The sequence below is a fragment of the Catharus ustulatus genome, chromosome 5 (assembly GCF_009819885.2).
Source record: "Catharus ustulatus isolate bCatUst1 chromosome 5, bCatUst1.pri.v2, whole genome shotgun sequence".
Lineage (NCBI taxonomy): Eukaryota > Metazoa > Chordata > Aves > Passeriformes > Turdidae > Catharus > Catharus ustulatus.
This window is the reverse complement of record NC_046225.1, coordinates 67,105,845-67,227,740: the sequence shown is the minus strand read 5'-3', so window position 1 is coordinate 67,227,740 and position 121,896 is coordinate 67,105,845. Positions and strand designations below refer to the sequence as shown.

General features: G+C 40.5%; 3 protein-coding genes across 5 annotated transcripts; 1 reads left to right on the top strand and 2 right to left on the bottom strand.

The window, feature by feature from the left end:
• The first annotated feature begins 359 nt into the window (after positions 1-359).
• Positions 360-60,227, top strand: DOK7 (docking protein 7). Of its 2 annotated transcripts, XM_033061109.2 has the most exons (12): positions 362-610; positions 737-782; positions 2,804-3,034; positions 6,780-6,980; positions 13,396-13,515; positions 21,042-21,149; positions 22,725-23,599; positions 43,362-43,404; positions 53,040-53,105; positions 54,164-54,235; positions 56,990-57,142; positions 59,740-60,227. In XM_033061109.2, exons 1-12 carry the CDS (start codon positions 557-559, stop codon positions 59,874-59,876), a joined length of 2,106 nt encoding a protein of 701 aa, XP_032917000.1. In that variant the 5' UTR covers positions 362-556; the 3' UTR covers positions 59,877-60,227. The 2 variants fall into 2 exon arrangements, with proteins under 2 accessions (XP_032916999.1, XP_032917000.1); XM_033061108.2 differs by having other exon boundaries at positions 360-782.
• A 10,063-nt stretch (positions 60,228-70,290) lies between these two features.
• On the bottom strand, positions 70,291-78,541 carry LRPAP1 (LDL receptor related protein associated protein 1). 2 transcript variants are annotated; one of them, XM_033061015.2, is made up of 8 exons: positions 78,325-78,541; positions 75,954-76,098; positions 75,488-75,612; positions 74,072-74,192; positions 73,010-73,168; positions 72,390-72,472; positions 71,326-71,502; positions 70,291-71,008 (listed from the first exon to the last, which is right to left on the bottom strand). In XM_033061015.2, the coding sequence occupies exons 1-8, from the start codon at positions 78,502-78,504 to the stop codon at positions 70,943-70,945; spliced, it is 1,056 nt and encodes a 351-aa protein (XP_032916906.1). In that variant the 5' UTR covers positions 78,505-78,541; the 3' UTR covers positions 70,291-70,942. The 2 variants fall into 2 exon arrangements, with proteins under 2 accessions (XP_032916906.1, XP_032916907.1); XM_033061016.2 differs by lacking the exons at positions 70,291-71,008; positions 71,326-71,502; positions 72,390-72,472 and adding an exon at positions 72,665-72,920 and having other exon boundaries at positions 72,968-73,168; positions 78,325-78,505.
• A 3,070-nt stretch (positions 78,542-81,611) lies between these two features.
• LOC116996921 (C-C motif chemokine 3-like) lies at positions 81,612-82,831 on the bottom strand. Its single transcript, XM_033060997.1, has 3 exons — positions 82,670-82,831; positions 82,324-82,432; positions 81,612-81,809 (listed from the first exon to the last, which is right to left on the bottom strand). Exons 1-3 carry the CDS (start codon positions 82,773-82,775, stop codon positions 81,662-81,664), a joined length of 363 nt encoding a protein of 120 aa, XP_032916888.1. The 5' UTR covers positions 82,776-82,831; the 3' UTR covers positions 81,612-81,661.
• Positions 82,832-121,896: the final 39,065 nt, after the last annotated feature.

Genomic DNA, 121,896 nt, shown 5'->3' with positions numbered 1-121,896 from the left:
CTTGGCAGTGTCTTCTGGGAGCCAAGGAGAGCTGTAATTACACTTTGAAAAGTGACAATTGGGCATTATAAGGAAGGTGCGGGAAGGGGGCGGCTCGGCCGGCCAGAGGCGGGCCCCGCTCCACGCAGCGAATCCAGTGCGGGCTTTGCGGCCGCCCGGGCGCGGGGCAGCCCCTGCGGTCAGCGGCAAAGTCCGGAGCCGGATCGCGGCGGGGGTCGCGCCCGGAGCGGGTCCGCGGAGCTCCGGGTGCCCGGCCCCGCGCGCCTCGCGCTATAAAACGTTGGAGAGAAAAAAAAAAAAAAAAAAAAAAAAAAAAAAATCAAAGACCCCCAACCCCGAATTAAAACACGTGAACAAAGAATCACTGAGCCGGTCCGCAGCCCCCCGTACCCGGCGGCAGTGCCGGGGGCCGGGCAGTGCCGCGCTGGCCGCCCGCCCGCCCTCACGGAGCCCTCACGGAGCCCTCACGGAGCTATTTTGGAAGTGACCCCTCGGGCGGCCGGAGCGCGGGGCGGGCGCAGCCAGCCGGCGCAGCTGTCCGGAATCATGACTGAAGATGACGGATTCCGTGGTGGTGGAGGGTCACGTCAAGTTGAGAGACGGAAAAAAGGTCCCCGCTCCCAGCGCCCCTTCGGCCCGCGGGGGTCCCCGACCGCCGCCCCCCTGCCCGGCGGGGAGAGAGCCCGCTCTCCCCTGCCCGGCCCCGGCTAACCCTGTCCCTTTGCTCTCGTTGCAGTGGAAGAGCAGGTGGCTGGTGCTGCGCAAGCCCTCCCCGGTGGCAGGTAAGCGGGGCCCGGCGGTGGGGACGGGGCTCGGGGCCGCGGAGCGTGCCCGGCTCCCCGCGGCCGGCGCCCGCAGAGCCCTCGGCAGGGCCGGCCCGAGCTGCGCTGCCCGGGAGCCGCGTCCGGCCGCGGGCAGCTCCTGTGCTCACTAAAAACAACGGCGAAAGTGACTTTCCAAAGCACAGCCATTGGATTTGGTGCCCGTTCAAAATCCACTTTTTTTTCTCCCTAATTTTTCGGGGGGGTGGTAACTTATTTCTTCAGGGTGATTGCTGGGGTAAAAAAAAAAAAAAAAAGCTGACATTGTAAGCTCTGTAGTTATTTTTAATCAGTGTTTTGACAGAAAATATCACTTCGATTTAAAAATAAAATGACATTTTGAATTAAGGAAGAAAAAAAAATAGGATCGTTTCTATGCTTCTGAAGGGGAAATTGAAAATGCTACACAGAGCTGATGTTTTAATGCTGCAGAGGGAAAAGTCGGCTTCAGGTTTCCCTATCTATTCCCAACAGGGAAAACATTTGGGCCCAAAAGTACATCTTTTCAGGGCTAAATGTTGCTAACACTTACAAAACGTGAATCTGCATTATAGCAGCCTTTCTTGGGTCTTGCTAGAATGACTGAAGGCTTCTTAGTAATTCTTTGTTACCTGAGTTGTTACAGTAATATTTTAGTGTTTTAAATACCTCTATCTCATCTAAATCTGTGAAATCTCCCTGTGTGAAAGGGCATCTATTGGTTGTAGAGCTGGTATATAGACCTGTGAATAAGGCCCCGAGTTTCTAATGTGAGTAACCCAGCTTTGAAGGGGTAGATGGTGGAGCCTGACTGATAACGTAGCTTATTCCTCAAAAATACTATTTTTATTCTAGCTAAATTAGCCAGATTTACTAAAACAGCCCCTGGTGGTTTGCATTTCCTAGTATGTACACCATAGCCGTTCTTCAGACACACAACTGTATTGCAGAATGTTTAAATACCGTGGTTGCAGCTGCTTTTGCTAACAGGTGCACAGAGACAATTGGGGATCCGTGCAAAGCTCTGCATTAGTTAGCAGACAGTTCACTCTTTCAGTCATTTTTCATCTCTGTGGATGGAGATTTTGCCAGTCCCCTGTGGGGACCACCCCCAGTAAAATTGGTGCACGGGGTTTTGGTCTTTTGTGGTTTGTAGCTCAACTTAAGCTGTAGATGCTGACCATTAATTTCATCTGCATCAGAGTGCTGTGTGATAGGAAAGGAATGTGGGAGCAAGAGGACTGCTTTTGTCATAAATGCGAAAGGTGGGAGAGGTCACTCCCCTTTTCTTTTGGGCTTGCTTGTGAAATGCTTGCTTTCCCCATGGGGCTGTGGCCCTTTAACTGGTTTCTTCCATTGCATAGTTGCTGTGTAATAAACACCTCTAGGAAGGGGTCAGTAACAACTGGTGACATAAGCAAACACTAAAAAATAAATAAAAGAAGGTGTGGCACGTAATGATTTTTAGCAATGGCTGCTGTGTAGCATTTGACTGGGAAACCTGAGCCGACAGGAACAAACTCACAGCACAGTCTGCTTGCCATTTAGTGGTTGGGTAATCTGTGAGCTACTGTAAGAATTTCATTTGTGGTTCAGTATGTTCTAATGAAAATACAGACAACAATAGCCTCTTGGTCTTTAGAGTCTGTAATGTGAACAGCTATCCTAGCATAGCTCAGAATTAATGAGTCAGTCCCTGCCAGATTCAGGAGAGGATCTGAAATGCCACTGGACTTTGAATAAATGGGGAAGATTTATTACTGGCCTCCTTATTTCTGAGCCTGCAGATTACCCTTGAAACATGCCTTCAGTGTTTGCATCCTGAAAACAAGGACTATAAACTAGCTGGGAGTGGGTTGGGAAAAGAAATCAGAGTTTTACATTGACTTGATCGAGCTGATTCTGCAGTTGTCTAAAGCTCCTTTGTATTGCAGCAGAGTGCTGAGAAGTTTGTTATGGGCTGTGCTCTGCATCATCATCTCTGACAGTTTTGCTCCTTTTAGACTGTTTGCTCATGCTGGTGTACAAGGATAAATCTGAACGAGCAAAAGGGCATAAGGAGAGGAGCAGCATGACCTTAGAAGACATCTGTGGCTTGGATCCTGGGCTCTCCTACGAAGGCCTGAATCACACGCTCGCAATCATCTGTCTCTCCCAAGTTGTGATGCTGGGATTTGAGAACAAGGAAACAATGTACGCGTGGGATGTACGAATACGCTACAGTTTGGGGGAAGGTAACCTTTGTCTTCTCACACTGTTTCTTCTTTTCCCCCCCACAGGGTAAAAAAAACCAAGAAAAGTGAAGCTAAAATGCAAATAAAACAGTACAAGACTGTACTGTAAATCAGGACAAGATTGTCACTCATTTGAGAGTGGAGAAACTCCCTCTTAGATGTGAAAGCACATATCCCTTACAATAGGTTTTGACTGCAGTACCACCCAATACTGATGGATAACTATGACAGATCTAAACTTGGGGTTTTGATTTTGACATTGATGGTGTGTAGCTTTGAAATAAAGTAATCAAACTTCTACTTCTGGTCCTACAACTGACTCAGGGATTCTGGCAAAAGGACTCAGAGGGAGCCTGAATTAAGAGATGCAAAGTCCTGAGCAGAACTTTGCCAGTTCATGTCCAGTTTGCTGAGCAACCTACTGGGTGTTGCATTGGTAATTCTCATTGCTTCTAGCCAGCCATTTCAGAAAAAAACTTTTTGCAATAGTGTCATCAGACAAATTCTTTCCAGCTAACTTCACCTTTCTCCATCCTCCTATTTTATTTTCTTGGTTAGCAGCTTAAAAATGTACCACAGTGAACAAAGAGTGATGTTGGTAATCTATAGTATCTGTCTTATGTTTGTTTAGTCATAACTAGGGAAGGAGGGTAGGTGTGTGGGAGACACACATTAGCAATCTTTATCATTTGTTGCATATGCTCTGCCATCTGTTGGATTTGTGGGCTCATTCCTTTGCAGTACATATGTAGAAAGATGGCCCGGGAATTTTACAGTAAAAATATGTTGAACTGTCAGAAGTGAGATGTGAGGATGAACCTCTCAGGACTATCAAACATGAAGCCTTGCATAACAGGCAAGGTTAGAGGGGTTGCTGAACAATACAAGCATGAGTAGCTGGAGTGGTTGGTGCATTTTGAAGATACAGCTCTAAAGTCTTCCAGTGCTATTTTTTTTTTAACTAGGTTTGAAATCTATATATAGCATAGACTTGTCCTAAAGCTGAAGGAGTATTTGAATATGACAGAGTAGGTCTTTTTTTTTTTTTTTTTAATGATCTTACACTTGCTGGAGTAATCTCAGTCTGTATGTGAGAGTTACGGCTGGCATTGGAGGACATGCAAAAGCAGTGAAGAGTTTTTTTCAAGGAAAACTGTGAATGAGGTAGGAATAGAGCCTACTGGATTATGACATATGCAGCCATGGAGTAAAGGTGAAGTGGGAGAGATTGCATGTGTGCAAGTGAATAAATGCAGAAGGAAGAAAACAAGTGTAATTGGTTGAACTGGAAATACTGTGTATAAAGTTAATTCAAAAAACTTGGGGGCAGGAGAATAAACCAAAGCATTGGAAATTTCTCCAGAATTTTATCTTTCAGAGCATGTTTGATTAGGAGAACAAAGTCAAAGTGAGTCTAGTTTGAGTAGACAGAAATAGAAGAGAGAAGATGTAGATGAAGAGAGGATGGTGACTGGTGTTTTTTCTTAAAGTGTAGTAAGGGTGCCTTTGTGTGCCTTGAAAATAAGGTGGCTGGATGATAAAAATAGGCTAGGGAGAGATGACCTCAGAGTCTGGGAAGCGAAAAAAAAAAGTGAAAGGAGCTGACACTGTTCTTGAATGAGGACCACAGAATGGAGGCGTTCACACTGGAGTTCCCAGTGTTTTCTCTCAGTTTTTAGTAGATGAGATGGATATGATTCCTGGAATGTGCTTGGGCTCACAACTCATTTTGAGAAGTTAGCATACTGCAGGTCAGTGCATAGCTGTGAAAAGGAAAAGATGGGCTGGAGACAGTGATGGATTTAAGTAGTACCTTTTGTTCGGGAATATACTCACCTCTGTCTTCACAATTTTTTTTATAGAGTGGGAGAAGTCAATGTAGGGGGAGAATTTTGAAAAAAATTCCAAAATACTAAGAAAACAGTGTATGGAAAAGTTTCATTTTCAAATATGCTTTTCCTTTTGCTTTGTTCAGATTTTGACAGTGGTCTAGAATTTGGGCTGGAGCTCTTTGTTTTTAGCAGCTGTTGTAACTGATCATGTGAAGAGTGGGCTTCATTCTTCAATTATGAAGCAGAAGGAATCCTGATGCTGCTTCTCCCATGGTTTAACTGCCAGCAAAACACTGGGCAGAGTCAACTGAGCAGAGGAGTGCAAATGACATTAAAGATTCCTTTCTGAGCATTATTGATCATAATGGTTTTGCTGTCTTTTTCATAGCTTATGTTTAAGCAGATTGCGTAACAACTGCGTGCCCAAAAGGGGACATGGTGTGACTATTGATTTGCTCCCTAGCAGTGCCACTGGCAGAGCTGTAAGCAGAGCTGTGGTTAGTTAGATCTATCTCTGTCTCCTTGCACATTTCACTCGAATGACTTTGTGGCTAATTCTGCTGAAGCCTTAGGGAACTTAGCAAATGCATGTCATAGATGAGGAGTTGGCTTACAGCTCAGATCGTGACTAAGAATATAGCAAGCGGTTAGATGAGAAGCAAGACTCAGCCCCAGATGAAATTCATGGTGCTTGAAGAAGCATGGGCAAGAAACAGGGAAGAGTGGATGTAAGAACTGAGAGTACCTGGAAGTTACCCTGTAGATTTCATAGGCAGAGAGCTGTTTGTGTGATATTTGATGCCTAACCAAAAGCTAAATTTATGTGCTTCTTAATAAACACCACCAAAAGCCTCTTTGTGGAAATATGAGAGTCTTGATGCTTCTCTCTACCAAGACAAGCATTTTTTCTTTATTTTTATTTTATTTTGTTGTGGGTTTTTTGTATATATTTTGTTTCTTGGGTGGTTTTTTTTTGTGTGTGTGTGTCTAATCACATTATGAAAGAAACTAGAGCAGTAGTGGAGGTCCAAACAATTGTTTGAGAATTTTATGCTTGCTCACTTAAATTGTTCCCTTTGAAATACTGAGATTTGAGCCCTTGAAGTGATCCCAATAACTTATTATTCAGAATACAATAGCCCTGGAAGAGAAAATGGGAGAGCAGCCTAGAACAGCTGCTTTAGGTAAGGATACTGCAATATAGATGATACTGGAATTGGGATTTGAACCTGGATGTTGTAAACTTGAATGAGATAGGCGTTTATTTTTCTTTCTCTTTCTTCACTCTTAAAATTCAGGATGTGAAATGTGAAAAATTAAATGACATCCAAAAGTGTTTGTTACTTATAAATCACTTAGTTTTCTAGTCATTTTTAAATGTCTTGGCATGTACCATCACCAACTCATGAAAGAATCACAGAGGTGGAAAAATGTAATTTTCCTCCTTTTTCTGCTCGGGAGGAAGTGAAGCAGTTTATTAAAGGTTGCAGATGAGTCAGTGACAGAGAGATTTGTTTAGTTCTTTGAGCCTTGGCTTTTGGGCTCCTTGAGCACCATTTTATTTTTGTGCATGCATGTGGGAAAGAGAGACACAGGTTAGAGGAGGAGACAGAGAGCAACCCATGTAATGATGCAACAATCAAAGAGGTAAGTGAAGTCTGGGCTGGATGATTGACTCATGTGAGATAGGGATTAGCCTGGAAGACTTAGCATAAATTAATTAATCCTAAACTGGCATAATAGGGAGTAATGGTTTTACAGCTACTTAGATGTGGCTGTCTGGGTTTGACATAGATCTTGATGCCAGAGTCTCACAGTGTGGGCAGACTTTGGTCCAAGTACCACAGCTGAGCAGAATGACTTACATAACACTTGTATATTCTGTAGTAATTTTTTTTTTCCTTATTTGATAGTTCATAGATTTCAAGTCTTTGTAGCCCCTGGCACAAAACTAGAGAGTGGGCCTGCTACCCTGCATTTCTGCAATGACATCCTTGTCCTTGTGAAAGACCTTCCTCCCAGTGTCATGGGGCAGTGGAAGCTCTCAGATCTGCGTCGCTACGGAGCTGTCCCAAACGGATTCATCTTTGAAGGGGGTACCAGGTGCGGCTTCTGTAAGTACAAATGGAACCTGTCTTCTAAATGTTGCTTGATGCCTTTTGCAGAAATGTAAATGCACTTTCATTCCAAGTGGAGACTGCAGAACCAGCTGTGCTACTTTATCAAACAGGCAGCCTCTTACCAGAGGGTCTGTTCTGAGTAGATTTCTGCAGGCTTCAACTCTGGTGTTCAGGAGACATGTGACTGTGTGCAGTCCTGGCTGAAAATTGCCCTGTGGCTCTCCAGAAGATGTTTAGTCAAAAGCTGCTATTGAACACAGAGCAAAAATAAGGTAATGAAATTTTATGGCTTGTGTTATGCAAGAGATAAGGTAAAATGGCATAGTGTTCACATTATTAAATTATGATTAATTATTTTGTTGTTTGCTGAGGGGAAAGTGATATGGAGCTTTGAGGTTACAGGCAGCATCAATGTTTTCATTGTGTAAATGCTAATTTCTAAATCACAGAGAGGACTTTTTGCTCCTAAAATTTAGAAGAACTCTTTGGTCCCTTCCCTATTAGCAGCTTTGTAACTATGGGATGGAGCCATGTGATTTATGGGGTCAAAATAAAAGCAAGCAAGCTGAAACTAGGTTCTACAACCTAGTAGCTAAGATACACCTTTATATGGAGATAAATCTCTTGTTCCAATGGCCAATTTAGGACTTCTCAATTCTCACTTCAGATAGAATGTATGGAAGATCTGAGAAGGATAGTTAATTAATGCACGGGTATAATAACATATCATTAGGTTTATTATTAATAAGGTTTTAATTTCATAAGCAGAGTTTGAAGCCATGCTGAATTGATGATCTGTGAGTGCAGGTGGGTGTGCAGATTGCCAGTTTGGATGTGAAGTTGTTTGACTTGCATAATTTTTTCAATAAACAAACCGAAAAATTAGCAGATTTCAGAGTTGATCCAAATATATTCTTCCTGGGACTTGCATACTGTTGCTCTGCATGTAAATTCTGGTTGCTATACTTCTATGGAGTGGAAACCCAAGTTCCTGACCTCTTTCTGACCTGACAGGAGGGTGTGGCCAGGTGGGAATTGGTCTCTTCTCCCAGACATCAAGGGACATGATGAGAGGAAGTGGCCTCAGGCTGTGCCAGAGGAGGTTTAGGTTGGGCTTTGAGATTAATTTCTACACAGGAAGGGTTGTCAAGCATTGAAATGAGATGCCTGGAGAGGTGGTGAAATCAGCATCCGTGAAGGTCTTTAAGAAATGACTGGACATGGCACTTGACACAGTGGTGTCCAGTCAAAGACTGGACTCAGTCATGTCAGGATCTTTTCCAGCCTCAATGATTCTGTGAAATGAGGGACTGTAGGTGATGGAACCTGAATTACCTGTGGTGGTTTTTCCTGTTTTTTTCCCTCCCTTAAACTTACACTAGTTTCTGGTAAGAAACAGGAGGTCATCAGTAGCTCTCCTATGTGCACGCTTTTAAAAAGATGAAATTATTATTTTTTTAAGATTAGAAAAGTGTTTTGGAAAGGGTCCCACTACCTTGTGGATCATTCTTAAGAAGTTTGTGTTGATAGCTGAGACCTGTCAGTTGCCATGAAAAGGTATTTTTGCCTTTCCCCTGCATGTGTGCATTCAAAGAGAAAAACAGAATAGAATTTGGTACAAAATAGCCTGCCACAGTTGGAAACTCTTCACAAATTCAAGCTGATTTTGTTAAAGGAGTTGTCGCCCTTAACTAAGCAGTCAAGCATCAGGCATAACAACATTTAAATATGTGTTTATTCTAAACATTTGATTTAATATTGGCACTATAAGAAAAGGCTTTTTGAAAATAGAACCTAAAGAAAAATACAACTGTTTTTTCTTGACAGAAGTGTGTTGGTAAAGAGAAAGACCATTTTTCTTCAGGTATCTTCTACCTCAGTCCTCTGGAATTCTTGAGGCAAACAAGTAGTGTTCAGGAAAAAAATTGATATGTTATTACAGAAGTCGTTTTGATTCCTAAACAAAAGCACTCTCCATTACTCTATTACTCTGTCATGTGAGTGTAATATAATATTATGCAGACTCTATTATTAATGTTACTTTCCTGCAGGTTAAACTATATCTTTGCTCACATTCATCCTGTGGAGCTGTGAATGCAGAGGATTAGTGAATTTAAGGTTTAAATATCACTGTAACAAATACCTAATTAAAAGGAACCAATAATCTTGTGATTCAAATGCCTCTCCTCTCCATAATAAAACACATAAAGCCCCAAACTGAAGCGGAACTTTTTTGGGTATATCCATGGTAGAACTGAGGTCTAAAAGGATATGAATTTGTTTTATCTTTCTGTTTCTTGCTTCCTCACAGAAGTTTTTATAAATATAAAATACTTCATTATGTTCTGTTACTTAGTCCAGGTTTAATTCAACTCCAAAGGCTTTGGCACTCAATCCAGGAAGAGGGAAACCATCTGAGATAATGCTGAGATTTCAAGCATTAAATCTAGGTGCATTTTTGATGTTGTTCACACAAGTTTATTCACAAATAGGAAGAAGAGCATTTACATTCTAAACTCCTCTTGCCCTTAACATCACAGTTGTACTGCTAGAGATTAAAAGTTTTTCTTTCTACTTCTGAAGAAGATATTTTCTGGTCCAAAATTTTGTTCTCTCTGTAGTTGAAGCTTAGTCACACCCGGTTTGCAAAAACGCCAGTGTCTTGGCCTAGCAGTCAGTTGAGAGGTTTACATGGAGGAGCAGGCTGGAAAAAAGGAGCCTCTCACTTTCCCAAGTTCCCAGCTCAATTAGCATGTACCAGTTAAAATGACCAGGTGCCAGGAGAATCTTCACTTGCAGATCAGTGTGAAAAAATTCAAGTAGGGTAATAAAAGGGCACATTAACACTGTGAGAATTCAGGCTCTCCAATGTTCAAGTGCTTCAGGATTAGCTGCCAGAGCCTGGTTTAAAGCTGCCTCGTATTTTCTGACAGCATCTCCTTGAAGAAAGGGACTTGTAGGACCCTTAGTGCCCTTTGAAAGAACAAATGCCAATCGCAGGATGAGCATGAGTATTTCTGTGATTGTTTTGGTGTTTTAATAAAATTTGGTGCTTTCTTCCTTCTTTCCTTTCCTGTTTCCCCTCCTGCATTTATTTGAATTTTAGAAGTAGTAAAGGTGGTTAAACTGGTGCAAAATCTGGAATTTTTTTAAAAATCCTGGGTTGCATAGATTAAAACTTCTTTTTACGTGAAAATATTCTGTGCAGTCTCCTACTTAGGCCTTCTGCAGACAACCAAAATTCTCTCTACTTACCTATTTTTAGTTGTCATGCCCATATCTTAGTTGGCAACAATAGGAATACTCTGCCATTTTTCCCAGAGAGAAGAGCAGTGTGAGATACCCTCTGAAGGGGGCTGCTCAGGGCCAGGGTTGGGATGTACATGCTGAATGCCATAGAAAGAGCTGCTGTGCTTCCTACCTGTCCTGCTGCTCAAAGGCTTCAGGCTCTAGTGTTGTCTGGCACTTGTTAGGAGTAGTAATTAATGGGAAAGAACTGACTCTTCCTCCCTGCTTTCACAAACACTAAAGAGATTGAAGTACGTAATTTTTGGCTATTGTCCGTGTTGAAAGTGTGTTTGTCCATGGGTTTGTTTTTTTAATATGATGAGTTAAAATCAGCATTGGCAAGATTAAGAAGTACATGGAAGTTTTATTGGCAACTTGTCCTGAATGTTTGAGGGACTGTACAGTGCTTTATTGCTGACTGTCACAGGGGCTGGCTGAGTGTTTCAGTCTTGTGCAAGTGGTTGGAGGCTGCTTTTCACCAAGTCTCACAGCCCATGGAGAGAGCTGAGTGAGCCCTCTAGTCTGGTGAACAGCTGCATGGTATTACAGTGATGCATACCACACATTCTTTGGCTTCTAAATGCCTATGCACCAAACCTGTTCCAACACATGACTGAGATCTGTAATTTCCAATAGTGAATTTCTCAGTTTTCTCAAGAAAGTGGAAATGTGATTACTTACTTTTATATATGCTTTAGTTGAGCCCTACCTGCTCATTCATCTCACTTATGTTTTGTGCAAGGACTCTCAGACTTCTCCCTTCCCTTGCAATCTAGTTCTACCTACCAAAGCCAGAAAGAAAATGTTTCCCGTGAAAGTCGGTCAGCAATTAAGGTGCTCATATGAATAACAGAATCTGCAAAGGAATTAGTGTATTTTTATGTTGGATTTGTATCCATATACACATGGGCATACACTCTTTGCGCTGGTTATATAAAGGTTGTCACTTTTGGTTTTGGGATTTCCAAATGACTGACAGTTATTTGCAGAAAAAATCCTTTGAGTTAAGCAGCCAGCTCATATGCACAATTTGCTTTCTTTGTTTCAATTAAAGTCAAAGACTTATAGAGTTTAATTAACTCTTGGAAAAAGTTATAGAAGAGCAAAGTGCTCCAGATGTACTCTTTATGTACAAAAGTATTTGAGGAATCTTTTTTTGCCCTGAGTGGTGACAGGGAGATATAGGATTCTGCTGAATTATCAAACCACATCATATATCATTGTGCTTTAGAACCTGAATGTCCTCTGCTATGTTGTGTCTATATCCTGCTTGCTTATGGTGCATGGAATGCAAAGGTCATGTTCCAGTAGACTCTCTTTACTCTGCTCAGGGAGGAGAAGTCAACTCAAAGAAAAAGCTGAATTTTAAATAATTCCTGAATACAATGCACTCAGAATTTTTTTATCCTAATATAATGTTCTCTGACTTTGGCATCTCCTGGGGAGGGGAAATGGGGCAAGACTACAAGTGAGTCACCGGCAAAAACCTTCATATCTGTCAGGCTGTATGATTAGTGTTGCAGTCTCCTAGATAGCCTCTGATCCTGAAGCCAGGGTGTGTTCCTGTTTCTTTGGCTGAAGAATTCTTGATAGGTAAGATCTGAAGAGATGCAAATGTGGTGGAGTGACAAATCAAGTTATGAAAATGTCTCTAACAATGTTGTCTTGAATAGATTTAGGCAGAACTGGCAGAGACCTAGATATGACATAAATTGAGAATGACAAGAGTGTGGACCAGAATATGTTTTTCCTGGAGAGGTTAGTTCATAGCTTGCTGGTTATACTTAATTTACTCAAATAGGTATTGTGGTTTGTGGTCCACTCTCTATTACCCTTTTTGTTTCAATCACACACCTTTGTCACGTTGTCAAAAGTGTATCCATTGATTGCTTAAGTGAAATATGAGTATCCTGTTGGATATGACAGGGTATATGTTTGGAAAGTGATGGGTACGCAGTCATTCTGGTCAAGATCAGCTCTGCTTCTTTGAGTAAAATTGGAAAAAAAACATATGCAGCTCAGAATTGGCTAGAGACACAGAAATCAAATGTATGTCCAGATTAGGGGCCTGAGGCACAAGGAAAGTAATGTGCAAAATCCTACTGCAGGTCTAAGATTTGGTGTTGGAGTTTTCTAGTATGCTTGGCTCTGGTGAAGTGCCAGCACTTCTTCAAGGTCTATATACTAATTTAATTTCCCATTTGACTGGTATTGAAGTTTTATTTCCCTGAAATTGCTAGTTATTGGGGTGGTCTTTTGTCTGGTGTTTTAATAATACTTTTTTTCCCCTGATGTGATTTATATTTAGACTGACAATTTATAAAATATTCTGTGGAGCCCTTCTAGTCTTTTGTGTTGTTCATGTAGCCATGTGTCATGGAGCTCATAACTTGTTTGTTTATTTAGTGATTCTCATTCTAATTTTGCTTGGGGCTATTCTTAATGAATGGAAAGCAAATATCAGAACAGAGCAAAGGGTAAAGATCTGATGACAACCTGTGGAGTTGTGTTACATTCTGTTAATAATAGACACATAGGATTTAGTCTAGGAAAAATTTATACTATAATCCGGCAATATAACCAAATTTTAATTTGTTGGTATATAAAAAGCTCCTCTTGCTTAAAACTGGTTAAAAGTAGAAGAATTAACTTGACTCATTCTTTTGAAGATGCTTTAAGTAGCCTTCCTGCATAGTTAAGTTTGACCTACAAAATTTTAGGGATAAATAAGAATTAAAGACCTGGACAGCTGTTGAGAAGAAAGTGTCTGTTTTGACATTCAGGGGGGATTGGAACTAGATGATCCTTAAGTTCCCTTCCAACCAGGCTGTTCTATGATTCTAGGACACTACTCTAATACCTGAATGTCATAAAATTAACATAAATTATTATACAGCTATTTAATGAATTCACATATAATGAATTTATGTGTTTGTGGTATTGTGTATGTGTGTGTGCTGACCTGAATTTTTTCTTTTCCTAGGAGAATATCTTGTTGACTTCTTTTCATGCCTTGCACTTAAAACTCTTTTGATTGCTATGTTATAAATAGCTTTAGCTAAATATATTTCTAGTGTTTCCAGGTGAAAACCATACATATTTATGTTGTGCTTTCTTGCAGGGGCTGGTGTATTTTTCCTCTCTTGTGCTGAAGGGGAGCAGATCAGCTTCCTGTTCGACTGCATCGTCCGCGGCATCTCCCCGACCAAAGGCCCTTTTGGTTTGCGTCCAGTGCTCCCAGGTTAATGCAGGAAGTATAGAGTAACCAAGTGAAGTAGGAACTTGTCATGTCTCACACCCACTGCTGCTGGTGTAAGAACAGCTCGCAGACACCGAGGGAGTGCAGAGTGGTTTTCATTCTGAAATGTCAGCGTCCAGATTTATAAGCTGGATGTACCCAGTTTCCCCCTGCTGCTTTGGCTCATTCATATTTCTGGTTATATTGCTAACTCCAGCCCTCTTTTATTTAACAGTACTAAAAGATGGCAAATTGAATTGAAAGGAACCCTAACTTTTTGTTTTAAGCTTACACATTTAACTTGGATCCATATCTGCATTGCTATTTGATAGTTCAATGGAAAACTAATTTCTGGAGCATTTTGAACTTATCCGAAACACAATGTTCTAAGTCTTGTCAGCCTTAGAAAACTGTTTTAGGCCTCCACATCACATTTAAGTTTTTCAACTTGAGTTTTTTTCCTGATGTGTGAGGATTAAATCCCTTCTCCTCTTTCATGGTAAATGCTACATGTACTGCAATGTTCAAAGAGGAATTTGGATGGCATCATAATAAAGCCTATTGCCTTTTGATTTCAGTATTTTCAGTATTGAGTCAGAATGACTCTGTCAAGCAGGGCAAAAGTGTAGAAATGAGATTACAGAAAATTGTCTGTGGTTTGATGTTGGAATACAGTAGGAATAGGTTGCAAAAATCACAAAGGATGAGCTGTGATTTGTGGAATACTTAGAGTTTCTGTGTAAGTGTAAGGCAGTTAGTAAGTGTTCAGTGGGGTTTTATTGCTGTTACAAGATTAAGATAATTGCAGGAAGGAAATGTGATGGAAAAGATTAGAACTTTAGATTATTAGATCATTAGATTATGTGAACCTTGTGAAAATTATGAAAAAACAGTTATTAATTAAAAATGAGTAAATGCAGTAAACACAAGGCTCAGTTCGTGTTGTCTTTCTCATGGTTGTAAGGCAGAAGTAAATTAAATAACCAAACAGAATAGCAGACAAAAAAAGTCTTTCTTATGTGATGATATGTTTGCATTCAATTCACTGGAGTGTTTAAAAAAAGAAGCAGAAAAACCCCAACAACAGAAACACAGAAATCAGTGTTTATACTTAAAGCTTTGCTATTGAACACATTTTTCTGCACATCTATAACTATATGTGTGTGTGCATATATATACACCCCTAAATCTTTCATGTAACAAAAATTTCTGTCCAGAAAAATTAAGCCTACAAACAACTATTCTGTTGTCTTTTTTTTAAATTATTATTTTAAATTTTAATTTTAGCACAATCTTTGAAGATTTGTTTTTCAGAAGTATGTGGGAGTAAATCTGCTTTCACATGTTAGTTATCCCTTCTGGTGTTTGTGGGCTGTTGTGCCACATACCACAATCTCTTCCCTCCTTCAGGAGCTCTGACCTCACTGAGGTGCATGAAGGGATGTGGAACGTCCTGGGGAGTATTTGGTGTTTTTTGTAAGAGAAGATCTTTTTCTTGAAGTCTTTTCATTTCTCTTCTGTGCTTGATGTAGTTGCCATTAAAATCTCATTCACTTGATTTCATCTCATTTCCCTGGACAGGGGAAGTGTTTTGTCAAGAATTGTGCTCATGTAATTGCAGACTCCTCTGCCTTTATTTATGCAAGCTACCTTGAGCCCTCTGACTTCCATTCTTATGTATCTCACCCTTGTCTCTTCCAGTTTGTTGTCCCTCCCTATGTACACATTCCTTGGGAAAACCATATTCTTTATGTTCTCCTTTATTATCCTGTTCAGAAGCTTGTACAGATCTGTTTAAGGCACACACACATGTACAGTTCTGGTGATTCACCCATAAAATAATTTTCCTTATCAAGTATGTTGTTACACAGAATGTACTGTATTGCTTGAAAAGGTCAAGTCTGCCAGCTGCACACCATGTGTCAAGTATTGAAATTCACTCAACCTTTGAAAGCATCAGCTTGTAAACAGATTAATTATCTGTACATTTCAGGTAACTGCATCAAAACTTCCAGATTGGAGATTCTACCAAGAAACCTCTTGTCTAATTCATATTTACTGCAGTGCAAAATGCTATACAACCTCACCTGTATTTTATGTGTGCAATATTCTGCTTTTGTGCAATTTAAAAGCTTTTACAGAAACCTCCTCTTCACAGTTTGCTACTTGAATTTGGCATCTTGTCTTTGCCTGTACCTTTCCAACTTTAACATGAAATATGCTTCAAGCACTGTGGTATTTTCAAGCAAGGAAAACACACAAAGGGCAGATGTACAGAGAAAGAACATAATGTGGTAAAAACAGTGACAGTATTGGACACCAACACCCACAGCACAAATATAACCTATAGATGTTATGCAATCAATGTAGTCTGTCTTTGTAGACAAGATGAATGAATGTACAAACAGCTCAACAATATGGTTAAAAGGGGTGCTGAAATATTTGTGTTAGCATGAAATTAATAGATGGTAGTGAATAGTTTGAAGAGGAGTGAAAAATGACCACTTTTCTTACTTGCCATAGTGATTCTTAAACAAATGTAAAATAGCCAGTATCCAAATGGAATTAGTAAGCTGGGTGTGAAAGGGGTGTTTGTTCAAGGACAATATTCACATCTTCTTTTCAGGACTGTAGTTTTAAAAACTATACCTTATTTCCTTAGAAGCTTGATGTTCTTATCACACGCATCTGTGATTGCTGTATGTATTTTATGATGTCATCTCTAAAATATGCAATGAAAATCCAGTGCAGTGGAACTCATAAACTTGATTTACCCTTGCAAGGTATCACAATCTGGTCTAATCTCTCAGTAGGCCAGCTTTGAGCAGCAGGTCAGACTAGAGAACTTGTGAGATCCCCTCCAACCTGAATTATTCTGTGATGTTTTGGAAATTAATCAAATTACTATTCTTATGATAAAAAATAATTCCGTTATGTGTACATCCAAAATAAGTTGGAAAAGGACATTATGGTTTATTACTTGTTGTATTTCTTTTGGAAGTCCATTAATTTTTTCAAAATTTTACCAAAATAGTCCTATTGATATCTCCATTAGCAGATTGGAGGTTTTGATTTGTTGAAAACTGCATTATCAGGTCTCGTAAAATGCCCCTAAAGACATAGAAGACAGGAATGTGAAGGTCATGTAGGTATAGGTATCTAGATATTTTTAGGAAGTGTAATATTTTAAGTAAAGAACTCTTTTGAGTGATGACTTTGGATGACTTGTTTTCCCCAGCTACTAGCTGGAAGAGAACTGCTGTAACTGGCTGCTAGCAAGATCTCTTTTTTTTTCCTTCAAGAGATATTTAGAAAACAGTCCAGAGAATTTTACATTCTGTCTTGACAGAAGTCTAGATATGGACATAGTAACGAATCACTGATTGCATGGTTTGTAATCTATACTGAATTGCATGCTTATTGTTTGAGAAATGTTTGTTTATCAGGCGTGTGTTGCACTCCTTTTTTTCACTAGAAAGATTCATGTTGAATCAAACCTGAACACAGCAAAGGCCCAAGAGCCAATCAAAGTGATATCTTTGGTCAGTGGGCAGACCAGTACTCTCTACATCTGATTATGTGACAGTCTAGTCCTGCAGTCTGGAAAGACCCCAGGTATAATGTTGATAGTCTGGATGCTCTCTTGTCATTTTGGAAGCTTTTTCAGGCTGCTTTGTGACTGACTGGAGAGCGTGCAGTGGTGCTGAGGATCCATCTGATGCTCTTTCTTTTTGTTGAAGCTTGATACACCTTTGGCCATTGCAAGACAGCTCTGTGGCTGCCTTCTGCAGTATCTGTACCAAGTGGATCCTCCTCAAACTTTTAGGACATCTTTTCATTCCTCCAGACATCTTACAAGGTGTGGAGATGTTAGCAAGAAGGTGAGGGTCCAGGCCTGATTTACAAATGTGCCTACAATTACACAGGAAGAAAAATAGAAAGAGAGATTTTCAGCCTAACTTATTCAATTTTGTTTAACAAAGTAATTAACCAATGGTGCATTTTAAAGGTGCATATAATCAATTAGGTAGCTGCTGACTGAACTGGATACATTTTTTCTTGACAGGTGCTTATTGAACAACCCTGGAGCTTTGAATTACTGTGACACTTTAGTCGTATGTTACCAAAGTATTCAAAATCTCCCACGATGAGCAGCTGATGTGGCTTTAATGAATACCCACCAACGTAATGTAAAAATAAAATCTCCAGCAGAGGCATTTTTAGTCCAGCTAAATTTGATGTAATCCTTCCCCTTTGCCCAAAGGCAGTGTTTAAGAAGAATTCGATGACTGACTCACATGAGAGGTTATTCTCCTCATAGCAAGGGATCTATGGTTGATTGGAAAATGATAAAAAATTTATGAATTGAAAGACCTGAGTAAATCATAGGACAGGATGCATTTGTTAAGAGTTTGGGAAATGAAGGCACTAATTGTTCTTGGAGCTGCTGTCGGATGTTATGTGGGCAGAAGCTGTCAGAACTTCCTTGGACAGCTGCCTCACTACCGGTCATGCTACTTCTGTCCCCTGAGTTACTGGTGTGGTAAACTGCCACACAGTTATTTAGAGGTTTTGTGTTGGGCATGCAAAAGGCAGAGGATGAGGCCACCAAACCCAACTTGGTAGCATTATGGCCTAAGACCTCATTAAGAATAGGGTTATTACAATAGCACTCATGGGAGGTCATAGGTTATGCATGCCAGTAGGGAGTGGTCCCTAGAAAGTGGCTGCCAGTGACTTCAGTTCAAAGTCTGATCCTGTAGGAAAACTTCCTGATTAGAGCTTGGTCATCTGTAACCAAGAGTTACTTTTGGGAAATTGTATTGTGTGTGTGTGTTCCGTAGAAGTCTGGCTATTGTCAGAGAAGATTAAAGGTGAAACAAAGACTTAGGTAAGACTGATAGTTACTTAAAACTTAGACTCTATATGTATTTGTCAGGGTTTGAAGTTAATTCTCTGGGTATTTCCTAGAACTTGCTGAGGAAGGTTCTTCTACTCCATCTTCCACAAAACTGGGCATTGAGAGGTCACAACACATAACTATGAACACAATTTTTTACATTCATTTTATCCATAGACAGTCCTTAAAGGGAAGTTTAACCAAAAAAATTATCAGTTCTGTAGGATTAACAGTATGCCTAGAGATTTCATGTTCTTGGCTGAAACCTGGTTTGTTCTGTAGCTGTACAGCTGACAGGGAATTTGGGTTCTGGAAGCAATTGAACATGTGTGAAGTGCAAACTTTCTGACTTCAGCTTCCCTCCTACCTCCTCTTGTATTTTATTATAAGCCAATTTGACAAGATCAGTTGTTTGACCCTGGGGGTTTTTTTTGTTTGCTTTTTGGTTTTTTTAATTATATCTTTTGCTGTCTGTAAGAGGGACATCATTTACTTAATAAACTAGTTGTTGTGTAGGTGCCCTAGTAATGGTCTGAAAATCTGCCTTTCTCAAGTAGTCATATTCTGAGAAAAGTGAAAGGACCTTTCCTATTGACAGTTCCTTGGTGTGGGAAGGGTTAGTGTCTGTTTTCATCTTGGTTTGACCAGTTTCCCAATCTGTTATGACAACTTTATGTTCAAAGTGCTTGTAGAACATCTTTCTTGGACCTTTTTTGGTCATAAGGCATTCAACTAGATACAGCAGAGTAACTGGAGCAGAGGACATTAAAAATAGGCAGCAGCTTGTAATGCCATATGCTACTGAACAGATCCTTGCATGGACCTGTCTGGGTTGCACCATAGATGCAGGTGGCCAAAAGTTGTGTTTTCCTTTGGCAGAGGTCCATGTGGAAGCATTGGGGTTTTGTTTGAGTAAGCAGTTGCACAGGTTTGAACTAGTCAGTGCCCAATGTAAGCTGTCTTGCAGTGTGAAGAGGAATGAGTACAAAATAATCCACATCACAGTCCTGTTTTCTGTTCTAGGTTTGAAGTGTGTCAAACACTGTCTGAGCTGGGAGACACAGAGGTCACAGACCCTGTTTGTCATGGGCATTGTTGCCTTGTCCCTGTTAGAACACCCTTGGCTTCCAATGTATGTTGTTACAGATGGTCTGTGTGTATCTTGTTTTTTCTGCTCATCTTACCCAGACTGATCATTACCAAATATGGAAACCTCCTCAACATGGAAAGTTAGAAAGCTCATCACTGTCATTTCTGTTCCTACCAAGGACAGGTCAGAAAGTGAATATGGTTAAGGAGGAGAGATGGGGCAGTTTGTTTCTCAGAGCAGTTGATAATATAAGGAGCTCCCATGGAGCTTCAGCTGACCTGGCAGCTCCTTCCCCTGATTATGAGCTTGCTTTGACTGCTGTGTTGACAATATCAAAACCAAGTCTTTTTAAAACTAAAAGACTTGGGGTGAAAATGAAACTTTTCTTTTGTCTTTCCAACTGGTTTTTGTCTTACTAACTCCATCACAACCATTTATAGCCCTTTTCATCCTTTTCCCGCCTCTTATTAAATGATTCAGTGTTTTTGTGGTGTGCTTCTACTGCCCAGTTGATCAGGTATACAAGAGCAGCAGTTGAGAGGAAGCTAATCTGTTTTCACTGTCATTAATTACTTTTCCTGTGTATTAATAAGAATTACTGAAGTTTCTGATGATGATGAACTTCATGTCCTCTGCAACTGCTCAACCTGACACACCCATCAGTGCTATTTGAAGGAATCCATGAGGTTTTTCTTTGGATAATGGTTATGATTACTTCCGACATCTGGTTTTATTGTTTTGCCTGCTGGAAATAAAATGATTTAAAGGAGATTGGCATGTTTTAGTGATGAGACTTCTTCCACATTCTGTTTAAGTTTTGGTCTTTCTACTTCTTTATGAAATATAATGAGCCACCTTCAGTGAAATAACCTCAGCTGGAATGGCAAACTCACTAAAATGTATGGGGAAAATCCATGACAGTACATTTTAGAAGTGGTTTATATCATCCTAACTTGTCTTATGTTAAACATGAAAACAGAGAACCACTAGGTTGCATATTTTCTCTCTGACATCTGAACTTAATGACCTTCTGAACATCCAACTTGAAAGCAAAGTCTTTGTAAACAGATGATCTGGATTGGAAGATGTCAGTTTAATCATTGTGATTTGAACTTTATGATGTAGATTTGTAAATTTATAGGATGAAAAATTTGGTCTTTCTGAATGTTAAAATTCCCAGTGAATTCAGGACAGATTTTATGTGGGTCAAATTAGCTTTCACGTCCTCTAGACTTGCTGGATGCTAATTATTTCTGTAGCTATTGACTTTGGTGCTGGGCTCTTCAGTGTTTTGTCTCTGGTGGTAACTATTACAGATATTGGGTATAATCTCTGAAAATCTTCAACACTTTTAATTTTAACTTACTATGTAGCTCATGTCCAGGATGTGCTTGAAGTCAGATTGTCCCATGCATTTTTCCAATCAGCATTTCAAGCATAAATTTTCCTCTTTCCTTATATTTTTATTTATTTTCCATCTTACCTAATTTATTTGTTTGTTTGTTTATTTATTTATTTATTTTCTGTTTCCTTTTAAAGATCCAAGCACAAACCCAGCCTATTCAGAAGAAAGATTGGCTCATGAAGCTTTGCAATTAGAAAAGCGCTTGAGCTTGCTGTCCCATACAAGTCGCCAAGGTAGTGGAGGTAAGAAGTACCTTTAATTAAATAAAATTACATGATGTTCCTTCCTGCCCAGGCTTTAAAAGTGATATGGCTTGTGTTATAAGATGTAGAGCTTACAAGAAAAATAATAGAGAAATGGTGAAGACATTTGATTTGTTATGTTTCTTGTGGGGAAGTTCTTTAACAGCGTTCTCTGAAGTCCTTTGATGTAGATTGGAGGTTTTCAATTCAGCAGCCCAAGTTTTGAATCAAACACTAGTAACCCAGGAAGACCATTTAGGATGCTGAGTCCTGAATTTTTGCATGTAAAACTTAAAAAGAACTGCATCAAATCTGGTATCTGCTAAAGTACTTTAGTCAGTGCAGCCTGTGAGATGGACTCACTTGTAGGTTTCACACATCATGCTTAAAGCAGATTTCTGCAGTAAAACAGAGGATTCCTGTGCTTTCCTCTGCTATCTGTACATGCCTTTTCTGGAGTTGTTTGTGCATCAAAGTAGAATTGGTGTCTAGCACTGGATTTGTAAAGGGTCCTGTGCACTGAACTCTCATTTGACCTGTTTAATAGCTGAAGTTAGATCATCCAAACATGTGCTTTGCTCTTGACTCTAAAGCCTACAAGCCAAAAAAATGTCACTGTGAGGATCCTCAGGAGCTTAATTATGTACATGTCCATGGCTGCTTTGGCCTAGACACTGCTGGGCAATGTGGTTTCTGACTGAATTCCAGTGAGACTTCCTGAGGTTTTTCTTAATTTGCACATAACTACTAGACTTAACTGAATGGATAGAAAACAAACGAGACTTGATAGATAAACATGCCTGCTTTTTTTTGTTTTGTTTTGGGTTTTTTGGGGTTTTTTTTTGTTTGTTTGTTTTTATTTTTTATTTTTTTTCATTTAGTCCCTCTGGTCAGAAATCATTGGCCAGCCTCATAAACAGTTTCTGCCTTTATTTTCACACTGACTTTATTAAGAAAGATAAGAAAATGACATAATGAACTCTGTGTATGCTACAAGAAAGTGGCTTTGTATTTGTTTGTGTTATGTTTGAGTTTTGTCCTTGTGGCCTTTCATGCCAATGTTTAATTTTTTAAATTCATATTCTGTCTTTGATGGCAATAATTGCCTTTTAAAATGCCTTTCTTGGAACTATAATTGGGGAAAAAAACTTGCAGTATAGATACAAATTAATTACAGAAGATATTTTTGTATGTGGATATGTAAACATTTTTATAACAGTATTATTCTTATTTTTATTTGTAGTGATATATGATTGAATTTTGATACGGCAACCCAATTAACTGTATGAAAGTAAAATGTGTTTGAAAGGGGGAGAACTTGGTGCATAAACTTAAAAAATTTAACCTTGAATGCATTATGTTCCACAGTGTGGTAGGGTTATGGCATGGCATTGCATTTTATTTTTCCTGTGGGGCTGTGAGTTATTGCAGGAATTCTGGCTTTCTGACGGCAGTTGCGCTTACAAAAAGCAGATGGAATCTCAGGGCAAGTATGTCCTGTTTGTACATACTTGCCATGCTTGAGTCTGTTGATTGTATTTTAAACACAGGTTGATGTGTTTCCCTCTTTTCTAGGAGACGACAGGAGTATTTCCAGCTCATCTTCGGATACCAGCCACTCGGATGTCAGTGTAGGGAGCAGGTTGACGGTGTGGCCTGAGCAGTCTTCAGCCAGCACCTCTCAGGAGAGCCATGGACTGGCAGCTGCAAAGGGCATTCACCTGGGAGAAGAAAAGAGCCTTCCAGAAGGGGCACGTGGCACCACTAAACCCCCTCCGAAGCCCCTGCGGTCCCGGCAGCTGCAGGAAATAGGTCGTCAGAGTTCTTCTGACAGTGGAATAGCTACTGGTAGCCACTCTTCCTACTCTGGGAGCTTCTCTTCCTATGCTGGGAGCTTAGACATTTGCCATGGTGATGAGTTTGGATCCTTGCTAAGCTTGCCATTGAACTTTCCTTCAGATCAGAGTCTGTGTACTTGTCCTCACAGTGAGTCCCAGAGAGGTGTGGGATCAGAGTATCAGGTTCCCAGCTCTCTCAGACATGTTTATGATGTACCCAGGAGTGTGTTACAGGCAGCTTCTAAAGAAGTGCGGCCGAAGAGCACAGATTCCACGCTACCCAAGGACCAGGCCCAGCCTGCTCAAGGTGCCAGTGACCCAAAACTGCTACTACCACACTTGGAGGCACAGAGGGGACCTGAGCACAGCCAGCACAGAGGGAGGCCTTCATCCTTACTCACAGAAAGCAGCAAGGACTCAAGTGATGAGACATATCTGGATTTTGTTTCAAGGTGGTCAGACACCAAACCACAAGGACAGGTGTCAGACTCCAAAAGTAGTGAGCTGTCACCACCTGGTGGGGCCTCAGCTGACCCCTGTGACACATGTAGCCCCCACCTTGGGATGACAAGAGCTCTTTTTTCATCTTGTCCAATCTGTGGTGGACTAAAGGTAAATACCTAACACTGAGCGGATGCTAACGAACCTTAGTTAATATAGCATGATTAAGTTCAAGTTATGTAAGTTGTAAGTCATAAGTAATATTGTTTCCTTTATACTCTGAGCAGATAATAACTTTTCTGTTGTTTATGCTGAAATGGAGAGACTTAGCACATGGTTTCCTGAAAATCTGTGCCTAGTCAAGGAAACATTGAACAATATAGACCACAATCATGACTTTTAAATTGGCCAGTTTTGGCTTTGGGTACATATAAGTGAAAGAGTTTTTCGGGCACTGAATTTGTCATGTAATGGTAAGCAAGCATGAAAGACACTGACCTGTCTTGCTGCTAGTATTTACAAAGAAAGAACAGAGGCCAAATAATATGTGTTGCTTGTAAGGAGATCTGAGTGCATACTTCTATTTTATTGATGTTTTTCTTTTCTTTGTCACTGTAATTTGAACATGCCTTGCACAAGAAGCCAGGTTAGACCCATTTCTCATTGGGGAAATACAAGATAGTCAAGTCAGCATGGCAGTCCAGTAATGTGACTGGCCAGTGACAGGTACTTTAGAGCAGGTACACAAAAACTCACTACTAGTCTACAAACAGACAGTTTATTTGCAGGAAAATTTATTTTTGATCACCAGTCACATAAAGATTCAATACCTAAACTGGGGAGGTTCGCTTGCCTTTCCAAACACATTTGCCAGTATCTGTTACTAAGACTTTGATATTCTTATAAATTCTTTTTGGATCTGCTGAATTCTTGTCTTTTTATGGCAGTAAGCTTTATGCATTAATTATACATTGAAGGAAAATGTATCTGATTTTATCTGTGCTGGAGAAGTTTTTTTCTTTTTTTTTTTTTGGTGAATGTGTTTGCTAAACTAGAAGGTGGTAAAACTGCTTGTATTAATGAGCTGTTGAAAGGTTGGGAAGGTTAGAGGGAGTGCTTAATTTAGGGAATGTGTGAAGTGAGGATTCAACAGGAGAGACTTCTGCATGAGGAATTAAACACTGCCATTGAAATGTGTGCATTTAATTAAATGTGAGATTACATAAACCACTGCTATGAAAAGGGCTTGAATGCCTAATAGGTGATGAAAGAAAAATTAAAAGGTTATAAATTTGAGGGATTGTTTTCTTCTCATGAGGTGTTTAATGCATTTGCATTGAGTGCCTTCACATATTTGCAAACTAGCAAGCTCTGTTTGCCTGGAACACTTGCAGAGCCCTGTCACAGCACCTTGGATGTTACTGTGTCATGTGCCTGCAGCACTTGGCAGGTAGGGAGGCACTTGTGGGACAAGTTTTCTGAGGCTGTGGTCAGTAGGATCAGTGATCTCCCAAGGCCATCCTTGCCAGCCACTTGCACCTCACAAGCCCTCTAGCCCAGCTCTGGAAGCGTGGCTGCAGGCAGTGGGGTGCACAGCCATGTGTCTGCTGTTGGCTTCCTGTGAATGCTCCCTGCAGTGAGGGAGAATTTGGGAAGAGTGACCAAGGCTGATTTCTAGAAGGGCTCTGCTTTGGGTATAGAAAGCTCAGAGGTGGCTTTGTTACAGGCAGGGAGGAGAGAAATAATTCAGGTACAATTAGCTCACATAGCTAAATGTTTCTGGGTGATCTGAATTGTTGGTTTAGATGTGAATTTATCAGATTTTATTCTGGATATCTGTGGAAGATGGGAAGCTGAAAGTGAGTATTCCACTGGATGTCTTCAAAATCAGTAAAAGCTAAATTATGTCTCCACAACTGCCTGTTGACCCCAATGCTGTAAATACCTAAATCTTTTATTGCAAAATGCTGTCAGGTTTAAGGGTGTTTCTAGCTGCCCTAATAAGATAAATTGGCAAGAATTTCAGATATTGTCTGTATTTAAAAAAATTCAGTGATAAACACTGGTGCAACTTTTGTACTAACTTTTGTTCTAGCATGAGATAGGCACATCTGCTATTTTTTTTTTTAAGAACCCATTTATAAGCAGTCACGAAATAAGTCTCATCAAATTGAATGATTCATGGGTTTGTTTTTACTTTTGAAAGAAAAAATAACCCTTTGATGCACTCTCTTGAACTGTCAAGAATGAGTTCTTTAGCAGTATTTAATGGACACTGTCTTTGGTGTTTCTCCTGATAAGTACAGTGAAAGCACAAATCCATAGGCTATAACTAAAAAATAATTATTACTTCTTCTACTTTGAACAGAATACAGTAAATTCACGAATACAAGCCGCACTGAATATAAGCCGCATCTCTGGGTGTTGGCAAACATTTCGGTTTTTGTCCATAGATAAGCCGCACACGAATATAAGCCGCTTTGTCGTTCGCAGCGAGGACCTGCGTGCAATTATTAACAGAACCGCGGGAGGGCGGGGTTTACTGGCTGAGCTAAGGCTGTGCAGGCTCGGCCCGCTAGGGGCCGCTGACGGGGCCAGGTGGCCCAGCCTGGCGCTGCCGCTCGGGGCCCGCCGCCGCTGCCACTGGGCTTGGTCACCCCGGGTCGGCGCTGCCCCGCGGTGGCAGGCAGGGACGGAGCTTCCCCTGCTCCTACGGCAGCGGCGGCGGGCGGGGAGGGAGCTTTCCCGCGCCCGTGGCGCCGGCAGCGGGCAGGGACGGAGTTTCCCCGCTCCTGCCGCGGCGGCGGCGGGCGGGGACAAAGCACCCCGTCGGCTCCCCGAGCCGCAGCAATGGCTGCGCGGGGCTCCCGCAATGGTGGCGCGGGGCTCCCGTCGGCTCCCCGAGCCGCAGCAATGGCTGCGCACGCTTCCCCCCCCTCCTTGGGCCGCAGCAATGGCAGCGCGGGGCTCCCGTCGGCTCCCCGAGCCGCAGCAATGGCGGCGCCGGCTTCCCCCCCCCCTCCCCGGGCCGCAGCAATGGCGGCGCCGGCTTCTCCCCCCCTCCCCGGGCCGCAGTAGGGGCGGCCCGGGTCCCCCCTCTCCTCCCCGAGCTGCAGCAATGGCGGCGCCGGGCCCCCCCCCCGTCTCTCCCCTGGGCTGTGGCAGAGGAGGAAAGAGAGCTCTCCCGCCTCTCTCCCCGCCCCCCGTGCTGCCTACAGGGAGCCAGGCTCCACCCGCAGTGCAACAAAGTAGCGATTTGTAACAATCGCAAACTGCCGACTTTGCAGCTGCTCGGCTCAGCACTCTGGCAGGCACTTCTGAGGTTGTATTAGCCGCTCCTGATTATTAGCCGCATTTCCGGTTTAGGAGCAAAATCTTAGTCAAATTGGTGCGGCTTGTATTCGTGAAATTACTGTATATTTAAGTTAGGGCCAGGAAGAGTTGATTTATGGATTGATGAAAATACCAAGTTTTTATGTTTATTCAAAGTTGTGTTCAAAAAGCTTTTATGTGCTGGTGTTTGGAATTCCTTTGCAATTTTGAGTTAAGCTGTTAATTAATTGTGTTAATGGCTTTTAAATGCCTACTCTTTAAAGTGACCCGAGTAGAGGAAAGTCTGCAGCAATAATTAAGGCTATAAGCATTTCTTTGTTTTGTACCCTTTATGTAAACTTTGACAAATGAGGTTAGGTTTGGGTATGTTGCATGCATAGGTTGGAGTTCAGCATGTGAAGAGTTGGAGAGAGGTTGCAGGATGAAGATGTGCATATGTGGAGGGCATGATGGGGGTCCTGACTGGGATTGACTTGTTAAGAACCACCTGCTGCTCTAATGACAAGGGTGATGATGAAAACAGGGAGAACAGACCCTGGGAAAGTGCCAAGGCTCAAACAGAAAACAGGGCAAGGAGGCCTTTGTGTCACTCTGCATGAAAACTAGAACCAGCATGGAAAGAGTTACTAAATATTGCTTCTTTTATTTGTATATTGTATTTCATATTAGACACTGGGGACTAAGAAGCAAGCATGCAGGGTGATTTGCTTTCTGTTGTACGTAATTGTGCTGTGCTCAAGTTGTCCTTTGCAGATTTCCAAGGTGTGCCTTTGCTATGTAATATGCAACCTAGTTGATTTCAGTGCTGTAGATGATTGCAGAGGTGAATTCATTGTCTATTGTAAGTATAATTTCTGCTCAGAATTGATTGTTATAATTTCTGAGTAAGCTATAGAGATTTATTATTAGACTTTACTCATTATGTTTTTAACTACTTAACTAATACTAATTTGATGAATAGAATTTCCTGGTATGCTTGTTGCTCTGTAACTTCCTTTGATGCTATAATTTGAGAAATGTCAACTTTTTTTATAGGGTGTTCCTTTTTTTTTTTTTACACCACCATTGTTTGTAAATTTTCTTAGAAGTTTGAAAAATAAAATTATTTTCCAACTGGTTTTGTCCTTTTCCATCTGACAAGTTCTGGGTTTTGTTTTGCTTTGCTTTTTGTCCCCTGACCTTCTTCTTCTTGCAAGTTGGATCAATATGGAGTGTTTATGGCTGTCTCTTCATGCTACTTAGTATTATACTCAAATCACTGTTGACAGCTCCAAATGTGCCTGTTAGTAGGAATTACATTTATGTATGTCTAGCTCATGCTAAACTCATATTTATGTCAGTGGGAGCTCTTATTTATGTAGAAATATAGTCATGAGTATTGCTTTTGTAGTTAACTTGCCATGATAGAAGGGAAAAGAAGTAATCAGTTTGTGTGTGGCTGTTGTCATCAATCTCCATTGGTATTCAGCCACCTATTTAAGTTGATGATTTTAATAAAATACCAAGGCCTCACTGGAGACAATATGGTCACCAATGAGGAGCTGATCCGCCCAAATTATCTGTGGGATGCCTGTATAATTCCTGCTACCACAGTGACTCTGTGCCTCAAACTTTGAATCTCCCAGCATATCTGTAGTAAGTGGAAATACAGAAATGTTGTGGTCTTAATGGATAAAAGGGCTTTTGTCAGGCAGCAGGATCCACAGCACTGAGGGGCTGAGACCCCTTCCCTGCAATACAGGGAGGACTGGCACCTGCCTTGGGGGCTTGTGGATCTCAATTTAAGTGAGGAGTTGGTTTGGCTAGGTGGCAGGATATTTAACTCTTTTAGTCTGTCCTGTAGAAACAGCTTTATTTTGCATTACAACTCCACAGGAAGGCATGTGCATTCCTGTCATCCTTGAGCAGGCTCTTTACTACTGTGTTTGATGGTGCAGCACCACGTCCCCCTTTCAGAGCTGGGTAATCACCTTGGGTGAGTGCAGAGTCTCTGGGTTCTAGAGAAACTGGGAATCTCTGTGTCCCTTGTGCATTTGTGTAGACCAGGGAGAGAGACTAAGCCTAGGAAGAAGCACAGCTGATGTGACTTCAGGCAGAGAAGGGACTGGAACTCTAGAGCATCCTACACTCAGGTGTCTTGCCTGGACTGATTTCACCAGGGACAGGAGCAGCCTGTCACTGGGTTGGGAACATAGCCTTGGACGTCCAAATCCTGCACAAACCCCTTAACCCTCGAGTTAGCTGGTGTTTCTCCTTTCATTGTAGATGCTGCTTTTGAAAGGGGTGAAAGAGAAGGCCTGTAAGGTGTTAACTTGCGTACTGAAATCCGAGAAATGGCAGCTGCATGACTACATGGCCATATCTGTGTAACTGTTTTAATTTTTTTGGCTTTTAATCAAGTACTTTCCTAATGTAGTACTAAAACAGATACTAAAGAAATCACAATGTACTGTTATCTACAACCTTAATTTAGCTATTTTTTTTTGTTGGGAATCATTACCTCTTTCCCCAGGAGACTGAAAACCTTATGTGTTTATCTTGTACTGTGTTTATTTCCATGCTTTCTCTGAGAGTGTAGGAACATGATTATTTGTAATTGCACATCTTTTACATCTCTTTTCAAAGATTTTTTTACAGTATTGCTGTGTGGTGCTGTAACATTTTATGCTTCCTCCCACCTTTAAAAAAGCTACAAGCTGTCTAAATTCTCAGCTGAGAAGGATGCATTTGTCATCTTCTACAGCATTGTTTCTGCTTGTATTTCTGCTCTAATCTCAGAGCTCTGGGCAGTTGGGCAGCACACTGTTAGAACTGTAACAGGAGCAGTTTGCACCTCAGAGGAACCTGGAAGTCAGTTGTCATTATTGACCTGAATGATATGTTTGTGAACTTTCTGTATCTGGGTCTTGCTGACTTTTTGCATGAATTAGAAAACTTGCTTTTGGTTTAATTCCAGTTGTTTTTCTATGAGTCCTGACTGTGATCCATGAACCAGGAGTGATGTGCATCTCCCAGCACGTATCACCCCCAAATGAGGTGTCTGCACTGGACAATGATTTGGCCATCTGGCATTTTACTTATATTACCATTGTTGTAAAGGCTCTGAAGGCTCTGAAATTTTTACAATAAAGTAGTGTTATTATTCAGACTCTTCAGAGAATCAAAGACATCTTAAAGCCCACCAGTTTTCCCACAGCATCTTTCTGAAATAGAAGAAACCCATGATCATTGCTGCTTTTGACAATGAAATGCAGTCATTTCTGAAGCCAGTTATGCTGACAAAAGTGCTGTGCAGCTCAAACATGAGCAAAAGTATGTTCTCCAGTTGAAGCTGACAGAGAAAAGGGGCAGAAGACATGTGGATGTAGTGTCAGGCTTAGAGCTACCTTTGTTTTGTTTCCCTCTTTGTAGTTTTGGCCAGAAGCCCAAATCTATTGCAGAGATGATCTCCAGCCTCTCACTCTCACCTCCCATCCAGGTCTGCTTATGCACTGTGTAGAGGTGTTGCTTAATGTCGGCTTTCAGGAAAGGAAGAATGTTTTTTTCTTCCCAGTTCCCCAGTTAACTCGTACAGTATTGTAATGCTTCTTGGCAGCAGGCTTCCCTCCCAAGTGCTCAAGAAGGGACCCAGCTTCCTTTTCTATTGCTGTTGCTGCTAAGAGCTCATGTAAGTGATTCAGCTCTTCCAAAGGTGTGCATGGAGGAGCTCAAGGGGTAAGAATTTGGATTTGAGATGTCAAAGTAACATGAGACATGCCAACCCTACTAGGGCAATGCATGTCTGACTTGCTTTCAGCCCTGTAGGAGGTTACCTTTTATCTAAAAAACTACTCAAGGTACTCTCCATCTATCATGAAAGAATCCTCACAGCTTTCATGCAAAGAATAAGGGTCTTAATCTAAATTTGGAATAATAAGAGTGGGCACTTCCAGGGATCTGGCACTAAGGGGAGCAGAGAGCCTGTGGTCTGTAATGGGAAAAGAAATGCCTGCCACAGAAGCACGGGTAAGTGAAATGGTAACAATGTCAGGAGAAGAGAGAGCATCTTTCCTGACAAGAGGGAATGCAGACAAAGTAACTCGGCAGAATTCATTCTTCTGTACCAAACACAAGTGTTGCTGGATAGCTCTTCTGTCAGAGAGCCTTGGAGATATTGATGAACCACAGTATTGACCTTCTATCCCCATCACAATGAACAAATGGGAAAACTGGCTTCCTCCTCTAAATACAATCAAACTGGATAATAGCTGTTATTAATACTAATTCCAATGACTACTTCTTCCTCTGTTGGGAGCAGTAGGTTTTCTGAAGAGAGAGAAAGAAATGCTTTGAAGGAGGAACCATTGACAATAAAAGCTGGAAAAAGTTATTCCCATTGGAATGTAGGGTTTGTGGGGTTTCTGGTTTTAATGCAGGGGTAAAGGAGACTCTTCAGATTGCTTGGAATGTGGCCAAAATGAGAAAATGGGAGGCTTTTTTTCCTCTTTCTGTCTCTCCCCATCCCTTAAATAGAAATCCATTTATTTCTGGAAAAATTAAAAAATTCCACAGAATACTACAAAGTGTTAGCACACACTTTCTATCTTCATTTTTTAAAATAGAGAAAGTAAAATTCACCTTCAGAGGAAGGAAACATAAAAGTATGTAAGGAAAACATAGATTACATGGAGCTGAACTCAGGGGAAGTGAATAACTTCAGTAGCAGCCCTGGATTAAGATTCTCAGATTTGATTCCCATATGGTTTATTTCCTTCTGGAAGATCATAAACAAAGTTACTTTCAAAATACCTCAGTTCCTTGACTTGGATTTCTGAAAAATGTTTGTAGTGTCTGCCAACATTCTATTCTTAAGGTTGTACATTAAAAAGACTATGCAGGAAATATTTTGTTTTGATTAACAGTCAGTGATATCAGAGTAATTGCATGGCTCAGAAGGAATTGGTGAGTGTCAGTAGGATAGCAATCATTTAGATGGAATGTCTGGAGGGCTGACAGCAGCTCACTGTGAGTAGATGAGAGGACTGAAAATAGATGCTCTGTAGGGGTGTGACCTTTCCAACCAACCTTTTTTGACAGAGCCACTTAAAACTGGAAGTATGCAAATTAGAAGGGTGAAATGTGTTCCAACAACATTAGAGAAACTGTGCTTAAGCTTGTCCACAATTCACAACAAGACAGAGGAGTGGAATTAGTTTTGGTAATTCAAGATTCCAAATATACCTATTACTTCAAGATATCCATGGAAATATTTTCAGTCTGGCCAATAATATGTCAGCAGAATTACAATGAGTTGTAATTACTTATAATCAGGTTATATCTGAAGGTGCTGGTTGTGTTGTGGTGTAGGTAAATCCTTAGTTTGTCATATTCGACCCTATTCCAGGTTGCATTACTTTAGTCATAAAGAGCAAATAATTTTTCCAGCTATTACGTCTGTGAAATGTGATAATATGGTAAAAACATCTTCAAACGGGTAATGCAATTTTGGTATTTGTTAGCATGAAAATGTGTGGCAACAAATCTACTGAATTGAAAATGATTTATTACCTACTCCACTGAACCTGCTCCATGGTTTCATTATACTGAAACCAATTTGAGGAATGAATCACTGATATATATTTATATGTTCAGAACTGAATGAATGCTTCCCATAGCCAAAGAAGGCACTAAATGTGCATTAGCCATTCTGATACAAAAATGCCTACCAGTTTTCAGAATGGACTGTGTTTAAAGTTCCTTGAGATTTTATGTATTGCTTTGTTATGCACAGTTCTGAATGCTTCTGCTGAAATGCCAGGGAAGAGGAGAAAGGAGAGGGAATTCTTTAAAAGCCCATAAGGAAGATAAGACTGTCAAATTTACCTTTAATGCAATTGTACAGTTCTGACCAAAACATCTCTCTTGAGTTCAGCAGAAGTCTTGTGGAGATTTCAGCTCCTTTCCTCTGACACTCCTAGAAGCAAGGCCACTGAAATCAGTTAAAATGTTCACTTCATTAGAGATTGGGGCTGCATGAGAGTTAAAATAAATAAGATGGATCTTGGATATTTAAAATAGATTTTGAACTCTGTCCCATAGTAGAAGAGAGGAATTGACTGCTCTTGACCTCAGGGTCTAATAGAGAAGGAATCCATACTGAAATCTGGTGTTCTTGCTCTGCCTGGCTTAGTATTGAATGCACTTGACAAATCTACCCACCATGCTAAAAAACTGCTTGTCCGTAGCAGACAGACTCCTGGCAGGAGTTTGTGATGCAAAGTGGTGTTTTGTCTCACTTTATAAAGAGAGGTAAGAAGCTTGATACTTGGACTGATGCAGGGATTTTGTGTTAGGGTTTTCTTGTGACCAGCTTACCTCACTCTATCTGTGATATCTGTATTTGCTTCCCAAGGCTGCTGTCTGATGGGACGGTGTTTCTACAGGACACTGGATCTTGAAAATTCTGTCTAGTTGCTAAAGATTATGTTAAACACAATGATGTCCACATGGCAGTGAGAGAGACAAAGTTTGTTTGCCTTTTAAGAGAACTGTGGACAGAAAGGGAAGTCATTAATGAGAATTGCTAAAGGAAAAAATCAACCTGCCAAGATGAAGCAGCTGCTCCACAATTTTTGTTTTAAAATCGTGGCAAGTCTATCACTAATTTTTATAATTTCAACAAATAGTTGAAAACGGTTTTCTATTTAATGAAAGGCCACAAAGCAGTGGCACTGAATGACTTACTTCAAGGCAATTTTTTTTTGTGTGTGAAATTGAGCTTGAAGAATGGTGTCTTTCAAGAATGGCAGTTACCGGAAAAAAGTTATGAATGTGGGAGCCCTTACACTCTGTTGATTCAGAAAATCTGAGACTGAGGACATGGCAGTTGAAGATCAGTTCTTTCTAAGAATGGGATTAGCCTAAGGGCTGGGCGATTTTTTAGCATTTAGAAAGGAGGAAGGTATCAAGAACATGCTTGAGGATGTGCCTGGACTTCAAGCCAATTTGTAACGGCAGAGGGAGGAAAAAACTATATGGGTTTTATGTTTTCTTAATGTATTCTTTTCTAAAATCCTTATGGAGAGGCATATTGCATAAAATCTAATTTTGCAAATCTTTTTGGATGCAATGACTTCCCCCCCACCACTTTCTCTATTAGATCAAAAGCCATTTTGCCCAAACAGGAATTAGGGAAAACTGAGTTCTTCCACAGTAAAATGTGTGAGAACAGATGACTGCAGGGACCTTCTGGAGCAATGTTTTTAATAGCCAATTGACCCAACTGAGTTCCCTTGGTTATGGCTAAGCTTTGAAATGTAGGAACTCTGGGTAAGAATCAGGGTGACACAGTGAAACCTCAGTTATTTCACCTGACTGAGCAAATCTTTTTTAAAGTTTTTTACCACTTGGACACAAACTTCTGTTTCATTCCTAAATGGTACTGCTTTCTTGCATTCTGGCCATCCCTGCTAGTGTAACAACAATTTTTACTTTGAAAAACTAGCTTACTTCAGCCAGTAATTCAACCCTTGAGGACAGAAGTGTAGGGAAAAATGTTATGTGGAGCTACTGTTGTTTTTCTGTCTCCTCTGGTTCAGCTCTAGGGAAATTTGATGCATCAATATAACAACCCAAAATTTGTGTGCATGTTTGTGTCAAAGTTAGACTGAACTTCCTCAGGTGGGATGAGGATGCTTAGGTCAAATTAGGTATTTATTAATTTATCATTAATATGATAAATGAAAGCCAGGATGGGGTGAGTGAATACCACTCATGTAAAGGGCTTTTAGGCTGCAGTGAAATGCCTTTACTGCAAGCTCTGCTTGTATATTTTCCTTGGAGTTATCTTTTATGTCTTTCCACATTTTTTTTTTTTTTGAAAACAGGGTAGATGAAAGAAAGCAGACCTTGGGACTTTCTCTGCAGTTCAACCCCACATGAGTCCAAAGAGTAGATGGAAAAGGGGCTTTAAAGTTGACTTTGTGCTCCCAAGTCTTGTCACATGAGGATATTGGGCTATTCACAGGATAAAGTGCAGCAGCCAGCTGTCAGTCAACTAAAATGACTGTTTCAACAGCTGGGAATCAGTGGGACATGAACTCTGGCTGTGTTCCCTCTCCCCTAGCCACATCCTCTGCAGTAGTCTGGATTCTGTGGAATCCTCTGCTAATTCAATGCTGATTTGAAGCAATTTTGGATGTACTAGAAATTTGAGCCTGGAAAATATTAAGGAAATATAAACCTTTTCCAGATCTGGTTTATTAGAAGGACAGAGAAGTGCTAAGTGGGCTATATCAGGACTAGTAACTATATACTTGAATCCCCTGTAGCACAAGGAAAACATTTCCAGATGAAGTTTGCCGATTCATCTCATTCCTGGAGACACAAAGTCAGGCAGAACACACATGCTATAGAGATAACTACTATAGGAGGCTTTGGAAAAAAACTAGAGATATAATTGTGCCTAATAATTTATTGCACTGCTCTCTGATATAGAAGCAGCCTGGGAGCAGCCCCCGTGCATAGTTAAGTATCTGTATCCTTTGAAACTGTGCAGCTTAATTATAGTTTCATTACTTTTGACAAACCATAATTTCAGTGATGGGCCAGGGATAAAGAAAAACACTTGTCTTAATTTTACTATTTTGAGCTTTTCCTCCCTTATTTGTCCTTCTCCTTCCATCTATTTCTTTCTTCTGATGATCACTGATTATCTTGTTAATAATTTTTTTCTGGAAGGAGTTGACTAACTATAGCTTTAAATGTGAGGTTGAAAAAGGAGGAAAATGAATGTGAAGATCATATTGCAAGGCTTTCATTTTTATTCTTCATAGGCCCATAATTAAGCCCACTCTAGTTCTCTTTGTGGAACAGGATGCACAGGTTATAACAAGGATTCTTTTCTCTGTGTCTTTATGTGGAATGGGCTGGAAGGAAGGAATCAAGTAACTAGTCTAATGTAAATTGGCATAGGTCCATCAGCTACAAGACAGGCACAAGTGTATTTTTAGTGCCAGCAGAAGCTAAACTCACACTGTGGAGCAACAGCCTTTGGGGAAGTAGAGGAAGAAAAAGACTTTTCTTAGGGCTTTCCCCAGATGAATGTTTCAAAATGGTAATTAAAGTTTAACATCAACTTTCTCCAACTCTAGAGAACCCACAGGGGCAGTTTTAATTTGTCTCCAAGATCTGTGATTTCACTTTTCCAGCTTTTCAAATGTTTTTGTTTGAGTCCTTCTCTATTTACTGTCTGTCACTGCAGCTGTAGAGCTGAACTCGTTATATGCAAAAGAGGATCCCTTTTCTTCATGACTTGGATTTTGAATCTTGTTGCAAGCAGAAAACTTGGGTAAAGGGAATACTTCATGCCCTTTTGTGTATTTTCCATTTTCCATAAATTACTACTTTGCTAACCACAAAAGCAAGACCACCTGAATCCCTTTGTGAGCACAAGTCCAAAGTTCCACATGTTAATGATGGTCCTTCTTGTTTATTTTCAGCCTCTCCAAGCTTCCTGCTCCATAGTACTTCTGTACTGATTTTGACTATTTTGAAATGGGTTAATGCTCTGGCTCAGAACTCTGTGGTTTCTATTGGGCTCTGCTGTTCTGAGAAAATGTACAACAGTATTTCCCACTGGCCAGGTTTTCACAGGTGTCTGTGCAGTACTGAGATGCTCAGTGGGACACACTCGGTTTTGTGAACTTTAAAATGCAAAGGGAGTGGATCATGTGAAGTGTTGCATCCTACCTGTGAGCACCTTGCCTCTCCTGCTTGTGTTATGTGCTGAGCAAGAAGAATGAGCTGATTATCTGCACAGTAGTCAAATCTGCTGTTTTTCATACCTGTTTGGGCCCATCTGAGCCTCACTTTCAGCACTACAGGAGTTTTGCTGGAGTCTTTGCCTTATGTGGTTTCCTTGGGTGCAGAATAAGTGGAAATTAACAGATCTGTTGTACAAGGAAGCTCAGACTATCCAAGTTGGGGAAACTGGGTGTATTCTAAATAACAAATGTTCTTGCAGAAGTGTAATGCTACCCCCTGTTGGAATTTGGGATACATGAAACATAAACCAGAATACATGGAATTGAAGCCTCTGACTTTTGTGTACATTACTTTGTTTCCATTGCACTTGACAAGACTTTAGAAGGGCCAGTTGCTCTGAAAAAAGTGGTGGTTTTTTTTTTAACGAAACAGGAAAGCTTTTTTTCCTTCCGGTTACCAACACTGAATTAAATTTAAAACATTTTTGCACGGTAAAATGCAGCTGCAGGCACAGATGCCTGTTATTTTACTGTCTTTCTGTAGGAATACAAATGTATAACCTATTAATGTCAAATTTTATTGTTCGCTTCTAAATGAGAGATGCAGTCTCTCTTTGCATGGCTAAAGCTGCAGTGTTTGCTGTGATTCAGCTGCCAGCTGAGGAAGAGCACTGGTGTTCACCTGTGGAAGTGGAACTGGCTGAGGCAATGCTGTGGGTGCACTGCTGGATACTGGGCAGTCTGGAAAAGTTTGTGTTTGGTCTCTTGTGCATGAGCAATGCAGCAGGAGTTCCTGTCTGTGCCTTAGGAAAGGTGGCTTAACAGCAGCTGAGCCAAACAAGACTCTGGGAAGGGGAAATGTAATGTTTCTATGAAAACATCTCTGAAAAGCTGACAACACTGTTTTGAATTGGAAAATCTGGTGTGTGTCTTAATGTTTAAATTAAAATTGTTGCTTTTCATAAAACTGCAGAACATCATCTGTTACTGTAAATCTGAGAAATTGGGGGAACAATGTAGATGATTCTAATTACCTGGAAGAATTGGTTGCCTTTATTTTGGCCCTAAGAACATATGACATACTGAACTTCAGATTATATTAGGGTATTTGCCTTCATTCTTAGATGTCACAGTTGGAGAGAAACAATTTATAATTTCTGAGCTGAGTGTGGTTTGTTTTAATGGCAATTGTGTAAGGAGTCTTTAATGCCCTGAATGGCACAATGATTATTATGAGATATCTGGTGAAAGACAAGGCAGTGAATGCTGATGTTAATGCATTGTATTATGTACCTAACATCAATTCCCAGGAATATTTGTTCAGGGTTCTGTGAGCTGAAATCAGATGCTGTGACCTCACTGTTAAGTTTGAGGAATATATCCTGTGACATTTGCATATGGTGTTTTTATTTTTCGTGAATAATCATTTTTAGTTCCTGTCTTCTAACACCTCCACCATTCTGGCTGTGTTTATCAAACACATTGGATTAAAATTGGTTTCAGAGGCAATTTGATGTGTCTGGTGTAGCCATTTCCTCTGGCTGGTGGAATTCTTCAGCCTGGTCCTGGCTCCTGCTCTGAAAAGTCCTCCTGTATCATGAACCAGGAGTGAAGTGTTCTCTGACTGTACTTCAGTGATTTTGTCCTGAGAGGAGTCTACAGAATAGATAAGTTCATCTCTTCAGCAATATTCATAATCATTAGTGTCCATCTTTCCATTTGAGTTTCTTATACAACTCTCCCTAGAGGGTTTGCTACTGCAGCTTCTCTCTCTGCAGATTGTCACTACATTTATCTCTTCAAAATCTCCATGAAATAATGAAGTGCTTCTACTGTATAGAAACCAGTGCTTCTGAATTTTACCTGTGGTTAAAGAGGAGAGACCCTCAAATTCACAGAAATATGAAATAATTCTGTTTGATCTGGAGCCATCATACCAATCTTTGATGAACCATAAGAACTCAGACCTTATGAAATTAGTAAGAAATGGTAAGACAAACTCAAACCCTCAGTTTGATGGAGGTGGTAAGGTGTCTTTATTTTATTTATATGTTATAACTTGTCATTTTGGGCATGTGTCTGTAATCACAAGCTGTCTAGCTGATAAGTGCTGTCAGGACAGTTTAGGAGGGTTTGATGTTGTGTGCCTTCAGACTTTGCTATTGACTTGGAGTGAGTGTTACAGCTTTGGGCCAGCTGTACATTCTCCTGTCTTATATTTTTGTCTAACAAGTATGCAAGCTTGGCTTGTAGCAATGCCTGGAGACAGACACAAACATCACTGATGTGTTTATACCAGGTATTTTATATGCCTTGGATGGTATTGCATAGCTGCTTCCTATAGAATTCTGTCTGAATACTTCTGTGCATAATGAGATGTGTGTGATGTTAAAAGGATGTTGTTTAGGTTGAAAAGTTAAGCTCCTTACTGTTCAGGAATTGACAGATTTACCATTGCTCATGCCATGCTGATTGTACCCACACATGTCTCTGTCATGCAGTGAGACAGCTGTCCCATGGAAAAATTGGTATGTGACCATGTAATTGCATTACAGTCCAGTTCAGCACACTCCTAGTGTGACTGTCCAGTGTGTAGTAATCCTAGGTCTGGTTTTGAAAAGCAAAAGACAAGAACAAATCATGTCCCTTGTTGCTGTGTCAGTTTTCCCTGGGCTCATATATTATCAGTAGCAGAACTTGAAATCTGACCCTTCAATGTTGCAACTGAGATTCCACCATCTGAATTTCTGCTCCCTGGCAGATGGATCCAGCTACTGGCTTTTGTGGTAGGGAACTCAGCCCAGCTTTTCTTTCTCTCCCATGACTGGCCAGCTTCAGAGTATGCTATAGGCAAGTTGTGTCATTTTTGGAGGTAATGAACCCATTCTGACGTTAATGGCTGTGTTCTGGGGTGTGTGACAAGTGGCTCCTGGCTGGAAACCCAGAGCCAGGAGCAGGAGATGCCTCTCAACAGAAGCACATGAGAATCACAACTGCAGGGGCCTCTGTTAAAACTTTGAGAGAGAGAAGATAGCAACACAAATCTGGACTAGAATTTAACAATACTTTTGGTTGTTTCTCGTCTCTTGTTTTTTAAACAAGACCTCTAACTTGTAGATGAGTGGAGCTTGATTATGCCACAGGGGTCTATTTTAAGGGGTATATTTTAATGTGGCACAGACCATGGCTTGCCAGTGCCACTGAAATTGTCAACTTCATGCCTCATAAAATAGCTGATGTTTGGGCTTGGCTGAGCAAGTGGAGATGTTTCTGAACTGACTTGAGCAATCTTTTCTGTAGGGCAGCTTGTGACAGATGAAGCTTTACTCAGGAGTTTGTGAAATTGGAGCCCTGCACCTGAAACATGCTGTGAGCAGGAGTTTGTTTCATTTGGAGTTGTTAGGAAGGATCATAGAGTTTAAAAATTTTGTATCTTTTGTTCTGAACCTGATCAACTGCTGGGTGAAACAGTCCATCAAGGCATATGACCTTTAAAGGTTTTCCATGTGCCTCTAATTATTGACCTTTCCTGGGAGCTTTGTTTTTCTTGTGGCAGCCTAAGCACTCAAGCTTTAAACTTTACTGTGATTTAGAATAATAGAATAAGTCATAGTCTTTAATCCTCACAAGAAAAGTACTGTAACTCTCAGTCTCATTAGGGACCGGTTCCTTTTAGCTGAAACATCTGAGATTTGCAGAACGTTGGACATACTTTTTCTCTTCCCTTTTATAAAAGCACTTTAAACATTTCTTTGTGATACTGATTTCAAAATCTTCATCCAGGATCTCTCATTGAGTCCTTTGCTCCTTTGTGAAGTTTCTGATAGTTCAAGTTTGTTGTAATAAACTGTATTATGTGACTGTAATCTGCTGCCTCCCTCTACACTCGAGCTATGTGAAGCAGTCAGAGGGCTGTGATGATGTGCCACAGCTACACACAGCAGGCAGGAGAGTGTTTGCTCCTTGTTGGAGGAGTCTGCTCACAGTTCCTGCTCTTCAGGGACTCAGGGATTTTGAGTCATGATTTTCGTGGTTTCCTCTTGAAAAATTGGATATTTTGCGTTGCCTCATTACTACATAATAGCTTTAAAATAAAGGAAAGGAGAGGAGAAAAAACAATCTAGATCATCTCCTCTGCAAAAATTAAGCATTTGACCAATGCTGCAATCAAGCCTCTGTTTATAAGTGCAATTTTGGTATGTGCAGAATAAAAATCTCACAGAGCAAATATTTGCTTCTGTTACTGTCAAGTACAAAGTCCTGTTTCATAACAAGAAGAATTTGGGAGCCTCTCATTTATGTTGAGCCTTTTTCTTCCAGAAAACACATATTGGGACAAAACTCCCTTTATATGCTTGGAGTAAAGCAAAAGAGACCTAAAAAGCATAGAATATTTTGTGCTGGAAGGGACCTTTAAAGGTCACTCTGCAGTGAGCAGGGACACTTTCCACTAGGTCAGGTTCCTCAGAGCCCCATACAGCTTAATCTTGAATATTTTGAGGGCATCCACAATTTCTCTGGGTGACCTGTGCCAGTGTTTCACCACCCTCATAGTAAAAAATTTATTTATTATAGCCAGTCTAAATCTCTTTTATTTTAAAACCATTACCCTTTGTCCTATCGCAACACAGTCTGTTAAAAAGTCTGACCCCATCTTGCTTATAATGCCCTGTAAGGACTGAAGGGCTGCTCCAAGGTCTCCTGGAGCCTTTTCTTTTCCAGGCTGAACAGCCCCAGCTCTCTCAGCCTTTCCTCAAAGGAGAGGTCTCCATGGGGCCCTCCTGTCATTTTCTGTCCATCCTCTGGACCTGCTCCAAGAGGTTCATCTTTCCTGTGCTGAGAATTCCAGCTCTCAGTAGGCACAGAATAATGGAGCTATAAAAAGCTGCCAAACTTAGATGAGCTGAAAGAAAAGCTTTATTTCTAAAGATACACAAAGGGAATTACATAAGCTGTGGCTGATGAGGTGTGTCTGAAATGTTGACACAGTTATCAGGTGACTGGCATTTCATTCCTCTTGCCAGTGGTGATGGAGCCCTGCTCAGCATTCAAACCTACAGAAACTAGCCTGCTTTTTCTTGGAAGTGTAGGTTACTCCTTTTTAGGAGGCAAAATAGGAAACAAAATTATTTTGACACCGTAAAAATGTTTGGTTATTATTGATCAGCTATCCGTCATAATGAGAAGAACTATTTTAAAGACAATCTTTCCCTTTTTTTGTTTCTATCCATCTAACTGGCTAGCTTCTGGCTCCTTTGTTCACCATGGAGGTGAGCTTGCAAAGCTGTTCTGGTGCTTTTTCTCACTATGAAACTGGCAAAACTTCATCTATAGCCAGGAAACTGTGCAGTACAGTATCTGCTCCTTGCTGTGGAGGTTGTATCAGATGATCTGGACTTTTTGGGCTAATCTTGGACCCACAGACTAAAACTCCCATAAGCAGCACCAGAGCAGGATTAGGTATGTAATTACTGAAAAATTGTATAGAGATGGGTAGAACTCCCTCTCTTCGTATGAGACAGTATGCTTTATTTTTTTAATGGGAAATGTTGTGACCAGTCACATATTTCATGAAATTTAAAGTGAATGAAAGTTCAAATATCATGAAATGAAACCTTAAAAGAAAATAAAAAAGGTGAGAGGAAGGCAAAGATATCACAAATATACACAGAGGGGGGAAAAAGAAAATCCCATTTTGATTGTGAACAGGATTATGTGCCATGGTGGTTATTTGTACACACAGAAATAAATGCCAGGCTTGAAATCTATTTAGCTCTTTAGGGCAACCGAGCTAATCTATGAATAATGACCCAGCATATCAAACCAGCAGGTTCTCCTAACTGCTATCATTGAACTCTACCCAAGAGAGAACATAAAAAATGAATGTCATCTGATAGCAGCCAGAGCTAAAATAGCCCTGGCCATGCACTCGTGGTGTGTGATACACGAATGCAGATCTGCTTACTGGGGGTGTGCAGTGCTGGGGTGGCTGCAGCCAAGAGCTGTGCATCACAGACCCCAGCACCCGGCTCCTGGGCCACAGACAAAAGATTTTTGTGTTTTTAATGCAGATATTTAGCTCATATTTAAGGGTGATACTATGAGGCATGCAGGCTGTAGATAATCATGTTAGTTTTGCAGGCGTAACAAAAGCATATGATGGGAGTGAGGTCACTTACCCCTTTTCTCCTCTGATGTAATCATGGGTGGGTTGAGATCTGCATTACACTCTGCATTTGAAAACCATGCACTTACATTTGTACATGATGCCCAAATAATTTTAAAAGGTTCTCCTACAGGCAAAAACATGTTTTGCTGTGTTTTGTAGAATTATAAAAGGTAGCTTTTATGTCTCTCTATTGTTCTTTCTGCTGAGTTGCCTTTGCAGTTGCCAGTGTGAAGTCTCTGCCTTACAAAGGATTGCAGCAGGAGGCCTCAGAGTTACAGAAATAATAGAATATGTTGTACTGAAAAGGGAAATGAAGACAATCTTAAAGACTGAACAAAATTGCTTTAAACACTGCTTTTATTTTTTTATTATCTCAAGCTCATTTCTGTATCTAATCAAAGCTGATTCTTGTAGTTATTTGTTGTCTTTCCTATAATTTCAATGATACTTTAACTGTGTCCCACATCTGATGTAATTTCTCAAATCAAGCTTCTGTTGCCATTTTTGCATCTTTGTCAAATATAATTAATATTTTCTGAAATGTTGTGGGATGTTTTTTCTCTTTCAAAAAATGAAATCTTGGCCACATTTCTGATTTCCTCCCCTCACTTCTATATACTTCCTATATTTTAGCAAGTTTCTACTTCCCATAAAGATTTTTCATTCTAAAATTTTCTGTTTTCTTTAGGGAACAGCAGTATTACAGTCTGGAGTCTTACCAGCTATATCAGGTAAGAGCCATTTAGTTACTTGCTTTATTTAACAATGGTGTTTTAGTCTCAAATTATGATAAGAGAAACAAAAGATTTATCAAAGCAGAACCAAATACTATATTGAGAGGTGTCTTGTTTGTGTTTGGTTTTGCTGCTGCAATTCATGACTGGCAGTTATGAAATACATTGCAATCTGTAATAACCTTGATTGAAAAGATTAATATATTTGTTTTTCCCTTTCTTTTGTTAATCTGAAGAGGTTCAAAGCTGTCAGATTCTTTGAAAAACTGTTTTAGTACCTTTTCTACTTACATATTCAAAGAACACCAATATTCTTATCTTTTTAGGCTGTATTAGCACCAAAGGCAAACTTGATTTATATGTTCAGTGTGTATAGCCAGTTTCCTAAATAAAACAAATTCACAGGAATTAATCTTTACCAGAAGTAACTGGGAGGTGCTTCTCTCATGTCAGTGAAACTATTGATTGACCAACAAAATCACTAATGAGAGGACACTGAGTATCTGGCCTGGAAAGATAATTGAGGCAAAGGCACTGACCATCCTTGCATTGGAAACCTCTCTATCAGCAGAATGTGTTGGGCACCTGAGGTCCCTGTCTAATGCTGCCAAACTGGTCTGGCACCTTTGAATTATCATTTTACTTCAAAGATAATACTTCATAAGTACTTAGTTTTGCATGGTTTCTCTCCATCTTAGACCTTGGAGATATCTGTGCAAAGAATTTGGTTAGTATCTTAAATGCCTTTCCATTCCTTAAATAGTTTAGCTGATAATTCATCAGATCCATTAAATTTCATAGGTTACCCACCTCCAGCAGACATGGAACAGCTCTTGGTGCTTGGGTTTCTTTACTGTTTTGAAAAACCTTGGCAAATACATAAAGCAGTGTAACTGACGGATACTTGTGTGAACAAATCCAGTAAAATACTCAGGATCAGGAGGTGTCTCTGGAGAAGGTTAAAAGTAACTCACTTCCTTCGACTGTCTCAGCAGGAGAAAATCCAGAAGCATTTAGCAGATCTTGTTACTAGTTATTCCACTCAAGTCAGTGGAATTACTCTTGATTTATAGAGGTGTAAGCAGAAGCCCAAATTGGATCATTAATTTTATCTTTCCCTCTGGTACTCAAGTCCTCCCCTCAAACCAAGGAAACCAGAACACTTATGATTAAAGTGTGTGTGAATACAGGGAAACTTCTGCTGCATGTGGTGGGCAGAATGTTATTTCTGTACTAATTTCAGTGTCAAGTTAATTTTGGATGCAAACAACATCTGACAAAAAAAAATTAATCTCAGACTATTCATGCATATGAGGGAGTTAGCTGTTTTGATAAAACCTATCACGAAGCAAACTGGAACTGCAGAAATACAGGATGGATTTTTATATAAACAGAAAGAGAATGTACAAGACTGAAGAAGTTTGAGCAGGTGCATTTTATTATCTGGTACACTGGGAAAATAAAGTTTATGAAAAGAACTCTTGCAGGAATAAGTATAAATGCTTTAAGCAAATGCAGCCTCTAAAGCCAGTGACTGAAGTTTTTTTTGTGGGGTTTCATCTCTCAAATGCTCCAATATACAAAGTACAATTTTGTTCTTTAATACTACAAATGTTTTTCAAAATACAAAAGGAGCTGAAGTTTTCTATGTCTCAAATAAAAATTGCGTTTTATTGTCCTTAGATATTTAATTTATTATTATTTCATATTAAAGTTTTGTCTTTCATATGTGTGAAATTTCAAGTATAATGAAACTTGGCATTGCAAAGCTTTCAAAATAATTCTGTAGCATTTGAATATTTAATATATTAACTGGAGGTCCCAGGGTGCTGAGCAGTCATTCTGTTCCGTTGGACTAAAGGAACTACATTAGAACTTGTCTGTGGTTTTCTGTTATGAGAGATTATTTTCCATTGTTGAGGATAAAATAAAGGCACACTAATTTGAGGTAGCTACTTTCAAAACTTGCATTGTGTATATACAAAATACCTCTGCTAGCATGGATGACTGTACAATGACCCAACACCCAGATATAAAATTTCCTGGTGTAGCAATTCAGTTACTCACAAACACATTTCATTTTTATCATATTTTCATTCAAATACACTTTGGAATGCAAACCCATTCCTTCCTGGGCTACAGGTAGCCCACATGTTCTGCTCTTGAATGTCTCAGCTCTGTAGCAAGACATGGAATTAAATGGTCACAGATCAATTGTTTGTGTGTTTTTCAATTTATTGGTAGAGAATGTGAGTATTCTCATTCTCCTTTTAGTTAGATATGCTGAGGAACAGACTCAGCAACTTTAGAAAATTGTGTTTCAGTCTAATGGCAAGCAGAAAAGTGTTCTAAGTATGGCAACAATTCTAAGTTGTATTACTAGATGGAAAAAAACAAGTTGGGGTGAATCATTTAATTCTGGTTTAAATACTTGGTTACCTTTGTTATAAATAACTTTGTAAATATTGATTAGAAAGAGAGACTGAATTGAATTACTTGAGTTTGTAGGAGGAAAATGTTCCCACTGTTATCATAGCTTTGTACTACAGATAAAGGTGAGGGATTCTTTGGAGCTGTATCATGAATGTGTGCTCTAAAGTATAATAGACTGCATTTATAGCTAGGATGGACCTCAAAATACCATGACAGATAGAGGTTCAGGATATAGGATAGAGGTTCTAAAATATGATTCAGATTTCCTGAGACTGCTGGGTTCTGGAGACACCTCAGTTAAGTACATTTTGTGTGAGCAGTTCTCATTACAGGGACTCTCATGACTGCTTAAGAAATCCTGTAGCTTGAGCTGGTGGTTGCAATTTCAGAGATGCATGCAGGTCTTTTTCTCAGCAGCTGCTTGCATGGTTTGGGTTAAGGGATTGTCAATAAGATCCACATTTAGTGTTGAGAGATGAAACAATAGACTGCACATTCCTTCACACAATGAAGAGCTGAAAAGCTTGTCATTATCTTCATTATCTTTCTGGTACTATAAACCAAAGTATTGTAGGAAAAATAGGACTGAAGCAGTTGTCTAGTGAGTCCCTGCCCTGAGGTTTGGATGTTCTTCTGTGCATGTCTGACAGATGTTTAGTTCTGCAGTGAGAATCCTTAATCCACCTTGAGTAATCCAAAATCCTCTGCTATTCTTACATTTACAATGCATCCCCTAGCACTTGTGCTGTTTCTCATTATAATTTAGACCTCTTATTTAAATCTTCTTCTCCTTTCTATTCAATTGCAACACCTTAGATAGGGAACCTCCAGCTCTTACTCATAAGAGTGAATGGTTTCCTTCAAAATATTTGTATTTTCTCAGTTGAGTAGAAGTCTGTCACAGCAATCTTCTTTTATGAATGATGTTTAAACCATGAGGCTGTTTTGTGTGGAGGGGAAATGCCACTATTTTTGTCCACAGGGAAATGCCACTATTTCTGTCCTTAGCTGCCAGCCCCTTCCAAATGAGCTGAGCAGACTGAATCCCAAGGCTCCTATTTACAGAAGGGAGCTGGGAGCTGGAATAGCTTGCAGAAGTGCTTAGGGACACTGCAGTCCCTGGAGAAGGCATTTCATGCCAGCTCTGTGCACCATATTTCAGAAACTTTCATGCTTGCCCAATTCCCACAGTGGGGCTGGTTGCCTGGGCATTCCCATGAGCCAGGTCCAGCCCTGAGTGTTTCAACACTCAAATTTCACTTCCCTGGACGGAGCTCTGATCTCCCTGCACCTCTGTGCCACGGGCTCTGGCTTGGCAGCAGCCTCTACTTGAATGGGCAAGGAACAAATATGCTCCCAGGGAAGCAGTGCACTTTCACTATTGCTCTTTGACTTGTAAATTCTCTCTCTTCTTTTCCATTTCCCCCCTTATTCCACAGGAGCCAATTCATCAGCCCTGCAACAGACAGTCTTGCTCTCTGACAGCTCTGCTTGCAGTACCAAACCTACACAATGCTTGATGGGAAATGTTCTGGGGGGATGAATTAAGGAATAAACATAAAAAATGCTGTAGATTGGAATTCAGCTAAAATATCACCTGAATGCTGATTATGAACACTGTATCTCTATTAAATTTTTTCTTAGGTAGAAAGGACTCAAGGCAGGCAGACAGGAAAGAATAAAATTAAGTATATAGCAGGTGCTGAAAACGAAGTCAGCTGTCTGACAGCTTAGCTTTTCTGATGGAAAACTCAGTGCTTTTTTGTGCATTTAAAAAAAAAATTGTTGCATATCTATGCAGCATGATACTTTTATTCCAAGCTAAGGAATTAATTCAGAACAATGAGAAAGAAGAATCTGGGCCATACTGTGGTGGTTATTATTGCTTAGGTTGAAAACAATTTACAATTCTCACTTTTTTTCAGGGTTTATCTCTGAAATTTTTGCTGAGCCAGCAAAGGACTCTGTGTTGAACAGTGTCCACCATAGATATGTAATGTCATACCTTCTAGGGCCAAATAGAAAAGCATCATTCTAATGAGATACTGATTAATGAAACCCTGCCATAATATGGCATGCTCTTTCTTGGTCCTGCTTTATTCCAAAAGTCCACTCAAAGTAACTCTGTAGGGGAAGAAATAGAGGAGCTCAGAAAAAGTAAACTGATTAAAATACATATTGCATTTACAAGCTAAATGTTGGCCTTGGTGACTGTCTGAAGTAAGAGAGGCCTTTTCCCAGGGATGAAAGAAACCTTCTGGGAAACCAAGGCAGTGAATGATCCCAGGGCTGCTGCTTCATCCTCTGGGCTGAGCAGATCCAGCAGGTTCCTTTTCTCTCTATGGGGGGTGACAGAAGGTGGTGATTCCATGCCACAGTAACCCTCTAGTCCTGTCCTTTATTTATTTGTGATTTGCTTCCCCATGCCTTCTCTAACACTGAAATCTGGGGAAATTGTATATCCCAGCCTTATAGAACACAAAGGTGAAGACCTTATTTGCATATATAGAGATTATTTCAAATTTTAAAAAATTTTAGTTTTGTGGGTGACCTTCATCCCTGGCTAGTGTAGATCCTCAGTTTCACGTGTATCAAGATTTTTGAATTAAATGTATGTAAAACATCTTTGAAGGTTTATTAAAAAAAAAAAGTCAAACAACATCAACAAACAAACAAAAAAACCCCAAAAAACCCCAAAAACCAAAAAACCCAGACACTGAATTTCCTGGCACAGGAAAATGGTAATAATTCTAACTTAATGCTCTTGCATTTTTAAGGTTAGGAGGCTGGGCTGGAATGGCCCACAGCATGGGAAGATGAATAATAGCTAGACATAGTTAGAGCCTCTGGTATTTTCTGCACAGACTAAATAGACATTTTGAGGAGCAATATTTGAACAGAGTTCTTGAATGCATTTCGAATTTTAAGAGATTCTACCACTTTTAAAGTTGTGTATTGGAGAGACAGGAGGTATTTCTGAATGTGGAGAAATCTGTAAAGCAAGTAAACATTCTTAAGCATCCCCTTCATCTTTCTTGTCTTGCACACAATGCCATTTATATGGCAGAAAATATATGAAATTACTTTAAAAATTGAAGGGCACAAACAGGGAAGTTTTGTAGGGTAAATATACAGCAGCAGGAAGTTTCCTATTACATTTACATGAAACAACCTCCAGGTGTACTTGCAGTGCTTCTCCTGTCAATCAGGAGCTTTAGCCTTTGGATGCTCTTTTAAGCAAGGTATCTGTTTTCAGAGGAGGAGACGGGAATGTTGCTTGGGTGAGTGGGTCAAAGTTCTTCATAATAAAGCTAGTTTTAATTCAAAAAGAAGCAGGGTTTTAGCGCAGAAAGTGGCATTTTTATCTGTTCTGACTCAGTGTCAGGAAATTTAATAGCCCAGACCTGAAGAGGTTGTGAGCTGCCCCTGGGAGGCAGAGTAGAGGCTGGGCAGTGACAAGTGATCCCTTGGTAAATGCAGTGCAGGGCTGTGTGTGTCTCCTCACTGGTCATGCAATGATAGGTCAGAAGATTTGAAAATGTAAACTATCTGAGTTCAGTTTATAGTTTATGTTCCATCTTCCCTCTGTTTAGGTTTTTTTTCCCTGTGCCTTTTTCTTGTAGCACATGTGCTGTAAAGCTCCTTACTTTTGAAGAATTGGCATAAAGCAATATCTATAAATTTAGAAAAATATTTCAAATAGTGGTTGTCTTCACTGAGCTGCAGTAAACTTTTGAGTCTTATCAAATGTTGGAATTCAAAATATCCTGTAGATTACAGTAAATTCACGAATACAAGCCGCACTGAGTATAAGCCGCATCTCTGGGTGTTGGCAAATATTTCGGTTTTTGTCCATAGATAAGCCGCACACGAATATAAGCCGCTCTGTCGTTCGCAGCGAGGACCCGCGTGCAATTAGTAACAGAACCGCGGGAGGGCGGGGTTTACTGGCTGAGCTAAGGCTGTGCAGGCTCGGCCCGCTAGGGGCCGCTGACGGGGCCAGGTGGCCCAGCCCGGCGCTGCCGCTCGGGGCCGGCCGCCGCTGCCACTGGGCTCGGTCACCCCGGGTCGGCGCTGCCCCGCGGTGGCAGGCAGGGACGGAGCTTCCCCCGCTCCTACGGCAGCGGCGGCGGGCGGGGACGGAGCTTTCCCGCGCCCGTGGCGCCGGCGGCGGGCGCGGACAAAGCACCCCACCTCCTCCCCGAGCCGCGGCAATGGCGGCGCGCACTTCCCGCCCCCCCCCCGGGCCACGGCAATGGCTGCGCAGGGCTCCCGTCGGCTCCTCGGGCCGTGGCAATGGCGGCGCGGCCCCCCCGAGCCGTGGCAATGGCGGCGCCCTCCCCCGTCGGCTCCCTGGGCCGCGGCAATGGCGGCGCGGCCCCCCCGCGTCCTCCCCGGGCCGCGGCAATGGCGGCGCCCCCCCACCTGTCCTCCCCTGGGCTGCAGCAGAGGAGGGAAGAAGAGAGCTCTCCCGCCTCTCTCCCCGCCCCCCGTGCTGCTTGCAGGGAGCCAGGGCAACACAGTAACACTGTAACAATTGCGAAATGCCGGCTTTTACTGGCCGGTGCTTGGCTCGGCACTCTGGCTGGCACGTCTGGGGTTGTAAATGTCAGAAAATTATTAATATATTAGCCGCACCCGACTATTAGCCGCACTTCCGGGTTTCCACCAAAATTTTTGTCAAATTGCTGCGGCTTGTATTCGTGAAATTACTGTATTTTAATTTTGTCACATTTTGAATAGCTTCTTCCTCTTACATATTGAGGAAAGTAGAACAGAAGTAAGTCTCTTCATGAGATACTCTGTTCTGACAAAGACTTGAGCAAGTGAGCCACACAGAACTGGATGGCAGGAGAAACTGAAAAAAAAATTATTCATAACAATCCCTTGTAAAATGAAAAGAATAGTGGAAGGGAGTGGCTGTCTCCTGCTGGATACTTTATTTACTCAGGAATTTATCTCTATAACTTGCTTTTTCCATTCCTCCAAGTGTTGTCCTAGAATTCATGAATAAGAAACAAAGCAGTTTATACAGTAGCTGAAAAGAAGAAGGAAGAAAATACCTAGGTTGATCTCTGTTGACATGTGTTTATACGATGCAGTTCAAAGCTTCAAAAAAATTCCCTGAGAGATTTGACTATGTAAATATTTTTTAGTTGCCAGATTTGAAAACGAGGAAAATGCAACAGTTCAAATCCTGAAACATTAACATGGTTCTTTCAAATAAGCTCTGAATGGGAAAATTTAAACTTGACCATAAATGGATTGGAATATCTTATTGTTTCAAATCTCCTTTCCTGTCCTGGGTGTTCTTCACAAATCCTAAAAATGTTGCTTAAAAATCCACAATGCCTCTGGAATAATTTCTGCTGAATTGCAAAAAGTTTTTGAGGGAATAAAAAACCCAACCCCCCCCCAGGTTTTGTGATGAAGCTGGAATTAGCATAAGGCTGTAATCTTTCTTCAAAGTAGGGTGAGGCTTCTGGCTTCATAAAACACATTCTGATGTTTTTAATGCAGAGGGAGAATGCATTAATGTAAGAAAAAGGAAGATGAGTTACAGTGAAAATAGAAATAAATCAGCTAGCCTGGAGCTGTCCTATTTTTGCATTGATTTTTATCAGCAGTCATGTTAAAAACAAAATTCCAAATAACATTTTGAGTTGTTAAGTTCTCAGCAGAGTTTTACAATCTGTAAAGGTTTACAATCCAATTTCATTTGTTAAAATGCAGATTCTCAATACGGCATACTTAAACATTGAATTTTGTAGCCTTGGATTACCCTATATATGCTTTCATGTACATAGACAACAAACTAAAGGCTTTAATTCAGTTGTGCCCTTTTCAAATAGTTTTTAATTATTGCTTTAGTTCATTGTAATTAAGTGAAATAATGAGCAGTTTTTAGATGTATTTTATAAAACTTTAGGATTAATTTTACAAACTTGGAAACTCTTAGATTTATAATTTTATGTATACTTTATAGAGGAGGAAAAAAGAAAGAAATTGCCATTTTCTTTAGATTCCCAGGCCATGCAGTTTTCTTGGATATTTCAGGATATTTATCTTACAGAATTTCTTCATGTTGCATAAGAGCTATGGTAATTTTTGGAGGCTATTTTAAAAACAATTTGCAGAGCAGTGTTTCACCTGCTCAGACTATTCATCAGCTTAGAAGAGTGTTAATTTTCTCTGTGAACCCCAGCAGCCTGCAGCACATGGCAGAGCCACCCTGTCACCAGTGGCAGGGTTACTCATCCCCACAACCTCCCACCCAATTCCTCTTCAGTTCCCTCTACTGCACAAGAAGTTCCCTCACAATTATTCATGCCAGGAAGCAAATGCCACTCAACTCTGCTGAGTGTTCACAGTGACAAGAGCAGAGATTCAGGGCTGGATGGGTGATGTAACCCTGCACCCAACACCACCCAACAGAGGGGGTGATGCTGCTGAGTTTGCTGGCTAAAGGAGGAATGTGTGCACAGACATGCACACTGCATGCACCACCCTGCAGGTTTCTGAGCTCATAGCTCTTGTTCCCTCCAGTTTCCCTAATGCAGCTCCCTGCTGGCCAGAGCCAGGCTGGGGAAGGGAGGCTGGCTGTGCCCTGGTGTGTCCATGGTGAAGCTTTCCTGGCTGGAGCACTGGGAGGGTGTTTAAACCCCATTGTGCTATGACCTGGATTCAATCCCCATGGACCAGATCCCTCGTGTTCCCTTGACCCTGGCTGGGTGTATCCATGTCTATCCATGACTGCTGAAGGGTGGCAGTTTTCTCATTCACTTAGAGAGGTTTTGGTTGCAGTCTGACCAGATTTTAATGAACATTTGAAACTGTTTTGTTGCTGAAACTACATTATGGATTGCAAAGACATCTCCCCTCTTAGTTCTCATTGCCATTTTACTTCTTAGCTGAAGACAGCTTTCCCTGTGAGGAAGGTAGTGCTCACCACAAACAGGGAGGAACAGCATCCTTAGGTTTTATGGAAGGCCTCCTCTCTCCCTAAAGAAAGAAAACAACAAAATTAGATTTTAATGCCACAAACTCAGGATAAAGAATTTAGCAAAATTTTTTAAAAATTGTGTAAATTAAGAACAATGACTTGCAATTTTTTTTTCTTCTTCTAGATGTTTCAGAGCCATCTCCTAAAAATAAAACAGGTATTTAGATTTAATGTGAATCTCTGTCTTTGTAAACAGGTGGTGCTTCTGTCATGGCAGCTTCTGGGTCTTTGAAAGTGCATAGAGGGCACAGTCTCCAAGCTGGTAGGTAACAGAAATTATGAGGTATGTGTGTGCATGTAAATTGAAACTAATTTAAACTTAAATTATTTTAAACTTCAGAAAATATTAAAGGTAATGCATGATTTGATTCCCTATTGTAAGGCTTACCTATTTCTTTGGGTTTTTTGCTTTGAGGAGTTTTTGTCAGAAAGGCATTGACAGATGGGATAAGTTTAGAAGAGGCAGTGACAGATGAGATAAGTGACAGAGTATAAGCAGTAATCTTATTCACAGCAGTAAAATGCTGCCATCACTTTGACAAAGGGCACCCACCAAAAGAAATTCACCTCAGGCCATGAGAAATCCTGTACCCTAACAATGATATGCTTGGAAAAAACACCCACCACGTTTAAATATACTTCTTTATGATAAGGGAGGAAAAAAAGCACTGCCAGCAGATAGAATTATGTGTGTTTGTCATTCAAAATTAATGACACTATGTTCATTCTATGGACACAGCATTTTTGCTTGCCTGGTTTTAACTGGGGTGGAGTCTGAGATCGTGAAGAAACGTGGGCATCTCTTTTCAGCTTCATGCTCGGGAAAGACCCATGATGTGCAGCCTGGCTTCTTTGTAAAGATGGTGATTTGCACTTGGAAAGCAAAGCTGTCTTTGTAAGGGCTAGCTTAAGCATTTTCGATGGTTTTTCAGAAATCAAGAAGTTATCCATCAAGCTGGAGGTGGAATTTTAACAAGAGTCTTCCAGATGCTCCCAAGATCACCCACACATTGCTCCCTGATTCATGCATGCAAGATAACTCTGCTCCCACACTGATGTACAGCAAGATGCACTGCTGTTGACTTCAGTGGCCCTCAGTGTGAATAGTTGTAAAAGTGTCCTAAATTTCATTCCCTTGGTGTTCATGAAGAAATGCTGATATCACTGTTAGAGAAAAGCCAGCATTAGCCACGCTTATGGTTTCTGGGATTATTCTGATTTGGTTAAAAGGTTACAAGTCAAAACCAGAAAACCATAGGCTTTGATGATATTGTACAAATTCCTAAATCCAAAGCCATTAACAGTGTTCCTGTATTCTAGGTCCTAAAGGTGGGTATGAGATGCTAACACTTCCTTCAGAACCTGGAACTCCTACTAGTTCTGAGGAACTTGGTGAGTGCAGATTTTTGTGTCAGAGGTCACTAACTACTCTTGTTTCTTATTCATTTTCCTTTTTTAAAAAATTGTTGAGTTCTTCTTCTAAGTGTAATTTTTGAAGTGTTGCCCTTTGAACATGTCAGCTTTACATGCATGCTAACACATTTATCTTTGGGCTGTATTTATAGTGCAGGTTTTCTTTCTGTGTGATTTATCATTCATTTCTGAGAACAGTGCCTATATTGGGTAGAAAATATTAATAACTAACACTTGCTGAAAGACTGCAACACCAGTTTCAAATATAACTTTCTTCTTCCCTCCTCAGTTGTAGTGTTTTCCTTTATTTTCCCTCAGTTGAGGACCATTGAATTTTCACTCTTCTCCCATTTCTTGCTTGATTATCTTTTTTGATTCCTACAGTTTCCCCCTTTCTCTTCAAGCAATCATGATATTTTACTAATTCTTTCAGAATCCTTTAACCATGCATTGGGGTCTATTTTTCTCTCAAATCCTCCTTTCCCAATGTCCTCAAATCCTGCCCCTCTGAACTCTCTTGAAGCACCTCCTGTCCCAGGAAGGGACTGCTGAAAGCAATGTCCATGGCTCACTCTGTGCACCTCGCTTTCATTAGCAGGAACATTTTACTGTTCTGTGCTTTTAAACAAACCCTTCTATTCAAACAAATAAAAGCTAGTTTTCAGTGCCTCATAAGGTTTTATTTTTTTGTTTGGGATTTTTTAAAGGAAAAATGAAAACCAAGTATTCCTATGTTTACAAAGAAAATGCAGTTTCTATTGAGACAGCACTGAGTGAACAATAGAAGGCTTTTCCTTTCCTTCCATTCTAGTTTGCCCAACTGTTTTGTCTTTTTTTTATTCTTCTACTTCCTGTTTTGAGAAGAATATTCAACTGTTGCCAGCTTTTGGGTTTTTTCTCTGTGTGTTTCTTTTGCTTTTCTTGCACAAAACCCTACCAATTCTCCATGTGTAGTTTTTCAGTTCTCAGGAAAATCACTTGGCTTGTTTGCAGCAGGTATGACATTCAGCTTCCTTAAGCCTGTTAACGGTTCAGTTCTGTAGGGGATCTTGCTGGCTTTCATGCTGGCTAACTTTGAGGATGCATCACTTAACACTTGTTACATCACTTTAACAGCATACAGAAAGACTTAAAAATTATCTTTTCCTTCATGACTGTTCATGACTCTTAAGCAAGATTGTCACTTGTAACTTCTGCAGGTTTTCAGTGCTATGATTTTTCTAAGTCTCTTCTTGCTCAATCAGGCCAAATGCCTTTGCAATACTTTGGACACAATAATTGAAAATAATTTCAGAGAATGATGTTTGATGGCAACATAAAAAAATTCTTTCTGCATTCAGTTCTGCATTGATTTTGTCATTTTGTTCCTAACATCTTGCTTTGCAACCACAACGTGAAGTCTGACTGACAGAAAAATATTTGTATACTTTTTGGATTCTCCTATGCTTTTTTAATGAAAATCTGTGAGAAAATTGGCCAAATTTCCAGTCTCTTCAGTTTTTGAACTGTATAGTGGACTCCTTTGATTTAAACAGCTTAAGTCTGGGGAGGTTCCATTATCTGGAACATACCTGTACTGTTGCCTAACATAGTATAAGTTATCTCTGCTACTCATTATGCTTCCAAGAAGATGAAAATATCTCCCGTAATGATAATTCACTGCTGCTGTTGTCTGGATATAAGAAGTCATTTTACCATGTGCTCTAAAATGCCTTGATAGCCTGCAGCCTCTCCATTCACATCTCAGTGGTGTCTAAATGGGCAGAAAGAAAAAGCAGCAGTTTGGACAAAAAAATTAGCATTAGTTCTTTGTGGGGAAAAAGAAGGGCTTAAGAGGAGAAATTAATGAAAAAGGAGAACCTCAAAGTGATATTGTTTTCCCTCTGCACTCCTCTGTCTCAAACTGACTTCAGAGCAGAAAATCTTTAAGGCTAAGGACTCCAACTGGACTGAACACGCAGACAAGATTAAAATAATTGAAAGCAGGGCTTGTTGTGGTCTTGAGAATTGAACCACTAGACAAAAAAAAAAGTTTTTTTAAAGTAAAAATTGTTTTATAGGAACAGTTCCCTAGTAGGTGTTAGTCTGTGTCTTTTTTTGGAAATTTCTAGAAAACTCTGCAGGATTTCCTCTAAAATTCTTGTGATCTTTACTATTTAGAAGGGTTTTCCCACTATTTTTTTCCTGCAATGAAAGTCTTTTATTACTTTCTTGTCCTCACTTGGCATCATTCCTATCTTTTTCATTCCTGCACAGGGAAGCTGTCAACATTGTCTCCTCAAGTTTGCCCTCTCTTTGCTTGAAATAGTTCTTCAGTCCCTGTTTTTGGGACATGGTTTAAGAACCTCTACTGATTTTGCTTTCTGTCTTGCAGATGATATAGTAGTTCACATCTTCCTTGAACAAACTACTTCCTGTGAAGCTTTACTAACCTAAGGTAGAGCTGGAAGCCCTGTCAGGTAGTGCTGCTGTTAGAAATATCTGCAGAGTGTTTGTCTTCTGCCACAACAAGCAAAATCCATGTCTGTGGTCTGTGGCCTTCTGCACAGATCCTGACTTGATCAGTGTCTCAGGATATTCAAAGTAGAATCTGTAGTTTTCTCATGTCCCAGCTACCACTGAGGAATGTCAGGTTTGGCAAGCAGAGTTACTGTGCTCAGTGTTTGCTGTCAGTGTGTCTGTGTGAGCTGGATCATTGCAAACAGTGCCTCTTTAACCTGTTACTTATTTCAGAAGGGGCAGTAGGTTATTCAGCTGATGTCCCCACACCTGACCGACCCCACAGTGAGACAGCCACCTATGTTAATATTCCTGTCAGCCCTACTTCCAAAAAACAACTTCACTACATGGAACTGGAACTTCAAGAATCTAGCACAAGCATAAGAGGTAAGGAAGTCTATGATACTTTTAAACAGCAAAGAATATGCACAATGTATGGGGTATATGGAATCCTGATGTCATGCAGGGAGCAGATGAGGGAGCTGGGGGGTGTTCAGCCTGGAGAAAAGGAGGCTCAGGGAGAACCTCATCACTCTCACAGCTACCTGGAAGGAGGATGTAGCTCTGTGGGGGTGTTGGCCTCTTCTCCCAGGCAACAGCGACAGGAGAGGACACAGCCTCAAGCTGCCCAAGGGGAGATTTGGGTTGGACATCAGGAAGAATTTTTTTCACTGACAGGATGGTCAGGCATTGGAACAGCTTCCCAGGGAAGTGATGGAGTCATCATTCCTGGAACTGTTCAAGAAGTGACTGCATGTGGCAGTCAGTGCTGTGGCTTAGTTGATGCTGTTTGGTCAAAGCTTGAACTCGATGATTTGGAGGTTTCTTCCAACCTTAATGATTCCATGATCCACCCACAAGCTTTTACCTACAGAGGAGTTGAACCCTCTTATGTTTCTGAGGCAGCTTTTTTTAATTGGCACCTCTTCTTGGAAAAGATTTTTGAGTGATTTTTGGAGTTCTATAAGATGTTGCATCCCTTTGACAGGTGATTGTATGTGTGCTCCTTCTAAAGCGAACATTTCAAACTCTGGAGTTTGAAAGACAGTAATTTGCTTGTGTTCTCAAGATTTTCATTGCATATTAGGACTACACTTAGCTCATTTTTCTTTCTTGGCTTCAGAAACAGGGCTGTGGGTGTGGGTGTACAGGGCTTGCTCCTGAAGACACTGGCTCTGGAGCAAATGGTTCAGAACAGAACACAGTGTTCTTCTATCTGCTCTCCATGAGGGCATGTGAAAATGCTACAGACAGAAGGCAAATTATTTTTTTGTTGTTGTTGTTTTTTTAAATTATTTTCCTTGGATTGGATATTTTACTTCTAATGCTTACCTTGGGCAATTAGCACATAAACATGCAACAGATCTGCCATGTATTGTGATTTAGAGATGCAGTCCTTGCTACAGCAAGCCCCTCATCAGAATCTGGCATTTAATTGCTTGCATTTGATATTGATGAATTTTCCATATATACTCTCAGCTATAAAGATTTAAATTTTAATATTTCTAATTTCAGCAGTTTTACTAACTTTGAAATGTTAGCACTTTTCCTGTTGCTTTTTTAATGTTTTTATGGTTTTCATAATGTAATTCTAAGTTTCTCCCAGACTTTAATGTAGGTCTCTAGAACATCGTGTTGAAATGTAAAAGCAGTATTTTCTCTTAATTTAAAGACATTGAACCAAGGCATTAAAAATGAAGAGTTAAATGCTATAAATTTTCCTAAATGTCAACTACCCTCCCAGTCCCAAATTGTATAACTTTAAAGGTGCCTGTAATGATGATAAATGTTTTATTTTTTTCATATTTAAGTTTTCCTAGCCTCTAGCCTTAGAGAAGTGTTTTACTGCTTAACAGACTGAGCACCTTCTGCCTCCCCCATTGCCAAGAAAAATGAGCTAAAGTGTCATTCTGTGTGAGGCTGAAGGTGGCTGCTCTGGTAAACATTCACAGGGTGCATAATCCAGACAAAGAACAATGCCAGCTGCCACAAGTGTTTTCTGTTCAAATAGCAGGTGTGGTTCATTTCCTGATTCATAGCCTGGTGAGGAAGCCTCCCAGAAATGGGAGAGCCAAGACCAATTTTGTCATTGACTGGTGTTGGATCCCAGAAACCTGGAATTTTTGAGCTTTCTGTGTTGTCTGGCACTGACCCTCTGGATAACACTGCTTTTGACCTGAGGCCTTGGAGAAGGCTTCCAAATTTAAGTGATGGAGTTAAAGTCACAGGTGTGTAATTAAATAGAAGTGTGTAATTTCACATGGTGGAGAATTTTTAATTTGAGGTTTTTATAATATTGTAACGGGTATGGGACAAGATGGAGGATTTTGGATGGTGTCTCATTTTCAGTGTTCCTCCTGCTACTTCATGATTTCAGGTGGTAGCTTCTGGTTGGATAGTTAATGCTGCACTGCAGGTCACAGGAGTTTGGTTATTGGGTCAAAAGAATAAATAATACAGGTGTTAGTTCTTTATTGGACTGTTTAGCTTTAAAAGACCTTGTAAATAGCTAGATTCACCTCCATTATGCTCACTTCTAGCTGGTACCTAGGAGTGTTGCAGAACTTTCCATACTTTAGATAAGAATTAATAAACAATGAAGCCTGAATATGAGAAAATTTGTTGTTGTGGTTTTTAATCCTGACTCTGAGTGAAGACAGAAGAAAGTTCAGCAAGCCACTAATGAAGTGGTGCAAAACATCACTCTGTTACAGACTGGGAGTAATAGGGGTGCAGACTTGAATCTGGGGCAGAAATGCCAGTGGTTCATTTGCTTATTTGAGGAAAGCCAGACAAATAGAATATGCAGATAACAAAACTTTTGAGGTGTTTTTTGAGGTGATTTTCCCCTTACTCCCGTTACACAGCTTTCTCTAAGACTGGACAAAGACAATCCAGGATATCTGTGGAGGAAGTGTCACAACAGGTTTGCACTCAGGAGTATGAGGGTGTGGTGTTTCACAGGATTGTGTTTGGTGTTGCAGGGGGTGGATCGTCCCGCTATGCCCAGATTGACATCGCAGCCACCGAGACCGCGCACAAAGTGGGGACGCAGCACGCGCAGTGCCGCCAGGAGCGCCTGCAGGAGCTGGAGCACAAGAGGAAAGGAGCCCAGCAGTGACCTGCCTAGGAGAGAACTTTGTGATCACCATGAATTCATACTAATTCACCTTCCAAAAGAGTCACGTTTATTGTAAAAAAGCACTCACACAAAATGCTGCCATTGCTTCTCGCAGTTATGCCAGATTCATTCCGATATCTTGATTCCTGATTGGAAAGCTGGTACCATGAGGGGTGTGTGTGGTCTTTCCTTTTATTTTAATTTGGTTGTAAAGTCCAGATTTTTTTGTCATATGCAGTGACAGATGTAAGTTAACTTTTTCTATATCTTTAAAATCATGGCGAACCTGGAACCAATTTCAGTGTTTATTAAATGGTGGCATTTTCTTTGAAAATAAAGAACTTGAATGTGTGTAGATAAGGGAATGTGAGTGTGTGTGTGATAAATGTATACATATGTTTGCAGATGTCTGTATGTAAGCACACATTACTGATAAAATATATGTATATATCTGAGTGTATAAAGTATGTGGAACCTCTATTAATATATTATGGACTCTTACAAAAGCAAGAAAATTCAGTGCCTGCTCTTTTTGCAGGTACAGTTTTTTTCAATTTATGTGCTTATTTATGGACATACTCAACTATACCTATGGATAATTCAGTTTTATACCTCACCAAGTCCTGCAGCTTTGCCTGAAGTTGCTCAGATGTAAAAGCTGTAGTGTCAGGGATGCACATGTGTATGCAAACAGACAAGAGCACACAAACAAGTTATTTAATTTTGTCTATAAAATGCAGTAATGTGAAGGGGCATTTGGGTGCTTCTGTTCTTAAAAAGCCTAGGTCAAACCATGACTTTGATTTTTAGTTGCTGGGTACCTGTAATTCTTAGCAATTTTCCTGGAGTTGAATACATGTATCACTTGGAAAATCAGGTCTCAGTTTCCTCACACAACATAATTTAAAACCAAAGTATTCAAAAGAAACATTCACTTTTCAAAATTGAGTCCTTTATGTCACAAAAAATATTCCTAATGTAAAACCAGCATCCACCTTAAATCTAAAGCTTTATTGACTATTTCTCTGCTGTCCCTAAGTAGCATAAAACCAGTTCTGTGTAAGAGGATGGAGACAGAGATGCTACAGAATTGAGGCACAACAGGATTTTATCTTGTAAAATAGGCTTAACCATGAGTCTGCCACCTCTTGCTTTTGTACAGTGAGATTTTATGATGCAAAGCTTAGTTTCCCATATTGTGTTGTCTATGTAATTCTTCTGTTCTTTTTCTTGTCCTCATATAAAATGTTATTTTAATAAAATATTATATAAAATGTCACTGACACTAGACTAACAAAGGAATGTACTTGTGAAGAAAACAAATTTTTTTCCTGATAGCATATCAACTTTGGCTTCCACAAGCTTCTGGGAGTGATATCTTGGTATCTTGGGTTTATGACTTTTTTGTGTCCTCTTAAGATCCAATATTAAAGCCAAATTCTGTTTTGTAGATATGCATTATAATTTATATTGATGGTGGAACTTTCATGCCAGTGAGGGTTTCACTAAGAGACTTAAAATGAGAGGTAAGGTTTGTTTTTGAGGCAGAATTTAACCTATAAATTTATTTGAATATAGCCTCAATAGTAATGTAAAATATCAGAAGTCTCTCAAATAAAAAAAGTCTTTGAGAGTTGACAATTTCCATTCTTATCTGTCCTGTGTTCGGATGTATTTTTTTGTTGATCCACTCACCTAGCATATTTCTGAAGGGAAAAGAGATATTGCTTATGAGTTTAAAAGATTTTTCTTTGACATGTGAACAGTGATGATCTGCTTTTTAAATTTCAGTACAACTGGAATGGCCTGGGCTTCCTGGGGCCAGGCTTATCTGACTGCTCTTCAGTCAAGGATCCTCCACTGGAGGACTTGCAAAGTTAAATCTCTTGTTTTGTGACTATTTAATATTTAGGATGGGCATAGCTTGACTGATGCATGGAAATGTAGTGTTTTCCATAATATATAATGAAACTACAATATTTCTATTGCAAAAATCTGTTTACCAGGAGAATATATTACCCAAGGTCTCTACAAAGGCTGCTTCTGAATGTTGCTTGCATTAAATCTGGGACTTGTAGCATGGGTAAGGATTGGACACAATAGTAAAGGTCATCAGATTGCTGCTGGCTTCACAGAGGAAACACAGTTTGAAAAAATGTATTTTTCAGGTTGAGCAGGGCTGTGATCTGTGCATGCACATGGTTCTCTGTGCACATATGTTTGTGTATGTCATAGTAATTTCTGTTTCTTTTAAATTATTTTTACTACACTTGAATAGGACAAATTAAACAGATGACTTTCACTTAGTTTTTAAATTCACTTTATATTCTTATGCACTAAGTTGTGTTAGGAGCTGAAGCAGGAAACCAAACCAATCTGTTGCATCTGCTAAAAACTGCTTGGTTGTTGTTTTGGTCGTACCTTGCAGGTTATATGTCCCTGTCAAGTTACAGGCTTGACATTTCTGTTGAAGAAACTAGAGCTTTCTCATTTGAACAACAGGAGCCCACAGAAATGGAAACCTTTATTCCTAAATAAATAAAATCATGTGCCTTCAACTTTCACTGGTGAACTGGGAGCAATGGAAATCAAACCATAGTCCTGCAGGCTTGTGCTTGTTCCCACACCTTGCATAAAACATGTGCATGAGAGATCTAAAACACAGTTTGTGATTTCTATGGGATGAGTCCAGATTCAGAGCTCTGCAAAAAACCCCAAAACCATACTTTTGGAAATAAATGCGACTTGTGACTTCTGATGATAAAAAAGAAGGATTTTCTAATTTTAGATTTAGCATTCTATCAGAGTCAGATCTCCTCCTGTTTTTACCAGGAGCAAAAAGTATTAATTACTAGAAAAACCAAACAACGTGATGTGGCTGGTACTTCTGTAAGATGTTCTTGAAGGACTTTAACGAGGCAGAAGTGCTCTTGGTGATAAGAAAAAGTTGTCAGCAAGTGCAGTGTTTGGGCATAAGCATTGGTGTGCTGTGTATGCACCTCATTCTTCCTGACAGATCTACTGCCAAATGTAACTGCTGCCTCAGTGGGGCTTATGGCATTGTGCATAAGCTGCTGTGGAACAGTTTTATATGCAAATATTTGGGTGATGGAATCTTCTCCCAGGTAACATGCTACAGGATGGAGGGCTAGAGTTTGGGGGGATTTAATTTCCCAACAATGCAAATAGTTGTCTGGGTTTTAATAGTGCTCTGGCACCTAACTGTGGAAAATGCCAGTAGGTGTCTTTAGGCATGTAAATGTTTGTGAAAATCTGCCCTGAGAGTTGTTTTTAGCAAACGACTTGGAAAAAAATCCTCATTTCTCCTCTCTGCTGTAAACAAAACAATGTTAATTAGTGTAGCTTGGAAAACTATATTTGAATTTGAATTTGAATTATGAGTGATTACATTTTTTGTGGGATGCTGAAACATGCAGCCCTTGGTAACTTTCTCTTCTAGTTTGTCTGGAAGACACATACTTGCTAAAATAACCATGGGAGGAAGACACAGTATTTATGAATTACTGTTAAAATTATGGGTTTAGTTTTTAAGATGACAATGCTGTTACATTTTTATGTCACCTCTTCTTTGGGAAGATCCTGAGCTCCCATTTGACCAGTCATAAAAACAATGTTCTGCAATCTAGGCTGAAAGGAAATATTAATTTGATCTCATAGAGCAATTAGAACAAGCAAAGCTGAGTAAGGCTGGGACAGTTAAAAGTAATTAAAAGGAATTTTTGTAAGGAGCAGGTCTGCACCAAACACAGCTGGGAAAAAGAGATGAATGTGTGTTCAGCTTTGGTACAGCCTTATCTCGAGTGCTGTGTGCAGTGCTTGGCCCCACAATTTAAGAAGCAAGAGAAGGTCCCTAAATGTGTCCAGAGAACAACAAAGCTGGTGAAAGGGCTGGAAGTGCTGTGAGAGGAGGCTGAAGGCTCTGGGTTTGTGTTGTTTGGTGCAAAAGAGGCTGAGGGGTGACCTCATTGCTCTCTGCAGTTTCCTAAGAGGAAGCAGAGAAGGTGCTGAGCTCTTGTTGCTGGTATCCAGATGGGATGTGCAGGAATGGTTCAAAACTGCACCATGGAAGGTTTAGATTGGATTTTGGGAAGCATTTCTTTGCCAAGAGGCTGGTCAAACACTGGAACAGGCTTCCCAGAGAAGTGATTCTTGACCTAGGCCTGTCAGTGCTTAAGAGGCATTTGGAAAATACCCTTAGTAACATGCTTTAACTTTGGTCAGCCCTGAACTGGTCAGACAGGAGGATTAGTTGGTTGATACTGCTCCCTCCCAATTGAAATATTCTATTCCTATTCCTATTCCTATTCCTATTCCTATTCCTATTCCTATTCCTATTCCTATTCCTATTCCTATTCCTATTCCTATTCCTATTCCTATTCCCATCCCATCCCATCCCATCCCATCCCATCCCATCCCATCCCATCCCATCCCATCCCATCCCATCCCATCATGACAGGCTTCAGAGTAGCCTCACTGTGAGTGACATCAGTTGGTTATTGATAAATCAGTTATCAATTTTCTCTGAAGGGCTGGGATATAAGTGACAGGAAAATACAGGTAATCTATGCCTGGATTCTTATATGAGGAATAGCTTTGTAAGACAGCGAGCAGGTTTAGGAAAGTGCAGCTGACATGTGAACTTTGAATTTTGTAAAAACTTGAGGGTGAGTGAACTTTGGAACTTATATACTTTCAAACATTCGCCTGCATCAGAGCATCTAGAAATAATTCAAATTTATTATCCCACTGTGTACACAGAGGCGTATGTAACATCACCATTTTACTGAAATAACACGTGTCAACTTATTTGAGGAATATGCAGTGGGGAGGGTGGGATCAGAAAGCAGATTTAGCATGACAGTAATTTTTCTCTACATTATATGCTTGTGAAATCCTTAAAAAGAAAAATAAATAAATAAAAAAAGCCCTAGCATCTGCTATTGTATAAGTTAAATTTTACTCATCTGTGGGCTGAGCTGGCAATTTATGGATAGTCCATATACAGAAAATAGAGCTGATTAGATGTTCAGAAAGGAACCTGGTCTTTGGATACTGGAGTTTTATTATGTAATGAATCACTGAGATTAATCTTCCCCCATGTCTCTGGCACATTTGGAGGATGGACCCCATGGCCTCTGCTGTAACACTTGTCCTTTTACTGCCAACAGCCAGCAGTACTGGACACAAACTGGAGCACAGGGAAGTATCTTCCTGGGAATTTGATGCAGTAGGTAGGTGTCAGCAGAGAGCCAGAAAGCAGCAGCTGTCCTTTGCCAGCACTGGCAGAAGGGCAGCCCCAGAAGATGTGTGTGTAAAGAGCATGAAGTGCTGTGAAACAGAGAGCACCGTGATCTGAGAGGAGGGTGCCCCTAATTCTGTGTTCAACTGCACTGGGGTCATTTGCAGTGGCTGGGGTGTTTGGTAGAGATGCATCAGGTCTGCTGAAAGCCCAGGACTTGATTTTGGATTTGCTGTGTCTGTGCTTTCCGTGGTGAATGCATGATAGCAGTGACCATAAGTGACCATAAGTGATAGTGGGAATGCCTTTCCTGCATTGACAGCCCCAGTGTGCTGCTCTGGAGCTCTGCAGACAGCAAATACTCTTCAGCATGTCTTCCTCTGGCCAAGCTCCCCTTTACAGTGGCAACATTTACCAAGTTTAGACCCTCTGGTTGTTGTTCCTCTGGCTGGGGAATTGCCGAGGTGCAAGTTACAGCCTGGGGCTGATCTGCAGTGTGGGCTATGATGGGAACCCTGCTCCTCTGGCCATCAGCACCGAGTTTGCCCTGAGCACTGCGGGAAAGACAGAGCAACTGGAGAACAGAAAACCTGGTGGCCAAGCAGCAACACTGCCAAACTAACTGCACCCTGCTGTCTCTGCTGCGAGTGGTCAAAGCTGAGCAGGGTGAGTTCCTCTGTTCCTAGGTTGGAAGGAGCTGATGAAAATTCATATTTTTCTCATGGTATGCTTGTGGGCAAACAGGGTCACTCCCGTTCCTTCTGTAATCCCAGACACATATGTGGCAGCACTTTGATTTGGAATTCTGACTGTCTTATTTGGTTACATTGACTGTTTTGTTCTTTCAAAAATGCTAGTACAGCTGTTTGTACATATGGCATTAAATGAGAAGGAAAACAAGTCCTAAGAATATCTCTGGAAAATCGTGTTCTCATCCTGAATTAATAATCATGAATAAAAACTTTGTTTTGCAGTTCTGCGAAGAGTGAGGGTCAGTTTGTGCAAGGCCTGAAACAACAAATTGGTGTCAAGGGTTTGGTGACACCAGCAAACTGAGGCTAATGCAAACATTGTTTAAGACATAACCATCCCAAATGTAAATGTGAGACCCAGAACTTGTATCTGAAATGGCTGGGAAATGGACTCTTTCCCCACTGAAGGACCATTTAGTTAATGGTTTCTGTTCGGATGTCTTCTCGAATGTGAATTTTGAGGTTGGACTAAAGGATCCAATGCCAGGCATTGTAAATGATTGGTTTTCATATGTGAGTTTCCAGTTCTCTGTGTGTTTATTCTTAAAATAGTGTAGCTCCCATTTATCTTTAAAGTGCCTGGAAAATTATAACTCTAGACCATTAAATAGTGTTTTATTTTAGTAGGAGGCTTATTTCTAAGTGATTCAACACTCAGTTTGCCTATAGAAATTGGCAGGTTTAAGTTACAGTTATTGAGAGGCAACCGTGGAGACTGAAATGGTTAGTTTTATTAAAGTGGATAGCTTTTGTGATAAATTAATGCATCAGTGAAGGAACAAAGTTCACATATTAAACATTAATATCTGTGTACTGTTTCTGATTTAGGAGTGCTCTTTTGTTGAGTGGTGGGATAATATACTTGAACATTTGGATATGAAAGTGCTTTAAGGGCTGTTGATAAAAGCACTTGGGTTGCAATTGTTGCTATATCAAATATGGCTCAACTTGAAATATTTACTGTGGAGAAAAATTTATTAATTTATTTTGGCTCTACTGGACAGATTTTATGAATGCTTCCATTTTATGCCTGTAGATACTAGTAAAAGAAATCCATGCAGTTTTTTTTTTCTGTAGATTAACATCCTGCTTCCCAATAGGTACTAGGTGAATGGACTGAAATGCATGTTAACTGTATGATGTATTTGGAAATGTTGCTTCTGGTATTTGGAAGCACTTTGTTAGGTAACATGATGCATACAGAAAATGCACCACTCAGCTCTCCGTTACAAAGGTAGGTCTGTTTGTATTGAAAACAATAATCTATTCTATTTATTGACTTAAATTACTTTATTCCTTCTATTGTCATTAAATGCTGTGGAATGAAAAAATATATTTAAAATATATTTTAGAACTTGCTGTGTAAATGCTCAGCCAAGATTAACTGTTGTGGCAGCTAATGTGGTTTCTCTGTTTCTTGCTTTTTACCTTAATCTGATTAACCCTGGCTTGAGGGAACCCCACAGGGAGAGCTGGACACACAGCAAGCAGGAGCCCAGCCAAGGATCCTGCTCCCACCAGCTCCTGAACACAGGGATCCCGACCTGCAGAAACAGGATCTGAAAAGGCAGATGGCACTTCACCTGACAAAACAGAAATGATCTCTACTTGGTGAATATAAATACTCCTGCTACTGCCAGATCTATCATTCATCAGGATCCCATGGGAGGGGAGAGGGGAAATTATTGCAGCAATGAATCTGCTACAGTTCTGTTCCTTATCTGTCTTGGTAGAATGATACCATCTTAGCTGCTGTACCAACATGTAGGATGTACTTTTTTAAAGAAAGACTTGGTTATTTTTGTTTAATGCATTATGTATTTATTTCTGTCATCTTCCACCTCCCTTTTTAACAAATAAAATCTGTCCTACAGGAAGTCACTGACTGCCATTTACAAGTTTACTAACACTGAGGCTCTTTCCAGGGCAAAATTTGACTGACTATAAAATATTAAATGTTCTGATTTCTTTTCTCCTTTTCTTTTTCTCATGTTTTTGTACTTCAAATTGTTTCTCAGAGTAGTTTAGAAACTTGTTAATTTGAAAAATTACAAAAGGATCAGATAGAACACCTATTAAGGAAGAGAAGATTCAACCACAGTATAAAAGTGTTAGTTCTTTCCTTTTCAGATGCCTCTTCCATGCAACCTCTCACAGGGTACAGGATTGGCTTGAATTTTTGTTGCTGTTTACAGAAACACAGAAGTGGTGACTCAAGTTATTTTTTAATCTTTAATGTCTCAAACACTATCCACTCTTGTTATTTTGACCATATGAACAGTCTTTGGAGGATTAAAACTGCAACAATGAACTGAATTGTACAAACATTGATGCTTGTGAGGTGCAGACCATAGAAACTAGAGTGGAATCAGACTTTACACCTCCCTAGTCTGTCCCAAATCTTAAAAAGCAAGGAAAGCCCTGAGGAGCCTTGACCAGAACAGACTGTTGCTCATTTTTTCGCTTGTGCTGTTGTAGACTCTAACTCAGCCACAGACTATTTCAGGGGGGGAAGTTGGGTGCAGGGGCAGCAACATCCTTTTAATTATTGTTCTGCTCTCGGTTTGTGTGCCCAGTCTTTGGGTCCTATGACTCATTAACAGCTCTGTTCAGTAACTGAAGTGAGGTGACTGTGCTGACCCCAGTCTCCAACCTTTGCCTCTGATGAGCTGTGACTTGTTCCCAGTTTTAAATTACTGGGACATGTAAGTATTTTGTCAGCCTCTCTGCAGCAGTTGCCAAGGATTTTCTCTGCTTGAGCCCACCTGGCCTTTGAGCCCAATTACTGTCATGGTGCAGTAGGTAAAGACACAGCACAGCCACTGCCTGGTTCAGCCATCACCTCTTGAAAGCCTCTGCTGAAGCCCCTCTGCACTTGTTCAGCGACTGATCAGACTCTGGGTATTCATTCCATGAATCCAGCACCTTCTGCTGTTCCAGACTTGTTCAGAAATTCTTGGATAAGCATTTTCTACTTCAGGTACACACTGCAGAAGAAACCCAGCTCTGTGCTGTGCCCTCTTGTGTGGGGCACACAGCTGGTGTGCTGCCTTCAGTGCAGGCTGAGATATTGCTTTCCCACGGGCAGCACATCTCCCCCACAGCAGGATCTGAACGTGCTCCATGAGAGCTGCTCCATTCCCTACAACCCAGCCAGGACTGCTCAGCAGCAGTGGCTCAGTGCTTTGTGTCAGTCCTCTCCTCTGCTGATGCATTTACTGCAAGTGTTCAGATTTTTCACCAGGGGCCGGCTCTGTGGGATCCTCCACACCCAGGCTACAGGCACCAGTCTGACCTGTGGCTCACAGATTGAGTGCTCACCCTGCCAAAGGGGAACTGAAGGGCATAGTGGAGTCTTTGCTTTCTAACATAATAGAGAAAATATTTCTGTTCTGCATTCACAGGGAATTGATGAAGACAGACTCATAAGGTAATACAGCTATTGCTCTGATACAAAAGCTGAAAAGCTCTTAAAGAAAAAAGTCTGGGGAAGAAACAGTCTGTAGCATTTGAAAAATAACAAAGCAGTTTTCTCATAAATGGCTTGTAGCTATTTTTGGACTTACTTTTTTTATCTTGCCAACCAAAGGTATACCATAAATGACATGAACAGAACTGTCTCTAAGCAGACTGTTAATATTAGTGGTGGCCTGTTATTGTGACGGACAGCAATTCTCTGGAATATAAATAACTCTTAGCTTACATTAAATTTAAAAAGTTAAAAAAAGAAAAAAAAATTTCAGCTTCAAAGAAAATCTCAAAGTAAGACTGCTACCACAGTTTTGGTTCAGATCACTTGCACATGAAGATACAGTTTTTAAGTAAAGAATCATGTTACTTTTAATCCATGATGACCCAGGATGAGTGGCCTATTCTGACTGAATGGCTCTCTTCAGTATTTCCCATGGAACAGGCAGGGAGAGCAAGGCTCAAGGGCAGCTGCCTGATCCAGCACACCTCAGCACTGCCATCTGTGAGGGACAGAACTCAACCAAGCAGTAATCATTCACCCACACTGGACCTTGGTCTTGGCCTTGTTCCTGGAACAGTTTCATTTGAAATTTTCATTTCAAATAATGGGTCAGCATTGTTATTATGGACAATTTCAACCCAGGCGTCTGATGTCTGCCAAAGTTCTGACCAGAAAAATTTGGTCTTGAAAGGGGAAGTGATAATCTTTACTGGAGATTGCACTGGAATATATGCTCAGAGATAAGCTGCTTTAGAAATCCTGTCTATTCAGAACACAGAAACACATCCTTGTGGTGCAAAGCTACCCCTCCTCTCTTAAAAACTAATTTGTCAATGAATATTACAGGAATTAGCAACATGCTCAAAATACAGGTCTGATTACTTCTCACTATATGAAAGGGAAGGTGAAAAAACAACTCTCAGCAGTACCTTGTTTTGATTTTTTAATGACCAAGTGTAGCAAAACCAAAGCAACCATGAACAAGATAATTGTACACACGTGTTAGTCAATAAGTAAACTGTGCAAATTGACCTCAGTACTTGCTCCCTCCTTACTCTTCCTCCCTCTCTCACATGAGATTCACACAGAGTGCAGCAGTGCAGCTCTGAGCCACTGCTCAAAGTCAGTAAAAATATTTTTGTTACCTTAAGTAGGAAATGTAACAGGCCAAGCATTGAAATAAAGACTTTTCTGGCCTCTGTTTAACCTTCCTGTACCTCAGTGTTTGCTTTCATTGATCAGAATACCTTATCTGACTATAAGATTAATATTTTTTTATATCAGAAATCCTTTGAGTGTTCACATATTTTTTCCTGTTGGCAAAACTGATTTTTTCAAAGGCTGTTACTTGATTCAGATGTAAAATTTATCTGATCTAAAATGTGCAACCTAAATATTTAATCTAATAATTTAATTTTGTAGTGCAAGTATAAAATTGGTAATTAAGTAGACAAAAAAATTCTTACAGGACACATCTGTTCAATCCTTACTATTTCAGAAGGACTCCTTGGTAAGCCCTGTTCAAAAAACCACATTAACTGCTTTGTGTTAATAGACTGATCCCATGAGGAGGAACAAATTTTTATAGCTCATTGTGTTGAAGACCTTGAGAGATTCTGCTGGATAAGTCTTGCAAGTGCTTCTTTACCTACGAGGAAAACAAAACACACGAAACAAATTTCAGGATGACGAGAAATTAATCAATATAGTAATATACTCAGATTTTTCTACGAGTATTTGTAACAACAGAAAGAGTAGAAAGCAGGAAGATTTCAGGCCTTTTAGAACTAGGTCTATACAAAACAATTATGTGTATGCTGTACTAAACATGGAGAACAGATGTGCCTTGAACTCCCCTTCTGGAAGTCATTCAGCTTGCATGAAAAATCAGCACTGGATAATCTACTTCCCCTCTGCTACTGAGTTAAACTTTCAACATCTATGTAACACTGGATTTATACAGACCTTATATCCTAGTTCTTTTGTCTTTTCTTGCAGCATGGCATATTTCTCTTTGTTTCTGTTCAGATGATCCTTGTCTCCTGTTCCCTCTACGTGCTTCAGCTTCTGGTGTGAAATCTCTAATTGTTTCTGGTAATGATGGTGCTTTTCAATTTTTGCTTCAAAATGTTTCAGCTCCTCCTAAGGTAACAAATACACACAGCTTCAGAGGAGTTTCTTTCCAAGCCTTCCTTTCTCTTGTCAAGACACTCCCAATGATACTTTACTAAGTCAGGCACAGAAAGCTTTTTCAGTTCCTTGTTTCTTAGAATGTCTGGACAATCCATTACCATCACCACCAGACTAGTGATTTTGAAAGCAGGTGCTGAAAACGACCCACTGCAGAGTCCTCAAAAGGACACTGTGGGTGGCTGTGAGATGAGACCAGTAAACACCAAGTAAAAATTTAGGCATAAGAACAGTAGACTGAAGGGAGAGAGACAAATTTTTTAAAAAGTCTATTTTAAAAACCTGATTAACAGGCAGAGTCAGATAAAAAAGAAATCAAATATTTTCTCTATACAACTTGAATTGAATAAAAGTGGTATGAACTGCACAGGAATGAATTTCTATATTATTTCCTTGAAAAGCACTCTTTATCACAGTAGTTTTGTGTCAGCTCAACACAGCTCCAACATGACAGTTAACAGTACAAAAGATGGGCATGAGAGTGAAATTGCTGGGTATACAGATTACAGTGCTTCCCAAGGACATTAATTAAGACACTGTGTAAGAGGGGTAGATCTGGTGCACTGACAACAAAGAAGCAGGGCCTGATCTTTCAAAGATTCAAAATATGCAACACTTATTTTGAGAGGATTCAGAATTTTCATTCTGCTGGTTATAACAGAACCAGCATATGACTAGTTACACATATGTCTATATATTTGAAGTATTAAAAAGGCAGCATGACTTTTTTATGGTGTCTGGAGGGTAATACAGAAGTGGCTGCTATCACAGTAGCATTGAGTGTTTCTTTATGTGGCAAAATAACTTTCTGCAAGAGAAGTAACTGGAATTCTACTTACCCGAAAAGATTCAAGTTCTTTCTCAGTGAAATTAGCTGATTTTGCCATGTCCCACAAATCTATCACTCTTGGTTCTTCAAATTCTAAACAAACACATATAATGAAATGAAAATCTGGATACAATGCTTTTAATGTCCAACTTCTAGGAAAGATGAAGAGATGCTTTCTCACATACATATAGATATTAAGAAGAGACATTAAGCCCTGCATTTCTAATAGATCTATATAGATGAAAAGGCAGAAGTATCCAAGTACAGAATAAAACTAGACACTAGTACTAGGTAAAACAAGTAGGTTTTTGAAAGCAAAAAAACCCCAAACCCAAGGAACTGGATAAAGGCATTGTTTGCCCTGCATGTTGTCTCATTTACATGCCCTCCTGAAGCAATATCCCTTCTCATGGAAGCATGGAATACAGAACTATCCTCTTAACACACTGACTGTATCCTTCCATTTTCCAGGGTTTGGGTCTAAATAGGACTGGCTTGCTGTATCTCTTCAGCCCACTGTGGTACACAACACACTGTGATACTGTGACTGTACCCTTTTACTTGTCCGCTGATTTTGGTTTTTTAAAACAAAAGGAATCCCAAATAAGCACAGGGCCCACTGTATCATACCACTGCTTGTGTCATATCCCTGGTGACTGACTTTACGCAAACGCTCAAACCCCTGATTGATGCTTCTCAACTTCTCCTTGAGTTCTCTGTGCTTGTTGTGCAAGATTTCCTCTTTCACCAGGTTCTCCTCAGATGGATTGATAAGATTTTTGTGGATATCTGTTGAAGAACAGTAAGTGTTATTGATTGTGGAGCAAATCTTGATATGTCAAAAACTCCAGAAATTCCCCAAATCTGAGGTGAATAGAAGATGTTAAGTTCTTAGGATTTAAGCTGAATGCAAATGAAGCATCAAAACCAGACTTTAAGAAGTAATTCCTTTTGCAGGTCAGTATTCAGATCAATGTCCCTCGGTGCTCTGGAGGGTGATGCTCCAGAAATGCCTTATAACGCCTAGCCACCCAATTACAGTAAGGAAATGCTCTTATTTTCCCAGGTTAGCAATATCCCAAAAAAATGGGATAAGGATGTTTAATGAGTTCTTCCTGATATTTCATGAACCAAGACATTTGATGGTGAAATGATTTTCAGCAGCTTCCAGATCGGACTATGTAATGCAAACATCAAACTATGAGCCTTAGAATTCTTCAGGTATAAAATTTTAGCTCAGATTAGTATAGCAAGCTGGGTTCAGGTCCTTGATGCTCTAATAAACTTCAGGCTTGGTGCTTAAGATACTCAGTATCTCCTCTTGGGCTCCCTGCTGGTGAGATAAAACATGAATGTTCTGCAGACTTCAGAATCCCATTTTGCAGCACTAGATTTTTGTTTGCTGCATAATTTCCTGTAAACTACACTGGCCATAATTGCTAATCTGATGGCATCTTCTCTGCAAGAAATGCAGGCAGAATCAGAAAACTGAAATGGCAACATTTTCATTAGCTGGCAAGAATTTTGGCAGCTAATGCAGAATTAAACACAGGAAGTATCTGAAAATGCCAGCATCTGCAAGTGTTTCTGACAGAAATGTCAGGAGTTCCAAAGAAATTTGGAAGCAATGGAAACAATGGGCAGAGAAAAGAGTTGTACAGATCTTGAAACACCAGAGAAATGTTCAGGCACCTTCTGTTCTGCTCACAGTCTCCAGCAGGATATTGTATTCACGAATCTTTTCTTTGTGATGCTTAAATTCTCGCCAAAGCTTGTCCAACTCCTCATCAGAGAACTTCCCAGAGGTCTTGGCCTGAAAGAAACATGAGCTCATTGTGCCTTCCAGGCCAAGTGCTTTCAAGTGCCCTCACCTGCCAAAATGTCCTCCCACTTCTCATCACATTTAGAAAATTATTAAGTGCAGCTTTTCTTTAGATCCTTTTTAAAAATACTCTTAATATTTGTATGTGGTCAGGATTTAGATGTTGATGGGTAAGATGCCTTTAATCATGTCAAAAGAAGTTTGCTTCAGACTTATAAAGCAGGACTTGCCATGGACTACTCAGTGAAAGGTATCTGGCATTTCTACTCCATGGGAAACAATTTAATACAGAAATAAAGGCCATGGAGCTCCACAGAACATTTGCATGAGGGATGCAGCCTGACATTAAACACAGGCTTTCCTACCGGCATATGAAGATTTTATCACTGCACTTGCTCTCTATTAAGGAAGCACTGCTCACACAGCTGAGGCACTATCTATAAATCTGGTGGCATACTTGCTGCAATACCTGATCAAAAGTGAATGTTTTTGAAACCTATTCAGATGCTTCCTTTTTTTGCTTAGGGAATATTTCTCCTATTGCACTTTACTGTTCCCCAAAGCACAGGACATCATGTTCTTTGCCAGAGCTGTATCTAGTTAAAGTAACATTTTAAAATCCAGCAAATCTTTTTTTTTCCTGATTTACTACCACTGCATTAGACTCATAGAAGAATTCTGTAGATTTACCTGACTAGTTGCTTCTTAAAATTTGAATTATTTAATTTCTGAAGATTATGACTTTGCCAGTTTTAACTGCCCAAACTTGACAGTACATCTTCCACTTTTTATGCATGAATGCAAATCCTGGAAATTTTCTGAATATTAGGTTGAGAAAGTCCTCATTTAAAACCTTTCTCTGCAATACATTTCATTTTTAGACAGTCTTCAAAATGGTTCTATTTTAAATATATCGTTTTAAAAACATGCATAAACAACAAGAAAACAGGGAAATCCACCACAGATACACAACCACACAGTGTAACAATCACACAAAGGGAAGTCATGAATTCAGGGAAATGTGAGGAAATACTCTGTTTGACCTCAGGGGACCCAGGGTGGGTGTTTTATTTGCCCAAAGCAACCTGCCACAGCTGGATGGTCTGAATGCAGGTGGAGCATCCTCAGGGCAGGAAGATGTGAGCTACAGAGCAAGGCAGCTTGGTCAGTACTTAACAAAAGAGTAGTAAAGCTATTTCCAAGTCTGAGCATTCTCAGAAGACACAGCTAAGAGTTCAGTGAAGAAATACTGATCTCCTACTCCAGTTCCTGGAAATCTTACTCACCTTGCTCCATAATTTTTCCAGTCTTGGATCATCTAGTGTGTCACTTTCTGTGCCATCTTTAATATAGTTGGTATCAACTAGTTGAGAGTCCTTCTTTCCATTCATCCCATATTTAGTCATAATGACTGCAAGGGAAGAGAAGATACAGAAACATGAGAACCAACTATGGATGTATGGAAGGTTAGAGATGGGCTGCATCTGTGAGTTGCAGAGCTGGACTTTGCAGCTCATGGAAGAAAAGCTAACAGCTCAAGACACAGTGGTCTCAGGTTCAATGATCTCTTCTGAAATTATTGGGAGCAAAGGACTGTTGGGCTCCTGCAGCTCCCTGCTGACCTCCACAGAACCTCCTGTGTGCTCAGTATCCAGAAAGACCACCAGTTATTTAATAGTTTAAACACAAGTGTCTAACCATGTGTGTGTCTGATGCAAAGTTTAAACTCTTTCTTTCCAAGACAGACCTTACCATTTAAGTTGCGTCTGAGCTTGGCTTCCTTCTCTCCATCTTCATCCAGCCCTTCAGCCTTCAGTTTTTTCCAGCTTAGCTCATCCTTTTCTTGTATTTTCAGATCACTGTGCAACTCTGCTAGTTTCACAGCAGAGAGATGGAGCTAACAAGAACAGAGAAAGGTTTGTACTTAGTTTTGTGGACTCCCCTTTTGCTTCAGAGCTACCTCAGGAACCAGCACAGATACACAACAACCAGAATGGCACAGCAATTCTTCTCAAACAACATGCCATTACCACCACATGTGTTTTTTTGTGGACCATCTTCCAACCATACAGTTATAGTGGGTTGAAAAACTTTATTGGTTAGTACAGTTTTTCAGTCTACCAGGTCACTGAGGATGGCCTTGCAGGTCAAAGAGCCACTTCATCAGCAACTTTTACTATGATCAAAATGAAAACAAAATTCTTGGACAATTTCTAAACATGGTGTATGTGCATTAAAACAGACAAACCTAGTGGTTTTCCTGACATATTAGAGAGAAAAAGGTAAGACACTGAGGCTGAAGACAGGAAAAAAACCCCATTAGTTTAAAAGAATGCTAGGTCAGCTTGAAATTTTGTAAGCTACAGAGAAAACAGGAACAATGACTAATAGGTGGTTGGCTAAGCAGCACTGCTGGAGGTTGATCCTGAACTTCCACATTTTAGACACCTCAGTTACTCAGTTTAAAACAAAAAAATGTAACAAACCATCTTAATACCTCAGAACTACTTCTGTCTGTGTCTACACGCACGTGAACAAACAGAAGGTGAGGTGAGGAGAAGCCCAGAGAAGAGAGCTGATAAAACCCCTCCTGTGCACAACCACCGTGCACTCAGGTCCTGGGAACTCAGATCCAGCCTGAAACCACCTGGGCTTGTCAGTCCTAGGACAAGTTTATCTACTGGAGAATTTTTTTGATCATTAAAGCCAGCTTAGAGAGTATAAAAATTCTCATTTTCAGTGAGGAAGTAGCATGTTTAATAAACACAGACTCAGAATTGTTTTTAAACACCAGAATGATACTGAGAAGATTCAGCTGTTCCTTTGTGTGTCAGTAGGTTATTTTTAAGTAACTAGGAAAAGTGTCATTACTTTGAGCTAATGCACTTCCTATTGACAGGAATTCAGGAAACTATCCACATTATGGTTTATGCTTCCATCATAGGCTGTCCTATTATTTGATCTTGTGCCACTGCATATAATAATTTTGATTTTTAAACTATTTATTTTTCTGCATTTTGCACTTGGTTTACTGAAATTACTAAAATCTAGAGTCCATAACATAATGGAACACATTAAAACTTCTGATCCCTCTAATACTAAAGCAAAGGAGTGTCCCTGTTGTCTTCTTTACCATCTACTTTTGGGGAATGGCTTTAAAGAAACAAAGCACTTAAAAGGAGCCACTTTATTTATGGTTCTTAGTATGTGCCAAAGTAAAAGAAAAACCTTTATCATGTACAAGGATGCCCTACCTCCAATTCAATAGCTCAGGCTATTCAGGATGCAGAAGATCCAAAATTAATATTAACTATATTTCTTTCCCTGAACCTTTGCCAATCATGACCCTAATTCCCATGGTCCACCATATTCAGGGGATATGTGCAGTGCATTCTTCTCCTCCTGCTGGAGCTGTTCTTTTTAGTTCTAAGTAAATACTTCCACTGTAATGAAATAATTTGATTGTGTTTTTACTTTAGTAAAATATTTCTGTAGTCCACTGTGAGAGAAACTCAGGCATCACTGTCAAAATTAAGGCTTTCATCTGGGAACGGTGACACCCATTTGCCGGTCCTCTTGCATTTGCCGACATCGCTCGATGTGAATGTAGGCGATACAATCACCAGGACGGAGGGTTCCCTCTTCTCCTGCCGTGAGCTTCTGCCCTGTGCAGAGCAGGAACCGAGGCCACCGCCTTCCGACAGCCCCACAGTCCCGGACAGCTCGGTAAAGCGTTCAACCAGCGACTCTGGAGCCAGCAGATCCTCCCTGGATGCGGTGAGGGGCTTCCCTCTCTCCCCGCTTCCCGGCCATGTGCTTTAGCTGCTGTATTGAGGCACGGACAGCGGTGTTTCAGCACCTCGCAGGACTCGGGCACACATCCCTGTCCCGGCAGAAGGGACTGCGCGCTGAGGGAGCGCTCGCTGCGGACAGGGACAGCCGTGCCCGAGAACACAACAAAAGCCACCGCAGCCCCGAGCCGGGCCGGACAGCCTCGGCGTCTCCTCACACACAGGTCCCGCTCCGCCCCATCTCCCCCACGGGCAAGGAGTGTCTGAAGCGGCCGGGCCCGACCTCGGAGCCCCCTCCGAGCTCCGCCATCGCTCCGCGCCGCCCCACTCACCCGCTGCGCCTTCTCCCAGATCTGGTTCAGCTTCACCACCCGGAACTCCCCGGCCTCCCGTCGCTTGCCGCCGTCGGCCGCCAGCCCCTCGTTGGCCTCCCGGGAGTACTTGCTGGCCTGGCCGGCGGCAGCCAGGAGCAGCGCGGCGGCGAGGGCCGGCAGCGCCCGCACGGCCGCCATGTCGCGCCGCAGGGGAACTACAACTCCCGAGATGCCGTGCGGCCGGGGAGGGGAGGGGAGGGCGGTGCTGCAGGAGCGGAGGCGAGGCCGGGGAGGGTCGAAAATCCAGAGACTGATCTGGGCCCTGGGGAGGGAGCGTGAGGGAGGTTGGGTTTGAGCTGTTTCTCTTCGTGCCTTTCTCTTCGATGCTTGCTTCACAAAATATGCTGAACTGGCACGTTTGATGAGTAGTTTTCCCCCCGACACTTGGCGTTGATGTCAGCTGTGCGAGAACAAGGGGCCGAAGTGGGTTCGAACACCGCTGCTTTCATCAAACAAAAGTTTTCAGACACTAACACAATGTCCAAGAGTACACAGAAAAAGAAAAGCAGCTGGGGGAGGACGGAAGGCAAGAGTGGGGAGCGGTTCCCCCGGGCTCCCTTGGCGGTGGCAGAGAGGGACACCAGGGATGGCACCGAGGGTGGATGGGGGTGAGGGAGGAGGGGTGAGGAGCACAGGGACAAAGATTGGGCTGTTATTGAGGGGTGAGCTGTGGGAATGGCTCTGGGATCGGTGGTGTGGGCAGGAGGGGTGTGAGGAGCACAGAGACACTGAGATAGTGCTATTACTGAGGGGTGAGGTGTGGGAATGGCTCTGGGATAGATGGTGAGGGCAGGAGGGATGTGAGAAAGGCAGGGACGCGTATTTTTGGTTGTTACTGAGGGGTGAGGTGCAGGAATGGCTCTGGGCTGGGTGGTGAGGGCAGGAGGGATGTGAGGAGCACAGGGACACTGAGGTTGGGCTGTTATTGAGGGGTAAGGTGTGGGAATGGCTCTGGGATAAATGGTGAGGGTGGAAGGGTGTGAGGAGCACAGGGACACTGAGGTTGGGCTGTTACTGAGGGGTGAGCTGTGGGAATGGCTCTGGGATCAGTGGTGCATGCTCAGAGTGCAGCTCTTGTGTAAAAGGGTTAACTGCACCTCTTAGTGGCTTGTCTTCATTTTCTTCTGTCTTCACTCAGAGTCAGGATTAAAAACATGGAGATGAATTTTCTCGTGTTTGGAATTAGTTGTTTATTAAATCTTACCTAAAGTACAGAAAGTTCTGCAACACTCCTAGCTACCAGCTAAAAACAAGCAAAATAGAGGTGAATCTAGCTGTTTACAAGGTCTTTTAAAGCTAAACAGTCCAATAAAGAACTCACAGCTATATTATTTATACTTTTGACCCAATAACCAAACTCCTGTGACCCGCAGTGCCGCACTAACTATCCAACCAGAAACTGCTACCTGCAAGCATGAAGAAGAAGGAAGAAGAAAATGGAAGGAGACAACACCCCAAACCCTCTATCTTGTTCCATACCTATTAATTTTCTAAAACCTTCAAATTCAAAACCTTTCACAATGTGCAATCACACACTTCTATTCCAACTACCCACCTGTGACTCTAACTCCATCACTCAAATTTGGAAACCTTCTCCAAGGCTTCACTTCAAAAGCAGTGTTTTCCCGGGGTCAGTGTCAGAAAGCACAGAAAGCTCAAAACTCCCAAGTTTCTGGGTTCCAAGACTTGGGCAGGAGAGCTGGTCCGGATGGTGCCAACCTCCTACCTCAGTGTGTCCTGCTCAAGGAGCCAGCCAAAGAGTGCATTGGTCAACAGGCAGTTTTGGGAGGGGTTTAAGCCAAGCTGTATTAAGAAAAAAAACTCCACAATGCTGTGAAAATATGCAGTATTTAATCCAAGGTTGGTGTGTATATAAGAACTAATAGATTGCCTTAACTAGAATGAGATTTGTGAAAATAGTGCCCCAGGGAGGTTTTTACTGGCCTGTCATTTTTGCCTTGTAAGTAATATAAACATCTTGTGTTTTCTTTTTCACATTTTTAATAAGTAGGAGATTTTCAGTGTTATTATTGTAGAAGCTATTGCTATAAGACTGAATTGCAGAAGTGGTCAAAAGCATTGCACAGTGGTGCATTGCGTTGAAGAGCAGTTGAAGCGAGCTTTGAAGTACACATTGAAGTACAGCAAACTGATGATGTGGAAAGAAGCCCATCCATTTTAGGATTGAGAGCTTCTTTTAATCTCATTATTACACTGTATATATGTATTCCTGAGTCATTTTGGAATAGGTGGTTTTATCTTGTCTGTAATTTGACATACTGATTGAGTCTGCAGGCTCTCTGCAAATAAATTCAACTTCTATGCTCTATAAAATCTAGCAGGTTCCCAATCTTCTAGTATTGAGTGTACTTGTGCACAGCTTTATGCATTTGTTTACCTGAGTCTTTGAGCTACACTAAACATTTTTAGAAATAGAGAAGGGCTACTGCACCATTAGTTTGCTTAGGTTGGCTTGCTGGATGTCATTCTCCAGTGCCCTTACTTCTGTGACCTCAAGTGACCAGTTTTTGATATAGCTCTGTGTGTCCTGGCCCAAGCAGAAGTGGTGCAGGGCAGAGCATGGCCTAGGGACAGGGCTGGTGTCACCTGCAGAGATGTCCCACTCATGTCCCCAGAGCTGGGCAGTGGTGTCAGGACAGAGGTGGTGTCAGTGGTGGGGACAGTGCTGCCTGCTCCTACCTGCTCCTCTGGCAGCACTGTGGCACAGAGTGTGTGTGGGGACAGCAGCACCCGGGAGCTGAGACCTCAGCTCCTCCTCTGCAGGGGGCTGTAAGGTAGGAGGGGGCTAGGAATGGGGATGTCAGGTAATCAGAGACTGCCCCAATCCTCTAGTCCTTGGGGAAAATAGGCCAAAGAGCTGCTCACAGATGCCCAGCAGGGCTGCCTGGCCCAGGGGATTTGTCACTGAGCTCCATATAGGCTGTATGGGGAGGGCCCCAAGGAATGGATGAGATGCCAATGTCACCCCACAGGTATGTCTGGATCATGTTGGGATGCAGGAGCTGAGTCCAGGCTGGGGAGAGGGAAGTACTGTGGGAGCTGTCATGGGGCCACTTTGCACAGTGGATAGCAGTGAAACCAGGGAGTGGGAAGGGCAAGAGGGTCCCCATGGGTCCTTTCTGCCATGATGGGACTCCAGCAGGGACTTCAGAGACACCCAAAGAGTTTGACATGCCAAACAGTTTATTCAAGCATTTAGGCAATCAAAATTTAGCTAAACAAATGGCAATTGTAATAAATTTTCCCTTTGAAGAAGGATGCAGCTCAAGCACTCTTACTCTTGTGCTGGGGGCTGATCCCTCTGCTCGGGGTCAGAAGTAGGGAAGAGCCAGTTCTGTGGAAGCTCCAAGTCCCACAGGTATTTCTGCACCCAGGGAGCCTTGGGGTCTGCACACACATTCCCCCCCTTCCTGGTGACCAGGCTGTTGGAGGAAAAAACAGTGTTGAGGCACTCAGCCAGGGCATCAGGGTGCTTGTGCTAGGTGCTGCTGGTAGCACCCTGGTTGTCCCTGTCTGTCGCTGTTGAGGTGGGCATGATATACTACATTTCAGAAGGCTAATATCCTGTTTGTTACAACAGCTAGCTGTCTTTCATACACTCTACAAAGTTTACACTTCACTCATTGGTTACAGTAAATCAACATAATGTTCATTGGTGTAAAACCATCAGCACCTCTGTTTTTCACAAAACTTTTCTAAAAATACTTTTCCCAGTTGCCGCTTTTCTTTCCCACTTACCTCCTTCTTCTCTTCTTGGTCTCCAGGCCAACAGCCTTGATAAGATTCCTCTCAGAAATAACCTTTATTCATTAACCCTCTCTGGCTCACAGGCCAGCTGTCTCTCCACACCTGTCCAAGCCCTTGCCCATCCTTGGACACCCTTGGGGTGCTGCCCTGGCTGGTGCACCCTGGACCCTGGCGATGTTGGGTACTTACACCACGGCTGGCATTGGGCAGCTGGGACTGGTCACATAGGCAGAGTGGATCGTTCTGCGTGGAATACGGCGTGATATGTATTTGAAGCAGCAGTCGATGGGGTTTTTTTCTGTGAGGGCAGAGAGATGGGCCCAGTGAGACCCCACACTGCAGCAGAGACTCTTCCTGTGGCTCCCAGGGGATTTGCCATCACCTGTGCTGTGTCCTCCAGGCACACCCCCTGAAAATCTCCATCTCTGAGGCTTAGTCCCTGCACTGGTGATGGCCATCTGCTCCCAGCCTTGTCCATGGCCATGAGGGTCTAATCAGTGGGCATGGGGCTCTCTCCTGGGGAAGGAAAACCTACCATTCTCAAGAAGTGCAGCATTCCTGGAGACTCTGTGATCAGCCTCAGCCAGGGAGCAGATGGCCAAAAGGAGCAGAACAGCCAAGGTGGCTGCAAGGACTCTCATGATGCTGGGAGGGCTGAGGGAGCCACGAGTGAGGCTGGAGCTGGGGTGTCCCTGGGGCTCTCCTCTGCATGGTAGCCCCTGCTCCTGCTGATCTTTTATACCCCCACCATTGGGTGGGCACAGGGTTTCAAGAAAGAAGATGACTGTACCATACCAGGAACATTATGTAAGGCAAAGAAACTGCGAAAAGGGAAGTGCCAGCCACAGGGCTGCAATTTTCATATTTAAAAGAAAACAAGTCTTCTGAGGAACAGCTGAAGGAGCTGGGTTCATTTAAAGGTAGAAGAGGAGGCCAAGCCTGAGGGGGAACCTTACCACTCTCTGCAACTTCTTGAAAGGAGGACTGTAGTGAGGTGGAGGTTGCTCTCTTCTCCCAGGAAACAAGTGACAGAATGAGATGAAATGACATCACATTGAACCAGGGTGTGCTATGAAAATGTTCTTCTCTGAAAATGTTGTCAAGCACTGGAGCAGGCTCCCTGGGGAAGTGGTGGAGTCACCATCCCTAAAGACATTTGAAAGACATTTAAATGTGGTGCTCTAGGTGTGGATGATACAATTCCTCCAAAGCCATCTTCCCCTGGCCCCTGGAACTTGCTATAATAGATAAGGTATCCTAGATACCAAGGTTGAGCCAAATTCCTTAAGAATTTGGTCACTCTCCTAACACCTTGGAAGATAATTGGTTAGAAATTAGTCTGTGTAATTGGTCAGTTCGCCTTTAGAACTTCTCACTTAGATTGGATGCTGTGCTTTGTATAAACTTTTATTGGCTGGAGTTTGAATTCCCCCTGAACTTATAAATATGGCTGTCTGCCCTTTGTTCTGGGAGAATCCCTGCTTGTCCACCCTTCGCATGAAATAAAGATTCTTGTGGAACACATCAACTAAGGCCTCCGGTCTTTCTCTGCTGGCTAATGTAAGCTCCTGAGAGATGGCTGATCGATATTAGCACTCTCCAGGGACCAAAAATGAAGCTCACATTTAGGGACATAGTTTAGTGGTGAACTTTGTAATGCTGGGTTAATGTCTTGGTGGTCTTAACTCGTTTCAGTCCAACTTGATGGTCGGCCTTGGTGATCTTAAAGGTCTTTTCCAGCATGAATGATCCCACATTTTGTTTCTGTGAACTTTGTGGTGCTGCAGGGACTGAGGGAACACAAACAGAGCTGGAGTTGGGGTGGCTGCAGGGTTTTCCTCTACACAATGCCTGCTGCTACATCCCTCCTATTCACCCAGAGTTTCAAGGAGAGAAAATGAGTGTGTCACAACAGAAATTATTCCAGGAGTTCCCAATTCTGATGGGCTGGAGAAATCAAGGGAACCACAGAAGGGGAAGTGCTGGTCGCAGATCTGCAACTTTCGGATTCCATTTGAGTGTCTGGTGGGAATGGCCAGAGCTCAAGCTCCTGTGACACGAGCCCTGCGACTGCTGCAATGACCTGTGGCTATGAGCCAGGCTGGGACGTGAAGTTTACTGACCGAGTTCTGAGGAAAACCAGAACAAGGCCAGACACAGGAAAAGAAGGAGCAAGTAGCAAGTTTTGTAGCTTGCTTTCTGAGTGTGCACTGTTGGGTCTTTCGGAATTGGTTATATCCTACCTTTGTCAAGCAAGAATGTTGCTGTAGTGTGTGTCCGAGGTGCCCCCCAGGTGCAGGTGCAGCCCCTGAGGGGATGGCACAGAGGCAGCTGGTGTCAGTGCCACACTGCCCTGGGGAGCCTGGTTACCCCTTGCCCAGCACTGCTAGTGGGCTGCCTGGCTAGTGAGAACCACTAGCCATAGAAACCACTGATAAAATCATGTACCCTCTCAAAATACCTAATTTCTGCAGAAATCAGCCTTTTTGGGTAAATGAGGAACTATGGTGGGTGGTTTACTGCTGGCTACCAGAGCATCCCTGGTGGGTTGTTGGCCAGTGCACTGCCAGACATGGAGCATGAACACCCCTAACCTCACCTTCTGGGCTGACTGTGCCAGCTCCTGCTGGTTATCTGGGGAAAGTTTGTAGAATCCCTCTTCAGTGGTCCCTGTCTGGCTCAGCTTGCTGGCCTGGTTCTGCAGGAGGGGAAAAGAGGGATGTGCCAGGGACTGTTGGAGGTGTGGGGCTAGGGGCCATGGAGTGTCAGCTCTGGGCACTCACCAATCCATTCTTGCAGACACTGAGCCTGTCCTGCTGGCACAGTGACGTTGCTGTCAGCTCACTGCACAGCCTGAACAGTGCTGAGAGACAGCACCAGTGTCACCCCCAGAACCCTGCTGGGGTACCAGTGGGGTTAGTACCAGGAACTGGAGGAGGGACAGGCCAGAGCATCTTCCACAGTTCGGGGGCCTCTGCTTGCACAGCTGGACACCAGCTAAAATCTGCTCTGGCAGGTGCTCAGGGGGATGTTCTGCACTCACCTTCCTCCTTGGGGACCTGATGCTTCATTTTTGTGCGCAGGAGTATCCCACCTGCTGCTCTGGCAGCACCCACTCCCAGCTCTCCACGTGGATGGGGATGGGGCTGTCTTTTGGGAAGGGAGAGCATACCTGGCTTCTGTGAGGACTCAACAATGCTGGGATCACATAGATGGGCCTCAGATGGGGAAACTGTAACTAAATAAGAGCATCATAACAGGGAAATGGAAAGAAAATGAGTGCATCATAACAAGGACATTGTCAGGAGCACCCAGATTTGCTGAGCTGGTGAAGGCAAGGAAACCACAGAAGGGGAAGCACCAGCCACCGTGTTGTGACTTTCAGATTCCATTGAATCTCTGGCATGGGCTGGCAAGAACTGAAACCTGTCAAGAGCCAGGCTGGCACATGCAGCTCCATAACAAGAGCCCAGAGGAAAACCAAGGCAAGACTGGCAAAAGGGGAAAAAAGGAGGCAGTAGCAATTTTATGTACCACTACACTCCCTGATTGAGTCCCTCTCCAGCTCTCTTGCAGGGCCTCTCTAGGCATTGGGAACTGCTCTGTTTCCCCAAAAGCCTTTTCTTCTCCAGGCTGAACAAACTGAACTCACTCACCAGTGACCTACAGCCTGGTCTTGTGAGGAGCCACAAAGGTGCCTCAACACTGTGTGTAATCCTACTGGCTCTACTTGCACCTGCAGGGATTTTTTATATTTTGGATTAGCTATTAATAGTTTGAAGGCTTTTTGACCCTATACAGATCCAGGTTCATTCTTGACAAACTCTCCTGTGTTAATGTTAGGAATTGATAGCACAGAAACTTTACAGATCAAGATGTCTTTGGAGATGCCTGGCTGTCTTTACTTGGTGACACAAAACATTCTGTGCCTGGCATCCATCTCTTGGTATGGTCTTGTAAAAAGGGAGGGGACCTGTTTCTTCATTTAATTTCTTTCAGAATAAGAGAGTAAGTGTCTTTGTGGATCTTACACGTTGATTTTTTAGAGAGATATGTAATACCTTGTAGTCTAGTTCACCTTAAATTAGAGAGAATTTATTCAGATGTGCTTTGAGTTTTGCAGGACAAGACAGTTAGAGATATGGATCTGGACTAATTGAGCTGAGCTCTCTCACTGAAAACACAATCCTGTTTGTCAAGGGATTAAGGCTGTTCTTTCACTGTGTGCTGTTCTGTAAATCTCAGACCGAGGTCAGAATCAGCTTTTAGACATCAATTTGGACTACTTCAGCAGGGCTAAAAGGACCTGGATTCCTCTGATATTCCCTTAAGGCATCTGCAATATCTCACTGGGATGAAAAGTCACAGTTGTCTTAAAAGCACTTTGCACGCCCATCCCTCAGTGGCCCAGAGGCTGACAGCTGTACCTGAGACATTGCCTTCTCTGGGTAACTCATTTTCAGCTCACAGAAGAGCAGGCTGCATCACAGCTCCTGTCTCCAAGATTCTCTGCGTGGGTCACTCTCATTTTCCTGCCCAAGCTCAGAAGTTTTGTGTCTGCTTTGTTCCAAGTCTGAATTGTAGGAAAACTACTCTGTTGTCGTGTGAATGAGACATTGTTTTGTGCATTTAAATTACGTTAATCTATGTAACTGTTTTCTTTTTCTGAAATAGCTTCTTTATTTTCCTTGGATTTAATTCTGTGCATTCAAGCAGAAAGTTAAACAATGTCAGACTGAAGAAAATGAATTGCATAACATGCTGAAAAGATGAACTGGGGAAACACTTGTTTTTACATTCCCTTCTTACCTATGTCTTTAATGTGAATTACTGGAACAGCAAAGAGAACTAACCAGTTTGGAAATTATTTTAAAAGATGTATTTTCATAAAGTGGATAATTTCCTCTATGCACCTAATTTTAGTGGAAGAAAAAAGCAAGTGTCAGTATTATATTATTACAAAACTCGCCTCTAGAGTAGTTAATTTTCAGAAGTTATAACAGCTTACTATTGCTGTTTTCTGTCTGAAATTACTTCCTCAGCTAAATTGTTTAGGGCTGATGCTGAAGATAAGTGTATGAAAACCAACTTATCAGTTCTGCCCTTTCAGAAATGATCTTTGCAGCTGATTTAAGTGAACTGTGACTTGTTTTGAGAAGAAACAAACTCAGTGGCATTATTGGATCTTTTTCTTAGTGCTCCTGACTGCAGCTTTAGATGGCTTTTGGCTTCAGGAGTGAATCCATCTTTCCTTTCTATGCAATTCTCAACATATATTTTAAAAGCTCTCCTTTTTTTTTTCCCATTTTTTTTTCATAAATATGCAAGGAATAAGGATTTTTTACATGGAATCTTGACTTGTTTCAATGAGTTGGGGTTTAGGTACTGAATATGTTCAAGACTTGAAATGAGAGATGGCTTATCAAGAACTCAGAATCCCAGAAAGCATCTCTGACACTAATGTTTTATAATCCATGAACTGCATGAACTATTCTGTTGTGAGACTACTTGCATTTTTAATATAAGTATATAGGTAATTTTTGAATAGAATTTGGGCTGTAGATTATTAGTATAAAATAAAAAATGCATGTAAAATAAGAAAATTGCTAACAGGTATCTCACCTGCTTGTAAAATGCTGTTCCTCTCTGAGATGAAGCTCATTAGTGGAATTCATGGTTGAGTCTAGTTCAATAAAAAAAAAAAATGCAAGAGCTGTTCAGTAGAACTGAACATGAAATTACAAAAAGTATTCTGAAGAATGCCAAGTGCCATCTCCTTGAAAACCATATACGTAAGTGCTGTATTTTTCTCTCATCATCCTATTACAGATAATTGATTGTAACTCCATTCCTCCTGAATCATCCTTTCTGGAATTCGACAGTGCAGTATAGAAACAAACCTGGCAGATGTGCTCCTTTACATCAGTTTTCTGTCAGAGCAACTGTGTGCTTTCTGTCAGGAATTTAGTTAAGGGCTCCTTCCAAGTATGATTGCAGTTTCACTTGATCCCCATGTCTCCTCAAAAACGTAGGACAGCAATGCCAGTGGATTCTGCAGTGCTGATTTTCACAGTGAGCTGTGACAGTAGGAGGACTTCAGCAAGTGTACCTGTGTGTCCTGCTGCCTCCAATCATTTCTGCCTCTTGCTTCTCTGCCTTGCTTACTTTCATCTTTTTCCTCTTCCTATCTCCCTTAGGTCATGCTATTCCTCGTTTACATACCTTCATGAGCTCCCTTCATTTTTTCCCTTTAGTGTTGCATCACAGTTTTCTATGTTTATATTCATAACTGCTACATAATTTTTCTCCCATTCCTTTTCCATTGTGTATATAGCTTTCAAGTTTTACCAACCACCTGTACCTTTCTAAACTCCTGGCTCTCTTTTCCTGTGCAAGGAAGAGTTGTATGTTGCAGTTTGCATTATTTGGATGTAGATCAGTATCTTTTTTTAGTATCTGTTGAAACATACAGAAGCATCCCTATTTTCTGGCAGGTTTGTTATCAGAACTTGTGAAGAGAAACAGCAGTATTTTTCAGCTTACTGTTATATGGGGAATTTAATGTTTGGTGAGCAACCTTCAGCAGTGTCTTGGCATTTTAGAGTACTACAGTAATTTCACGATTATAAGCTGCACCATTTTGACTAAAATTTTGGTCTGAACCCGAAGTGCGGCTTATAATCAGGTGCGGCTTATATATGGACAAAGAACAAAAAGTTGCTGTTTTAGTTTGGAGGACAGGTGTCTGCTAAGAAAGGCAGGAACTTCTCTTTGAAATGGAGAATGTAAACCCCCTCCCTCCAAATTATTATAATTTTGAAATCAAGGGGCTCTCAGGCAAAGATATGGGAATTAGGAATAACAGTTCTTTACTAGGGAAATTAAAATAGAAATACAGTACTACAAAGAAACAAACCCCAAACCCTGACAAAGTCAGAGTACAACTTGACACCCTGTCAGGCAGGGTGTTGGTAGCAGTCCCATTAAATGGTGGTTGCATCCTCCTGCAGTGACAGATGTGATTCAGTTGGAGCAGTGCTCCTGTAGAAGGTGCAGTTTCCCTCCAGAGGTCCAGTGGTGATGTGGAGAAATCCGATTTTCCTCTGGAGTCCCGTGGAGAAAGGGGCTCCCTTAGTGTCCCAAAACCTCTGTTTTTATCTTGGTAAGAAATGTTGGGCTCTTCCCCCTGGCTGGAGCAACTTCCAATGGGATGCAGTAATTTTATCAGTCACACAGTGGGACTCAATGGCCATGAGCAGAAAATGACTCGCTGGAGGAAGGGTGGGTTGTGAAAAGATAAAGAACAATGCCCTGCCTGGTTTCAATGGATGGCCCATTAGCAGAATATCTGCCATTGAGATAAGGATCACTGCCCCCACCCTCAACAGATGGTGATAGAACAGATACCTTTTATCACACTCTTATAATCAGGTGCGGCTTATGTATGGACAAATAACGAAAAGTTGCCAACACCTGGAGATGCAGCTTATACTCAGTGTGGCTTATAATTGTGAAATTACTGTATTACAAGCTCTGGCATTAACTCTTGAGAATGCTGAAAGGAGTAGTTTTCATTCTCATTAGATTTCATTTTCATTACTGTTCCTGAATTTTCAGCTATTTAGGCAGAAGAAGGGTCATGGGAACTGTAGCAAATGGAGCAAATAAGCAGATGGATTCTTCCAGTCCAGCTGAAATAACTACTCTTCCTATTGAAGGTTCAAAGGGAGGATTTCAGAGCTAGGAAAAAATCTACATCCCTTGCTATGTCTGAGATCTTAGTGCTTCCTAGTGGGCATCACAGGGAATTCCTCAGGGAGGGAGAGACTGCTGTTGAGTTAGAAGGACTTCACCAGCTAAACACTGATTTCAGGGTATTTTGTTATTCTTATTGGCTGTGAAGCATTCAGATGTGCAAAGCCTGAGCAGCAGTGGCTGAACTTCTGGCCAGGAGGAATGAACCCAAAAGGATAATAATTGTAGAGGGAGCTGAGGTCAGGAATGGGAGCAATTCTCATAGATTTGTATGTTCCTGTGTACGACAGCCTGAGAAAGGACTTAGAAGCCAGAAAAAGAGATTTGTTCCTTGCCTGAAGTACACACTATCAGGTTGAGATGTGCTGCAGAGGAGAGCAGGCAGGGTTTTATAGCACAGCAAGGAGTACTGAGCTTACAAATAGAAGAGAAATGGTGAGAGTGTGCATGGCAGGGATGATGAACTGGCTTTCTTTGCCATAGCCTGGGTCAGAAAGCAAGAGGAGAGGCAGGAAACCCTGCACTAGCTGGTGGCATCCCATTATCCTCACTTTTATCAGTTGGATTCTGTTGCTTCTGTAAGATGGGCTACCATAAGAAAAGAAATCAGGGTAATTGTCAAGAAAATTGTTTTCTGGGGATAAGTGGTTACATGAAAAGAATGATTCTGGAGTGTGTTACATGTGTCATAATAATATTGAGTACTACAGATGAGAAATTCAGCAGCCAAAACCAAAAATAAATGGGAATCTAAATATGAGCCACTTACTAATTTTTATTTGTTTTTCTAGATAGCATCCAAAACAAAAACCAATCTGAAAAGATGGAAAATTAAAATGAACAATCAAAAATTTACTGCACTGGCAGTGAGTAGCAACATCCAAATGTGGCTGTTCATTGCCATAGGGTTAGGAAGAAGGTAAACAAAAGGAAACAGATGATGTCTCCAGGGTTCCTAGAAGAAATCTGATGTCCTTCTTCACTGTCCTACAGGACACATTGCTGAAAGGTGTGGCCAGTGCATGTCCTGCTGCAAGACTGCAGTGGAGCTTGAGCTGGAAAAATTCTGTTGTTTTTTGTACCTCCATCCAGAAGACACAGTTGCTCTGCCCAATTAAACCAAATGCTAGCAAACCTGTGACTCTTAACATTGATTACACAGAATTCATGAGCAAGTGAGCTGTGTTCACTGTCAGCTTGTGGATAAAATATTTTCAAATACTCTCCTTCCTTCCAGATTGCAGTTCCATATGCTTGGTCTGTACAAAATGTTCTTGGAAGGGAAGCACAGGTAAAAAACCTTTTCAGATACTTCCAAGAGATTGAGAATTATTCCTTATCCTGCCCTCCCTGTCTCTATGTACTCAGCTGGGTATGAACTCCTCATTTTTATCACCTTCTACAGACCCTTCTGGAACCTAATGCTAAGCAGATGCTGTTTCTCTTGAAATGATCATCAAAATTAATTGTTCATAAATTAGGCAGCAAGCAAAATTTGCTGTCAGTACTTACCTGAAGTCGGTAAAAAGGGTTTTTTTAATTTTAACCAGAACAAAATTGTGTTTTTGAGTGGGCATTGTTAGCTGCATTCCAGTGCATAGAAAAACTATGGCTATAGCTAAGGAGCTTTGTTGTGGCCCAGGATTCCAACTTGTCCCCTGTTTTCTTTTCCAGAAATGACTTACAGTATTTTTGCATATTTTGAGCACAGATGTATTCCCAGACTTTCTCTGGCTCTATGAATTATTTGTGATTGGTTTCTTTAATTGGAATGGAGCAGCACAAAAATCCAGTGTAGAAGATACTAGAACGTGTGTATAAATTGAAATAAAACTTGATTAAAGAGTTATGGAAAAGAAAGATAAATCATTCTTCTACTGCAGAGCTGGCAATCAGAAAAGCTGGGCAGAAAAGCTGAGTCATATTAACTGACTATTGGCAGGTGAAATAGATTGGGCCAAGCCCATTCCATGAAATATGTAAAGTGAAATTAATCTCCACAGAAACTGTAACTTTGTTTTCAACACTTTGACATAATGGTGAAGAATTTAGGCTGCTTTAAGCTGCATTTGTCCTGTAATTTATGTAAATCCTTTATTGCAACAGTGTTTTCTCAGGTGTGTGACTGATCAATATTTAAGAGGTTTTCGTTATCTCCAAGTATTTCATCCAAGAAAAAGTTGTAATTTTGTTGGTTAAGCTATACTTTTTTTGGCCAAGTTATGAGGATTTCAGAGAGAACTTTATGTATTCAAGGATGGGATGATGCCATCTGCCTGGCACATCAGTTCTGTAGCCTGGGGACTTGGGTGTTGCCATGGGGAGCCGTGTGTCAGTCCCATTGTAGTCTCTGTTATTGCTGTGTACGTCTGCAAATTCTTACATTGTGCTTGCTAAGTCACTCAGGACCTTTTCTGAAAGACTTGTACATAAGAGAAAATTGGGTTTTTTGCATGGGTTTGGGGGAGGTCTGGAAGGTCCATGCTTGCTCCCAGTAGAGGAATAGATTGTCTCTTAGTCTGAAAATGGGCACCTTCTACTTTTGGGTTATTAAAAAGGTGGTAAATATAAGGTAGAAGAAGATGCACAGAAAGAAGTGCTGTCACTATCAAACGTCACCACTGAATGCAGATAATGATTTCTGATCAGGAGAAATGTGAAGAGCCAGAGGGACTGGGTTGATGTCTACTGCTTACTTTTCTGTTCAGCTTCCATGCCCAAACCAACCTTGGATCTGGGTTTTGGAGAGGCTTGCAGGTGAGTCTCCCAGTTGTCAGTTCCTTTCAGAAAGGTGGGTAGCAGGCTGTGCATGAGAAAGAAAGAAAGAAAGAAACAAATAAATACAGAGAAATCCTCATAAGAGTCGCTTCTTTGGAACAGTCTTTGGCCACAGGAGGGCAATACTGTTCTATAATAAATTTGGCAAGCTTTATTCCCTGGAAGTCTGGTTTGTCAGCAGGTACCTGGGGGGAAATGGGATTGATCATAGTTAACAAAATCATCAAAGTTGTATTGATCAGGAACTGGTTTTATGCCTTTAGCTATGTTTGCAGGGGCTGAGCAGTTGGTTCTCCCAATCCTCCTTTCCAGAAGAGCAAATTGCAGCACAGAATTTAAGAGCTGTGATGATATTTGAGGAACTACTGCTCCTGCATGCCTGGTTCAGGTTGGTCCTGGTTTGTGCTGTCCTCCCTTCCACCATCTCAGCTGGTGGCCAGAAGCAGGAGGTGGCACAAGCAATGCAGGAGAGACTGTGGCAGCCCCAGGGGGCTGGTGGAGGGCTCTCTGCCCCTTGTCTCTCAGCTCTTTCAGACTGAAGTAAGGAGAATTTTAACTGATGATGGTGGGAATCTCAGGGTGTGTGACTCTCACTAATACTGGTAGGAATATTCAGCTGGGAAGGGTGGATTTTATTTTTCTTTTTTCCTTCAGAAACTTTCTTTGTGTTTTCTCCAGAGGCTGAGGGCATGTTCTTCTTTACTAGAGTCCAGGCACAGGAGCAGGAGCCCTAACTTATTAGGCTATTGATTTATGCTCTTGCTCTTTGTTGATTTATGCCCTTGCTCTTAGCTGGTCAGATAAATCTCATTAGTTACAAGATTCTCCAGAGAAGCAAGTGTTGTGGGTTTTAATTCCCCAAAGGAGATGATTGAGTTGAGTGTGCATTTTGTAGCTCTTAGAAGAATAGGAGATACCATTGTTTGCTCTTAGAAGAGAAAATGAAAGGTCCACTGTGTTCTTTATGAAGATTAATCTGCTAGGAGTGCTTTGAGACCAGTGGATTTAAGTTTCAAAGGGAGCTGAATACTTGGCTTGCAAAGTCTAAGAGTAGTTTGAGAATGATGTTTGTCAGAGTCACACATGTGAGTACATTTGAAGTACTTAATACATCACCTAACATACTTCAAGTACTTAAACAATAACATGAAAGCAGTTTGTGTAGTATGGCTACCTCTTTATTTTGGAGACAGCTGTACTCCCCAGACTAATAGAGAACAGGGAGCTTCTTAAGGGCCAGCTGTGTCATCAGTGTTACTGGTATGACAGGAATAATCTTCAAGAAAAATTAAAGTAATATTAAAAGTTAAAAAGGCATATTTATGAAGGATAGATTGCTAGCTTCCAAGCTAACCTTTTAGGTCATCTGGAAATGAAAATGTTTCAGAGAATTAATGCTATTGAGCTGCTGCCCTTTTAGCTTCTGTTTCTGGATAAAGACTCAAAGAAGTCCCCTTCTGAAAGACAATTCTTCTGAATGATGTTTTTCAGTTTGTAGTTTGCACACTGCCTCTGATGGATCTGTGAATGCTGAAACTCTTGTCTATAGGTTTTCTTTAGAAGGTGCTGAACTTTCACTAAATGTGTTTAAGGGAAGAAAGAGCATTTATGTCAGGTTTGTCTTAAATGTCAACTTATTTATTTTATGCTTTGTGTTTTCTAATGTGTTTTAAGTACCATAATCAAGAACAAAATGTTTTGTTTTGCAGGAATAAATTTTAAGGCTTTTATTTTTAAATTTGTCTGAGGTGAATTGTAACAAATCTGATAATTTCAAGTTGATTGACTTGGCAAAGAGGCCAGGAACCCAAGGAAAATGGCAAGTCCTTTGCAGGGCTTGTGGCCCAAACTGGCAGTCAGCATCTTCCAAACTACTGAGTAATTTTGGGAGCTGGTATCCTCAAGTGCTCTCAAAAAGAGAGGAATTCCTTCAGGTGAGTGACAGCCAATGTCTTTTTAGCAAAAGGTGGACAATGATGATACAAACCACAATGTGATTAAGATTTTTCCAGCTAAGTTTTTTTCTTTTTTTCTAGGGGAATGGACATTGTGCAATTAGACACTTAGGTAAGACTCCTTTTATTTCATTTTACCCATCACTTAATTTGTGTGTACAGTGAAGATAAAACAAGTGGAGCCAGTCACCCAAGTCACCAAGTCTGTTGTGCACTTTTGGATGTAATCCCTTTGTTACTTCAGTCCATAGCCACTTTGTCTTCCCAAACCACTACATTAAAAATCCCATTATTGACCTTACTGTCTTAAGTATTGAAGAAGAGTTGAAGTAGTGCTTTTGTCAGTCTTTGTGTTTTCAAACACTTAAACCATGTGAAAATGGTCATGGCAAAGATGATTCTGATGTTGCTTCCACCTGAAATTTTTTCCCACTCTCTACCACACATGTAGTGCATTCCTAGGTAGAGTTGCACGTATTTTCTGTCACTTCAGGAGAGATCATGAATAGTCAAATGTCAGCTGAATGTCAGAGAAATGGTTCTTATAATGAAATCTATTAAGGTGTCCAATAGCCCCTGCAGAAGAGAAGATAATCTTGCTTTGTGACCTTTATAACAAATCAAACAAAACAATAAAAGACACAGAAAGCAATGCCCATCCTGGGGCTGAAGCTGATGGTCAAGTGTTGGTAGAACTTTTTGGCTTTATTGTTATTTATATTTTTCTTTTGCTTTTTAAATAATTTACAGTGATTATTACTTGAAGTGTATATTTTTGTCACACTTCTGAATGTTAGTAGGCAAACCCAACTTTTTCATTCTTTTGATCCTTTGTTTTTATTATGATCAACCTATTTTTATGACTACTCATGGATATATTTGCTGTTTCTTTATTTGCTGATTTAGACACTAGAAGAGACCATGAGGATTTTCTCATCTGACTCCTGTACAAGCCAGACCAGGGTACTGAACTCCATAATTCCAGCATAGATTCTTATTGAGATAAGAAACACAGCTTTTTAAATGACATTACATTTTGTTTCAGACTTCCAGTGACAAAAACTCACTATATTAACTGGTAAGTCTTTGAAATCCCTAATTATCTTTGCTTATGAATTTCCTCTTCTGTCTATCCTGGATGTAATTAGTGTCAGGTGGCTGCTATGGCATCTGGATACATCTGGTTTTATGCTCATGAGAGAATACTTAAGAAGAATGACAAAGAATAACTTGTCTTGTTCCTCCTGGACCCTAATGCCTTTGGCAGTCCAGCTGAACTATCCACAAATATTTTTGGCTTAAACTTGGAAAAGTACCCACACCAGGATTTTAAAGATCTGTGTTTTGAAGGTAGGTGGGACAGGAGAATTAGCATTCACAAAGGCTAACTTTATCCAAAAGTCCAGATTTCCTCTGTCAGCAACAAAATAGAATTGCATTTCCAAATACCTAAGTTAGAATATTTGAAGTTAGGCTTCTGATTATCCAGGGCCCCGGAAGATGCTCTATAAATATTCCATAGTGTCCACAATGTAGTCTTCTGAGAGGTTAAATTTTGTTCCTTTTTTCTTTAGTAGTCTTTTGGCTACCTGTGGGGGACTGAAGGAAGTGTTCTTTCAAAAAGAGTGGATTGACATTCACTGAAGAACCTGTCAATAAAGAAAAATTTACTTATACCTGAAATAAAGGTAGTTTTCTTACCTATGCAAGACAAATTCTTAGCTGGAGAGTGGTAGGTGCCTGTTTAGGCTTTTAGATGAAGGAATAGTTCTATTCACATAGGTCAAGGACATTTAAAGTCTCTAATAATCAATCACATAAACTTAAATCACCTCTGACCTCAGTCTGCAGAGATTCTGTGCACCATTTGTTTAGGCTATTGTGTTTAGTGAATAGTTTTACATTTTTTCAGAGTTTTGTTGTTATGTTTGGTTTTGTTTTATGGTTTCATCTCATTTGGTGATGAGCAAGTACACTGTGTGGGTTTTTTTTCTGAGCTCTGGAAATATGGTAGTGCTTTGTCACTTTTCAGTTACACAAGGCCACAGTGCCATTCAAGCTGGAGAAAAGTATTATTCCTAAACATTGGGACACATGAATTGCAGATATTTATTGTTAGTAAAGAACGGTGCACTTTAGTGACCCAGCTGTTCAACACAACCCATCACCTTAAGAGACCAGAGAGGTTTTCAGCAACAAGGACAGCACATGCTGGAGGGGCATGATTTTTTTTTCTCTGAGCTTTCCTAGAACTGCTGATGTATTCCAGTAAAAGCCTCTCATGACTTCTATTCAGTGTTATGAGATCTCATGTAACAGCTAAAAGTTCCCAAGCAGTGCTGGCTTTGGCTGTCTAATGGCTTGCTGCTATTCAGTTCTCCTTTGGGATCATGCACTGCCTGACAGCTGCTGTCACCACAGGTAAACAAAAAGAATCCCTGTAATCCAAATTAGAGGAAAATTATGCTGATGGTAAAATCTTTTTGGATATTTTACACATTTTCAGGAATGTCATGAGAATCTTAAAATAATAGATATTTCAATCAGAGCTGGAATTAAAGAGACATAAATGAATTGACCACTTAAAAGTGGTTCTGTTCCCAGCTCTGGCAGTGATCTGCTTGTTACCTTTAGACAGGCTTTTTCATAATTTTTCTCTTGCATACTGTTGGTTAAGAGGGTGAGCCTCTTAGGGATTGGAGCCCTCTCAGTGTTCTGCTGTTTGATCACACCCACTCTTTTCCTTTTGTGGCTTCTATGTTCTTCTAGTAAGCAAATGCTAGCAGGAAGCTCCAAGGCTGTAGAGACACACAAGTCTGTACTCTTTTGCAATTGGGTTTTTTTTTTTTTTTCCCAGGTGTTATTATCATCCCAAGACTTGGCCAATGCATCTGAAGCTGTGTTGAAGGCTGATCCTTGGTGACATACTGCAATAAGGGGTGCTTATTTCTATTTGTTTGTTAGCTATTCCAGGGGAAAAAAACCACAAAGCTGCTTAAGTTTATAAACCTATTATGTGGTATTCCAAAAGGTCAAGTTGCTGTTCTTTTAAAATACAATTTAATTGAAAATGGACAGTAGCCTGGATCTTCCTAAAGCATAATGAAGTAGACTATTGATATGCACCATGTGTTCCTGATTAAACTCAGAAGGCTAGGAATGTTCAGCCAATTATGCAATTTGTGAGACATTGCCCAATTAGTTTAGGACCATGCAGAAGCAGGTACACTGAAAGATACTTTGTGTCTTCCCTGTAAGCAAAAAACCCGAATTACAAAGTGGTGAATTATGTACAGGCTAATAAAGGCAATTAATTATTTGAACTCTCTTGCTGCATTTTATTTATCTCTTAGAAAAATTTGTGTATAGTAGAAATTTACAGTACAGCGTAGTAATTTTCAGTAAAACGTAACAGTAAGGAAACACAGATATTAATACAAAGAACAGGAACCAAGGATACAGTTTAACATCCGGAAAAATCCTCTTATTTTTTATAGTGAATGTAGCAGTTTCTGCCTGCCTCATTTTACAAATCTACCTAAAAGCAGGGGTTTGTGTTGCTGTCAAATTCTCTAGTTAAAAGAATAGCATTTAAAGAAGTACAAGTGTGGTTTTCATGATTAATGAAATTTTGGATCATCTTAAGCAGGAAAATATTCACTGTGGAGGATGTTTAAACCACAGAAAAGTAACTCCATGTATTTCAAGTTTCAGCTTTTTCTTTATGGTTTATCAATTTGTATAGACCCCTATAAAGTACAAAGACATGTCTAGTCATGTAATATTTTGCAAGAATGTGCCTGAGCATGCATCTATGAAAAATACAGAAAAATCTCTCAGTGTGTTTAAAACACCAGAATTATCTTTCTAAATAAATGCTTTGTTATTATAAAAAAAGGGAATGTTTAATTATCTCTAGCCTTGGAGTCACACAGGGGATGTTCAGCAGATTTGTGCAATTTGTTAGAGCAGCAGTTGTTTCTGAACTGAAGGAAATATTGACACTGGCAAGTAAAGATGGGATAGCAAGCAATTCAGTCTCCCCCATGGAAAAGAAACACCACATTGCAGAGGCTTGAGCTGAAAATTAAAGCTTTGTGTAGTTTGCTTAGCTGGTTATAAAATGGGCTTCAGAGCTCCAGAGTGTCTGAAAAACAGGTTGATTTAATCATGGACTCAGGGGCTTTATTCACATGAGCAGGAGAATTAAAGTTCAGCTACTTTGTTGTGGGCTAATCGTTAATCCCAGGGTGGCTGCTCCAGGGGCTGGAGAGACAGCACTGGGGTGATGAAGGGTGTTTGGCAGCCTGGTGCCTGCTCTTTGTGTTTGTGCTGAACAAGGAAGCAACAGAACAAAAAACAAAAAAACCCAAAAAAACCCACCATGAATCCTTCAGGGAGTTTATCAGGTCAGAATTAAGGAGTTGGTTTCTTTGGCCGGCCAAGAAATTTTGCTGGAAGCTGATTCTTGTAAGGAGGGCAGTGTCACTGTGGAATCTGACAAACACCTGTGGGATATTTGTATTGCTACTAGGGGCAAGCAAACATTTGCCTATGTCCCAGGCATAGCTCTAAAGAAATGTTAAGCTCCTCTGAAGAAATTTTAAGTGAACTGTGTGTTAAAGGTGCCTTCATGCAGGAGTGGGTAAGCAAGACAAATTCAGTAAAAGTCAGGTGGATACTCTGACAGACCAGAGAGTTAACAGAGGTTGCATCCTTCTGTGGCTGGGTTTATCTTTGCTAAAATACTACCTGGTAACCCCAGTCTCTGGTTTGGGTAGTCACTTCTGCAGCTTTGGAGTGTGTCTGGATGCTTAGAAAGCACTCAGGTATTAACTTGGCTCATTATTTTTGGTATTTTGTGGGCTGTGAAAGCTGACACTGACTGTTGCTGTCCAACCTTTTCAGTTACAGAATCAATATATACATTAAACTCTTCCTTTAACTAGTTCCTCTCTATCAGATATCAGAATTTTCTTTACAAAACCCTTTTTCTTAGCTTTGTAATTTACAGTAGCTATGAGGTCCTTATACAAACAGTGGAAATCAGCAGAATATCAAATATCAGATTAGATAACAGAAAATTTAGGCATTCTCCTACCCTCCCTGCCATATTTTGTTTCCAGTGCCATGTAGGAAGAAAAGAAGAAAAGAAGAGCCCCAGGCAGGGCTCTAACTTTCAAAGTTTAGGAGAAATCAGCTTGCAAAACACACAGGTAAACACACAGACTCCACAGAGGCACAGCAGTGAACATGGTGATATATGACACACATTTCTCAGTCTGCTCTTACTGTTTCCCTGGAATGCACTGAATCATTGAAATGCCCTCTTCCAAGAAAGGATCAAATCATAATTTCCTGAATGTTTCACTCAGCCAAATGCTTCACAAGTCCATGCATTTCATCAGGAGGAAACACCAGCACTCACCTCTTGGTGGCAATTTTGCTTGACTGACACACTGATTTTGTAGGTTTTAACATATTGACCATATCTTTTGCAAAATGAGGGATGTCTCTCCACGACTGGATTCTTAGATCCTTTGGTATCAAGTGCTACATAAAGCTTTTCCTACAGCTGGAGATGCTAAGAGGTTTTTCTGCCTTGCAGATTTTCTGTGTGAGTTCTTCAAGAAACTCTGTTCTCTTTCTGGCCATTTTTTTTTTTCCATTTTTTTTTGGTGATGACACTAAGAGCATAATCATCTTTGAAATGTCAACTCTTCTTTCTTCTTGGACAGAAAAGTGACTAATAGTGCTACAGTTCACTAGGAAAGATAGATGATAGTATCTGTCTTATTTCCAAAGAAAATAAGTAAAAAAATGGGTATGAACTGTGACTATGAATGCTGAAATTACCATTTCCTGTTACAAAACTTGATCAAAACACTAATCACTGAGTGTGTATAAGGCTGCTACTGTTTCAGAGCATGAAATTATTAAATTATATCAATAATAATTACTAGAATATTAAAACCTGATTTTACTCCCACTAGTACCTGCCAAGTACATATCCTAGCTAGTTTCAGATTGTCAGTTTATTTTTATATTGTTTGCAGCTCAGAAAATTTTGCAAATTTTTATCACAGAATCATACTTGGTGAATTTAAATTTGTATTTTGCGTGTAATTTGTATTTTGCTTGTTTCCTCGAAGTCCCACTGTTCTTCACATCAGATGTCCTCATTTAAATGGTGTACTCACTTTAAATTCAGGAAAATTCATTTAGGCCATTTTCTTTTGGTTGATGTAATTATTAAAAACATTAGCTAACATCAGCTCCAAGACTGATTCTTTCAAACTCTAAAAAGTAGAATCCTGCCATTCCTGTCAACACTCCAATTCCTTATTTATGTTGGAAAGTTTGCCTCGACTTCTGAATCTCACTTTTAAGACAAAATTACAGGTTTTGTACCACATTCAGTGCTTTACTGAAAGATTAGATCTATTTTCTATCCTATTGCAAAATTCCTGGGTCTCAGCTCTCACCCCCACATCATTTTTATTCTTTAAAAGACACCTACCATTTGCCAAGTGCTTTATGCTTTACTTTGATTGTAGTAATAAGCTGAAAAAGTGCTCCTGTGATTATTTACCAAACCTAAAATGTAATTCAAAGGAGAAACTGCAACTTTCTCTTCTAGAAACTCTAAGTTCAATCTACCACATAATCATGTATTTAGGGTTGTGATAAAAGATGCATAGTGCCTGTGAGTCACACATATTTTTTTGTGTCAGATCCAAAATTATAGCTCTCTTTTGATGATTTGTACTCCAGAGTCTTGCCACCAGAGGAAAAAGGTGAAGGAACAGCATCTGAGAATTAAATACCATGTGGAGAACATGACAATTCGCCTTTCCTGCGTTGGAATTAGCATTTAATTACAATCAAAAATGTTTCAACCTAAATTGCAATTGCAGATTTTATAGCCACATTTGAAGATTCATGGCTTGTAAGAAGTTTCATAGAATGATTTACATGAGTTTATACTCAATTTGCTAATAATACTTCTCTGACACTTCTCTAAGAAAGAGCTCCAGCAGAGACGGTGGGCAATGCTTTTGAAATCTCCAGGTCTTCACTAGTTCTGAATTTGTTTCTCCTTCAGTTTTCAGATATGATATTGTCCCTGATAGCAAAGGTCTGCTTTATACTTCAGCCCTGACTGGAAAAATCTGAAGCTGTAGTTCTAATGAATTTTCACAGCAAATGGTGCAGTTTATCTGGTCAAGAAGGTCATCAGATATGCATATTCAGTCTATAAGAAACCTGCATTATTCATCTTTGGACAAAATGATAGTGTGCTGTACCAATAAAGAGTTTACACTGATCCAGCCTCCACCTACATCAATGTCTTGCAGTTTAATTTTTTGTGATGACAGAGTTGGTTAGGATACCTTATTTACTTTGAGCTACTTGTCCAACTGTAAGTGTTTCAGATGTGGATTTGGGGTTTTAACACAAATTGGGTACAGAAGGAAATGACTTCTCTTTGAGAAAACCTAGTCGCCTTTTTGTACAGTAACAGAAGAGGAGAGAAAGTACAAGCAGGCTCAGGTAGAATTTACAAAAAAAATCCGAAGAGTAGTGAGCATTGCAGGTTGGTTTCATGTAGATAAAACCAGATTTTTCAGCCTAAGATACAAAGGAAAAGCTAATTTTTGTTTGCATGTATTATATAATGAATTGTAACTGATTTTGCACAGCTAATTTGAGAATCTTTCTCTCTGAAATTAGAGGGGAGAAATCCAGGCTGGAATGTTTCATTGTGCTCCTGATTTTGTCTGCTTGTTGGCTTGCATAGCAACATTGATAGACAGCCATCCTGGTTGCATGAAGGGCATTTTATTCCTGTTAAACTCATTTTACACCACTGTTAGCGCACTACAAACCAAGCCTAACCTTTGTCTTTTCCTCATCTGCAAAACTGGCCTAATCCTGAGTTATTTTCATAAGGGTTGATGAGTAATAACTCATGAGCACTTATGTAGCACTTCTGGATCTTCACAAAGAATGCCTAAAAGAAGGTTACTCTCTAAGCTGCATTTAAATTTCCTCTGTAGTTTAAAAATCTCAAAGCTTTTTATAAATATTACCAGTGGAGTGCTCAGGACATGGGGGGATATAGCCTGTTTTTCTAAAGGCTGTTTCAAGGGAGAGCTCATGTACCCAGCATCTCATTCTCTCCAAGCAGGGAAGACACTGAGATGCCCTAAATCCTAACTATATTTCCCATCCCACAGAGCTTGTTCCACATGCTTCCATTGCAGGTGTGTTTAGTTGTCCCCCTCATCAATTTTAAATTCAGAATGAATACATTTGCTTAGCTGTTTCTTTCAACAAACATCTCCAAAAAGATTAGTATCACCAAGATCACCCTAAATGACTCCCAGCTGATGAGCACAAACATAATATGATTTGGAAGCTTCAATTTTAAGATTGCTTTAATACCTCCAAGCTGATCACAGTCTTTCACAACTACTTCTATGCCAATTATACATCTAAGTGCTGTCCTATTTCTTCTCCCACCTGTTTATGAGAAGGCCTCTTTACAGCAATCATTTTTATGCAAAAGTATCCTGTTTCAACGCCCTGATTTCAAAGTGACTGCTGCCAAGGGAAATGCACCAGTGCAAATACTTAGATTGTTATGGAAATGCTGAAATAAGGAGTTTGACTGAAAGCCATCAAATAATTCTGCTTATTGAGAATAAATTTTTTTAATCTCTTTGCAGACTATGTGTTCTCTTCAATTTACATCAGAGTGGGCTGTTTAATAAATGGCAAGACATCAGAGTGGTCAGCACACCAAAGTGATTGTTCTCTGTGTGCCGTGGAATTTGGGGATTTTTAAGATTTGAGTGGTGGAAGCAGCAGCAGTTTTGAGAGAAGAGTGGTTTCTTAATCAAGCACAACATATCCAGCTAAAAACTCCCTTCTCTCTAAGCACATAATTTAGTGGGGAGGGGCAGAAAACATATTGATATAATGAAAATGTGTAGGGAGGCTTTCTTGAAGAAGAAAGAAATGCCACGAAGACAGCTTTGAGAACAAGATAATGATGAGGATTTGACAGTGTTGAAAATGAGATGTGTAAATGTATTGCTTTTCCTTTGATGCTTCAAAAATACAGTTTTCAACCTCTTGAGTGGACCATACCTGAAATCATTCTGCTTTTTGTCAGACGTCTGTCAGATGCTCTTTAAGAAGCCTATTTGGCAGATGTATGAAGCAACATATAAAAAAGGCCCCAAAGGTTTCAGCATGGTGTCTGACAGCTGTGTGAGCTACTGACCAAATGGACAATTGCAAACATTTTGTGGCACATTTTGCTCTCTGCTGTTGTTATCACCTCTGTCTTTCTATGTCTGAGGAAAGACTTGGGAGTGTGTGTCAGTATCTCCTGTTCTTACAAAGAAGTTTCAACAGCATGGCTGAGTCCTCTCCCATAATGGCTTTCAGAGAAAAATATGTGGCAGAAATAGGTTGCTGACACTTTATATGCATTGAGTTTATAGGCATTAAATTTACAAAAATATTAGGCATACCCATTAATCTGTTATGAGCAATTGCCTTTCTGGTAATTCATCCATTCTGCCATTCATTGCATTCTGTCCCAGCCAAATTGTCAGCATTTCAATGTGCCAAAACAATGTGCCAAAAATCAGCTGAGGCAGTAGTTTACAACTGACAGAAAAAGGGCCTATTAAATTCAGAAGGGCTTTGGAAACCAACCTATGCAAGTCTGAGTACATTACAATTTCAGAGAGGCAACAAGCATTACAATATTTTTATTGCTATTTAACCAGTCAATAAATGAGGTCTCTGGAATATTTGATCTCTTCATAAGGCTTTAGACTGCACTGTCTGTAGATAACCAGCTTTACTGAAGATCAATGTAAAACCAAACGTACTCATGATTTATGCTAAAGACTTTCACCTCTGGAGAATATTTAAAGATTGTAAAAGAGAAAACTCAGAATGTTGGCATATTAGATTACTATAGTTCTTTTTCATTGAGTTCAAGGATATTTTTATGGTTGAAATGTTAAATGTAATTTTCAATAATATGCTTTAATGCGTGTACCTTGTTTTATGGTTGCTTTTAGCCAATTAAAAAATTGCAGAGTGCTTATGTATGTCCATTAATTATGCAAATATGATAGTGTAAAATAATGTAATTTATTTCTTCGAATTTGGTATCACAAAGACAAAAATTGTTGCTATGTAGAAGGGAAAAGTCGAGTGCGCCTCAAACTCAACAACAGACATTTCATGAGATAATACTGTCAAGTAATATAATCGTCAATTCTGACAAGCTGGGTTAAAAAACCTAGAAAATCTCTGTTCAATACACAATTCTTCACCCCTGTCAATAGTTATTCATATAAATATGTTTGCTCTTTCTTCTAGGCTTTTGAGATTCTCACTTTTGTTTGCTGGTTTTTCCGTCTTGAGGCTTAGTCAATAAGTTCTCAGTGAGCATTTCTATGCTGCTAATGTATTTAATTATCAGAGATTTGTTATTTCCTTATCCTAAAGGGATGTCTTACAACAGTACGTTTCTTCTCTGGGATGAGTGTATAGATTTTGGATCCTAGTGGATTACACAATGCTGTTAGAGGACATATACAATTTAGAGCAGTTAAAAAGCTTCTACTGTTTTGGCACATGTTCCTATATTAAGAACAGTCATGTATTTTGACTCCATATCTCAGTCCTTTAGTTCTTCTGCCAGTGTAACAAGCAAAGAGAAAACCATGTCTGTGCAAGTGGCAAAACCATTTATTGCCATGAGACCTCTGTGCTTCTGGCCGTGTGTGCTGGGCTCTGGCACCAGGGGAAGGTAAAGTGAAGGATTTTCTCCTGTGATGTGACTCTGTCCTCTCAACGTGCTGTGGTTCCACAGTACAGGATTCGTCCCTTCCCATTAATTTTGCCTGGCAGAAGACAGGAGGAGTGAGGGACTCTTGTTCTACAGGTCACTGCAAAGCCTTGTGTTTATTCCACACCTCTGCTCCACACCCTGGACTGACAAATAACACTGCCAGACTGGAGGCTGGAGGTTTGGATGGAATTCCATTTAGGCTAGATATGAGCATCATTGCTGCATTTTCAGTGAGAATGTGTGTGTTTTTTGCTAAAACAAATGAGGAAAACTAGTCAATAGAGCAATTTATGAAGTGTTTGATGGGGTGATCACTGGCACTTGTAAGAGAATGCAGTTTTTCTGAGGCACCTTGTGTCAGTCATGACTGAAACCAGAGAGTGTTTTCAGCCTGCCTTATGCAGAAATTAGAAGCTGGATTCCCAAAGGTCCTTTCTGGTCTTTCAGAGGAGGAGCAGCTTTTCCTTGTCATTAAATGAAAGCCATTTCTGCATCAATAATGAACTAATTGTTTATAATTGTTGATTGTTTTGGCTTACTGGCTGAGAAAATTCTGCCACTTCCAAACTTTGTACTGATTTTCCATTTGTAGCATTTTGTAACAATGTGCAACAACATCATCCAGGATTATTAGTTCTTTCATTTTTTCTTTATCCTGCAAACATCCTTATGTGTTGGTCACTTTATTAATCTGGATGTTTTTAATCACTTTGATAAAGACAACATTAATTTGTAGGTAGTGCCAAAATTTTAAAATCAGAATGAATGGCATTGAGTGAAATACTTTGCAGAAATCTCAACATATTATGTCAACACAATTACATTTATGAGGGAGATTAAAATCTTGTCAGGGACTCTGCCTTCTGTTAGATTCACAACTTCCAGCTTTAGTGAAGGGAAAAAAATCAGGATAGCTTTTCACTTTTGTGGATGAAGTGAACTGAAGGATTAACCTGTCTTTCTCAAAGAGCAGGCATTCTTCTGCATAACTATATCTGTGGCATGTTCATTTTCAGGAGCTTAGACCTTTTTTATGCTGCTTCAGTAACTGACAGATGAACTGGAAGGCAGGTTTCATTTCACATACTTTAACTGTATCACAGCTCTTGGACCATCCAGCTTGCTCGCTGAAGCAGTGGAACATTGCAGATTTTCATTAATACCTGTCAGAAGTTTTAATTTACCAAAAAAAGTACTGATTCAGAAACGGACTGCTGGATTCTTGCAGTTTTAGAACATGCACTTGTCCAAAATCTTCTCAAAGCTGATGGAAGTGGGTTTGTTTCAGAGGCAATAAATTTTCTGCATCTGTGAGCAATTTGTGCTTTGATAAAGGGAGACAGCACAATACATAACGATTGTGCTCAGGCAATGTTCTAGAGTAGCACTTTGGCTTTTTCAAGTTGTCAGAGCTTGATTGACTTCAGTGGCATTGTTCCAGTTTGCACAGTCTGAATATTTGACTCTGGTTCTGACTGCACTTTTTTTTCTGCCTTTCTCATCTGAACTTCTCATCTCAAAGATCTGCCTCACCCCTGAAACTGCAGGTGTTCAAATGCAGGTGTTAGAATTCCCAACTGTTTGCTTCCTTGCAGTGAATCCCAATCTCTGAGGGGAGATACTCTGCTGTGTTTTGTTTATGGCAATATCTAAAATTTACAGCTATTTTTTTAACTCATCATTATCCCATAAACATACAGATATCCAGGTTGAGTGTCTGCATTTGTCTGGGATATTCAAAACAGAAATAATTGTATTTTCCTGTCTTTGTACTGACAAGTGCTTGGGAGGTGCAGAGGTTTTCAGTCCCTGTTTAGTTAGCATTCAGCACAATCTGTGTGTTTTCCATTTGGCATCACATCACGTCATACACCCACAAAGGCAGAGATATCCTTTCTGTCTGCTTCTCCACACCACAGAAGCTACTGATCAATAAAAAAGAAGGCTACCTTCTCTTCTTAAGGGAATTTAAACTCTAGAGTTCAAACAGAATGAGAAAAGTAACAAAAAACACCTCTACAAAGCAGAGTCACAACAATCCCATTCTGACTCAGAAGATACGGGGTGTAAAATGTTTTCTTCCTTAGCCCCAAACACCACCTAAGCCAAAAGATGAAATATTCCTGTGTTTCCATCTCACAGTTGCCTATTTGGACATTATTAGTGAAAAAATGGTTAATTGCTGTGTAGCTGAAGGTAAAGTCTGGTTTAGATGGCCATCAAAGCAAGAGAAAAGTCCAGCATGTCAAGACTCTGAGTGCCTGCATGTTATTTGTATCTAGTAAGAGCTGAAGAAGTTCAGCCCTTCTGAAAACTGGATCATGTTCACAGGTGGCCTAAACCTTTCTCTTAGGCATGGAAATTTGAATTCTTCTGTCATATTTCCTCTCTGGCAAGATGATGAGTTCAGACAAACCCGCTTACATAACCCCACTGCATCCACTGCCCTAAGGTGAGATGAAAAACATAGCTGCAAAATTTCCTAGCAGATTATTGAGCTTTCTTTAAAGTAGTCAAGCCTAGTTTTCCTGAAAGTCTTTTCAGATTTTTAATTATCCTGGATAATTAAACATTTTCTCCTTTGCAGCAATTAGTGCTCATTAGTCTCTGTCCTTTCCTCAGTGGACATGAATAATGGTTTGCTGCCTTCATTTTTGTTCCAATCTTTGTCAAACTGGAAGACCATTAGGTTTTCTCACTCTTGTCTTCTCTATGCACAGTCAGCATAGTTCTTTCATGTTTTCCTGTTTCATACATTATATACAGCACTCTTCTCTGGCATTTTTAATGGCATGTTTGCCTACATGGTGGAAGTAGGCAAACAAAGCCAAGGGCATGGGATTACTAGGGGAAATCTTGCCTTTTGTTGTTTTCAGCATATTAAAACCCACAGCCAAAACCAACTTTGTCCTTGATGCATTTCCACCAGATTGCTACTGGGGATTTTTTTTCATGTCATGTGTACAAGGACATGAAAATTACAAAGTGTGCAGACTAGTACTACCATGAGTAGTTTATTCATGGTAGTAAAAGTGGCATCTGTCTAGGAGATGGGGTGGAAGAGTGAGTGATAAGATTCAGGGTAGATGAACTGATGAATGTAGGAAAAGGTTGTGTGAACTTCCCCTAATGGGCCCCACATTGGTGTCACCACTTGGTGGGAAGGTTGGAGTTTGGCATGGTCAGGTTCAGGGAAAGCAAACAGGGTTTAAAAACATGAAACAGCTCCTATACAAAGAAGAGTTGTGTAACTGGTGAACCTTCTGGCTGGAAAACACCCTTGGGGTGAGAGCCACAAAATAACAGCAAGATAGCAAGATAGGGACTTTATATAAATTAAGAAGTAGGAGTATTGAATGGAAATAATGGGAACCAGTTGAGACAGGAGGAAGCAGTACATTGCATGTTTGATTCTAGACTTGTGAACACCCTTGTCCAGGACACTGTGGCTGCTGGATTCAAGTGACTTTGTCATGGACTCAGAGAGGGACTGGACAATTTCATGGAAAAGGTGTTAGAGTAAGAGTAACTAAATATGCAGAAAAGATCAATACAGCCCAGGAATCTCCTGAAGAGGACAATGCTAGATGGCAGAAAATCAGGATAAAGAATTCTTGCACTGAAATTTGGTGCCGATGTTTTGTGGAGAATATTAGGTGACATGGATTTTATTGGTCACCCAACAAATACCACCTTGATTCCTAAAGTCAGACCTGTGCACTGAATTTTTGTCAGGTGCAACCAATATTTCTTCTCCTGAGGAGGTAAAAATGAAATTCTGGGCTTTTTAAAGACAACAACAACAACAACCTTCTCACTCACATCAGCAGATAGGCACTTCATTCCAGGTACTACATCAAGATTGTCATGGAAGCAAGCACTGGAACTGAAAGAACTTCCATGATGTTGGTATTTCTGAGAAAATTGTGCAAAATTCAAGGTGCAGCATAATATTAACTATCCCAAATGCACAGAACAAATAGTCCAGATGGCAACTGTCAGAGATAAACTTAACCAAAGAAATATTTTGATTTATCAAACTTTGAGATGTTATGATTTCTCGCAAGAGCTCAAAAACATTATTTTAGAAACAGTAATTTTCTGAAAATAATATTACTGTGACCATAACAAGGTAAAATCGTCTCATTCCTGTTTTGAATTAGAGCAATTGAGAGACTCACAAGACTCACTTCTCAAAAGTGGAAGTGTCAGGGCAGAAAATGGGTCTGATTCTAGAAAATATTTTTGCAGAGTTGGCACTGCTGCCCTGTTAATGGCTTTATTGTAGGAGATAGATAAGGTGTTATGTCTATTTTATAATAGACAAGGAGAAACTTAATTGGAAGTTCAACTTTTTTTCTGGTCTAAAAGTGTTTTCTCTGTGCCTGAGGTGTGACAACCTCATACATTTGGGACATTGGGACATTGATCATTGCAGTCTCAGCTCTGATCCCCTGCAGAGATGTAATCAAGTTTTTCTCTACAAGGAAGATGCAAAATTTTTGTACGAGCCAATGGCACAAACACTGCCTCTCCTCTCCTGTGTGTATGCTTTTAGGGACCAGACTGTGTGAAGTGTCACAAATGGGGTGAAATACAAGGAAGTGCTGGATCACTTAACAGCAATTTTGCTGCTTTATAAGATCTCTAAAGCTTTTTGGAATCGTAATGAGATTGCATCAGTTCCCAGAAGGGGCTTGGACACCAAAAGAAAATGTGTGAGTGTTTTAGTGCCCAGAATAGGATTTCAATTTTCCAGTTAATCCTCTCTCTACAAGAACCATAAAACCACGATTTATATAGTTAGGTATCTAAAGTGAAAACATGTACAGAGATATGTGAAGTAAGCTGCTGTTCTTATTTATTGCTTGTTCTATAACCGTGCTCAGTAACCCAGTTCAGGGCAGAGCCTGATGCATGAGAAACACTGCATACACAACTATCAGGGAAGTTGCCTATTTGAAGAACAGTATATTCCAAAAGCTATTTCAAAGTAAAGTTTTTGTATCTAGAAATTTAGCTAATTTTAAAATTAGATGGAAACATCACTTAAAAAAATGTTTAATTTATTTTCAGCTGAACAGTTTTGAAAGGAATGAAAATAATGCTGAAAAGGAAAAGCCATCTTTAAATGGTTTAGCAATGTTTTTTTGGTGAGGCTTCTGAATTCTGCTTCCCATTGTAGACAGCTTACCTTTGGTATGGTTTTCAGTTCCTCACAGAGGTTCTCATTCCAGATTTTAGTTTTTGACAAAATGACCAAGTGCAATGTTAGCTTGGATGAGCATCACTCAAATGAATGTGAATCCACGTGAAAGTGCACAAACCTGGATACTCTTATGTAATCTTTTGAACACAAAACACACTTTCTGTTAATGTCAGAGAGAGGTGAATCAGTGTCTAATGTGGCACACTGACGTTTATTTTCAATAAAGCTGTGCTTTGTGTGTAAGCTTGAAGTGGTGTGTTGCATGGTTCTGTGAGGCTGCCCCTTTCCTGTGATGTGTTTTATGCATAGAGGGGACACAGACTGAGATTCCTGGGGCTTTTCTTCCAGGTACTTCTGAACTTTGGATTAATGACATGTCTGTATGATTCTATCACACCCTTGTTAAACAAGGATTTTGCTGCAGTGGTGTGTCAGCAGTTTATGGAGGAGCAAGGGCCCATCAGCCTGAGTCAGGAAATAAGTTAGAGCCAGCTTTAGTGGGAATGGGACAGAAAAGAGCTGTGCAGCCACAGCCACATCAGTGAACAGGGGTGTGTATGTTACCCTGCACACAGTACAGGAATAGTGATGAAAGCTGCTGTGTCCTTAGAGAACTTCTCAATAATGGTCTTCAGAAATCACCTTTCACTTATCTACATGGTGGTTGGGCAGTGGAACAGCTCCCCAGGGCAGTGATCACAGCACCAAGCCTGCCTGAGTTCAGGAAGCATTTGGACAGTGCTCTCAGGCACATGCTGTGATTCTTGGGGTGTCCTGAGCAGGGTCAGGAGTTGAGCTTTGATGACCCTTGTGGGTCCATCCACCTCAGGATATTCCATGATTTTATAATTCTAACTCACCTTGTCCCTGCACAGTGTATTGATTCACAACAGCTGACTGTGAAAGGACCCAGAAGTTCAGACTTTTCATTTTATCCAGAAGGCTAAAGTCTTAATTAGCATGAACAGTGCTCCAGTTGCAGCTACCTCTTCTCTTCTTACAGAGAAAATTATAGCAAGATCCAGGCTGAAAATAGAGGATTTCAAGCAAGAAAGAAATTATATTTTTATTTGTTTATCTTTGTTTATTTTAAGCAGTGAACAAACTGGGTTCTAGAACAATTTATCTAAGTAAAAGTATTTTCTTTAGCATTAAAATTGTTGGCTCTGATACTTAGGTCAGGTAGCTAAACAGATTAAGTCACTGTTGTCTTCTTGGATTTAATTCTAGGTGTTTTTTGTACCATAAAATGTATTACAGCAAAATTAAAATCTGTCACAATGTCATGTCAGTTCTTAATTCTTCATATTTAGTTTTGCCAGCACATTCTCCTCCCTTAGCTATTTGTTTTTTGATATTAATTTTGAAATGTACATACAGCTGCCAAGTAGAAGTACTGGCAAGCATGCTCTGGGGTGTGGATAAATAAGATAGAAGCCATAGAACACAGTTCTGTGAGCAAATATATACTTGAGAGGGTGAAGTGGCTTTAATTAGAAAACTGTGCTCAAAGGACATTTGGAGAGATAATGCTAGGTGTATCATCAGGGTATAACATCTAGGTATATCACACTGTAGATATATTCTAGTATTTAATCTGAAGGCTCTGAAATGAGCTCCTTTCAGACCAGTGATCCTGGAAAAGATTGATTAATGGTCTGACAGTTTCTAAATTCCCCTTTTTAAAATTCTTTTGCAATACATGTTTTCTACCCAACACTCACCAGTATTAGATTTTATCCAATTGAAATGCACACCGAAGTGCCCCATTATCTAGTAAGTAAATTTGCTAATATTGTAGGGAAATCATATTTGAGTGCAATATATTTTCTGTTTCCTAGCTGTGAAGAAGTGCACATTCTTTACTCTGTTCTAGCATGGCAGTGTCTCACAGCCTGCCACCTCCAGAAAGAAGTGCTGAGACTCACAAGATTCCTACTTCTCCAAAGTCATTTATCCAAACTGACATGTAGGCTTTAAAAGAAATGTTAAAGCTGGGATGGTTAAAACTGTGTGAGCTTCATATAATTCCCTTTTCACAAGAGGCACAAAGCTCTTTGTTATGCAGATCTGTGTCTGTGCCAGTGAGGTACTGTGAATCTCGTGCTGCTGTTCCTTCCTACCTTCAGTCCTACGTTCAGAGAAGCTGTCTAATGTGGGAACAGCAATCTGCAGGTGGGATCTCTAATGTGTATTAAGGTGGAGATAAGCAATTGAGGACATGCTCAGGGTATAAAGTCATGGCTGCTGAGCTTAGGCCACATCTGTACCCAGTCTCAGGCAGCTAATTGAAAATAATAGCAATGACACATATTTTATCCAGTGCTTTTTGTGTGCAGAGCACTTCACAAACGTGGCTAGAAAAGCTGTAACAGGAACTGCAGCCACTCCTTGCCTCGGTGACTTGTCCACCCAGGAAACCACTAATGGTGCTGTTCTGCTCTATGAATTAGTCCTGTCCTTTGAGGCACTCCCTGCAGGAAAGTGGCTGCATTTCATTTGGAATAAAACTTCAGATGGGAGAAGAATGAGGTATGAAAGATGAGAGAACTGAAATAGTTAATGGCAACTGATCCATGGAGATTTCTAGGGGCAGTCTGGCTGAGCAGAACCACGTATGGAGTGGTTTGAGCAAGTGCCAGATGTACCATGGTGAAGTTATGCATGGGATGGGAGAGGTTATTCTGCTGTGGAAAGTGGAGGCAAGTTTGGGGTATTCCTGAGGCAGGTCCTTGTCCCTGAGCACAATAAATATTAGCTATAACTTTAACAATAAATGTTAACTGTTTGTTGTTACCAACAGGTAACAGGTGCCAGAGTACTTGGGAAATTCAGATATGGTTGGAGTGGAGGTGGGACATAATTTACCAGACCTTGCTGGGAATAGGATGTATCAGCTTTAGGAAAGCCTCCTGGACAAGTCAGGACATCTAATCAGTTACTCTGATTTGGTGATCTTTGGTTGTCCTGAGAAGTAATTGCAGGCATGGAGTTAGCATCCCACTAGAGATCACTTCAGCCCAGAGACAGGCTAGCAACTGCTAATGAATAATGCACAGGCAGATGCAATGTGCACCTCCAAACCAGTGACCTTCCCTTCCCTTCCCTTCCCTTCCCTTCCCTTCCCTTCCCTTCCCTTCCCTTCCCTTCCCTTCCCTTCCCTTCCCTTCCCTTCCCTTCCCTTCCCTTCCCTTCCCTTCCCTTCCCTTCCCTTCCCTTCCCTTCCCTTCCCTTCCCTTCCCTTCCCTTCCCTTCCCTTCCCTTCCCTTCCCTTCCCTTCCCTTCCCTTCCCTTCCCTTCCCTTCCCTTCCCTTCCCTTCCCTTCCCTTCCCTTCCCTTCCCTTCCCTTCCCTTCCCTTCCCTTCCCTTCCCTTCCCTTCCCTTCCCTTCCCTTCCCCCTCAAATGTCACGAGTTTCAACTCCTAACACTGCTGGTTCTTAAAATAGTCACACTCCATGCTGTGGGACCTTTTCACCAGGAGAAAGCTTTCACCAAAGTGACAGAGAAAACATTTCAGAAGCTAAATTCTTCCTGCTTGGCTTTTTATTGTAATTATTTTTCTGCTTTTATTTTGCAAATGATACTCCCCACTGCTTTTCTCCTAGATAAAACATTGCAATATTAAAATATATTTGCATGCATGCTCTGTGATACCTTTTTATTCCTTTTTTAGTTGACATAAGATTTCTTTTGCATTGTCATTCAGTGCTTCCAGCAGTCTCAGAGGCAGTGCAAAGTCACTGACTCTTCATGTGTTTTCTGAGACTTCCAATGGTGATAAAATTTCATTATATGTGGAGCATCAATTTGTTTTAGTGGTTTTTGCTTCCAGTTGTTAAATTACTCTCCTATTTCGTGTTTTTATCTCCAATATTTTAAGGTGAGTGTGAGCAAGGGTGACCCTTCCTTTGGTCCTGGTGTGCAAAGGGATGCAGTCGGCAGTGGGGGAGGAAGGGCAATGAGCAATGCCCAGCACCCTTCCTGTGGTCTGGAAAATCCTCCTCCAACACAATTGCACTGTGGCAATTATCAGAGAGAGGGAGTCTCCACACACCTCACTGTCAACTTTCTTTTCAGGTGCCTTCACTGTTGCACGAAAATTTCTACAAAGCAACGACTTATTTTATGAGAGAGGATCAGAGGGAGCCAGGGAAGGGGGAGGGACTGTCTAGGACTTTATTCCTGTTCTGTAGAACAGGAAGCTGCTGTAGCGAGTGCTTAAGTCAATGAAGCATTGAATTTGCCATCTCCCTTGGCTTGGATCATTGGCTGCAGTGTTCTTATAGGTGTGCAGGTTAATCTAAGCCTGTTCCAATTCTCTGGGTAATTGAAACATGGGAGAAAAGCCCCATCCACCAGCAACTTCTTCCTTGAGCAGCTACTTTCCTTTGGGCACCAGGGGATGCTTTTCCTGGAGCAAGTTATTGTGCTGTTGCTAAGAACACAAATGTTCTCAGAAAGGGAAGACTTCACACAGCAGAGATTTTGGAAAGTGTTGAGCAGAACTTGATGACATGTAAAAAAAAATTTTTTTTAAATAAACTTGCTACTGGACATTATTGATTTTATTTCTTTTTAATGTTTGCATCCAGAATTAAAATGATGGCCGAGGGGGCTTGGATATGATGATAAAGATGACTCATGTGAAGTAGGATCACAGTTTAGGGGAAAAGATCTGCAGAGAAGAGGAAAGCTACAAAAGCAACAACAAAGGGTGTTTGTATATATAAGCATAATTTCTGGGGAAGGAGGGGTAGGTATAGCAAACAATAAAGCAGAATTCTTTCCTATTGACAGTAGTAAAGTGCTGTAGTCCTGGTTCTCCGCAGCTGTAAAGAGGTTTAGTTCCAAGAGGTAAACAAAAGCCTCTTGAAACCTGTCTTTTGTTAGCAATAGTAACCTATTCCAGTAAAGTCTAGCTAGAAATTCACTTTGACTAAGGTGTTTCCAGAATAGGCTTATTGTGTCCAACATGGTCATGGTTTGTCATTTGCAAGGGGGATACTGTACATTGTGATCTAAATATATAGTGAAAGAACCTGGCTGTCTTTTTTATCATAAGCATTAGTGCTAATAAAAATAATCTTGAGATACAGAAATCAGGAACTTGACACAATAGAGATAATCTGCTGCTGTCTGATTGTTGGAACTAATCACTAGTGGAACAAAATAGCATTTGTTTTTCATAGGTCAGTTCTGAAGCAATTAGTAAAAGCAAGCATAAAATGATATCAAGTATAGAAAGTCACAAAACTTAGATGATAAATATATTCCCAGCAGGAAAAAAGGCAAATGTAACAGGGAGATCATCAAGGCTGTCAGGAGAGGGTTGGGAGATTCTAGTACTGATAACTTAGGATATTTCACATACTATAGCAAGAAACTTGTTAGGTGATGCCATTAGATTATGATATTATTTACACAAAATGCAGTGCAAAATTGTTCACAGCTGCTGTATTTTTCTCTTATTTTTGTCTATATAATCTAGGACAAGAGTTGGCACAGAACATCTAAGAGCAATTCTTTTAATGAAGCCTCAAGATCTTTGGGTTTTTTCCAGCATTGATTGGGAATCTTCTGTATGCTCATTTAACATGGACCCTCATCTTCTTCATGAGCTTTGTGTTCTTCCTAATGAACTATTTCCAGGACTCCAATTAAGTAAGTTATGATGTTGCCAGTGAGATTTTAAGTCACCCTAAAATAATATAGTGGCTGGTGAGTGGTGCTGAAGCATTTACCATGTATTTAAGGTATATTATTTCTATATATACAACTGTTCCACAAACCGTGGGCTCTGGAAATATGTGATAGTGCATGTGTGCCTTTTACTGTAGGGATTAACTAGGCTGCAAATGCAAACACAGATCAAAACTTCATCCCTCAATTACACAGTAAGACCAGAGTGGAAATGTTAACCTGCTTTTTCTTACCAGCTGAGAAAATTGCTTTTTGCATTTGGGAACATATTTCCCACAGGGACAAATGCTATCACTGCTCTGGAAGGCAGAGATGCATCTGCTGACTGTGTGTACCACAGGAGTTTGTGAAGCCCTACAGTCAGTGGAAGAACGTGTAACACTCAAAATGACCTTCAACCATCATGTAGGCTGGTTGGAAAAAAAACAATGAAATACCAGATTCCAGGATCTCTTAATTTTTCTTATTAATCTGCATTTTTTAAATCTCCCCTTTTGACAAGGGAATATTATGAAACTTATTTTTCTTCAAGTTCATAATGTCAATGTGGTGAATTATTTTTCTGCTTCAGCAAGAAGGTCTTAAGTTGGATACTGGGTCAGTATCAACATGTAAACTTGCTCTTACCATGGAAATTTAATGTGAGTCATACTGGACAAAATAAAATCTAGACACTTAAATCTCTTCACTGGCCAGGTCAAATTATTATATAAAGAAGGAAAATAAGCCATAATAAGCAGGAACTCATTTCCTGTTTATGGATTGAATATGACCATATCACTGGCCTCGATTTCAATACCAAAAATGCTTTATTGGCTTTTGCACTCTCCCCAGAGGCAGCTAGTAAGTGGTTTCTGACTTTCTTACTGCATGTTTGAGATTATCTACAATATCTCAATCTTTTTTTCCCCTGTTCCTAATTAAAAGAAGTACAATTTTTAGCATAAAAGTTTAGTTCTTCCAGAGCCTTCAAAAGCATAGACTCAAAGTTCACTTTTTTTTCAGCACTACATTTCTCAGTCCTAGAATAGCTAGACTATTTGGGGCAGATAAATACAGAAATAGATGTCCAGAAAAAAAATTCATTTAGTGCCTTATGGCAAGGCTGCTAAAGGAAATGGCAGATTTTCATATCCACCTTGATCAGGAACTTATTTCTGTAGCATTCATTTAGCTCTGCAATTTCTATTTCAGATTAATAAACAGGTCCAGAGGGACAGAATTCCCACAGCACCCACAAAACATCTCATTCAGCTGTTTCTAGAAGCTGCTGCATAGCATTTGCTTTCAGCTTTGTTGTTGAATTTGAGGTATTTTAAAATGTCATTACCTTCTGTGGCACTAAGAATTTTGCAGTAAGCAAAATGTCAGTAGATATGTGAATTCCCTCACATTCCTGCTTTCATGCCACTGATATAGGTGAGTTTGCTCTTTCTGAGTGAACCATATTTTTTCTTTCAATTATCAAAATTTTTGCCTGTCAAAGCATGTAACCCCTAACTTTTTCTTTTCTCATGTGGCTCATTGCCTCTCTTATCTGCTAGTTAATGAGATTAAACAATTTTTTGTTGATGAAATGCGGCCTCAGCTTTTCCTTCTGCCATTTCAGAGAAGTGCCCACAAATTAATTTATAATTTATATGATAGCCTACAAACTTATTTCTTGCCAACAAACAAAACCTTACAATCCTTCCTGGACCTTGGAAAATTATCTGTGGTGAAAAACTATGTGGCAACATCCTTGCTTTGGTTTGTCCATCCCCATGCAGGTTTTCATACTAAGCTACTCTCAGCTCTATTTGCAAAAACTTAAGGATTTTTTCTTATCCTTATAAAATTTTTTTTGCAAAGGATTATCATGTGCTTGCTGTTCCAGTAGTTTTCTCAGCTGCATTTCTAACGTGTTTAATTCCTCACTTATACTCAGTTTCTGGTGATTTAAGTAATTTAAACCTCTGCTAATTAAGTGATTCCCAGGGAAGATTCACAAATACCTCTCAACTCTTTATTCCTGAAACCCACTGAAGTCAGGACTGCTGGCTGACAGAAGCTGACATCTCTCCTGATGACCCTGTTGGCTCCACCCATCTGTACCAGAGGTGTTTGTGTCTCTCATTCCTCATCTAACACTTCAGCTCTATTTTATTGCAACTGTGACCAGCTTTCCCTTTGTCATTGAGAACCTAGAAGAGTCCCAACACCTCACCACAGCCACCAGGTGCAAGATGATTTACTGCAAATATTAATCAATTGGATAGTGATATATACATGCCAGTTCAGAGACAAAATTATTTCTATTAATTATAACAGATTTCATCCATTTTCCAATCAATTTAGATTATTCTACAATTGTCTTATTGCATGATTCACTGTTAAGCTGAAGATAGGTGCCCTTTGAATAATGTAGAAAAATTTCTGAATTGAATCAAATAAATAATAGACAAAGAAAGAACCATAATGGAACAAAATTGTTTCAATTGACATTAATCTTGTTCAGACAAGAATGTGTTAATAACACAAGTAGGGCTGGGAAGTTCAGGTGTTGGTTTACAAGGAGACAGCCCTAGTTTTTAGGAAGTCTCTCTTTTTGGTCTACCCAAAGAAGTGCTGGTGAGCAAGCTGCAGCTCTGCCTCTTGTGTGGCCTGGTACCAGCTCATGTAGCATTTGCAGTCAGGGTTTCAGGGCTCTGCAGATGCACAGCATATGGTACAAGGACATTGTACTTTGTGTTGCCTTTTATCACGCCCCTCTATAATAACCTATTATTTAACCAAAATACCTGTATTTTACAGTGGAAGATTAGATGCAATTTTTTCTGTTTTTCCTTTGTGATATTTCACTCTGGCTTTAAAATCCTTGGCATGAAACCAGAAGGCAAAACAAAACTCATGGGCAATGCAATTCTGGTAAAAAACACAAAGATCTCTTCTTAGGAAATCTCTTCTAAAAGCTACTGTGGTCATATGGAGAAGCTAACAAAGTTTGTTTCCTAAGAAATTACAAGGCACAACTGTTAACTGGAATGACAAATTCTTTCTATTTAGTGTTGGAGATTCTGCATTGACAATATCTCCCATTAAGGGCTGTGTCATTAAATTGGAGCAGGAAATAAGAAAACCAAAGTGATAAAGAAAAGTAGTGCTCATTATGGAGGCCCCAAATGTTTTGTGGAACCAGGCATTGATCCACTTGACTTCAGGGAGCACAGCATTGCCTTGGCCAGTGGAAGGGTTGCAGTGCACTTGATTATCAAGCTTATAAAGAGGTCTGTGACCTTTTAAAATTACTGCAAAATTGCAGCGGATTAGCAAAATGCCTTACAGCTTAGAGTGGAAAAAATTTTAAATATTTTATGTTCCCTGAATAACGGCGGACAGTGCATATTTATTTCATGCTGTAGTAAACTTTAACTTTGTTTTCTAGAAGCAGCCTGCATCCAAGAAACGATGCTTTTAATGGAATTCTTAAGTGAAAACCTGTAAAAGTTATTAAAGCTTTATGAGAATGGGTGAATAGGACATTGCTGAATTCCTTTCTATTTGTCTTCATTCAAAGATGATATTGTAGCAATAAGAGATACAAGGCAATAATGGATATAAGCCCAGTAGAAATATTCATAAAACCAAGGAGCTCATAAATCTAATAATGGTGAGGAAAATATGAATCTGATTCTGACTTTTTTTTACATTGCTGGACAAAAATCAGGAGTGTCTCCTTAGCTACCAGTAGAGTCACCTATAAGGAAGTGATAGAAAAAACAGTCCTCATGCCTCGTAGGAGGAATAAAAAACTGTAAAGTATTGCATGTGTTAGTTCAAATTTGAACAGAATAATAAATTATATTGCAAAATGAGGAAAGGTGTTAACATGGGCACATATTATAAGCGAGAGCTAAACCACATTTGAGGTATCTCAGAGGGCTTCACAAATTGAGGATGTTTAACAAGTAATCTCTGGCTCATTCCTAATTTCTCTACTTGTCTCTGTGATGGGTAGAGGAATATTGTTCTTTTAAATGAACATTTCAAAAATGGTCTTTATTTGACTGAACTGAAAAACTCATTTGTGACACAAGAGGGGATCTTCATGGGTGATACAAACAAATCAGATGTTTTCTGAACAGGTGTTTCACAACACCAACAGTGTGTATGCCTGACAGCTTAGGAGAGGGACAGCATGCACAGGGACCTGGCCTCTTGGCCATGCTGAATATTTTAAAATATGATGGTGTGTCACCAACCAAAGATTTTCTTTGTTGCTTTGTAATTCTAATAAACAGCTTTAGTGATTGGTTAAATCACTTGAGCCTTTTCAATCAGATCGCAGCAGCTGTTTAATTTACAACACAGTTAGGATCATCCTCTAAACCTATGGGCTTTTGAGCAAAATAATCAAGAGAGAATGATTTCTCTCTTTCAGATACCATTCAGTAAGTGTTGTTGTATTACAGCTTTCAGGCTTTGGATTAGTAATGTGCATTTAAGTAAAGCAGTTGATAGGGTTGGATATGTAAGAATATCTATCTGCCTCTGACAGGGCACAAGGCTTCTTCTCTGAAGACATTAATACCAAAATGAGCAGTGCAGCTTGGCAGGGCACTGTGTTCTGGCAGTGACATTAATGATTAACTGCTTTGGGTCATTTCTTTGATGTGCCCATTCCCAGACAGTCCTGTAAGATGCAGGAAAGGACAGCTGAGACTTGTTTTACATTGTGTTCTTCAAATGATTAATTGATGGATAAAGATCTTATTTGTTTATTTATTTCAAATGCAGTCACTCTAGGATTGTACCATCCACAGGTATAATCCCTGTTGATGTACTGTACTGGAGAGCTGAACAGTACAAAAATCTGTTCTCTTGTGTAACCATCAGCTGGGGAAGTGCTAGAAATGTGTGACTCAGCTTGAGGAGTTATCAGCTCCTGAGATCTGACCTTGTGTCTGAAACCCACTGGAGAACATACTGTGGAGAACAAACTACTTATTCCACAAACTGTGGCTGCATATTTGAAGGTGAAAAAGTGAGGTTTGCATTTCCAATTTGTCTGGAGACTCACGGGATCAGGAGTTCTGAGGGGATAATGTGGGGTCTGGGCACCACCTAAATCCATGCAGAAGCAAGTTTCCAAATGTTAGCTTACATTTTATATCTATTAGTTTACATATAAGAATGTAGAGTTTTTAATGACTGAATTGCCAGAACAATTGGTGTGTTGAGGTATTGCTTCCTTTGTAGAAATTGGTGATTAATATGCTAATGTAGATTAGTACTTATGAAGTCAGAAAGGTCTGAAGCCAAAATTGTGCTCAAATGAGGACTGCAAAAGATTATGCAGTTCTAATTGCCCCTAAGTCAAGGAGGCCTTCCCTCTGATAGGCAACAGAGTATTATTTCCCTAACCCTTGTGTTCACCTTACTTATGCTGTAGACAAATAACCAAATAATATCTTTGAAATGCAGGTATTACATTACTCAC

What these genes read in the sequence shown, in the direction of transcription:
- LRPAP1 (XM_033061015.2), bottom strand. Translation starts at nt 78,504, where the DNA reads ATGGCGGCCGTGCGGGCGCTGCCGGCCCTCGCCGCCGCGCTGCTCCTG. An exon ending in TCTGGGAGAAGGCGCAGCGG is followed by an intron (nt 76,099 to 78,324) that starts GTGAGTGGGGCG and finishes TGTTCTTGTTAG; the next exon opens with CTCCATCTCTCTGCTGTGAA. An exon ending in GACTGTGAGCAGAACAGAAG is followed by an intron (nt 73,169 to 74,071) that starts GTGCCTGAACAT and finishes GTTCTTCAACAG; the next exon opens with ATATCCACAAAAATCTTATC.
- DOK7 (XM_033061108.2), top strand. Translation starts at nt 557, where the DNA reads ATGACGGATTCCGTGGTGGTGGAGGGTCACGTCAAGTTGAGAGACGGA. An exon ending in ACGCTACAGTTTGGGGGAAG is followed by an intron (nt 3,035 to 6,779) that starts GTAACCTTTGTC and finishes CTTATTTGATAG; the next exon opens with TTCATAGATTTCAAGTCTTT. An exon ending in TACTAGTTCTGAGGAACTTG is followed by an intron (nt 54,236 to 56,989) that starts GTGAGTGCAGAT and finishes TACTTATTTCAG; the next exon opens with AAGGGGCAGTAGGTTATTCA.
- LOC116996921 (XM_033060997.1), bottom strand. Translation starts at nt 82,775, where the DNA reads ATGAGAGTCCTTGCAGCCACCTTGGCTGTTCTGCTCCTTTTGGCCATC. An exon ending in TGCTGCACTTCTTGAGAATG is followed by an intron (nt 82,433 to 82,669) that starts GTAGGTTTTCCT and finishes CTGCCCTCACAG; the next exon opens with AAAAAAACCCCATCGACTGC. An exon ending in TGCCCAATGCCAGCCGTGGT is followed by an intron (nt 81,810 to 82,323) that starts GTAAGTACCCAA and finishes TTCCTCCAACAG; the next exon opens with CCTGGTCACCAGGAAGGGGG.